We start from the raw sequence: 144179 nt of genomic DNA, 5'->3' as shown, positions 1-144179 counted from the left end.
TGGACCATCTATTACTCTACTCTGGATCTGTGAAATAAAGAGTAGAATTATCAAGGGTGGAGGAGAAACTGGAGAAAATGAAGCACAGACTGCTAAACACAAAACTAGTCTATGGCATAATGGTTAAGAGAACAGGTTCTTGGGTCAGATTAAAATACAGCCCTGCCACTTATCAGGCATAAAACTTTATTCATTGCTTTACATTTTAGATTGCTCATAAATCAATATTCTTCATCAAGATGTTGAAAAGGTTAAATGAGATAAGGCGAGGAGACTACCATCGAGGTCCTTGGCAACCAGTGGCTGTTATCAAAATTAACCACCCCAGGCTAATAAAGAATTCACTGTATCCCCACTTAACTCTCGTGTGCTTTCTATTTAGTCCAAAGAAGTGAATGAGACTATTTACCGAACCGAACACCATATTATTGTCCTGAAAATGATTAGCCAAAGAAATGTACCCTTTTCACTTAGGAAGAGGAGTGATGACTCTATGAATTCACTGTCTGTAAAGGGTTCTTAGGCTTACAGCTCAGTCCTTAAGCTTTGCAGGCTATTTCTTAGATTCAGCAATTTCTGAAAGCCCATCAAATAACCTCACAAAAAAATTTAGTTGATCCAAGATTCACTCACTCAATTATTATTATTAAATAATAATAATTTATTATTTCACTCAAAATAATAAATTGGTCCCTAAAACGATGTCCAGGAGACCTTCAAGATGGCGGAAGAGTAAGACGCGGAGTTCACCTTCCTCCCCACAAACACATCAGAAATACATCTACACGTGGAACAACTCCTACAGAACACCTACTGAACGCCGGCAGAAGACCTCAGACCTCCCAAAAGGCAAGAAACTCCCCACGTACCTGGGTAGGGCAAAAGAAAAACAGAGACAAAAGAGTACGGATGGGACCTGCAACTCTGGGAGGGAGCTGTGAAGTAGGAAAGGTTTCCACACTAGGAGCCCCTTCGCTGGCGGAGACTGCGGGTGGCGGAGCGGGGGAAGCTTCGGAGCCGCGGAGGAGAGCACAGCCACAGGGGTGTGGAGGGCAAAGCGGAGAAATTCCCGCACAGAGGATCGGTGCCGACCAGCATTCACCAGCCCGAGAGGCTTGTCTGCTCACCTGCCGGGGCGGGCGGGGCTGGGAGCTGAGGCTCAGGCTTCGGTCAGAGCGCAGGGAGAGGACTGGGGTTGGCGGCGTGAACACAGCCTGCAGGGGCTTAGTGCGCCACAGCTAGACAGGAGGGAGTCCGAGAAAAGGTCTGGAACTACCTAAGAGGCAAGAGCCCATTGTTTCCTGGTGCACGAGGAGAGGGGATTAAGAGCACCACTTAAAGGAGCTCCAGAGACGGACACGAGCCGCGGCTATCAGAGCGGGCCCCAGAGACGGACATGAGACGCTAAGGCTGCTGCTGCCGCCACCAAGAAGCCTGTGTGCGAGCACAGGTCACTCTCCACACCTCCCCTCCCGGGAGCCTGTGCAGCTCGCCCCTGCCAGGGTCCCATGATCCAGGGACAACTTCCCCGGGAGAACTCACGGCCGCCTCAGGCTGGTGCGACCGTCATGCCGGCCTCTGCTGCCGCAGGCTGACCCCCGCGCTATGTGCCCCTCCCTTCCCCCCAAGCCTGAGTGAGCCAGAGACCCCGAATCAGCCGCTCCTTTAACCCCGCCCTGTCTGAGCGAAGAACAGACGCCTTCCAGCGACCTACACGCAGAGGCAGGGCCAAATCTGAAGCTGAACCCTGGGAGCTGTGCGAACAGAGAAGAGAAAGGGAGATTTCTCCCAGCAGCCTCAGGAGCGGCGGATTAAATTTCCACAATCAAATTGATATACCCTGCATCTCAGGAATATCTGAATAGACAACGAATCATCCCAAATTGTGGCAGTGGACTTTGGGAGCAACTGTAGACTTGGGGTTTGCTTTCTGCATCTAATTTGCTCCTGGCTTTATGTTTATCTTAGTTTAGTTTTTAGAGTTTATTATCATTGGTAGATTTGTTTATTGATTTGGTTGCTCTCTTCCTCCTTTTTTTTATATACAGATATATATATTTTTTTCCTTTTTCTCTTTTTGTGAGTGTGTATGTGTATGCTTCTTTGTGTGATTTTGTCTGTATAACTTTGCTTTTATCATTTGTCCAAGGGTTCTCTCGGTCCTTTTTTTTTTTTTTTTAGTATAATTTTTAGCACATGTTATCATTGGTAGATTTGGTTTTTGGTTTGGTTGCTCTCTTTATTTTTTTTCTCTCTTTTTTCTTTTTTTCTCCCTTTTCTTCTGAGCCGTGTGGCAGACAGGGTATCGGTGCTCTGGCTGGGTCTCAGGCCTGTGCCTCTGAGGTGGCAGAGCCGAGTTCAGGACATTGGTCCACCAGAGACCTCCCAGCTCCACGTAATATCAAACAGTGAAAGCTCTCCCAGAGATCTCCATCTCAAAACTAAGATCCAGCTCCACTCAAATACCAGCAAGCTAGAGTGCTGGACACCCTATGCCAAACAACTAGCAAGACAGGAACACAACCCCACGCATTAGCAGAGAGGCTGCCTAAAATCATAATAAGGTCACATACACCCCAAAACAAACCACCGGACATGGTCCTGCCCACCAGAAAGACAAGTTCCAGCCTCATCCACCAGAACACAGGCACTAGTCCCCTCCACAAGGAAGCCTACACAACCCACTGAACCAACCTTACCCACTGGGGGCAGACACCAAAAACCACGGGAACTACGAACCTGCAGGCTGTGAAAAGGAGACCCCAAACACAGTAAGTTAAGCAAAATGAGAAGACAGACAAATGAAGAGGAAATAGGTAGTCTACCTGAAAAAGAATTCAGAGTAATGATAGTGAACATGATCCAAAATCTTGGAAAAAGAATGGAGAAAATACAAGAAACGTTTAACAAGGACCTAGAAGAACTAAAGAGCAAACAAACAATGATGAACAACACAATGAATGAAATTTAAAATTCTGTAGAAGGAATCAATAGCAGAATAACTGAGGCAGAAGAACGGATAAGTGACCTGGAAGATAAAATAATGGAAATAACTACTGCAGAGCAGAATAAAGAAAAAAGAATGAAAAGAATTGAGGACAGTCTCAAAGACCTCTGGGACAACATTAAACACAACAACATTTGAATTATAGGGGTCACAGATAATTGAAACTTTCCAAATATTACAAATTTTAATTTATAATAAATTTCCTTTCAAAAGTATCTTGAAATCCTTTTATTTTGTAATAGAAAAGGATGAAAGGAAAATAATATTTCAGAGTGGATATAATGAAAGCTACTACTAAGATTATCTACCATCGAAAGGAAAGAATTGCATCTAAGTACTGTATTTTGGATGTTTTATTTGCCTCTAGATTTCTAAACACAATAATGTCATTTGATTTTACCTAATTTCCCTTGAATCAAAATGATATTTGTGTTAAAGTAAAACGTACTCTAGAGACAATACAATAGTTCTCAGAAATGTAAAATGATTCCTTTTCTTTGTGCCTAGGTGTCTCTAACAAGATTCAATCTGCAGTTTACCCATCTTTTTAATAGTAGAGACTTTGGGGAGTGAATGAAAATAACTGTGAACCTAGTGAAAGAAAAATTGGACAGGAGATATTGAGCAATCATGCTTTATTTATTCAGTTAGCAATTCCCTTTACCAAAAATTCTCTAGACAAATGAGAGGAATTAGAATGGTTATCCAGCACATTTTCTTGGAATTTCTTTTCAACTATGCTTGGCATTCAGCAGTGATGTGTCACAAAGGTACATCGATGGCTCCACATCCTTAGTGTTCTAAGAACAGGGTAAAGAGCATGCAATGCAATAAATGACTCCAAAGTTACGTGTTAAATTTTCATCTCTATCAGAATCTTTGGGTGTTTCCATTATCAGAAATATTATTCTTTGTTAGGGGGAGAAAACGAATTCAGTGTATCTTTTCTGAAGGTGAAGAGAAGTATTAATGTTTCCTTAAATGCAGACTCTCTGTAATCATACCTATTTAAATCAGCCTCACTGAGTACAGCAATGTCAGCATGTTATCTTGTAAAGAAGGATAAAATTATGCATCCTACTTGCTGAATTATTAATGGTGTTTAATTTCTCCAGCATTCACTTTTGATTCTAGGGTCATAAGCAGAAATGCATTTGCTGATTCACAAGAACAAAAATGGAAGAATTAGCCAACACTTTCCAATATCTATAGTCAACCATTGTCCTACTCTTAAGAGCCTATTTCAAACCAAGTATATTATTCAGAAAAACTTTGGGGAATGAAAAAGTTAGCCTTGAGTTTTTAATGCAGAGTGATAAAGAAGAATTGGTGTTTTGAGGACACCAAAGAAGCGGAGCAAAATCCTTTCAAGTGCAAACAATCACAGTTTACAGATATACCTGCCACTCCAGAGTTCACCAGAAAGGGTCATCAGAATTTTATAGTGGATTTCAATGTATACACTTAAAATGACTATTAGAGTGTTTTGTCAAGGTGGCCACAGGCAATCCTTTCATTTCTGGCACTGGAGTTGGTTTACGTAAAGCAATAAAAGAATAAGATGACTTGAAAAAAAAAAAAAAGCAAATAAGCCAACACATCAACAAACAATATAACTGTCTCTTGAAAATGTAGTTTTCCATAAAAATCTTAGGTTGCATGATTTTGTTTAACCTCTCTATTCCTGCAAGTGTATATGCAAAATGGTTCTTCTGTTTAAAAAGAGTAAAATCTGATTAATTTCAGTCAAAAGCGGGAAGGGGATATTGTAACCTACAGGGGCTCGAATCTATTGGGGTAGCTTTGACGATCTCAACAGGAGCGACCAGAGACCACCCTGTAGACTCCTAGCATGAGAATATTCAACTTCAGTCTCCTGTGCCCTTCGGTATTCTTGTTCAAATTCACATTATTGAGAGAGAACCCATAGCCCTCACTTGGGATGTGAGTATGTCCCAGTGGTAAGCTTGGGGGGGTGAAGAGTGGTTGCGGGAATGGGGAAGAGAGCGGAGAGAGAAATGACAGGGATGTGCAGTATACCAGAGTGGCATGCCCACCAGCTCACGTGGAAGGAAGCAGGGCTGCTCCTCCAATGAAAAGAGAAAGCTTTCTCTAGCAGAGGGATGGAAATATTGGCTGGCCCCTGCTCCCCATCAAAAATGTAAGTAAACTGGACTTCCCTGGTGGCGCAGTGGTTGCGAGTCCGCCTGCCGATGCAGGGGCACGGGTTCGTGCCCCGGTCCGGGAAGATCCCACATGCCACAGAGCGGCTAGGCCCGTGAGCCACGGCCGCTGAGCCTGCGCGTCCGGAGCCTGTGCTCGCAACGGGAGAGGCCACAACAGTGAGAGACCCACGTACTGAAGAAAAAAAAAAAAAAAAAGGCTGCAGTGGGTAAAAGAGCTTAGGATGGTTTCTCCCCTGGATGATACATAAACAGATCGCCAAATCTTCCATAAAAACAGGTCTATTTAATAATAGCAAACTACTCGTTCATTACTTCTTCTAATTTTTATTCATTGCTACTTTTAGGATTACAGGAACAATTATGCTTGGAATTGAGGTTGTATCTGCAACAAAGATCAGTTTGGAGAAAAACAGCATATTTGAACTTGGAAATATCTGCTTATTTTGTAAACCACTGTTTAGGAAGCAGTTAGTGTATTTGGTCTATATTAAGTATTTTGCTGATAATCAATTAAGTCCAAATCATATTCACATTACACCTCCTATGGATGTGGTATGGTAATCAAGATATTTTGATTACCTTGAAGGAATTTAGAATATAGCAAAAGAAACAGAGTTAAAACATAGAATATCTCATGTAACATTGGTCTTATGATAGGGGTATGCATAAATATTTTGTAGTCACTCTAATGCTAGAAATGGCCAATCTTAAACATAAAATATAATACTTTAATGTTAAAATTCAAGTCCTTTGCATGACATACAAGATTCTCTCTCATCTGGTCCATAATGACATTTCCAATGACTTCCTCTCTTTTCCATTTATAACGCAGGAATATGTGTAATTTCTAAAGATGGACTATGTTCTTTTATGCCTCCATTCATGCCTGTTTGGTTGTTTATTTGTTTATCTGTCTGTTTCCTGGTTAGACTGTGAGACCCTTGCACGGTGGCTTAATAGACCCTCATAACCCCAGCACCTGCCACAGAGCCAGGCATGTAATTGCCATCCATAAAGATTTATGAAATTAAACTGAGTTAATTGATTTATTCTCCATGAGATTTTGCAAGTAAAAATCATTGCTCATTGCTCTGCTCAGGGCTCTCACAATATTTTATCCTTCCTATCATTTTATTCTTTTTTCTCTTTATCATGGAAACGGTAGAGGACAAGATTGATGTCATTTTTCTTCTTTCACCAGCTCCTTGCACAGTGCTCACCACCTACTGGGGTCAAATATATTAATTGAATTAATTATAAGTAGACTAGGCTGATCAAACACCTTACCCAGGAATCTCAATAGATGGCATCTTAGTTATTTTTCCTAACTGCCATTTTTTTAGTGCTCCCAAAACTTCAGACACTATATCTGATGCCATCTAATGTAAAATCTTATGTAAAGGATCGTTAAGATCTATCCTAGTGAGAAAAGCAGCAAAAGTTAAAATAGTCAAGTAGTTAGAGGCTCAAATAATAAAATAAAGATATGTAACAAGTGTTAGAAAAAGCAACTCTTAACCAAGTTATTTTCTCAGGAATGCACTCATCAAGATTTTACTTTGTAGAACTTACTTGTTGTCCCGAAGACAATTTCAAGCATAAATATTGGCAAATAAACGCCATCCCCACATTCCTCCCTTCAGCCCAACATCCTCATCTCATGAGGGTATAAGTTATATTAGAAATAAATTTTAAAATATATGTTATACTAAAAAAATTAAAAATATATAAAATGGATGTTATGCTAGAAGTAAATATGTTTAATCTAATTTTTAAGAGTTTCATAAAGTGAAATTAGAAGCCAAAATATTCAAACACAAAAAGCCCAAATCTAATCATGTCTGATTCTAATCTCATCTCATCTAATCGTTGATTTAGGTTACTATAGAGCCAGAGTCTTCCCTGGTCTTGAATAAAGAGATGGGGACTGGATGCCAAGGATAAGAGAGTAGGGAGGGCCAGGCTGGACTGACTGCGGGATGGAGGAGAGCAAGGCAAACTGGGAGACAGAGAGGCAAAAAAATACATTACTTTTATTCTTTGTTACAGAAAATAGCTTTTGCTTTGAAGAAGTTGCTGCATATTTTCTGCCCCTGGCTGCCCCTATTTTCGATCACCCCACTCACCACAAAATTTATAAACATCTAAGCAGAAACAGTGAACAGAAACATTAGAATGTTACCTCTTACTTTCCACATTTTTTTTTTAATCAAAAACACATGAAGTGGAATTAGCTAGCTTTTAGTGGTAGGCTTTTTGAAAGGTGGTTTTTATCTACCACTTAATTGACATAAAATCTTTGAAACTCTGCTGATGGGTGAGCACTCCAATATCCCCCCCCCCTCCAGTTCTAACCTTGGCACTTTACTTGGGTGATTGTCAAACCTAGGAACGGCAAAGAATATCCAGGCCTTCCTTTTTGAAACAGACTTGATAATAGCCAGCCAAGGGTCTACCTTATTTTTGCTGTGGTTGTTATTTGTCTGTTTGCTTGGTTGATTTTTATTTATCTATGTTGTTTTATCTAGTATCTGACAGTATAACAGGTACTTGAGCACAAAGACTTGTCTTTCCTCTGAGTAGCTCACAAAACCCAGTGACAAAAAATACATTTTAAAACTCTATCTTCTTTACTATTTGGAAAAATTTCAGGCTAAGCTACCGGGCTTTACAATGATTATATGGTGCTTTTCAAAAAATTACTTGTGGTCTCCGTATTGAAGATATCATGATTAAATTAAGAAGGAAACATTTAGTATTCATCTGTTTTTCAGTGTGGAGGGAAAGATTCATTAGGTCATATCTATATCATCCGTTGAGCAATTTAGTAGGCAAGAAATATTTTGTTACAATTTCATTAATCATTCATTATCGTCCACATTAGAATATCCACATAAGTTGAATGTTCAAAATAAACCATTCTGGACTGAAATCAAACCATATCCATCCAGTGGTACATTATGAAGCAAATTCTGCTTATATTCTTGCAGCAAAGCAAATTCAGCTGATCACAGCAGCATAACTTTAAAACCTACTGAATTTCACTGAAGCCTTTCTCAAATTCACTTTTGGGTCCAAACTAAGCAAGATAAATTATGTACCCAAAGGTGTTTTTCTGAGAAAATTATTAGGGAATGAAAAATAGAGGTTAGCTTGCCATGGCCTCAGTATCACTACTGTTGTCCCTTAAATTAGATTTTCACCGAGATCTGCTACTGCTATTCCGGCCTTGGCCTTGGTACACAATGTGCCACGGAACTGCAGACAGCAGCACAAGCAATTAGATCAGCTCATGTGGGTGTGTGATTCTGTTCTAAATTTGTTAAGTTTGGACTACACACAGTATTAAATAGTAGATCATAAGCTGATTCTAAATTTGATTTCTTTAATGTACTCTATTTCATTTTATTTTACTTTTTCTTTCTTTATTTTTATTTTTTGGCTGCATTGGGTCTTCATTGCTGCGCATGGGCTTTCTCTAGTTGCGGCGAGCGGGGTCTACTCTTTGTTGAGGTGCGCAGGCTTCTCATTGCAGTGGCTTCTCTAGTTGCGGAGCACAGGCTCTAGGCATGCAGGCTTCAGTAGTTGCAGCACTCGGGTTCAGTAGTTGCGGCACGTGGGCTCAGTAGTTGTGGCGCACAGGCTTCGTTGCTCTTCGGCATGTGGGATCTTCCCAGACCAGGGATCAAACCCATGTCCCCTACATTGGCAGGCAGATTCTTAACCACTTCACCACCAGGGAAGTCCCAATGTACTCTATTTCATTTTGATCTTGAGGCCTTAGTGCATCTGGGGAGTGGTTCTTGGGGGATTGGCAATTGGGCCAAGTAAGAATCACCTGGGGAATTTTTAAAGCATATGAATACTCATACACCTGATTCAACCCTCCATTCCAATGCCCTAACTTTCTCCATCCCAGATGTGTGTAAGTTGAAAAAAGTTGATCTAATATTTTGGATACCCAGCACCGTCCAATATCACAAATTACAGAGATTGCTAGGCTGGGTTTATGCTTGCAAACTTGGAGCCGAAATAACCTGGAGTTTCTCACTCAGCAAAAATAACAAAAAAGGAAAATCTTTTTGCCCCCAACTATAGAAGAGAAAATCAAAGGGACAGGGGACACAGAGTCAGGATGGCTTGTGTCCCAGCAGCGAAGAGTCGCCCCTGTCCATAGCAGAATCCACACCTCTAAAGTCAGCCTAGAAACAGATGATGGTGTCAAGGGTGGAAGGTATCATCCTCTTCCCATGTATATCAATCTTGACTGTTCCCTGAAACTACGACCAAGAAAAACTAGCACAATAAATACTGTTATTTGCAAACTGTTGCTTTATGTTATTATATCATTGGATCCTTTTCTGCTTGAAAATGGGAAAAGTGTGAGCAGCTATGAAAATATTCTAGTGTCCTTGAGAGACCATTCACTAAAATAGAGAAGGACCTAGAAAATGCCTAGTCGTAATGCCTGTCTGAAACTCAGAGGTGATCACTGAGTTACCAGAATTTGGCACTTGCTTTTATGTATTAAACTTTATGAATTCATGATGGTGACTCTTTCACTGACACTTGGTATACCCGTGTCTTTTGGACCCAGTTTAGTGAAACTGTTAACATGTTCAACTTGAAATTAAATTACTTTTTGTCGTCTTCCTGGACATGAAAAGAAAGAAATCATTTACCTATTCCTTGAAGGCTGACTATGCGGCCGTGTTTATTTCTGTATCCCACACAGCATAGATAGTTTATAGATATTTTTGAACCAAAACAACTGCTACATTTGAAGTCTTCATACATGTGTACATCAACACCCCCATTTGGTAACTAAAGATAAACACCTGAGTATAAGAAAGTAGGAGAAAGCCCAGCCTTATATTCTTTTAAGGTTAAAGTTGTGCTGTCCCTCATTCACTCCACAGTCTCTTATATGCCAGTCTCAACAATGTGCCAGGCTCTTTTAGGCACTGGGGATACACAGAGAACCTCACGGTTTAATGAAAGTAAAGAGAGAAAAGATTACCTAAGCTAGTGCGTAGTTTTCAATCCTCTTATTTTTATTTATCTCACACATCCGTTAATAGAACATCTATTATTTGATTTTGTGAAACAAATATACTTTAGCAACTTGTTTGGGAGAAGATGTGATTAATTTTCTTCTTGGCCTCTGTTAGACTCCGGCAGATGTCTGGACTAGTGATCTCTGCCTGTTACGGGAGTTTGGTATGAATTTAGCAAGCAAGCTTTCCCTAATTATTACTGTGTCTCACACAGACCTGAGTCATTGTGTGGGTATCTGAGTATTTTGACTTCTCTGCTGTGAAATAATACTGTAAGGATTGGTCATCACAGGGTAGATTGACATCTTTAACAAGGAGAGAGTATGCGATTTGAAATCACTTGTTGGAAAGGAGAGAATAGCTGTGCTTTGTAAGGAATAGCCTCATTAACAACTTTATGCTAAAGACCAAAGCTAGAATCCACTATTAAAGAGAAACCAAAGAGAAAAACAATCTTAAAAATATAACTCACTGGGCTTCCCTGGTGGCGCAGTGGTTGAGACTCCGCCTGCCGATTCAGGGGACACGGGTTCGTGCCCTGGTCCGGGAAGATCCCACGTGCCGCGGAGCGGCTGGGCCCGTGAGCCGTGGCCGCTAGGCCTGCGCGTCCGGAGCCTGTGCTCCGCAACGGGAGAGGCCACAACAAGTGGGAGGCCCGCGTATCGCAAAAAAATTAAAAAAATATATATATGTATATATATACACATATATATGTATATATATATAACCCACTAATTATTTTCCCAGGAAGCACTAACTGAATATAGTAAGGGCCATAACTCAGATTTATAACTCGGATTTTTTTCCTAGTTTATGGCACATATGTGCAATATCATACTAGGAATACTAAATAATACTTGATTGCCTGGAACATCTTTGATTAATTAAAGAACAAAAACTTCTCACAGTTGCTTTTCACAGACTTTAAGAAGTACCTAAAAGATTCTCAGGGGGAGCAGCAAAAGCACCTGAGGTAATGAACTGATATATAAATTATATATCTGGCATATAAAGTATAGTTTGCACTTATATATATATATTATATATATAATTATATATCTGGCATATAAATTATAGTTTATAGGGAAATCACAGTCAGAAACTCAGGTGGAATGATCTAGCACCATGCAGTGTTTGGCATGTGGGAAAAGAACAATAAGATGGAAGGAATGATATCATTGTATAAGAAAAGTCCATGGATACACCTCAGTGTTTGAGAAGCAAAACCACAACTTGATGAAAAAAGTTGAGATAGATATGCTCAAAATATCTGCAGGCTGGTTCCCAGATCCTCTGTACCATATGGGGATTAGGAAATCTGTTCTCACAATGGCTTCAGGAAGAAAGGAAAGACCTACCCAAGGACACAGAACTGTTCTCTGGTGCTGTCCTAAACCTTCATAATCGGTTCTGTACCTTCATATTCTGATATCATTTGCCCATCCTATCAGCCTGAAAATGTTTCAGGGCCCCTCCCAGCGATGTTTACAAACACTGTTAGGCTTGGTAGCTACTGCTGTCTCTTTTGAAAGACTTGTATATTCTTAGGTTTAAGGGACTTATGACTTTGGCTTTAGACCATTTGGTGAACAAATTACACCAGGATTGTAAAATGTGGTCAACATGAATAGTCACAGCTTGTCAATAGGGTCAAACCACATGGAACTAGAAATACTAATGTCACCGTTTGTTGTGGCTTTCTGACCTACAGACCAGTGAAATGACCTGGCCAAGTGTTTCCTTGTCCAATAATGCATCTCCATGTGGTAGAAGTCTTGAATTTTCCCCAGGCTCAGACTTTACTAGAATTCAAAGTATGCAGGCAATGTATTAATGCTCAATGTGTCCTGTAATGATTTTATCAATATTTTCCCATTATTTATTATGCCCTTATCTCACAATAATTTGAAAACAGGTTATAAAAGCCATTCTAGTTTGCAATATAATAAACTGAGGTACAGAAAATAGAAGTGCAAACTGTAATTTATATGCCAGGCACCAAGCTTGACATTTAAATATATTTTATAATTTAATATTCACAACAATCAGGAAAGTTAGGAATTATTATACCTACTTTCAAGGTGAAGAAACTCAATCCCCCAAAAAGACTATATAGCTAGCCCCAAGTAACAGAAATCACTCTTTGAGGTTATTAATAATTTTGGCCCAAATAAAATTACTCTATGCAATTCTGAGATTGTAACTTGGACAGTTACTGTTTTGCTTTTGTTTTTTTGCTGGTGGTATTAGTTTTGTTTGGCATCTACTTTATGCCTACATTTTTTAAGTATGTTTCACCAAAATTGTCTGACTCCAAAACTCCATGAAAGCCATCTGAGGAATAGATCAAGAATCAATTTGTTTTATAAAAATGCAATAGAAGTGTACTTCTTGGAGGAAGTCCAGTATTTTGACATCACATTTGTAGGTTCAGGGACATTTCTAGGGTCTTAGAAATCTTAGGTTTTAAGGTCTACACCATTGGTAAGAGATACAGGAAAGAGTGAATCCAAAAAGGGAGCTAAAACTGAATGACGCAAAATTGCTCACAGCCTGGGGACACAGTTTATTTATTCACACACATTTATTCAGTGCTACTGAATCCTCTGAGGAAGTTTCCATTTCCTCCTTTTCTCCTTCTAGGAACTTCTCTCTTGATCAGTGTAATTCCTTGACTGAATCCAGTTCTCTGCCTAGCCCATTTCTTCTTCCTGCTCTGTTAAAACAGGGAAGAAAAAAATCTACTATTCACATCCCTCTAGGATCATGGCAGTGGAGTTGGGTCTGTTCTCAGCAGACAATTAGAAGCAGGGCAAGTGGGCCTATGGATCAACCATTTAGATGATGACTCACTGCCCCCCAAGGAAGAATTTACCAAACCAATTTCCTAGGAATTATTTGCCTTTTGCCCTTTTGACTAGATGGGGTAAATCAATTTCAATGACATAATTTCAGTTAATGTTTCCTACATAACTTGTTTTGTTGCATGGATGTGAATCTTACCAGGTCAACCCCCAAATGCTTCAGAAGTGCTTAGGCTGTCAAACCAAACTGAAATGATTTGCCCAGCCGGGGTTATACAGAGTCAGAGGCTAACCTTGGAATGAATTACCTCATTCCTAAACCAGGAATCTGTCCTCTCTCACTGCCTTTTTTTTTTTTAAACTAATAAAATTGGTCTAGCTAATTACTGGATTAGAAAACCTAAGACTGTATGAAAACATCCCTGATGGCCACAGAGGTTAAAGTGGGAAGAAGCAGGATGCATCTGTGTGCTGATTACCATTGAAGGACAAAAGTCTTCTTGAAAATCATGTTTTTCTCTAGCAACCAGCCCTTATGATGGATGTCCACCCATAGGGATTAAAAGGCTTCAGGGCTGCACAAATAACAGTAATCAGATCAGGAATTGTTAAAAGCATAAGACAGATAAACCCAATGAGAAACCTTCAGAGGGAAGCAGATAAGCACTGCATCAGAGGGAAAAAGTCAGTCAGCCATTCTACTCTAAAAGTTATATTTTCTCTTTTCAAGAGAGGAGGAAACACTGATTAGAAACAGAAAATTCGCATGCATTTGAAACAAAAATGAGTCCCATGGAATGCGTATCTTCCCAGTAGACTCTCGTCCCTGGGAGTCTGGAGCTCATTTTGCATCTAACCCTCTGTCATGGTAACCTCCCCTTATCTTTTTTAAAAAGTTGGGACCGGAAAATATACATCAGTCAGGTTATAAAGCAAATGACTGGTGACACATGAGCAAATTTAAAATGAGGGAAGACCTGTGATTGAAACAGACTCAGATTCAAAGTTGGGCTGTGGAACAGCAACAGATAAAATGCTTATTTATTTAACATTGCCTCACCCAGGTCAAAGCTCTGGCAGGGCTTCTCTTTTTTACCTCCTCAGAATCTTGATTGCCGAGGGAAAAAAATGAAATGATTCCCTGATGTAGACACATGTTGTATCTGCCTCGACATCAACACTTGCTTTTAATACTGCCCTGAGTGACTGACACATATCTTTAACAGCTTTATTGAGGTGTAATTTACATATCATAACAGTTACCCATTTTAACTGGACAATTCAATGACGTTTGCTACATTAGTAGAGTTGTGTAACCATCACCACAATATTTTCTCTTTGTCTACAGGCTTTTGCAGTTTGAATATAACTTGCCTAGGTGTGTTTTATTTGGTATGTATCCTCCTTGATGTTCTCTGACACTCCTGGATCTATGGTTCCCTGTCTGCCATTAATTTTGAGAAGTTCTTGGTGCCAGTATTTCTTCAAATATGTCTTCCACTCCCTTCTCTCCGTCTTCTGATATTCCAATTAGGTATAGTGTATGGTACTCCTTTTACACTTGCCCATGGTTCTTGCATGTTCTGCTCTGGTTTTGCTTTTTTTTTTTTTCTCTTTGCATTTGGAAAGAAATGAAATTGGACCCGTACCTAGCACCATATACAAAAACTAACTCAAAATAGATCAAAGACCTAAATGTAAGAGCTAGAACTATAGAACTCTTAGAAGGAAAATAAATAGGGCAAAAGCTTCATGACATTGGATTTGGCCATGCCTTCTTGGATATGGTGCCAAAGGCACAGGCAACAAAAGAAAAAATAGACAAATTGAACTTCATTAAAATTAAAATTTTTAGTTTTAATAAAAATAAAAGACATTATCAACAGAATAAAAAGTCAACCCACTTACTTTTTGGGAGAAAATATTTGAAAATCAGATATCTGGTAAGGGGTTAATATCCAGAATTCATAGAAAATTCCTAAAACTCAACAACTAAAACCAAACAGCCCAATTCAAAATGGGCAAAGGACCTGAAGAGACACTTCTCCAAAGAAGACATCCAAATGGCCAATAAGTACATGAAAATATGCTCAACATCACTAATAATCAGGGAAATGCAAATCAAAACTACAATAAGATATCACCTCACATCCATTAGATGGCTGCTATCATAGAAACGAAAAACAGCAAGTGTGGGTGAAGATGTGGAATAATTGGAAACTTTGTGCACTACTGGTGGAAATGTAAAATGGTACAGCCACTTTGGAAAATGTGGCAGTTCCTCAAAAAATTAAAAGTAGAACTACCATGTGGTCCAGTAATCCCTCTTCTATGTAAACACCCAAATGAATTGAAAGCAAGATCTCAAAGAGATATTGTTACACCCATTTTCAAAGCAGCATTATTCACAATAGCTAAAACATGAACACAGCCCAGGTGTCCATTGACACTTGACTGAATGAACAAAATGTAGTAAATAATACATTAGAATATTATTCAATCTTTAAAAAGAAAGAAATTTTGACATATGCTACCACATGGATGAAACTTCAGGTTATTAGGCTATGTGAAATAAGCCAGTGACAAAATGACAAATACTTTGTAATTTCAATTACGTGAGACACATAGAGTAGTAAAAATCATAGACAGAGAGCATAATGCTGGTTGTCAGGGGCTGGAGAGAGTGGGGAATTATTGCTTAATCAATGTGGAGTTTCAGTTTCACAAAACTGAGTTCTCTATATGGATGGTGGTGATGGTTGTACAGCATTATGAATATATTTAATACACGGAGCCATACTTAAACATAGTTAAAATGGTAGATTTTATGTCATGTATATTTTAGCACAATAGAAAAAACAACAAAAAAAGAAAAGAGCAACTAGAATACTATGTGATTAAAAATTAACAAGTACTCTTTTTATAACTGCTGGAACTATGAATTGAAATAGCTTCTTTGGAAAGAAAGCTGGCATTATCTAGTTAGGTTGAAAAATGTTTATATCCTATGGTCCCCAAATTCCATTTTTAAGTATATGCCCTAGGGGAAATCTTGCATTTGTGCAATAAAAGGCATACTCTAGATTGTCCAAAACAGTAGAGATTGTGATAATAAAAAAGTAAAAAGAATCCAAATGCTTATCATCTGTAGAACGGATAAATTGTTGTATATATTCTATGATGGAATATTACACAAAAGTGATAACTGAATTACACCTATGCAAAGCAAAACCAAAAATTAATAATCAAAGTTGATAAGATACTAAAGCTTATGTGGAAAAACACTAAGAGAGAAAAACTATAAGGAAAACCACCTCTACCAGATATTGAAATAAAAAGATTCTATAATTATATGTTCAGCAAACTTCTACTGCACACTCTGCTCTCTGCTAAAGCGTCTATAATTAAACCATTATGGTACTGGTGCATGACTAGACAGAACAGTGGAATAAAATATATAGCCCTGAAATAGAATCAAATAAGTATAAAAATTCAGCATGTGATAAAGGTGGCATTTCAAATCACTGGGACAAGATTGACTTTAAAATAAATGGTGCCAAGATAACTGTTTAGCAACTTGGAAAAAGATACAAGTAGATCTATATCTCACCCCATACACAAAAATAAACTCCAAATGGTTTAGGTACTTACATATAAAAAGTTAAATCTTACAAACACAAGAATAAAACATGGGTAAATGAATCTTTAACTTCAGAGTAGATGAAGACTTTCTAATTATGACTCAAAATACAGATGCAATAAAAGAAAAGATTAAGTTTGACCACATAAAAATTGAAAATTCATGTTGCACAAAACACCAAAAATAAAGTCAAAAGACAATTGAACAACTAGGAGAAATATATGTGACAGACAAAGGACTTTCAATATATGTGACAAAGGACTAAATTCTTAATTTATAAAGAATTCAAAAATTGAGGGACAAAGAATCAAGTCTTCATAGAAAATTCTGAAAAGACATAAATAATTCAAACAAAAAAGGAAATAAAATAGTCCTGAAACATATGGGAAAATATTTAAATTAAATCATAATGAGTTATGCAAATTAACACTAAATGCAATGTAAGATCCTGGATTAGAATCTGGAACAGAAAAGAGCATTGCTGGGAAAAAATGGTGAGATCTGAAAAGGTCTGTAGTTCATATATTTTTCCAACGTTAGTTTCCTGGGTTTGATAATTGAACTATGCAAGATGGTAACTTTAGGGGAAGCTGCATGAAGATTATACTACACAGGAACTCTCTGTCGTGACTTTGTAACATTTCAGTGAGTCTAAAATCATTTCTAAATTAAAAGTTTTAAAAAACTGTATATTTAGGGTCACATCATTTTTGGGAACACTGTTAAAAATCATGAGGGAATGATAAGTATAAAATATAGGCTAGTGGTAACATCTGAGGGTGACAGATGGGAAGTGGATTGGGGAGGGACACTCAGGGGACTTCAGCCATAATTTTGAAGTTATTGTTCTCTGAATGGGCATGAATACATGAGTATTTCTTGTAACAGGATTATACATTTTATATATTTGATACTTCTTTTGAATTACTGAAATATATTTAATACATGCCAATATGTGAGATTCTAGCAGAAACAGAGTTTGCATTAGAAAAAGGCTTTGTAGCAACTTGAAGTTGCATTGCATTAAATTAGAAGACTCCTAAAAAGGCCTTTCGAAGTTGAGATTCTAGCAGAAACAGAGTTTGCATTAGAAAAAGCTTTGTAAAAACTTGAAGTTGCATTGCATTAAATTAGAAGACTCCTAAAAAGGCCTTTCGACGTTACAACTCAAAGTGTTAGGTTTGCTTACTCCTCCATCTGTAGGTCCCTAATGTGAGCTGGCTTGCTTTTGAATATAGTAAAATCTTGGCAATCATGCAGTTTAGTTCTGAGCTCGGTACCAGTGGAGAAAGGGAAACAGTTGGAATATTTGCCTTTGGATACAATTTTAAGAAGAGCAAATGGAAGAGACTACTTACTGGCACATACTGAGAAAAATCCCCCTTCAGTGTGTCTCTAGATACCCAATTAAGATAAAATTAAATCATGCAAATATTGATCCAGCTAAATTTGCCAGGGGTAGGTCTTATTATCAGTCAAGTTTCTTTATATCAAATAGCAAAGAACTGTAGAAAAGCCAGAAATGTTTTATATATTTTTTAAATCGGGAAATGTAACAGTGGAGAAGAACACACTTCATTTCACTTTTATGACTTGCATTGGTTATCGACTTGTAGTTTTGCTTACTATGACCGATTACGTGTAAAATACCAGTTTTTCCCAGGTGTTTAGCACTGTCATGGGTAGTACTTTACCCTCAAGGAGTTGGCAATTTTATTTGAATAAGGTACACACAATTTAGATAATTTGCACAGAGCTAAGTGCATAAAATGGAAGGCAGAATATCGGTGAGACCTACAATGGCACATGTGCTCTGTGCGTCCTTAGAAAATCTCTATTAGAGATTTTATTGATCAGAGTCATTGGTGTTACTTTCATCACTTATGGTAATCACTCTTTTGCGGAACTTCATCCAACTGTTGTAGGAAAAGATGTACTTAATTCCACAAGAGTGTTTGAATGAATGAGCATCAATTTCCTTAGTAAGATTTTTCTTTAAGGGTATAGTCTCCAAAAACAAAAATCTACCTTAAAAATTTTGCAATAGAGCAAACTCAAAAACTCAAAAAATAAAAAGCACTTCATAAGAAAGGTACAGACAATTAGTCCTGAATTTGCTTAATATTGTCTTCACTGTTTATATCATTATACCAAGTTGTTGACCATAATCTAATGGGTGTGTCTGGTAAGGAAAGTGGCTGATTTATTTCGAGTCTACCAAATTTCACAAGTCTGTGTGAGTACAGACCACATCAAAGCATTCACCTTTGGAGGGCATATTTACCATGATGCTGACCCTTGACCAAAACACTTTGCAGTTCCTCTTTTGGAATTGCTCCCTCAGAGCTCACAACGTATTCCGGGAAATCCTCAGTAGAGAAGCTTAAACCTTTGACAGTGGATTCGATTTTTGAAAAGGAAGTTATGTGGAGTCCAGTATGGTTAATAAAATAGGTGATGAATCTGCCTAGTAGGATTCAGGGAGGAAAATGAGACATGATGACGAATGATGGGGATCGCTCCACGAGACATTTCAATGGATTTTGCACAAATGGCACCTTCATTAAAATGAGCACATAAACTTCCAACGCATCTATTTTGCAGAACAGTATTCATTTTTTGTTGCATTAGTTATGGTATTGACATTTAAACAAACAGCATTTCGTAATTCCCTACAGTGGGGACTTCCCTGGTGGTCCAGTGGTAAAGAATCCGCCTTACAATGCAGGGGATGTGGGTTTGATCCCTAGTCAGGGAACTAAGATCCCACGTGCCATGGGGCAACTAAGTCCGCATGCCATAACTGCTGAGCTCGAGTGCTTCAACTAGGGAGCCCACGTGCTCTGGAGCCCACGCGCCACAAGTAGAGAAGAGAAAACCCACGCTCCACAACTAGGGAGGAGCCCGTGTGCCGCAACGAAGAGCCCACATGCCACAGCAACAGCAACTAAAGATCCCGCATGCCTCAACGAAGGTGACGTGTGCTGCAACTAAGACCTGACACAGCCAAAAATGAATAAAATAAATAAATAAATCTTAAAAAAAAAATTCCTTATAGTGCAACATTGGGGCCTGGTTAGGGTTTGCTGTCTGGTTTTGGAGGAGACTTGCACGCATCTCTGACAAAACTATTCTGTTTCTGCGAGGTTAGGGCTCTTCCCTACAAGCCACTTCAGCACTGTCGCCACCATGAACCACTGCCTTGGGTTCCCATCTCTTCTTCTAGACCAGGTGGAGCACAGAAGATTGAAGCAACGTTTTCTTTCTTCACAGAGCTTGCAGCCTAAACTAAAGGAAACCAGAAATCAAGACTGTTTCAGAGATGGGGTAGATGACAATGAAAGCCGCAGGTCACCAATCGCCCCAACCTACCAGTTTGTTGAAATTTGATTAAAATAAAATGGAAAACATGTTCACTGAAGGAAGACGTACAGCTGAGAGACATGTTGGGTTGGAATAAGGGATATTTTCACCCACAGAAGCTAATTGTACGCACATAGACCTCAATTTCTATCCAGAATCAGTTAGCAGAAGGTTTTCCTCTTCTGTTCTGACCGCAACTTTCTTCTGTAATTTGAAGCTGTCTTCCCCCTACCAGAATCCTCCCAATCCAACCTGGCTGTCCTCCCAGGGCCCCTCTCGGAGCTCAGGGCAACTGATAGCTCGAGTTAGTTGGTCATACCCTGACTTTGCTGCTGCTTCTCTCCTGAACTCTTTTCTAAAAGATCAGACCAGGGTCTTTCCTTTAGATTTTCATATTTCTTCCTCATTACTTTTCAGGCAGTAACGAAAGAGGTGAAGTGCATGAGCTTGAATCCCAGCCTAAGACCTTAAATAGCCTTTTGATCTACCTCACAGAAGTGTTATGAGGATTGAATGAGTTTGTGCAATAAAGCATGGCCAGAGTAGGCTCTCAATGAATGTTAGTTATTATTATTTTTATTAATGCCTTATTTTCACTGTGCTCAGCAAATACAACCTCTGTGGGCCGCCTCTGTACTCCCCCCTCACTACAAGTATTCAAGGATTCAAGGTCCCACCCTCTTCGGCTCCTGAGGAGGAGGGAAAAGGAATGCCTGTTACCTTCCAAGACTTTTATCTGGAACAGCCTTTATCTCTTTCTCTGTGGGGATTTTCCCCAGGCTCTTTTGTCCTCTGTTTGAGAGCTTATTTTTCCTCCCTTTTGTGTTACATTTGCTTCTATGGGGGGTGGGGTGGGGGTAGAGTTGCCCTATTTATGAGTAGCCATCACCATGGTAACTTGGTATTTTGATACAGGCATGAAACAATTCTGAAGGAAAAAGAAGTCCCTTATTTTTCAACTCTGGCATGCAGATGTATGGGAATCAAAGTCCTTGCCCAACATTCTATAGCTGGTTCAAATGTCAAAGCAAAGAAACAAGTTTTGTTGATATTTTAAATAACTATTGAGCAACCCCAGCACGCTATCAATTGAGCAGAACATTCTCACAATTAATTTCTGCCTCCTAGGCACTGACGCTTGCAGGCAACATGGCATATACTTTGGTGAATTCATTCTCTGAATGAAAAAATTGGTACCCATAGTCAGACAAAGAATTGTTGTGTTCACTCAAATTGCAAAGGCGTTGAAGGCATTGAAAAGGCAGTAAAAGATGTCATTTGGAGTTTCTGGGGTATTTTCATTGTTTATTGAGAGGGAACAAGACAGAAAATTTGAAAATCAGCCTGTTCTTAATAATCAGAGGAACATGGTATAGATAACTTACACACTGTATGTGGAACCAGGAACCGGCTGGTTTTGATTACTAAATGTCTACTGTGTTCAAGGCTTCCTACTATGAGCTGCTAACATTGGTGAGTAAACAGTCACTCCTGCCTTTGACACTCTTCATTTGGTGAGGAAACAAATACTTACAATACAATGTGATGTCTCTATAAAGATAGCTACAGTACACTATCAGAGAAGAGAAGAAAAGAAGACCCCATAGAGATGAATTTTGAACTCTATTGTTAAGGGCGGCCAGCAGAAGACATTAGAAGAAATAGACTCTACCTAAATACTGGTGACACTACTGTATAGTATCTCTCTAGAATATGAACTGCTTTTATCCCCTCTGGCAAACAAGGGCAAACACAATCCCAACCTTGGCGTAATCCAATCACCTAGTTGTTCCTAGGTCCAGGCTTGCAGACAGACCCTGTGTGAATTCCCATGCTGAATTATTTCCAGTCTGCCCAATGTACCATCTTTTTTCTCACCATTGCTTATTTTGTTCCATCCGTCTGAAATCTCCTATCTCCTCCTCTTTCAACCCTACATGCTTGCTTTCTCTCACCAACTTTTGTTGACCTTCAGGCCTTAGCTTTGATGTTTCTTCCTTGGGATAACCATGGCTAATGCCCGGAGTGTGCTCATCCTCCTATTTGCCACTGCAGTATTCTCCACTTCCCCTTATACTGGTACTTTGTGATTGCCTGTTTTCTGGTCTGACTCATTCAATTTCACTCACTCCTTTCACTCACTTCACTAGGAAGCAATCAGTTGTTCCTTTTTGTATTCCCAGAGCCTAACCTAACTTTTGTTGAATAGATGTACAAATGAATAAAATGAGACATTGTCTATTATAACTGCTCAACAATAGAAGGGATTACCTTGTTGCATAATAATGTTTTCTTGGATTCGTTATAGCGGATCTTCCTGCAAGATATTTTGATTTTTTTGGTCATTTAATTATTGAGTTCTAAGAGTTAAATAGCTTGTGTACAAATTCTCTGTCTAAATATGGTGAAAATATTTTCTTCAAGGTTGAAGTTTGCCTATTTATTTTCTTTATAGTGTCTTTTGATAAGCAGGATACTTTAGTTTTGATGAAGCCTAATTTATCATTTTTTTCTTTTGCGGTTATTGCTTTCTGTGCCTAAGTCAATGCCTGCCTGTTGTAAAAATATTTTCTTCTACTTTCCTTTATAATCTGTATAGTTTTACCATTTGTGTTTAGGTCTTTGATCCAAATCAAGTCAACTTTTATGTACAGTGTGAGGTAGGAGTCAAGGTTCTCATTTTTGCATGTGCATATCCAGATCTAGTACCATTAGTTAAGAGATTTTTCTTTCCACGTTGAATTGCTTTGGCAAATTTGTTGAAAATCTATTGATTGTTGTAGGACTATTTTGTTCCATTGATCTCTTTGGTCTATTCTGTATCAATACTATACTGACTTGATGATTATATCTTTATAGTAAGTCTTGAAGTCAAGTAGTAAAAGACCTCCCAAGTTTGCTGATATAATTATTGGTCAACTGATTAAGAATTGGCATCTTAACAATCTTATCTTACAATTCATGAACATAGTATATCTCCCTATGCATGTAAGTCTTTCAGTATATTTTAGATTTTTAAGCATAGAGGTCATGAATATCACGTGTTAAATTTATATCTAGGGCATTCCCTAGTGGTCCAGTGGTTAGGACTCCGTGCTCTAATTGCCAGGGGCCCAGGTTCGATCTCTGGTCAGGGAACCAAAATCCCACAAGCTGTGCAGTGTGGCCAAATAAATAAATAAATAAATAAAATTTATATCTAAATCTTTTATGTTTTTGTCACATGTGTAAATAGAATTATATTTTACTTCCATTTTCCAGTTGTTGCTAGTATATTAAAAAAATGAGTTTTGTACATTGATACTGTATCCTATGACCCTCCTAAATTTATTTGTTCAGTTAATAGGTATTTTTTAATACTCCTCAGGTTAGTCTATAATACGTTATCTCTTTCTGTTGTAAAGATAAAGGATAAATCACTTGGAAAGTGATCACTCTCCAAGCTCTTTCTTTTTCATGAAGAAATAGTGCAATAATAATTAAAATGGTAGAAGCTACATCTATTGAGTTGTTACTGTATATACAAGATACTGTTCAAAGTACTTCATACATATTAACTCATTTAATGCTCAGAACAATGCTATGAAGTATGTATGATTATTAATATCTCTATTTCCTGGTTAAGGAAATGGAAACTTAGGCAGAATAAGCTGAAGGTATTTTACAGTCTTTGTTTTTGTTACCGAGAACCTGCTCTATGGATAGAGTGTAATCTCTCCCCCCATACTTATTTCTGGTACCTTTGTTCTACCCACTCTTTGCTTCTTTAAAACCTTGTGTTTGCCTTTTATGCATTTCAGTTAATATCATTTTAGTAATGATAAGTTCCCTAAAATCTATTTTTTATTTATGCTTAAAAATACTGTCCAATCTTGGCAAATATTCCCTTATCTCCATCTCTGTGGGGAGCTTCCATTTTTGTCCTTTTAACTGTCATACTTGCCTGTCACTAATACTAATTTTGACTAGAAGAAATAATCTTTTTCAATCATAAGAAGTAATAAGCAATTTATGTTCCCAGAACAACAGTCTTCAACCTTTTTTTAGTTGGTTGTCCTCCATGTTGAATTATGTGTAATGGGAAATTGAAGTGAGTTACTACCCAGTAGGGATTGATTTAGTACTACCAATCTCATTTCTTCTGGGTCCTTAGGTCCTAAGACTATCCAAATGGCGATGATAGGTCCTGTTTTGGTTTATTATGTCATCAGCTGCTTAAAATTTGAAGTTTACTTTTTGTAAGAGATACAGTAAAATGTTTTACAACCTCAAAAGGTACTCTTTACAGGAAAGCAGTACTGTGCTGTACACAAAGAGCAATTAAATAATGATAGCTCACTGATGTTTCAACATCTGACATCATCTTTGTTCTAGTATTAAAAACTAGTAATAGTCTTAAGTAGCTCACCATCTTGTTATGAGGAGATTTAATATACATTTAAGTCAGTTAAATATTAACTAATATTTAGTTCAATCTGCAAAGAGCTGACACACACTCAGAAACATGGGAATGGCAACCAATAAAAGGAAAATGGTTTCCTTCCCTGAGATACTTATATGAGAAAATATGATTAACAATAATGGAAGTTAGTCATTCACATTGAGAAGGCACTATGCCCATAAGCGCCCTTGAAGCCACACATCAAATTTGCCTGTTTTTAAAGTTCTGATTTATGTAGTGCCTTATTCACTGTGTAATAATATCAGTCTTTGAAGTGCATCCCATAGTTATACCAGCAATAACCATTTCTTTTTGTTTATAAAAATAGCAGTGGGGGCTTCCCTGGTGGCGCAGTGGTTGAGAGTCCGCCTGCCGATGCAGGGGACACGGGTTCGTGCCTCGGTCCGGGAAGATCCCACATGCCGCGGAGCGGCTGGGCCTGTGAGCCATGGCCGCTGAGCCTGCGCGTCCGGAGCCTGTGCTCCGCAACGGGAGAGGCCACAGCAGTGAGAGTCCCGCGTACCGCAAAATAAATAAATAAATAACAGTGAAGGAGCAGCTGAAATGTAATTTCCTGGAGCAGAGATCTAAGAATTGATAGCATCTTTTTAACCCTCTTTCTATCATTTTCAAACCCCAGTTCAAAAGGTCAAGGTTTCTGTTTGTGCGATTTCTAAACTATGTTGCCCCATAAAGTAATGGAATTAGCAATGATTGAAAATTACACATCAATTTAATGAATATGTGAAAATATTAAAATATAAGCACACTTCAGTTATTCAGTATAGTTTAAGGGACAAGACATTTTATTTCTTCACATTTTCTGATTACGTGAGGTTTGATCCATTTGTTCTAGAAATATGAACCAGTTCACTCACCTTATCTCATTGTATCACTTCATATTTTTTAAAATATAGACATTAACTAAACACCAGTCTTGAATTTAGAAATGAAAATATTCATTGCATGGTCAATAGTCTTTGGAAAAGTATTATAAAAAGAGAAATTCAAAGTTTCCACCAAATCCCATAAGTGGAAGAGAGTGATTTTTCCCCCCAAATTGATTTTATTTCAAATATAAATTTTAATTCAAAATGTGATGCAAAAAAAAGTTTTGGAAAACAACTGGATAATTTAGAATTTATGTAATCTTATTTTAAGAGGTGAGAATAAAAATGCAACTATGAAATTGCCTCTGGCTCTCTTAGTTAACAGAATAAATCTTAGTTGAATCATTTATCCCTCTTAATACATATTCATATTCATGCTGTAGCCTGAAAACTCTGGGGGAAAAGTAAAGGCCTTTAAGGTATCTAGGACACCATTGGTAAACAGATTAAAACTCATGATATTTGGCAATGTGCCTTCTTCCAGTGTCTTCTTCTCATTGCCTATGCTTATGTCCATATGGTACCTCTGTCTCAAGGTAGGCGGGATCTTGTTTTCCCCAAATGAACCAGAATCAAATTCATATTTCATGTTACTTTGCTTATTCTAAGAAATTAATGCTACCTGTCCCACATGCAGAATAACGTGTCTTTGTCGGGTTAACTGTTAGCATAATATATGGCTTTACCCTCTTGAAACGCCATATTTATTTGGGGCTCTTACTGTATAGAGAGACCAAGTTTACTGGAGATTTTTCTACTATGTCATTATGACAGTTGATTGATATTATGTATATGAAAAATATTTAAATTAAGTTAACTTCGCCTTTTGCAAGAAATTCTTAGGCCAGAATCTTTGGGGATTATGAACCAATTAACCTTCTTTGATTTCTCTTGGACACTTCTTGGTTACCAGTTATATTTCTCAGGCCTTCTTTGGTTTTAGGTAAAAGAAAATCGTTTTAAGCAAAGAATTAAATTTAGAGCCAAGATTCAGGGGTCTCTTTTGGAACTTACAGAGGACAGTGGGGCTGGTGCTAAAGAAAGTCTGAGAAGGAGGGATAGGACTCCTGTCTCAAGGAGTCTCCTATCCCCTCTGATTTCTGTCTCTGCACAGTTGCTGGGTTAGTCCATAGTGGAGGCCAGTTCCCTTTGTTTTTCAACCCATATGATGGAAAGTGGTTATTTAATAACTCCAAGCATACTTTGGCCCCATTGATAGATGAGAAAGATGGAGCTGAAATCTTACTTGCAATGAATGAAATGTTTTCAGAAGTAAACTGGTATTAGCCCCATCCATTCTGGCCTGAAGGCTGAATTGTGTTGCACAGACATAACCGTTCCAGTTAGAAAACACATAAATGGTGAGAGGGGTTGGCACCAGCACAATATTTTAACTCTCAAATTCCTTACTTGGAGTGTTGACTTACAAAAGATATAGATAAGTGGAATATTAGGTCAATCAGTTCTCTTCATTGATTTTTAGTATTTATCAATAACCAATCAGATATCATTCAAATAAATATAGAGCGTTATTTAAGAGAAAGCTAGAATTGGCTTTGTAACCAGGCCTACTGAATCCTACTCTATTGTCCAGAGATATTAACAATATTTGCTATTTGGAATCATATTTGGTAGCAAATCACATTATTTGCTCCTTTTTATTTTAGAAGTAAATAGCACTAGACAACAGTATTGCTGAAAATGCAAGCACATAGGTTCATATGCAGTCGTAACTCTAAAATATTGTTGACCCTGGCACTCTTCTCTGATGTAATGCAGTCATATTTGTTAGGTCAAAAGGCAGAGATGATAGATGAATTGCTGACATCATGGTGTTGATGAAGCCAAGGTCAAAGGTAGAAGCTCTGTATGGGCGAAGATTTTTGCAGAGAGAAAATGGAAAGCCTGCATCTCAAATCTCACCTATTCTTGTTAATGTATACCATTAACAGGAGGGGAAACAGTGATAATGTTAAAGAAACTTCTTACACAAAAATGCATGTCTTCCTCTGTATCTAATATCAACTTCATAGATAAAGGGAAATTTTCCATTTAATCAAAGAATATCTTGGTCAACAATAAAACCAGCAAATGCATACATTCTGGCCTTTATGGAAAAATATCCTCTTCACTTTCAACTATAAATCTAAAAAATGTAAAGAACATTGTGAATTAATTGTTTAGTCATTCCCATGACCTAAAAAAATCATAATGTATATATATCATTCCAGAAATCTATAGCATTTTGTAAAAACTATGATTTTGCTGCAATAACTAGTGATCTGTTTTAATTTGCATAATTCCAGTTCTTAGGTTAGAAAAAAGAAGAGAGAGAAGTAAAGAGAGATTTATTACGTTAGCGGAAAAGATGTCTTGGGACCCAATATAGTGCTTTTACCTTGAGAAGTCAAACATTGTGTAACTCTAATCCATCCTGGATACCCAAAGTCTCCACGTTTTGAAACTGACTGATGAGTCAAGGGATGTTTTGGGAAAAGCAAGCTAGAAGTGTTTGGGATTTAAACAACATGGCCCTATGCCTCGGTGTATATTTTCTTAGACATTTGAAGTTTTTCTTAACTAAGTCTTCCCAAACCTGTGTAGCAGTTTACCAGACTCGTTGACTTTGATGCCACAATACATTAGCAAATGCCGAAAATTTCAGGTAGCTTTGATTGAAGAGCTTGACCTATTTGGGATCCATGTGAGTAGTTTCACTGAGATAACGTAAATTAAAGCCAGAAAAGACGCAGCTAATACACACTAAGCACTTCTCACACAATTGTGAAAGGGTAAAACGATGAATGACCTGCCCACATCCTCTTCATTTTAATAAACACATAATAGGATAAAATATACCAAAAAATTGTGATTCCTCTATTCTACATTACTTACATAAAGTATGCTAATGCCCGTGCGTGCACACAGATGTATCTCGTAAGGTCTATTTCTTTTCCTGATTCTGCCTACTTCCATTTTAGGTCTGGTTTATGCTGCTGTCTGTGTCTGTGTCTGTGTCTATCAAGCAAGCCAGTAGGTTGTATCAGTTAACTCCCCATCACCTTCTGACATGATTCTGAGAGCAATCTGAGTGCCATTTATTCTCTGATGTACAGATTTCCTTTTAAGCTAGTGAAGGTTCCATTACTGCAACTAGGAGGAATAGATTTGTTTTTCTACCGGAATCAGAGTGGTCTCTTGTTTCTTTGATACTGTTGGATTTTCTTTTAGGAACCCTTTCCAATTTTAGCGTATCTCTCTCCTACCCAAAAGGTCAGTTATTTTCTCAGTCAAGATCTCCCTTAAAGGGCCGTATAACAATATTCATAATACATTTATTAAATAAAACAATCACATTAAGGGCTGAACCATCCTATTAATATTAAAATGCAATGAAATAGTTATATACATGTGCTTTCTTTGGTCGTTGATCACAGGACTTTATGAGAATCATTTTATTTTATTTTAATCTAATTTATTTTCCAGCTTTATTGAGATAAAATTGGCACATAACATTGTATAAGTTTAAGGTGTATAATATTATATGTTGACTTGACACACTTGTATATTGCAAAATGGTTACCACTTTAGCATTAGCTGATATCTTCATCAAGTCTTATCATTTCTTTTTTTGCTGTGAGAACATTTAAGTTTTACTCTTTCAGAAATTTTCTAGTATAAAACATAGGATTATTAACTATAATCACCATGCTGTACAATAAGTGCCCAGAATTTATTCATCTTATAACTGGAAGTTTGTACATTTTGACCAACGTCTCACATTTCCCCAACCCCTCAGCACCTGTTACCCACCATTCATTCTACTGTCTGTTTTCACAAGTTGGGATTTTTGAGATGCTACAAATAAGTGAAATCATACATATTTGTCTTTATCTGACATTTCACTTCACATAATGCCCTCAAGGGCAATCCAGCCAATTTTGTTGCAAATGGCAGAATTTCCTATTTTTTATCCATTCATCTGCTGATGGGCACTTAAGTTGATTCCGTATCTTGACTATTGTGTATAATGCTGCAATGAACATGGGAGTGCAGATTATCTCTTCAAGATTCTGTTTTCATTTCCTTCGGATATATACCCAGAAGTGGGATTGGTGGATCATATGGTAGTTCTATTTCTAATTATTTGAGGAACTTCCATACTGTTTTCCGCAGTGGTCATACCAATTTACATTCCCACTAATAGTGCACAAGGGTTCTTTTTTTACCACATACTCACCAATACTTATTATCTTGCCTTTTTGATAATAGCCATTCTAACAAGGTCTGAGGTGATAGGTCAGCGTTTTTGATTTTCATTTCCCTGATGATTAGTGATGCTGAACACCTTTTCATGTTCCTGTTGGCCATGTGAGTATGCTCTTTGGAAAAATGTCTATTTGGTTTCCTTACCCACTTAGTAATCACATTGCGTCGTATTTTGCTATTGAGTTGTATGAGTTCTTTATGTATTTGGATATTAACCACTTATCACAACTTGCCATAACCTAAGGCATAAAAATCTAAACTCTTTAGCATGCTATGCAGGGCTGAGCAGTATCTGAACCTGATCCCACTTCAAGCAAGCCTAATTCCTTGTCACCCCATTTCTGTTCTACAGTCCTGTCAAATGACTTGACCATTCTGAAAATGAGCCTTGCCATCGCACCTTGATGCTTTTGATTATGTCGTTCCCTTCTAGAATGTTCTCCCCTTGGAGTTTGGGAAATTATCCTTCCACACTCATTTTAAGTATTGCCATGATGAAGAAACAGAGTGATTTATTCTTTTTCGTAGTTCCAATGCAATCAGCCTCATTTCTGCTGTGCACTTACCACGTCTTGTAGTGGCTAGTCATGTGACTCGTCTCCCTGTCGGGACAGAAGCCCCTGCAGGGCAGACCCCAAGTCTTAATTACATTTATAGACGCATGCATGGCATCATGCTTGGACAGCATAGAGGCTCAATCTATTGGTTGTTCAACAACTAAGTATCTTTCCAGGTTAACGTACAAAGTGGAATATGTTTCTTTAATACTTTGTAGTTTTTTGCACCACAAGAGTTGTCTCTTAAGGACAAAAAGATATTTTTTATTCCCATCTAAAGTGTTGGGCTTCCCTGGTGGCGCAGTGGTTGAGAGTCCGCCTGCCGATGCAGGGGACACGGGTTCGTGCCCCGGTCCGGGAAGATCCCACATGCCGCGGAGCGGCTGGGCCCGTGAGCCATGGCCACTGAGCCTGCGCGTCCGGAGCCTGTGCTCTGCAACGGGAGAGGCCACAACAGTGAGAAGCCCGCGTACCACAAAAAAAAAAAAAAAAAAAAAAAAAAGGTAAAGTGTTGAATTTAACAAAACCCTTTTAAGAATGCTTCACTAAAACCTGAAATCTTTGACTTACGTGAATGACTATATTATTCTGCTGTACTATAAACACAGCTATAATATTGGCAGAAAATAGATCATCGTAGGAAGGTCAGATAATTTTAGTTTTATGTTTTTAGTTTTACTTTGTCTTGACTGTGGAAAACTAAGCTGAAGTTATAGACTTCATTCGCAGGCTTATTCATAATGAACAACTGCTGTGATAATCACCTGTCAAGGTTAAAAGACCAAAATTAATATTTATATACATTTACATTTGACAAAGATTTTTCATATACCATTTCTTTTTGCCTCTCACAATAGCCTTTTAAATTAAGTACACGACAGGCATTGTTATTATGCCCATGGTAGAGATAAAGATGCCAATGCTGACAAAGTTTGTGTGGTTGACATGTAGTCATGGCATTAGTAATTGACAATTAATTTTGGGGTGCTAGCTCAGGACTTCTAGCCCTAAAATCCTTCTCTTTCCACTAAACTATGTAACATCCCTGATTCCATGAACCTGGCTACTTACAAACTCCTTCTAGAAGCAGACCAATCTATTCCTCACTCATTCTTTCATAGATTATATATTTTTCTTTCTTATCTCTTCTTCTCCCCTTTGGACTACTTCTGCTATTTGCTGGGAACATTAGCGGCATTACAATTATACGGTCAACTTTCAAATATATTAAAAGGCTGACATCTTACCGGAATGTGAACAATTTACAAGACTGAAATTTTGCTTTATTGGAGATAAAACCAGTTTTATGAATATTTATTACAATCAAAATGAAAACTAATTTAAAAGAATATGTGGGGGCTTCCCTGGTGGCGCAGTGGTTGAGAGTCCGCCTGCCGACGCGGGGAACGCCGGTTCGTGTCCTGGTCTGGGAGGATCCCGCGTGCCGCGGAGCGGCTGGGCCCGTGAGCCATGGCCGCTGAGCCTGCACGTCCGGAGCCTGTGCTCCGCAAAGGGAGAGTCCATAGCAGTGAGGGGCCCGCGTACCGCAGGAAAAAAAAAAAAAAAAAAAAAAGAATATGTGTTGGTTAAAAATACTGGATTTTAGAATTAGACATTCATGAGTTTTCCTCCAAGTTCTGTAATCCACAGTGTGATTTTAGACAACTCGCTTATTTTTTTTTGAACATTAGTTTCCTCAACTGTAAGATGGATTGTTGTTTGGATACTTTTAAAGGAAGATACGTTATTTAAAGCACATCAGTAAGTGTAAGCTATGTATAAAACAAAGGATTATGTTATTGCTCTATGACATTAGGCTAATTTATATTTTTGTTATTTTTAATATGCCTTTTTACTGTTTTATCCAATAATCATTGATATGTACCACTGGATAACATGAAACTAATCTACAGTCTCAGCCACATGATCTAATTTTCTCTCAAAATTCTGTTCACTAATTGTTAAAAAACCTATGGTGTGTGCAACACAACATTAGGATCACTAGGGAGTTAAAGATGTGAAAACTACATTTTAAGCTTCCTTGATCAAAACGGAATAGCTCAAAAAAAGAAATTGAATAGCTCAGTACTTCAGTTAATCAAAAAATATATAATCCAGATAGTCAAGTCAAAAAATCATCTGCTATAAATGAAGAATTGCAGCTTGCATTTAATTCTGAAAACACAAGTAAATTATTTTTTACCTTCTTTAAAACTATAGGCATACATTTTGAAAAGCACACACGGTGTTCAATTGGATATGCTGTTCGACTATACAGTCAATATTTGTCAATCATGTTTGTTTTCACATACCTTAATGAATTCTTATAATGGATAATTCTTACATCTGACACCCACATTCTTAAGGTGATAAAAAGTTATGAGAAGAATAAAATGAAGAAAACTTTGGGTTATTTTTTTCCAATCACAAACATTTTTCTCAAATCTCTGAGATTAATGTCAGTTTAAAATTTGTTCTAGAAGATGCGACTTATGTCTATTAAGAATTAATTATCTGCTATACTTCTTTAACAAACTGTACTTTATTACTTTCTGAATATTTTCTTTATCTTGAGGAACCAAATCTCTAGGGCATTTTTTTTTTCTTTTTTTTTTTTTTTTTTTTTGCGGTACGCGGGCCTCTCGCTGGTGTGGCCTCTCCCGTTGCGGAGCACAGGCTCCGGATGCGCAGGCTCAGCGGCCATGGCTCATGGGCCCAGCCGCTCCGCGGCATGTGGGATCTTCCCGGACCGGGGCACGAACCCGTATCCCCTGCATCGGCAGGCGGACTCTCAACCACTGTGCCACCAGGGAAGCCCTCTAGGCCATTTTTAAAAAATTAGTTCTTTAAGCAGCATTGAACAGTACAGTGCAATGTCATATCTAAACCTCTGTATGTATAATCTAATAGAATTTAAGGCATGCACACCAGTCAACTGGTCTACTAACATGTAGGTACATGCAAATTTTACCAGCTAAATTAGGATATTTGAAGGAAAGCAAAAACATTTTTAACAAGGAATTTAAAAATTCAGGGGGCATGATATTTACAATCTGGTTAGAAGGAACTCCTTTAAATTATAGAACTACACCCCTAGAGGTTTACACAAAGAACTATCTCTGTCAGGAGAATGTTTGTGGGCCTTCTGGGTCAGATGACTTTTCTTTCTGTGTATATTTGGGAATGCATCCTACATTTCCCACCACCTTTATTTCTTGGACTTCTTCTCCTTCGACTTGGCTGTACATTAGGAGCCAGTGAGTTTCCCTACAGTTTCTTCCTTGCAGGCACCAAAGCAAGCATGTTAAGCCCTTGCATGTATGAGCTAATTGCTGTGGGCAAACGCTGGAAGTAATAAAAATAGCTGCAATTTTAGATGTCTCCTGGGGTTTCGGTGTCCTTAAGAGCTCCATTACTTCTATTTCAATCTGTCCATCCCCACGCCCCTCTGTATCAACATTTCTGATGTATCTTTAATTGATTCCCACAAAACACCAGAAACACACAATAAGACAAACAACAAGGCAAAACCCCCAACCCCTCCTGCATGTCTTTTACGGGTGGAAATGGAGGGGTGGTTTATACACCACAGTGCTAAGAAACTGAAGTTGAATATCAAACATCCCTCGCATTAATCTTTTCCCTAATGATATTTAATCACACGTATTCTCTCATCTTTACCCCATGCTTTTCTGACTTCCACCCCACACCACCACTCTTATTCCTCTGGATTTCAAATATGATATTCTTTATTCACCTCTTTTATACTCGGTCTCAACCCCAAGGAGTTATGTTCCTACACATTGCCTTATTACCTGTAAGAGGAATTTGTATACCAGGTGGTTTAATTTTGTTTTTACTAGACCACATAATAAAATGGCTAGGTACTAACGTTTAAAACAGTTAATAAGCATTCCTTATGGTGTGCCTCCCAGAACTCTCTTGAGAATTGGAGAATGTAGTTCCCCAGTAGCTGAGAAAGCTGCCGACAGACAGTCCTGGCAGTCTTCTTTCAAGATTGCCTCTACCGGACAGTGCCCAGTTATCTAGGTCAGAAACCCTCCTAGGGCGCCATGCATCCAGTGATTGGTCTACGTGGGGCTGTAGAGATGCAATGTCCTTGCCTCAATTTAGAGCAACTCTGAAGGACATTTGCAGGTTTATAACAGCCTGACATGTCAGCTGAGGTCTTCCTTGAGACAGCATTGCAGCTCATCTTCTCCTTCTTCCTAATCTGGTTTCTTTCACTTGTTTTCCACAAACATCGATCACCAGAGCCCTCCCTGATAAACTTCCTGCATGCCAATCATCTCAGAATCTGCTTCCTTCGAACCTCATCCTGGGACATGTTCTTAATTAAGTGTTAAGAAGTTACCAACTCTCTCAAGTCAGAAGGGACCTCTACAATACTTTTAGGCAAACCTGGACTCGTTTTTCGCTTGGGTGATTTCACATGGTAGGTTCATTTGCTCAGAGTGTGGCCTTGGGTATTTCGGGATGGGAGCCAGGCATTAGTATTTGTAAAATACTGCCAGCATTCTAGTGTGTAGGTAAGTTCAGGAACCACTGGCCAATAACTCTGCCACTTCAAGTCTCTCTGCCTTCCTGGCTGTATACGTCCTTATTGAAGGGACCCTTGCTATCTCTTTGGTGTTCTTGTGTTTGATTTGGGGAATAGTTTTACTTAATGTTCATCTGCAGAGCCATGCTTTTCAACACTGAGACCCATGAGCGACTTCAGTGTCCTTAGCTCAGGTTATGGTTCCTTCATTCTTCAAGGTCTCCATGACTTATTTACTTACGCATTGCATCTTTCCTAGAGAACTAGTGTAGTCATGTTAGAATTACGATTTGACAATAGAAGAATCAACTTAACATGCAAAAATAGTAGAAGACACCATGCATCAAAGGACAAGGGATTATTTTGTCACACTATTTACTTATTTTATCCCACCATTAAGAAGTCCATAGTTACAATAAATTATTTAAGAAAATTAAAATTATCAAGCAAATGAACGCTGAAACAAAAGAACAAACTAATAGCTCTATCTCTGTCCTCTCTGGGTTGTGATATCAGTAATTTCTGGGATAGCTAGGTACTAGCTTTTAATACATAAGGGAGACACATATTTGAGGCTTCAATCTATGTAGTGTCTTTCTGAAGATACATATTCTGTTCAATTTTCCAAGTTATGAATTTAATATTTGAGACCTAACATTTATACTGCCCTTTACAGTTTATAACATATCTTCACATCAATTATCTCATTTGACATTCTCCAGTTGTGCCGAATAATTTAATAAACTGGGTAATACTGGCATTAAGTTCTTGTACAGAATGTAATCATGATTAACAAAAAGCAATTTAATGTATTTGCTGCTATGCCCTATACATCCATTTATTAAGGTTTAATATTGCATGATGACCTAATTTTTGAAAGATTCCTATACATGCAGTCAAAGGGCTTAAGAGGAATGGTACTATTAAGAAGGAATATTAGAAAGTGGATTTAGAATTAGGTGAGCCAAGCTGAAATAGATGATTCTGCTCACATAGCTCAGTTATTAAGTCTGAATCTTTTTTGCAGAAGTCCACAAAGAAAATTTCCAAAGTAATAAAGTTTTATCTCTTTAGGATCTATCATTTCCAGTCAATTTATTCAGTTTTTAGAATTTCTGTAGTTCCAAGTTTCCTGGGTGTACTTGGATGTTCTTAATCTTGGTGATTAAGGAAACAGAGTTGATAGGTGTTGAAGCAGTCTGGTCATTGGGGCCTGGAATCATGGACTTTTTTTTTTTTTTTTTTTGGCGGTACGCGGACCTCTCACTGTTGTGGCCTCTCCCGTTGCGGAGCACAGGCTCCGGACGCGCAGGCTCAGTGGCCATGGCTCACGGGCCCAGCCGCTTCGTGGCATATGGGATCCTCCCAGACCGGGGCACGAATGCTGCATCGGCAGGCGGACTCTCAACCACTGCGCCACCAGGGAAGCCCATGGACTATTTTGCTTCCATAAACTTGACTATTAGGGCCAAATACATTATATAAAATATATTTAATGCTGCTTTTAATAAAGATAACAGAGTTTTAAAAATAGACTGCAGAACACTGAGATTTTCTTCAACTTAAAGAGGTAAAATAAAGTCTTTTATCAAGGTAGGTGTACACACTGAAAAGGTGAAAGAATATGTATTATAGAATGTTAAAGTTCTTATGAAAGTTCCAACTGAACCTGGTTAATAATCTTTGAAAAAATAAGAGATAACATTGAAAGTTAAAGTGAGAAAGCTTTTTGAAAGTGAAAGCATTTTCTTCTCTTGTAAATTATAAAAGGACATGTGGATAGGTAGATAAAGATGACTATGTCTTAATGACAGTAGATAAGAATAGCTAACTTCTATGGAGTGATTGCTATGATCAAGGTCACAGGCACTGTCCTCCCAACAGCCCTGTGACGTACCCCTATTTTACAGACAAGGACACTGAGAGACCAAGCAAATTATCGGAAGATATGAAGCAGTTAATGGGCAGAACAGGATCCGAACCCAGGGAGAATCACAGCCGCCTGTGCCTTTGAGAAAGTTTAGTTTCTCCTTAAGGCACTTGAGGTTGTTGCAGTGTTCTGGCAGACCAGAAGTTAGTGTATTGGAAAAACAAACCGGCTATGTTGGGTAAAGGAACAGAATAAAAGATTCATCTTTCTTAGCTGAGAAGAAAATGAGTTTCTGCTGGCAGACTGAACGTTCCCCCAGAGCCTTGGAAACGTTACTTTGATTTCCAAAATTGTTCAGCTTACACCAGAAAATGAAACGTTTGGGCTAGAGATGACAGGTGGGTCTCGTATGAATGAATGAGAGAGACTGTTGATAGAGGCTCGGAGAGGAAGGATGCTTGGAGCAGCTCTCCAGGTCTTGGGTCAACAGGGCACAGTGCTGTCTGCCTAAGATTGGGAAAGGGATTGATGCGTAAGAATGCTAGGACTGTACCAGTCTTGGTATAAACAGTCCGAGAAGATGACTTAGTGAGTATAAGGAACGATGAAATTTAAAAATTCCCCTCTCATCTTGGGGTCTCCGACTCCGCTCCCTCCCACATACCTCCTCACTACATACCTCCCCTCCCTCCCACATACCTCCTTCTCAGAGTGTCATAGTATATGTATGTTTCCTTGTAAAATATATGATTTATTTTAAAAATGTAGGTTGCACTCATTTAAAAGTTTAACTGAGGTATGTAAATTAAAGATATTCGACTGTCTTGACATCCCCAATGGCAATCCTATATGGTGCCCCTAACATAAAGGATAGTGTGCAATAGAGCTGCTTTTTCCTTTGTTCACTCAGCCGTGTGTTTTTTCACTCAGTGCCTCCTGCCACTGAGTGATGAGATAGTGTCAGCCCAGGAGCCAGACGGTTGGGCTTAAATCTTGGCTCTGCCACTTACTAGCTGAGTGTTAGTGGACAAGCCACGTAACTTCTGCTCTGGCTTCTCCATCTAAAGAAACTGGGGAAAATAAAAGCGACCTTATATACCTTAGTACGTATATCATAGACTCCAAGCCATGCCGATGCTAGTGCTTTATTGTTGTTATCAAAAGGCGTCACTGGGGAGTTTTCACACAACTTTAACAGAATAGGATGCTATGGGCCTTCTCTGGACAGCCATCTGCCCCTGCCCTGCCAGCCTCTCATGTCCTCTGCCTGCCTTGTTTGCAAAAAAAAAACCCAAAAAACTCTAGCCTCTTAGGCCTTCCCCAAGTTCCAAAGAATAAATTTAATCAGAGATACGAGAAAATGCAGAAACAAAGGAAAATAGTCAAGCAAGACAAAATAAGAATAGTTTAGCCATTAAACAGTGGCTCCTCTTCAAGGGCTATACATAACATTCTGAGCCATATCCTTTGAGCTGTTTTGCAGGTACTGAATACCCCACAGGTAGAATAAGTTAACTGTATGCTGCCCACAGGCATGTAGACCTCAGACCGGTTGGAACCAGAAGGACTAGCTGACCAGAGATGTATGGCTCAGATAATGTTCCAACCACAAGCGAGACATGGTGGCTCCTTGGAATTGCACAATGGAGACAATCATCTCTGAAAATAGAAGACTGTCCCCTACCCAGCCCGTAGTCCGTTCTTCTTTTCCCTATAAAATATCCAAGCAAACTTAGGGAGTGGGGAGTTGGTTCTTTGGGACATGAGTCTACCTTTTCCCCTTGATTGCCAGCTTCCTCGATAAAGCTGTCATTTCTTTTACCCAACACCTGTCTCTCAGTATTGTATTCTTGAACGATGAGCAGCTGAGCCTGAGTTTGATAACACAACTATAGTGCTGCACCACCAGGCTGGGATTCACTCAGTAATTGTATGATGCTTTCTGATCTTGGAATTATTACATTGTGGGGGAAAAAAATGATAAGTCTATTAGAAGCAATGAAGTAGGTAATTACTGTAAGCATTAAATGAGCCAATATGCCGAGTGACTAAATCAGTATCTTTGCACATAAAAAGAACTCAGTGTGGTTAAAATTTTTCCATGTAGTTGAGTGTGTATGTGTTTTGGGGTATATGTGAGCAAAAGGTTTAGTTCAATAGCGTCTATGAGGCCATATTTTCTCCAAACACAAGAGTCAACTTCAATTTATAAGTTCATAGGGGGACTGGGAAGATAAGGCATTGATTCAGTTTGACTTACTCTGAAGGTCGTAGAGATCCTAGTGCAGTGATATGAACTAAGTAAGTACAGAAGGTGAAAAAACCCTGGGGCAAAGGAAGAAGTTTCTTTCAGCCTGTGGTTGTTGATGCCTTTATTTATACTAACGATCAAAAGGGATTTAAACAGGAAGGTAAAAAATAATCTCATGAAACAAGAAAAACATTATTAAAATACAGTCTCAAGTAACCCTCCAAATACAGAAGCCACTTAAAATTAAAATAAACTAAATTAGAAAATATTTTCATACAAACCAGTCATATTTCTCTTCTGACTTGGATGTTACCACAGTAAATGTTTTTACCACACACAATCAAAAACCCTATTAGAAAAAAGCAGCAAACTCTAAAATTGTACTATGCAAACTGTATTTCCCACAAAGTAGAAACTGAAAAAATAAACCGTCGCTGATATATATGTATTAACATACAAGATAAAGGTACCATTGTAAAACTTGAAGCTTCTTACTCAAAGTACATTAGTTGCAGAAAAAGATCAAAAAACAAATTACTGTAGCAGCTGACTGGTATCCATGCAGTAATTAAGTTCATCATGCATTCCTGAACAAATAAATGCTTTTAAGAATTATCCTTGAGGTCAACATGTTGAAACTTTAAAAATTGAATAAATGAATCCAATATATTAAATCTATATATTGATTTAGAGTAATAGAATACCTCAAAAATATCAGCCCACCATCATGTTTCTGATTCATAAAAGCATTTCTAGTCAAGAGACCCACTCCACCCCAGCCCATTCTCCATGTATGAGTAGGCACTTAAAATAATAAGTATCACAATCCTTACATGGACATATATTTTGTTAAAACAAAAGAATAAATATATTCTCACACTTTCAAGTTGCACCTATATTCAGCACAATCATTTGTTGTAAGAGAAATTAAGGGAATCTGAATTACTTTAAATCTATAGATAATCTCCCACAAACTTATTTTAGCTAATTTCCACCCACTGAACTCTTAATTAGACTGGCTAACAAACAGAGGAAAATGGTGATATATGAACTCTCATTAACAACCTTGTAGAAATGCTCACAGTCAATCAAAAAGTAGTATCTATAGTAAGACTGAATTTGCTGCCTCGAGAAAAAGAGAGTTTTGTTGCTTTCCTCCTCCAAATGCCTTCTTTTTAAAAAAATATTTATTTATTTATTTAGTTTTGGCTGCATCGGGTCTTAGCTGCGACAGGTGGGATCTTTCATTGTGGTGTGCAGGCTTCTCTCTAGTTGTGGCACTGGGCTCCAGAGCGCATGGGCTCTGTAGTTGTGGCGCAAGGGCTTAGTTGCCCCGAGGCATGCCCCGGGGATCTTAGTTCCCCGACCAAGGATCGAAACCGTGTCCCCCGTATTGGAAGGCTGATTCTTAACCACTGGACCACCAGGGAAGTCCTCCAAATGCCTTCTTAAAGGGGGTTAATCAACTGATATTTTCTAAGAAGAAGGGTTTTTGTTTGTTGTTGAACACATGGTAGTAATACACCTGTCAGGTATTTTATATTTGTATCATCTCACTAGCATCTCCTATGAGTTAAAAAAAAGCGACAGTTCAGGGTAGTATGGCTTTCTTTATGTCTTCCAGTTTTTCCTTTGAATACAAAAATGATACATTTTCCCCTCCCAATGAGGAGAAAATATGTAAATGAACAACTGTAAAGCTGCAAGGTAAAAATGAGAGTGGAAAGAGACCTGTTTTTTTAATGCCTTTACTGTTTTCATACCATAGGGGTCAATCAGTTCACATGCCATTGGTCTGGAGATACCATGAAAAGCAGTATGAACTGTTAGTGGGAGGGTCACCTCATATGCCCAGTTCACTGAGGTTCACTTCTAAAAATACATGATTGGAGGTTACTGGTTGCAGAGATGGTGAATTGTAAAAAGCAAATCAAGACCAAATTGTAAAAACCATTATCAAGACTGATGTTTTGACCCATCCTCTTTTATAGTGCCTGTTTGAAAATGGCAGTAAAACAAATTTAAATTTGTATGTTGGTTGCAAGGATATAAAAGGCAAAATTATTCAAAAATCCTTAACAATAAAGAGATGGACCAAGCTATATCTGGCAAATGCTAAAACAAAACCAATAGAAAAAGGAAGACAGGTATGGCTACATGAAGGACAGACAAAATGGAATTTAGGGCCAAAAGCACTAAAAGTTGTCAAGCAAGATGTTTTCCACTGATAAAAGCTAAAAACCAAACTAGAGGATAGAACAGTTTTAAGCACACATCAATATGGCCTGACATACAGAAATCCAAAATGCTACAGAAACTGATAAGTCAAAAGTAAGTAAAACACTAAATACTTGAAGAATAAAAGAAACAGGTTTAGAAAAATGTGTACCCTGTAATCAAGTGAATAAATATTCTATATCAATAAATCAAAAAGCTAGCTATTTGAACAGAAAAATAGACACTTTAAACTACTCTGTTGAAGGAAAAAGGAAAAAAAAGTAAAAGACAGAAAAAAAAGGATACATAACTTCAGATATGAAACAGAGTTTTTAAATCCTATATGGAACTTTCTATCAATAAATTTTTAAAATGTTAGACACTTTTTCAGGAAGATGTAAATTGTGAAAATTGGTCAAAAAGAAGCATAATGTCTAATACACCAGTTTCTACTGGGAAAAGCCTATCCCCACAATGGTAAAATTGTAGAATTCTAACAAATTTTTATGAATAGATAATCCCAGTTTATATAAATTATCTCAGAGCACAGAAAAAATGGCAGTCTTCCTAATTCTTTATTGAGGCCAGAATAAATCTAGGATTAACATTGAGCAAGAATAGTGGAAAAACATAAAAGTATAAAAAATTACATGTAATTTAAAAGTCCTAAGTAAAGTGGCAGCAAATCAAATACGTGAGTCTGTTAAAAGAAGAACATTATGACCAAGTAGGGTTTATTCCAAAAAAGTTTGATTCAATATTAGAAAACCTAATGGCATATTTCACTATATGAATGGATTAATATTTTAGTATCTCTGTGGATGAAGGAAATGCATTTTATAAAATTCAACATGGACACTCATAAAATCTCAAAGTCAGCTAGGTATACCATGAAATATACCTATACCTATAGTAAATGTTATACATAATGATGAAATATACAAAACTATCCTATCGATAGCAAAAATAAAAGCTATGATTGACATTATTACTAACTACACAGGAAATAAACTTAGTATTGATCTTGGAATAAGGAAAAAACCTCATTGTATGCAATAATGATTATCTATCAGAAAAATCCAAGAGAATCACTAAAAAGCTATTAGAAATAACACAAGAGTAAAGTGACAGTTAGAAACAAGAAAAATAAATAAACGTGGATAAATTTCCAATACAGCAGTAAAAGAATCATTTGAAAAAAATGCTGCAAAAGTAGATTGCACTAATGAAGTAAAAATTATAAAACAGTGTAATAAAATGAGATGTTTAATAAAACTCTATATATAATTGGAAAAGCGAGAGAGATTATAGTATTGGATGGGAGAATGGATGAAGCTATTAACTCTTCACAGCTCTATAAAATTTCCAAGAAAATTTGTTATGGAACTTGACAAAAAGTTTCTAAAATTAACGTACAAAAGAAAGATTAAGAATATAGAAAATTTTGATTAGAATAAAGAACTGTGTGGACTGGCTTGTCAGAAATTATATTCTAGTATAAAGATCTAGTAATGTGCAGGGATTAAGTAAATGATCAGAATAAATGGTCTAGGAATAATCATACACTTCTATGGGAATTGTGTATATGATAAAGGTGGGTTATGATTGGGTTAACAAATGGTGTTTGGAAAACAGACCATGTTATCTAGAAAGTTATTTATTCATTTTTGGCTGCGTTGGGTCTTCATTAATGTGCTCAGGCTTTTTCTAGTTGCAGTGAGCGGGGGCTACTCTTGGTTGTGGTGCGCGGGCTTCTCATTACGGTGGCTTCGCTTGTTGTGGAGTCCGGGCTCTAGAGCGCAGGCTCAATAGTTGTGGCGCATGGGTTTGGTTGCTCCGCAGCATGTGGGATCTTCCCGGACCAGGGCTCGAACCCATGTTCCCTGCATTGGCAGGCGGATTCTTAACCACTGTGCCACCAGGGAAGCCCCTAAAGAGGATTTTAAAAGTTAGATTTCTACCTCATACAAAATAATTATCAGGTAAATTAAAGAGCTAAATAAGTGCAAAACCATAAAAAAAACAGAAAACAACATAGGATAATAATTTTATAATTTGGAAGTGAGAAGACGCTCTCAAAAATCTACGGTTGAATATACTGACAGAGTAAACCACATAAATGAAGTGTTTGTCCGTAAAACACCATAGACAAATTTACAAGACTAGCAAAAGACCGGGAAAAAAATGCAGGTAACAAGTTCTTACTAATCAATTGGAAAAAGCCAAGTAATTCAATAGGGAAATAAAAACAGGCAATTCAAAGAAACACAAATGGCTAATAAACGTAAGAAAAAAATCACCAACCCATCTCATTAGTAATCAGGAAAGTCATAATTAGCATGAGTTTATCTTATGTTGTGTATCATATTGGCAAAACTTTTAAACACGTGTAATGTCCCAGATTGTTGAAGATGAGGATCTATAGATTTTTATATACAGTGTTGTCGGGAGTGTCAATTGGGGTAGTGTTTATTAGGGCAATTTGGTCATGTCTCATTAAAATTTAAAATGCAGACATTTTTGTCATGGAAAATAACCCACTTCACAGAGATTCCAGCACTTTGTATGCAAGTTTTTTTATTGGCAATGTTGCAGAAGTGATCCAAATCACTAGAAACGATCTAGAAAAACATGTTTCTTGATGGGGTCCATAAACCACGTTCATAAATATAGTCTTCAAGGTTTTATTACATTACATAGTTACAGTCATTTTACAGAGTATTTGAAACTAGCACTGTGGCCTGACTCAAAGGCTACCTTCCAAAGAAAAAAGAAAAAGGCCTTGGCTAGATTGTCTTACATTTTGTGGTTACTATTTTGAGCAGCATAAAATCCTTTTGCCAAAGAAGGAAGTTGCTGGCTTTTAGAAAGCCTCATTATCTTTTAGCTAAAAGGCACTTTGAAGTAACATTAAAACACTTATAATTTTAGCCATATTTAATTAACTACTCTTCACATTCTTTAATCTAGCAATTCCATCTCCAAGCATCTAACATACGAAGAGACAGGCAGTAGGATGTTAACTGATTGCAGCGTTGTTTGTAGTAGTGAAAAAGTTGGAAACACCCAATTACTTAGGACAGGGGTCCCCAACCCTTGGGCCGAGGACTGGTACTGGTCCATGGCCTGTTAGGAACCGGACCACACAGGAGGAGGTGAGCGGCGGGTGAGCGAGTGAAGCTTCATCTGTATTTACAGCTGATCCCCATCACTCGCATTACCACGTGAGTTCCACCGGCATTAGATTCTCATAGGAGCGCGAACCCTAGTGTGAACTGCGCATGCGAGGGATCTAGGCTGTGCGCTCCATATGAGAATCTAATGCCTGATGATCTGAGGTGGAGCTGAGGCGGTGATGCTAGTGCTGGGGAGCGGCTGCAAATAGAGTATCATTAGCACAGAGGTTTGACTGCACAGAGACCTTAATATGTCAATTGCTTGCAGGCTCGTCAAAACCCTATCAGTGAGTGGCAAGTGAAAACAAGCTCAGGGCTCACGCTGATTCTGCATTATGGTGAGTTGTATAATTATTTCATTATATATTACAATGTAATAATAATAGAAATAAAGTGCACAATAAATGTAATACACTTGAATCATTCCCAAACCATCCTCCACCCCATTCGTGGAAAAACTGTCTCCCATGAAACTGGTCCCTGGTGCCAAAAAGGTTGGGGACCAGTGACTTGGGAAAGTGTTAAACTCTATATGCATATTAAGGTATACTATATGTAGCAGTTAAAAAGAATGAAGTAGATATGTACACTAATATGGAAAAATTTCCAAGATTCATTCCTAGTGAAAAAGACAAATTACAGAAAATACATAATGTACAATCCCACTTTCATGAAAACAAAACAAAATAAAATCTTTATGGAAAGGTATATGTAAAAATGCTTTTTTGGAAAAGACTAGAAATTACATATTAAATAGCTAAACAGATGTTCCTCCTGTATCAGGGCAGGGGGCTTCTACTTTCTGTTTCCTGTTTTTTTTAAATTTGAAAAAGTATTTTCACAAAGGAAATGTAGTCATGAATTACTCCTGCAAAAAAGGGAAGTTTTGAAAAATACTATGTTTACATTTACTGATTGTGTATATATAAAATGCTTATTATTAGTGCTTAAAATTTATATATATATATGTCTGTGTGTGTGTGTGTGTATATATATATATATACACACAAGCATACCTCAGAGATATTGAGGGTTCAGTTACAGACCACTACAATAAAGTGGATATCGCTATAGAGCCACACACATTTTTTCTGGTTTCCTGGTGCATATAAAAGTTATGTTTAGGGCTTCCCTGGTGGCGCAGTGGTTGAGAGTCCGCCTGCCAATGCAGCGGACGCGGGTTTGTGTCCCGGTCCGGGAAGATCCCACATGCCGCGGAGCGGCTGGGCCCATGAGCCATGGCCACTGGGCCTGCGCGTCTGGAGCCTGTGCTCCGCAACGGGAGAGGCCACAACAGTGAGGCCCGCATATCGCAAAAAAAAAAAAAAGTTATGTTTACACCATACTGTAGTCTACTAAGTAGGCATCAGCATTATGTCTAAAAGAATGCACTTACCTTAATTAAAAAATACTTTATTGCTAAAAAGATGCTAACCATCATCTGAGGCTTCAGTGAGTAATAATCGTTTATGCTGGTGGAGGGTTTATAATATTGCAAGAATTACCAAAATGTGACACAGAAACAAGCAGTTACGCAAATGCTGTTGTAAAAATGGCATGATAAATGTGCTCCACGCAGGGTTGCCACAAACCTTCATTTTGTAAAAAAATGCAGTATCTGCAAAGTGCAATAAAGCAAAGGGCAATAGAACAATGTATGCCTGTGTTAGAGATAGTCTGTGACTGAACATCAACCATAAGAAAGTAATTGGGGGACTTCCCTGGTGGCACAGTGGTTAAGAATCCACCTGCCAATTCAGGGGACACGAGTTCGATCCCTGGTCTGGGAAGATGCCACATGCCGTGGAGCAACCAAGCCTGTGCGCCACAACTACTGAAGCCTGCACGCCTAGAGCCCATGCTCCGCAACAAGGGAAGCCACTGCAATGAGAAGCCTGCTCACCGCAACGAAGAGTAGTCCCCGCTCACTGCAACTAAAGAAAGTCTGAGCGCATTAAGGAAGACCCAACACAGCCAAAAATAAATAAAATTAAAAAAAAAGAAAGTAATTATATTTGTTTACCTGAGTGCTGCGAATTTTAAATGTTGCAACATTTGAATTTAAGAAGATAGTTCAGTTTTCATTTGGATGTACAGCAGCACAGAGGTGCAGTCTAAAAATTCATTAAAAAAAAAAGACTATTCCAATTAGCAAATTAGTAAGTTTCATTATGAAAATTCCCAGAGGTAAGGTCTGGCATTCAATGATTAGAAAAGTAACAAGAAACTATTGCTTACAGAGTGAATCAATAGAAAAGTAAATTTCACTAATATAAAATTATCTTTAAGTTAAGCAAAAAACCACATGGAGTTAATTAGAGGAGGTATATTGTGTAAGTTTTTTTCAAAGTGTACAACATAAGCATATGTAGTGAGATAACGATCATGAGGGATACAGGAAAATAGAGTGAGAATTTTTTCAAGTCTCTTAAAATCCATTTATGAATCATAGTATGACACTGAACAGTTTTACAGAACTGAGTAAGGTGGTTTTGCTTTTCTGTCCTCTGTGACTACATCAGGCTCCTACTGTACTATATGCTTGAAGTTTGTTAAGAGAGTAGATCTTAAATGTTCTCACCACACATACACAAAAAGGGTACTATGTGAGGTGATAGATACATTAAATAACATGATTGTGGAAATCATTTCACAACGTATACGTATATCAAGTCATCACATTGTACACTTCAAATATACAGAATTTTGTCAGTTATACCTCTTTAATAAAGCTGGGGGGAAAAAAAGGTCCAGTCAATGAATAGAAGTCAAACCAAAGTGTATTTCACTAGATATATCAAACAATGGCTTCAACAGATTGCCTGGGAATTCCTGGCATCCGCTGCAGTTTCCAGGGCCAGCTCTAGCCCTTTTTAGTGAGCTTTTCTTTAAATTGGTGCTCTAGTGGGAAAGGCCCGTTGGAGTCAGTTGTAACCACAAGCACGAGCAGAAGGGCATAAAGGATGTTAAGAATGACACAAAGTTCACTGAACTTAAGGATGTGATTTGTGTACCACCTTCAGTGTAGTCTATTCTTGTGTCACTCGATGTTTTTCTTCTATGATGAGAAGATCCACAGTGGTTCTCTCTGCTGCCCACTGGACACGGCTGCCACGCTAAGGCTTTCAGTGGTGAACAGTGCAAGAACTAATACACGCTTTTGTACTACGGTTCTCAACGCAACTCCAGGACCTGGATCTTTGCAACATTCAAAGCAGCTCAAGTAGAAAAGAAAAAGTTCAAACCAGTCACCAGATCCAAAATTAGCATTTTATTCAGAACGCTGGGGTCAGAGGTGTATCATTTATATTCTGGTACACAATACAGAGGCAAAGCTGTTGTCAGAAGTCTCTCCAGTTTAAAAGCTTTTTTTTTCATTTTTTTAAAAAAACACACACTTTAGTAGTGCCACCAGTGTCAGGCCACCCCTTTCGTTTCTTATGTTTCCTTTTTTTTTTTTTTTGGTACAAATTATGTAAAACATTTGTGCTAAGAACTTTTCTCCCTCCCCGAACAAAAATGAAAATAAAAAATAAAAAAAATTAAAAAATTAAAAATTGAGTATTCTAACTACAGCTCAACAACTGAATCAAATGTCACTGTTTTGTAAATACTTTATCCATAACGAAAGATATAAACATGCAAAAAACCTGAATCCAGTCCAAATAATACATACACGTGTTCTGAAGTTTCTGCACTTCTCCATAGACTATGCCAATAAAACATTATGTACACATACCATTTTTACAGTGAAGTGGAAAAAATACAGTAAATAAAAAAGTGTACATGGATTAAGACCAAAATGTGTCTAACATTCTAGTTTATGAAAAAATTCAATTTTGCTACAAATTGGTGATATGAAAACTCCCTTTATTTGCAACCAGCTGCATAAGTTTTAAGATTTTAGTGGAAAAAAAAAAACAAAAAAAAACTAAAGTCTAAATCTAGAAGTAATGTACATTTTCCAATCTCATGGTCTCATCCCCCAAGATAATAAAATTGCTCCATGAGTGGTTTTGTCTCTTTAATTCCGTATTTTTAATAAAAGCAAATGCATTGTAACAAAAGCGTGTCGAAGCATATCATGGTTTAACTTACTGCTCCCACCACAAAATATTTTGTCTTTTACTTATCATTTCAGAAATCAGTACCATTAAAGCCTTAAACATAAAACTAATTCCAATCTGAAAAAGGTACAAAAAGGCACATAAAATCCCAGTGCTTCTGTACTGTAAAATTCAAGTGTAACTGAGCTCAGTGTCTTTCCAAACAGTATTGGATCACTGATATTCCCTCTGAGCCCAAACTGGTTTACAGCCTCTGCCACAGCCTCCAGCAAGCACTGTGCTAGTAGACTACAAAGTTCAAGCCTAGCTTCTGAATGCTTTTTGGGAATATCAGTTGAAATTGTTTGTACTTGTCCAAAAGCGAAGTTCACCCTGAAGTTCAGTCATCACCTCCACCATACATGTCGGCGAGTTTCTTGAAGCGGGGCCCCCAGTCGTTCAGGTAGTCATAATCCTGGTCGCCTCCACTACTGGAGGAGTTCAGGGAGCTCAAGGACCCGGCCGTGGAACCACTGCCTTCATAGTCAAACACTAAGAGGGAGTCATACGGCGGAGCTGTGGGATCGTTGTCAGCAGCTTTAAGGCCCTGCAGTTTGGAAGACAAGAAAAGGATGAAGAGAGGGTTACAATTAGCAAATCCACAAGCAGACGCTAGTGGTCCCGTGGCATCAAACACTTGTTTTTAAGTTTCCACCTGCAGACCACCGCATTTGCAACCCAGAGAAACTGGGGTTATCACCATGTTTGAAAGTTAGACAAAAACTAACTGTTGTCTTTTCCTCTGCGAAGAAAGAACCCTAAGGAGTCTAGCCCAGTGAGGCCGAAACATACCACGGGACAGGGTTCATTGGAGAATGCGTTTGACAGGTGACAGAAATGAATGGCCAACTGCCTGAAGCTGTGAGGGGGAAGACCCTAAATGAAGTCTGGTGATGCATTCCTGTAACAGTACATCGGGCAAGACCAGTTTTGAATAATTACTGGAAGAGTAAGTTACATGAAATAATACAGAAGGCTATGAAATCATGTGGTATGTGGACCCTAATCTATGTAGGGTCAGTCAGAGGATTCTGACAACAGACTGGCTTAAAAGGAATTATAGGCAAGGCAAAAAGAGAGACATAGAAATGAGTGCCATATGATCCTTGCCCTCTGTAAGCTTACAGTCTAGCATAACAGACGTTATTGTAGTATGAAATAAATGATAAACAAGTACCCAAACTATGAAGTCTAGACAAAAATTATCAGAATGCTGAAAACAAACTTCGACCGGCGATGAGAGCTACGTGTCCAAGGAGGAAGTGGCATTCTATTTGACATAAGTTTGGAAAGATGTCAAAGGAAGAAAGAAGATGGGCCAGAAGTGATTACAATACAAGGAAAGTTATTCACTAAATCATTTATGTTCTCAACAGAACATAAAATGTGAAATTAATTGATAAATTGTGATCAGGTATTATTTTTTAAGAACGGAGTGACTTCTAGCTCCCACAGGCTTTAGAAACGTCATGATCCAATATCAATACATAGTATAAACATTGAGGAAGAGGATCCTGCCAATGTAAAGTAATATGTGTATACATGGCTCTTAAAAAGAATTGGAAAAATAAGAATCAATGAAATGCTTATCAATACACTTAACTCCTGCAAAAAGATGCTTTCTTTATACATAACTCATGTATCTGAAGCTATCGTAATTCATAATTATGCTCTACAAAACTTTAAAGATTTAATACTATGTCTTTTTGCCACATACTAAGTATTTTTTTATACTAAAAATACTAAGTATTTTTTTCTCTATTTTATTCCCACTTCCATTCTAGTAAGTCCAAGATATACCAATGTTAGTCTCCAAACAATCATTCTCTTTTCCCACAACTCTTAGATGTAGACATAGAAAATGGACTTGAGGACACAGGGTGGGAGGGGGAAGCTGGGACGAAGTGAGAGTAGCATCGACATATATACACTACCGAATGTAAAATAGCTAGTGGGAAGCAGCCGCATAGCACAGGGAGATCAGATTGGTGCTTTGCTATGACCTAGAGGGGTGGGATAGGAAGGATGGGAGGGAGGCTCATGAGGGAGGGGATATGGGGACATATGTATGCATATAGCTGATTCACTTTGGTGTACAACAGAAACTAACACAGTATTGTGAAGCAATTATAGTCCAATAAAGACTTAAAAAAAAATGCCGGTGGGCTTATGGTGGCTTCACTCATCCAAGACGTGATGAACTGTCCATCTTTAGATCAGTCCTTCCAATCCACATGTGTTTTATGAGTACATATATGTTTTTTATCAGTAGAAAGGAGGAGGGAGAGGGAAAAGGGCCTGAAAATTAAGGTCAGAGTCAGCCCACGTAGTGGTTAAGAGCTCAGACTCTGGGGCGACGCTTCGGCTCCGCACAGTACTAGCTGTGGGACCTGGGCTAAGCTCTACCAGCTTCATTTCCTCATCTGCAACTGTAATCACAGTAATAGGATCATTACGGAGACCAAATAAAATAAAAGGGACCCAAGGGCTCACCACAGTATCTGGCACTTGTTAGAGCTCAAGGAATATTAGTGATTTTTTTTTTTTAATTTTTAAGGTTAGAGAAAAAGATTCTTTGGAATTTGAAAAAAAGAAAAATAGATGTGAAGACATAGCATTTTAGAAACAAAATGGCAGCTGCTGGACTTCAATCAAAAACCAGAAAGAAAAGTACACCCTACTGCTTCCCCATCCCAAAGTCTGTCTCACCAACAATCCTAACCTTTAATTAAACACCACTGTTCCTCTTCTCAGGTAGACTATAACCCAGACATGCCTGTGTAAAGTAAAATAAAACAAGTCTTCCTTGAACTACTTCAGTATATAAAACACAAATAATTTTGGATAGGAGTTTCTTGATCATATTTACGGAATAAGCTACAGGGCAATTCTGTTAAGACGGAGAACTGCAAACTCCCAATTTCTCAAAATTCCTAATTTCTTTTTGTGGTAGATTGTGTTACTGTCCTCAGTGATTCACCATCCTCTCCCTGTGGGTGGATCACACGCCCGCAGCACCACAAGTGCCTCTCTGGAGCCAGCTGACTTCCCTAACCCACTGTCAGGCTTGGCTACCCGACTGGCGTTGGCCAATGAATGGAAGCAGCTGCGTGGAGGAGCCTCGAAGAGTCTAACATGCTTCCACCAGTCCCCTCGCCTTTCCCCCTCTGCCAGGAGAAGAGCCTGCCCCAGAGGAAAGTTTTCCTTCTGCCTGGATCCTGAAATACAGAAGATATGTGAATCACGGCATCAGCACCAAACTGGAAATACGGAAAGGTGAAGACGAACTTGAAAGGGTCAATGGCAGGGCATCATGTGTGCCTGGATTCCCTGGAGATGAAAACCATGGCCTGTGCTTCCTGTGACTTAAAATAAATGCTAGACGCTCCCTGGTCTTCACCAGTGTGTTAAAGGGCCCAAGACTCTTCATCAAATGTCTATGCCACCTAATTAATTTCCTTAAAACAAATATAACACTGGTGAGAATCCAGCTCCATACTCACCACCGAGGTTCTCAAAAATATTTCTTAAAAATTTTTTTAATCTCCTGCCCTGACTTTCTGGTCATTCTGATAGCTGTTGAATCTATGCTTTACTTCTTTTTTAAAAAAGGGGTTCAGGCTATAAAACCCCTGAGAGGTCACTGTGCTAGCCAGAACATCAAACACTGCCTCAGGTTTTCATGATTACAAAAGAGCAAAACCCAGTGAAGTTTTCAAGAATTCTTAGGCAAGAGCCGTCTTTCTAGGCTGAAGGTTAAGAACTTTAAGTCCCCTCCACTTGGAGAGCACTGATTTGTATCCGAGAATAAAATATGACTGTTCCGGCTGAGGCATTATATCAATGCCGGGTAGTATTTTGGTAATTCTAAAAAGTTCATAGTCAAGCCCTGAGAAACTGATGGTGACAGGCCGGCAACCAGGGTGAACGTACCGATAAATCTGGGAGTGGGAGGCGGGGCACACGAGCTCTGGCCCTCCCTTATGGGATTCCTTTATTTGTACGTGTGGACACCCCTTCACATGATGTGTGACACGCTGTTGCCACATTTACAAGCTAACTGCATGTGTTTCTCTCTCCCTACCTGGGTTTGACTAAATCTAGAAGAGGATGCGCTTGTTTCACCTTTCCTGGACAGGCAGAGCTTGAACTCTGGATAAATCTGAACTAGTTTCCATAGTGAACTGCCTCTGTCAAATCAGAGCTGTGGCCCTGGCTGAATTCTTGCTGAGCTTATATTTATAGACTTCTGATCCCATGCTTTATGGATGGAGACATGCTTCTATAGGGACTATAAAAAACCCACATTCTTGGGTGAGGGAACACATGAAGGATGTAAGAGGAAAGAGGTCCTATTGATCCCTTACATTCAGTCCTCTATTGTCTCAAATCCACCGCCTTAGTTCAGGTCATCATTATATCCTGCCTGGACCACAGCAAAGGCCTGACTGGTCTCCCTGTCCCCAGGACTATTCCTGCTTTTTTTGGGGGGGTGCGGTGTGCAGCTTGTGAGATCTTAGTTCACAGACTAGGGATGGAACCCAGGCCCTCGGTAGTGAAAGCGCAGAGCCTTAATCACTGGACTGCCAGGGAATTCCCTATTCCTGTTTCTTACTTACAAACAACTGTTGGTTCCTTTCTCAGACGTTATTTGATTATTTGATGTCAATCCTCCCCACGCCAAGTAAAACTTTCTGATTGCTATCCCCTACAGCAGTGTTTCCAAAATAAGGGAGGAGTCCCCCTTGGTGTATGCAAGATGATTTTTAATTGGTGCATAGGCACTTTAAAACAATTATTTTTATTTAAAAAAAAGTTACAATTGATTAAAAGTTTAATAAGTACATCATAGATGAAGTTTGCAGACATGGAAAAAACTAGGTGTTACTCAAATGCCTGATGCCTGATGTTAGAGTAAGCTATAGGATGATGTCAAAACCCTCTGAGGAGCATTCAGTGAACCTAATCTGTTCACCCACCTCTTCTGTTGCAACTCTTCTCAATTCCAGCAACCATAACTGAATTATTCACCAAAATCTCCCCAAACCTAAAAAACCCATGTTCTTAGTGTACCTCCATGTTATTTATGCATTCATTTCCTTCTAGCTGAAACGTGATTCCTTTTGTTTAAAATGTCCCATCTCATATTTTTTCATTTAATTTCCATCCATCCATCCATCCACTGTTAAAAATGTCACTTCTGGGCTTCCCTGGTGGCGCAGTGGTTGAGAGTCCGCCTGCCGATGCAGGGGACACGGGTTCATGCCCCGGTCCGGGAAGATCCCACATGCCGCGGAGCGGCTGGGCCCGTGAGCTATGGCCGCTGAGCCTGCGCGTCCAGAGCCTGTGCTCTGCAACGGGAGAGGCCACAGTAGTGAGGGGCCCACATACCGCAAAAAAAAAAAAAAAAAAAAGTTTTCCCCTAACCATGACCGAGAGTAATTCCTGTGGTCTCTCTGGTCCTCTTTACTTTTATTGCCATGTTTTGGTTACACTAGATTGTGACATCCCTTTCTGCTGAGGTGGTGTTGTATTCATTTCATATCCGCTGTCCAAAACACTGCTTGACATCCAGTAAGTATTCTAGATGGTAGCTTTGTACTGTTGTCCTGAGCTTAATTTTTTCTCCTCAGCACCTCGTTCATGTTTCTATCTATACCTTTCAGAAGAAGCTAGGATTTAGGTTTAAAATATCTGCGGACATAAAAGTATACCATGATCACATGACAGTGGAATTCTGTGACTTAACGCCAACATGACTGTGTCTCCTTCTGGGAAATTCATTTTACTGAAAGCTTTTTTTTTTTTTTTTTTGAAAAGGAGAGGTTTCTATCTGTTTTATTTACAGTTATAGGGCAGTAGAAAGTTTTTACTCCTGAATAGTAACTTGTAATGATAATACAATACTAATAATAATTAAGAGATTTTACTATGCAACAGTCACTATACCAAGCACTTTACATCGACTTTATTATTCATTCCTCACTGCAATCTTAATAGAAGGGTCTATTATCACCCCCATTTTATGAATAAGAAAACTAGAAATCCAAGTGGTTACATCCAAGGACCTTGACCTTGTACAAGGTCACAGAGCTGTTAAATGAGGCACCTGGATTTGAACTAAAACGCCTAACTCTTGTAGGAGAAGACAAAGATATTTTTAAAAGAACATGTTAAATTTAATTAATAGGAGAAAAAAGGCAACAATTTTAAACTTCAGGAGTTTTAAACAAAGTATTCCAGGAGCACCTTCCATAAGTTTTTTAATAATATTAATCAAAAGTCAGTCCTTTAATAGAAATATGTCCTTGGTTTTTAGATTCCTGAGATAAAGAACTATACAGAATTAGTATCGTTACTGGAGGTATGCTAATATCTACTGTCGGGCTGAGATTAAATGACACTGTTTCAACTTTTCACCATCTGAAGGTCTTGTTTAAAAATCTCAAAATAGAATGAAATTCTGTGTTTAAAATTCAAAAATGTGTGATTTGTTTTACCCTACCTACCATCTGGAAACGCTATCATTTTTGAGATTTATTATTTAAATAAACAAACTAGAAAAATTTCTCATGCGTTTACCTATTCCTTACACCTGTAAACACACTCCAATTATAATCACCACTATATTCTTCTTCCTTTGGAACATTCGGTATTATGCTAAACCAAATAAAACCTGGGGATAAAGAAATCTGTTTGTATTTTAAGTGTATTTATAAAATGTGCTTGAGTTCTTTCTAGGTGACTTCAACCACTTTTAAAACTTTATTTTTATCTGTCCAATTATAGAAAGATACTGTACAAGTCTTAATGCGTGTCTTAGGTGGAAGAATCTACACAGTGAGTCTGAATGTAATCTCTCATTTAGGCCTTTGAACAGTTTGATCTCTTTGGACTTTTCCACAGACCTGACCATCACATCCCTCGACCCTCTTTTTAGTTGTTTTCTGTGACACCTTAAACGCCTTAGACTTTCTTTTTCCTGTGTCCAAAAGTAGGGCATTTCTAGGTATAGATTTTGGGTTCCCCTTTCTACTCCATATTCCTCTGCCTTACAATCACATTCAATTTCAAGGATTCAGTAGCCATTTGGGGAATAATTTCCAAATGTGATCCTTTTGTCCATTCATGTACTCACCGAACCAGTGTGCCCCACAATGATTCCCCAGGGATACACCTCTTCCACTGGACCACAGGAGGGCCCTGAGGGGAGGTAGAAGGGATGCTTGGGATAGGAGTCATGGAGGGAGGCGAGTTCTAGGTACATTGGGATGTCGCAGAATGGTGCCCACCCATACTCTGTGTCCCTGACCCTTCTTGGTCTGGTAAAGACTTAACTAATATCTAGAAAAAGGGCAAAGGACACTCCAGGCAGGAAAAACACTGTGGGAACTGGTGCTGGCATGGAATCACAAGCTGAGAAGAAATTACAAGTAGAGGTCTCTGTTGCTGGCCTGTAGGATGCAGGTAGGGGAGGGGCCTGAGACGAAGCCGGACCACCTAATAAGAACCAGATCTAATGGGTGTCCTCTGCCTGGCAAAGTCAGAGTTCAGATACTGGAACGTTTGCCTGGTACAGAGATCACGCTAGCAGCAGCGCAGGGAACTCACACAGAGAGAATCTCTGTCTAATGTCTTATCTACACATCACTGGCACAGGATGTACACACCATAGAGATTCGGTAGTTATCTGGTAAATGAATAATCCTTAACCAAGCTCAAGATGATTTCCAAATGAGCCATTTCTAACAAATGCAGACAATTTTCAAAGTATGGATGGGTTGTATTCTGGAAGTTAATCTGCAAGTCAGTTGTTCAGAACAAACTTCTTCATATATGTATCCACGCATGTTTGCTACGACCTCCAGCCACTTTATAGACTGTGTACCTGGGCGCTGTTTTAGGAAAAGGCGATTCCAAACGGAAATTCCTACTGTGTACCTTTTCCTACTGTGGCATTAGAAGTGTTGGGTAACTGAACCTTACTAACTACTCTCCTCTCTCTACTGAAGAAAATCCAGTCATGTTAAAAAAAAAAAAAAATGAGTGAACGCACCAGACACAAACACAAGGTACACAAAACACACAACTTGGAACAGCCAATATCCTCACTTCCTGAATGTAATCGGCACCACTGAGAGTGAAAGCCTCCAGACATGGGCCCCAGTGAATCCCAGCCAAATGCAGATGGGTGATGCTCATGGCTGCACGCCCTACACGCCTGCCACAGTCCTTGAATTCCTTGAAACAACAGAATCTAAGAGTTATGCAACATAGTAGATGTTTAGGTTACACAAAGAAGAACGGGAAATGGCCCCCGTTTCAGAGAGAATGGACGCACTCATAAGGAAGAAATAAATACTAACAGTGACACCCCATGGTGAGGGAGAGTCTTGTAACCTTCCCAGGGGTATCAAAGGGGCTTCACAGAGAAGGGGCGCTTGAGTTGAATCTGAAGGCTAAATGAGTGTCTCACTGAAGGTCAAGAAGGAAGGGCTTTGCAAAAGTTAGTTAAACCTGTGATGCTTTTGAGGAACTACAAATAGTTCAGGGGGCTGCAGCACAGAAAGGGAATGTGGAGGGAAGAGAGGGCAGGAATCAGATTACTGACAGCCTTAGAAATGACCCTTAGTGCTTGAATTTTATCACGAGAAAAGCAGAGTGTCCTGGATGGGATGGAAGCCCACGGAACAGTGACACTTCAGGGACTGGCAGAAACATTCAGGTAAGTATTTGCTGAATTACACCAAAGCCAGAAATCTTGCTTGAAAAAAATCCAGTGCCTACACCTACAGTCAAAGGTTCACTATATCTTGAAACCTGACAACCACAGGAATAAATAATTTCTTGTAATGACGAAAGCTAAATTAGAAGTAAAATCATCAGAAGTAAAATCATCAGGCACTCTTATAGATTCAAAAATATCTAGTTATATATATATAAATACATTATATTTTATATAAAATATATATTAATTTTATAATATATATTATATTTTATATAATATATATGTTTTATATAATATATATATTATATTTATATCATATATATTCCTGCTAATTCCCCTAACCAGGCCTATATGTATATAAGTAATCTGGAAAAGTCGGGGCATATTTTTGTACATAAAGGAGTTACCAGCATCCTGTTTTTGCCTTCTATCAGCTTTTAAATCGTGTCTACTACAAATTAACCAATTACCAATTTAACAGAAGTGAACAGATAAGTTCAAAAAGTAGCATGTATTTTAGGAATAGATAGTAATGAATACTGTAAAGACAGATAAGCTAATTTTGTTTCAAAACTTTTCCTACAAACTATAAGAGCATCTAAAAATCTAAGGTAGATTGATTATGTAGATGTAATATACAACTATTTCAAGGAAGCCCAGAAATGAGTCTTATCTGCACGAGACTGAAGGCAATATATACAACAGATGCTTTCCACTTTGTAAGGCACTGAGACCAATTCTAATCTTGGAGATTCTGAGTGGGAGGATCTGGCCAGAGAACACAGGCCCTGCCATATATTCGCGATCAATATCAATATGTATCATTTTCTTATACTAACAATAAAAATTCGAAAGAAGAATTGCAGGGCTTCCCTGGTGGCGCAATGGTTGAGAGTCCACCTGCCGATGCAGGGGACACGGGTTCGTGCCCCGGTCCGGGAAGATCCCACATGCCGCGGAGCGGCTGGGCCCGTGAGCCATGGCCGCTAAGCCTGCGCGTCCGGAGCCTGTGCTCCGCAACGGGAGAGGCCACAACAGTGAGAGGCCCGCATACCGCAAAAAAAAAAAAAAAAAAAAAAGAATTGCAGTAAAACTGTAGACATGATCAAAAGAAGCAGTATAAATCATCTGACTTCAAAACTTAAGGATTAAGTGTAGCAGAACTCTTGGTCAGTAATGAAATAAGAGAATACCATAATAATTTTGACAGTGGAAATCATATCTGTTATATTCAACAGAGAATTAGCTGCCTCTTGCAGAAGCTCTTAAAACTCCTCAACTAGACAAGTATTTAAATCACTTACATAATATTTAATTTAGCTGCTCTTCCTGTTAATCTCATATGATGGACCTCTCGTTGTTGGGTAGGCACTGAATTCTCACCATTTGTGGCATTCAAAGGGTACAGTGTGAGGAAAATGAAAGTGAACTCTTATTACATGTATCGGTGCTAATAACTGAAATTAGAATTCACTATAATATCGTTAGCCTATTTATTACTTGTAATCTAGGGAAAAAATTCTTTTGGAGAGAGTGTGACTAATACTGATAATATATACGGATGTCATTTACAAATGCAGAATATTAGTTGATCCGTCTCTTTTGGGCTGACCAAAGCCATCTCATCTGTTCTCTGTTACTGAAGCCACATTTCCTTTTGCATAAAGTTAGGAAAAAGAATTGTGTTTTAATGAACTACATAGCTGTATTCCCAGCAAGTTGTGGTCTCCATAGTACTAACTGTTAGCATAAAATGAACACCCTTATAAAAAAAAGTGAGTCTCTCTTTGCACCTCATTAATAAAGTCACCGATGTCCCCAGGGTGCGGGGCTGCAGATCGAACCGGGTACTGGGGCTCAGCATGGATGGGTCTCTCATCCAACCGTCGGATTCCGACCGGCTTGATGGCATCTGGCTCCACGGTATCAGGCTGCTGGAGCTGGCTCAAATCATAGTCCTGCAAGAGACAAAACCAACACCCCATGGGAGACGGGCATTAAGATGGAAAGTTACAACCTCTGTTTTTAAACTCATACCCAGAATGCATAGAAATGAATGAAATTTAACATAATGGAAAAGTTGCCACTAGGAGCTTTTCATGTTATGATTAAATATTTCTTTCACGCAGCTCTTTCTTCTGTGTTTTTCATTTCGACAGTCTGTGCGCCATCTGCTTTCCTATGTTCCTCATCAGTTTCCAATGGGAAACAGCAGTGAGATGAGGTCCCACTACAAAGTGACTAAAAAACCGACTAGAAAATATAGTTGTACCATAGAAGTAAAAGTACTAGCTTAATGTTGATGGGGTTCAGGACAGCTACCCCAAACTATGGCATCGTGGCATATTAAATATCTGAAGCTCAAGCACTCTTTTTAAAAACGGCAGAAGCAGGAACGTCCCTCTGACTCTTCCCACCTCACCCTTCTTCCCTGAAACAGGTTGTAACGTTCCCATGTGAAAAGCCCCCTCCTGGACCAGGAGGAGGAAAGTCCTCTTCATCATCAGAGACCAGGATTTGGGACCTAGAACTCTGCACAAACAAACCTTTCTTTAATGATAAAAGAATTACGTGTTTATGATATAAAACTCAGAAAATAAAAAAGCTATAAAGAAAGCAATCTCATCTGTAATTCTGCAATGCAGCGGTCATATTTGGGTGTATTTTATTACTATAATGAAATGTTATTTTTTTTTAAAAATTTTTATTGGAGTATAGTTGATTTACAATGTTGTGTTTGTTTCCAAGTGAATCAGTTATACATATACATATATCCACTCTTTTCTAGATTGTTTTCCCATATAGGCCATTACAGAGTATTGAGTAGAGTTCCTTGTTCTATACAGTAGGTCCTTATTAGTTATCTATTTTATTATATACAGTAGTGTGTATATGTCAATCCCAATCTCCCAGTTTATCCCTCCCTCCCTTACCCCTGATAGCCATAAGTTTGTTTTCTACATCTGTAACTCTATTTCTGTTTTGTAGATAAGTTCATTTGTACCCTTTTTTTAGATTCCACATATAAATGATATCATATATTTGTCTTTCTCTGTCTGACTTACTTCACTCAATATGGCAATCTCTAGGTCCATCCATGTTGCTGCAAATGGCATTATTTCTTATTCTTTTTTTACGGCAAACCTTCTTAAAATAACCCTTAACTTCCTAGTTACTTCACCATTTACTACTCTTAGCCCAAACCCTTTGTCTTGTCAATTCTTTACAAATTTACTGTTTCTTTGTCTAAAGGGTATAAGCTCTCCTTGCTCTGGTTACTTCTTCAGGTCTTCATTCTCTTGTGAAGGTCCCCATGTACAGGTAAAAGTTCGATCAAACGTGTGTGCTCTTCTCTTGTTAATCTGTCTTTGTTGGTTTAATTTTCAGACTCAGCCAGGGACCTGAGGAGGGTCGAGAAAACTTTTTCCTCCCCTACAATGTTATATTGCTTTCATATTAAAAAAAACTGTTGCAAGTGTATTTTCCTTTACTTAGAGGAAGGCATTAGTTCATCAAGGTTTCAAAACCACTTCACTCCTCCCTCCCTTCAGTGGTCTAGAGCAGGGGTCCCCAACCCCCAGGGCACAGACCAGGCCCCACAGTAGAAGGTGGGCGGCGGGTGAGAGAGTGAAGCTTCATCTGTATTTACAGCCGCTCCCCATCGCTCTCATTACCACCTGAGCTCCGCCTCCTGTCAGCATTATGGTGAGTTGTATAATCATTTCATTATATATTACAATGTAATAATAATAGAAATAAAGTGCACAATGAATATAATGCACTTGAATCATCCCCAAGCCATCACCCCACCCCACTCCGGTCCGTGGAAAAATTGTCTTCCACAAAACCGGTCCCTGGTGCCAAAAAGGTTGGGGACCGCTGGTCTAGAGTCTGCCAACTATTGTTGGTGGGTCCAGTCTGATCTGTGGCCTGTTTTTCTTGAAGAATGGCTTTTACATTTTTAAAGGATTATTTAAAACAACGGTAACAATAAAGAAGACAAAGAATATTCTACGGAGACTATATGTGGCCCCCAAAGCCTTGCTATCTAGCCCTTTAAAGAAAAAGTTTTCCAACCTCTGGCCCAGAGGTAAGAAGCCAGGGAGTGTGGATTCTCTTCTGGTGCAGTCCTGTGGGAATGTCTTGGAAATAACAGCCTGTTCACTTTGAGGGGCAGAGAAGAACTTGGGAAGAAGGATGCTCTGGGCATTGGGTGGACCTTCAGAACTACTTTCAGCTTTAGCATCAGCCAGCTGGACAGGAATGTCCAACGACACTAACTATAATGTGGAAATGCATCAAAATTTTAGGTTTGGGCAAATACTTTATAGTTTTCAAACCTCTAAATTCTGGTGATATAAAACGTCACATCCCCAGCTTAACTGAAATTCTCTAATTCACTGTTGATATTTACAGAAAGTACAGATTTGCTGGTACTCTTTTTAGTTCAGGCTTCATCTCTGTCTGAAACCAGCTCAAAACTGTTTACAGTTATCTCTATAGTGGTTTTGATTCATTTGACGCTTGAATATTTACCATGTTCTGGCAATGCTCGAGATCCTTTACATATGTTTGCTCATTTAATGCTCTGAACAACACTGTGTGACGTTAAGTTTTATTATCCTCATTTAAGAATTGAGGAAACTGAGTCTCAAATCACCCAAGTCATCTGTCGATGGCTCCATATCTACTGAGACACAGAGACAGGCTCTGACTTCAAATGGATTAGACTCTAAAGCCTAGCTCCTGGCGCAGGCATCCGGGAAGGCGAGTCAAGTCCCAGCTACAAGGTTGGATGGATGAGGGAGAAGGGGCAGGAAGGTGAAGAATGATTAAAACAACAAAGGAGTCACTGACATTCAACCCACTATGTACCAGGAGCTATACCAGCCTCCTGTAAGTGTCTTCTCACTGATACTTCTCCTTTCTTCTTTCTGAAGAATGCTTTATTACCATAATTTTAGATGAAGAAACAGACTCGGAAAGGTTGAGTAACTTGTCCAAGGTCACACAGCTGGTATTCGATTGACATGAGAATCAAAACCAGGTGTGTCTGACTTCCAAATGTCAATCTAACACTGAGCTCTGTTCGTTGAGACGCCCTAGTTGTTCTGACAACCCTCCCCTAAACAACTCTTAACCAAGGGCTTCAACTAAGCCAACGAGTGAAGGCACTCAGGAAAAGCTCCTCCTCTGAGGGATGTACAAGGTGTTACGGGAGGGGAGGCAGGCACACAGAGTAGGACAAGCCAGAGTGGGATGTACGGTTGGTACATCGCCAAGTATAAAACGCTCAGAGAGGGAAAGAGCGCGTTAGGTTCGAACCTTGAATGACACGTGGGTTTGGGAGAAAGGACCATTCTGGTGGAATCAACAGCGTGAGCAAAGGCATGGGGATGCTGTCTCCTTTTGTGAGGGTAGAGTATTTCAAAGCACCCATACAAACTTGAGTGAAAACACCTTGATCTTGCACACATGGGCTCCATTTAAAATTTTATAGGACGTGTGAGTTATTTATAGACTATCTTAAGGCAGAGGCACATAATGGTATGACAGACGGGAAAGCCTTTGAAATGTTAAAATGTTATACAAAATAAAAAGAGGGCTTCATTTAGAGAATTCTGAACGCTTACATATGAAGAAGCATCGTTTTCCAGGTGATGTTTAATTACATAACTACCAAGCTTAACAGAGGGGCTTAGCCATGAGTAAGTGTGTCTTCTGACAATGATGGAAGCTTTTTTTTTTTTTTTTTTTTTGCGATATGCAGGCCTCTCACTGTTGTGGCCTCTCCCGTTGCGGAGCACAGGCTCCGGACGCGCAGGCTCAGCGGCCATGGCTCACGGGCCTAGCCGCTCCGCGGCATGTGGGATCTTCCCGGACCGGGGCACGAACCCGTGTCCCCTGCATCGGCAGGCGGACTCTCAACCACTGCGCCACCAGGGAAGCCCGGAAGCTTTTTGTAGAAAGGGAAAAACAGACTCTAAGTACAGGGATGATGACAGTTAATAAATATTTTTACACTGAGGGTGAAAAATGCTCTATTAGAGATCTCAATTACATGAAATTAAGTAATTGAATCTTATGCTCAAGGACTGTCTTTAACCTGGTGACACATTCCTTGACCGTCCTCAGTATATCACGACAACTCCATATAAGAATACAGAGTGATTTCTTTGGCATAACTGGAGCCACGAGAGGCAGTGGGATGTTTCTTACGTGGAAAGGACTTGTCCACCTTGATTTCTTATACAGCTCCCACTATATCCAAAGGTTACAAGCAGAAATGCATTATGTTTGGTTGACAGCGTTGAAAAAATTTTCTAATAAGTTGTCAACACTCAGACTTTGGGATATTTTGCCTGCAAATAGGAAGATGTGGTGTAAAACCAGGCTTAACTTCTGACACAGAAAGCTGTTACAGCTGAGAGCATCTATCTCGTTTGGACAAGGACAGACCGTCCACTTGGCCTGCTTCGCTTATTAGTGTACACATGCACGAGCATATTCATTTACAGATTCTTACCTTCCTTTCGATAGCCCTTTCCTACTATCTTAAGAACCAGAGCAGGAAGTCTAAAGATGTCTGTGGTCAATATGTCAGGCCCATAGAAAGTGCTCACTAAAAATGTGTTGAATAAAAGTCTCAGGGATGACAGTCATGCCAGATGTGCACAAGAGCAAGAAATGTGCTTTGGATCGCATGACACACCATGGCAGGGATTCACAATGGGGAGGAAGGGAAAAAGACCCCGGGTCCCATTGCTGAGACTCTTGGCCATGGTGAGTACCTCCCCCTCCGTAATGCAAACGTGTCATGTTCCTCAGATACACTGATATCTAAAAAAGAGGCACAAACCCACTGATTTACAGGAAACTAGAATTTGGGTTAAAACACGCGGCTTAACTTTTCTCTGTGATGGTTTCCCTTGTCTATTGCAAATACGGGATATGAAAATCTGATGGTGGTATGAAGTGGGCAGAAGTGTCTTCAGATCACAGAGACGGTTTTTCTGTCCACATCCATCTGTGCTCTATGGCAGAGTCCTGCCCCGAGGATCCAATTTTAAGCCTTTTGGTAAGGGGTCACTCTATGTGAAATTATACACCCTAAATTATATATCTTTATAATCCCATGATGCTTTACTTAAACACACAAATTACAGCATGTAGGATAAGAATTCTAAAGAGAATTACAGAGACTGAAAACATTCTCAGGGTCACTGGGTTCATGGCCTTACTTCTGAAGATTAGAAAGAACCCCAGAAGAAATCTTTATTTGGTTCCTAAAACTCTCTAGAGAAACAGTGGATCTGAAAATTCTCTTACGATTGTCAACCTTACTTTGTCAACATTAACTTCCCAGAGAAATCCAGTTTTCAAACGAAGGCCATGGAAAATCTTATTTTAACTAACGTTTGGAATATGTGTTATTTGGCAATGGTCATGAGAAGCAGGCATAGAATTAGGGTTTTTAGATATTAACATTGCAAGTAACTGAAAACACTTCTTTCTGGGTCTATGATTTGAAATGTCTTAAAGGTGACACAATTCTGGGAGAGTTAGTAAGAAGTTAGTCAGCAGCTTTAACTCTGGTTCTGTCTTTTCTTATTAAATTCCACTGACTTGCAATGATCTATAATTGGTTCAGAAAATGATACCACGAATTGACCTGAAGGCATTTGGTTACGTTTAAATAAAATAAAATGCTGCTTCAGTATAAAGTGAAATTCTAGATTCCCAGGCAAAAATTTCAGAAAGCTCTGTGGCTGGTAGAATCTACAGAATCGTGCAATTATGTCTTTTTTTTTAAAATAATTTATTTATTTATTTATTTATTTGCGGTACGCGGGCCTCTCACTGTTGTGGCCTCTCCCGTTGCGGAGCACAGACTCCGGACGCGCAGGCTCAGCGGCCATGGCTCACGGGCCCAGCCGCTCCGCGGCATGTGGGATCTTCCCGGACCGGGGCACAAACCCGCGTCCCCTGCATCGGCAGGCGGACTCTCAACCACTGCGCCACCAGGGAAGCCCCAATTACGTCTGTTTTATAGAGCGATGAAAATATTCATTTACCGTTTCATGAGTATCCAAAGAGAGCTTACTGGGTGCCTGATTCCATTTTTAGCTCTGAGAGTGTGAAAGAAGGAAACCAGCCTTAACCTGGTGCCCATCATCTGTCAGGAGTTACCTTAGGTGCCTCCTTATGTGCTATCTCAGACGCTCCAAGCAAAATCCTGCCAAGAGAGTGCTGTTCTATCCCATTGATTCCCGTAACTCAGAGAGGTTAATGATTTGCCCAAGATCATGGACTCAGTTAAACAGTGTGGAAGGAGCAAACAGAGACCACCAGAGCAAGCAAAATAACAACTAAAAAAAGCTGTATCTTCATATATAGAGAACAGACCTGTGGCTGTCAAGGGCGGGGCGGGGTGAGGGAGGGAAGGACTGGAAGTTTGGGATTAGCAGATGCAAACTATTACATATGAGACGGAAAAACAACAAGGTCCTACGGTATAGCACAGGGAACTACATTCAATATCCTGTGATAAACCATAATGGAAAAGAATATGAAAAACAATATATATTTGTATACCTGAGTCACTTTGCTGTACAGGAGAAATTAAACACAACATTCTAAACCAACTATTCTTCAAAAAAAAAGGCTGTACCTTGTTGCCTGGGCCAGTGAAGAAAGGGACAGAAGAGTTTGCTGAAGGGGGTAAAATGAGGGGCTTTAAGAGCCAGAAGGGAAGTTCAAGGTGGTTATGCTAACTAGGCCGTGGAATCCAGGACTCTGGTCTGCGCACAGCTGGTTAAAGCCTCACTGACTTTCAGTCAGAAAGGAGTCTTCACTTGGGTCCAACAACAGTCTGTCACGTGAGGGAGGGGGAGGGCTCTCAAAGTTCCTGGTCCTTTCTCAGCCTCCACCAGTGAGACCCAGGGATGGAACACAGGAGCCAGTTTGGCTGGTTGGTACAAGTGGAAAATGTTCCTTTTACAGTAGCAAAGGCAAGTAACTTTCAAATTCCCATATAGATAAGGTAAATATTTTTAATGTTTCAAAACTGAGTGAGAGAAATAAAAATACTAACATGAAAGTAAATGGACAAAATTCTCAAGGGAAAAAAAAAAGGTACCCGATACCTTTTACTTTTCCTTGCCTGTGGCAAAGGTAAGAAACCCTTCAGTCAGCCACAAAAAGGAATGGAAGATGGAAAAGGAGAACATTATTACCTCACCCTATATAGCTCCTGGCATTAAAATAATTGAATAAAATAACGATAAGGTGTCAACACATTACTACACAGCCGCTGACAGCTAAGTTGAATACACTTGCAAGCTTTATGTAAATTACATTACAACCTGATTTTCTTCCCCAGTGAGGTGTAGTTACGATGGTAGCTATTTACGCAGGGGAATTGATGTGGAAAACGAGGTTGATTCTAGGGATTACGAAAGCCCCCAAAACAAAAGATTTGCTAACAGCTTTTCTGGTTTAAATCATAAGCCTAATAGAAATAAAGTAACTTGGAGACTTAATATATAGATGAAGGTCCCCCATTCTCTGTTTTCATCTCACTGGAGAGCCACTTTACCACTCCCCACAGTGGGAGGGAGGTGAGTCTCCATTAAACACATTCATGGCTTCTGCTTCCGTGGTTTACCGTTCATGCTGCCCTGTCACAGCTGCTTTTAAAATTCTGTTTTTGAGAATGAGCACATTCTTTGGTGCAAAATTGTGGTTCTGCTTCAGAAACTGGCACTGTTGAAATTTTATCACAACTTATTTCCCATTGTAAAATTATGGCACGTTTTTCTGGAAACACATGCAGCAAATACAATGCAATTCAATTTGATTCAACAAAGACTTTCTGAAGAGTCTCTTGGGCCACATCGGTTACTGACCTCATAGAGCTTTTTAGTCTAGTGTCTTTTAAAAGGACACATTTAAAGCTAATATAAATTTAACATAATAGATAAAACTATTACAAAAATATGGAAAATGAAGGTGTAAAGGAGCTGTGAAAGAGGTGTTGCTGAAAGAAATAAGGATGTGGATATACAAAGCATTTCTAGCAGAGTAACAGGGGCTTCAGAAAGATGATATGCTTCTCTCAAAATGTAAGATTTATTTTTTACCCTGATGTTTGTAATTTCCCATTCTTTCCATGTAATTCAGTTACTGCCTTATAAACATGGACATGTTTTTTTAACCCTTTCAAGCACTGTCTTGGGAGACAAAAAGTATAGCTTTCTGAATGCATCTTCAGTAATACATTCTCACCCCAAGCCCCAACTTCTCCTTACGTAACACAAAAATGTCACCACTCTGAAAAGGTCAAGGTCATTCTGTCTTAGCGTGACCTATTATTCTACCTTGGAGGAAATCTAAAGATAGGTAATAAAGGAATGGCAGTATTTGGTTGGGAATATGGTGACGGCATCAAAATCCTTCACTCGTTTATGTCACGTTGTTTTGGAATTTCCTAAAGAGATATAGTCTTTGTTTTAAGATAAATTTACAAATGAAATCAATACAGAAAAGGGAGTATAGTATTGTGATTTTAAAAAATGGATTCTGAAATCAGAGCATCTGGATTCAAATCCCGGCTCTACCCTATCTATCTGGGTGACCTTGGGCAGATTACATACATTTCCTGTGCTAACCTTCAGAGTATTCAACCTTTGGACAAAAGAGTGAATGAAGACTTCATTAATGGAAAGACGTCTATAGCAGGGATCAACTTTTCCTGTAAGACCTGATAGTAAATATTTCAGGCTTTTTGGGCCATCGAGTCTCTGTCAAAACACCTCAACTCTGCTGCTGCTGTGTCATAGTAGCTATAGGCAGTACGTAAGCTGTGGACATGGCGCAAGGCCACACAAAATGGAATTTTTATAAAGTTCCAATACAACTTTATAGAAATAGGCAACTGGTAGATCTGGACAACTGGTAGAAGTCTGGCATATTCCACTTAGTATCCTAGCTTTTTTTTACATCCTGGTAACACATACTTGGCATACAAATCTTTATCTCTGTATTGCTGGGTAACTTTCCATTTCTCTAAAACTAAATGTAATAAACTTAAAATCAGTCAGGAAAAATAAACATTAAGATGAATTACATAAAATATTGTGTTAATTTACGTGAAGTGATCAGGATAGTAAATAAAAAAGTCACGTGCAGATCAAGTGCACATTAAAAATACTGAATGCCCAATAGGGAATGGGTACCAACCAGTTCAGACCATATGTTGTCTGTAGCCTACCAGTGAGTCACCTGGCCATGAGGGTTTTTGAAAACAGCATGAAAAAAGGGATGGCAGTGTGCTAACCCAAATTCCTGGTGAAACTTTCCTTTTGTGAAATCAGTGTCACTCTTTCAATAGCTAATATATACTGGAGTTTGCAGGTGGGTATAAATGCATGAACAACTTGGGAACATATTTACAAGAGTGTGCTTTGGCCAGCAATGAAAATGTTGAAAGTGGTCTCCACAGCTATGTCCAGAGTCAGCCATCTGTTAGCTTGTTTATAAAGCAGAATGATTTTGTAAAGCAGTTATTTCGAAGAATCAAATATACCAGTTTCATTCTCTTCTTGAGTCAGAGGGTCAGGCTTGGTTGCCCACACTGGGGCTGGTTCCTGAGATTGGTGGGTAATCTTTAGAGACCGTCTTGGCTCAAGCAGAGATCCCTGGTCTCAGGGAAGTGGCTGGTTTGGTCTCCAGGTGCTTTCTTGTACCTGTGTCTCATCCTTCTGTCTAGGTATCCAGCGTGGATTTTAGATTTTAGTACCTGTTGCCCAGATTGTATCTCAGGTCTTTTAATAACTTGGCTGCTCAAATTGCTTTTCCAAGATTCTACACTTGTCAGTGTCAAAATGTGCTCAATTTTGCAAGCCATGCTTAACGAATTAATTGGGTCTTACCCTTTGCCTGTTCTAAAGCCAGATTACCAGTGGTCATCTAATAAACTGAGGCTAAGCGCCCAGCCTCACTGTTTCTACAGAGTAACACCTGCCTGCCATAGACAAGCAAGAGTAAATAAAACGTCTTTCATGTGACCTCCATCCCGGTGCATAAGAGCTGGGCCTCTCAAGTCACATGGACCTGGGTTTGAAAACTGGACTAATGGCAATATCTACTGCATAGGGTTGTTGGGATTATAAAAGATTATAAAAGACACGTGAACTGAGAGCAGAGCCCAGTGCCTGACACAGGACGAGTATGTAATGAAACACTGGCATTTATGAATCTGATCATTTCCTGAAGCCATCATAGATTTCAAAAAATGAAAGTGAAGTTATCAGGCTGTAATGGTTCAATTAACCCCGTAGAAAGACTTGCAAACTAAGAGATTCTGGAAGAGGGCCCAATGCACAAACATTCTATGAGTGCCTGCGAGGTGCCAATTGTCCTAGATGCTGGAAGAAAAAAATGAATGTGACAAGTCCCTGCTCTCAGGGCCTTTAAGGTCAGGACCAGGGCTGCACACAAGATCTCAAAATAGAGTCAGACATGGGATATGCTGTGGGAGCACGCAGCAGAGACACCTGATTCAGCCTGCGACCCTGAGAGATGTCCTGAGATGGAATCTTGGGGGCTGAATAGAGTCAGGTAGGGCAAGACTGTGGACTAAGCCATAAAAGTGTGAAATAGCGTGAGACAGGTTAGATGTATAGGAAGTTCAATTCTACTGCAGTTTAAAATGCAAGGTGGAGGATCAATGGGAGGTAAAAGTGAGTCATCAACCCGCAGAGTCCCCCTTCCTCAAAGCCAAACCCTGAGTCACAGGAACTGTGGGTTCTTTCCCCAGCTCAGTCACTTCAATTCTGCTAAATGTGCTTTCTGCATGGAGATGCTGGGGATCTGATCTACTGAAATACTGAGACTAATTTCTAGAAATCGCGTAAGACATTAATTTCATTGAAAAAAAAAAAAGCCAGTTGACACTCATACAGCCATCACATCTGGATCTTTTGGGCTTTGGAATCCCTGCCCACTAAAAAGAGCTCCTGGCATGACTCCTTTTATCCTTAAATACGTGATTCCTTTCACGTGCAAGTGCTGGGCCTCGATCAAGAAGACTTTAGTATCCCCGGGGCGCAGGGGCAGTGCTCCCCAGGTGGGGGACAGCTGCTCTCCCTGGATTTAGGTGAGCCTGACACACAGTGTCCCATTTTCCTGCTGGACCTCCTGTGTCTCCTCCGTGTCCAGGGACCCACTTCTTTCTGACACATCTGGATGGGTCAGATCGATGCTCTTGATCTAGCTGTGGGTAGTTACTGTGAGAAAGCATGTTCTCACAGAACCTCAGAAAGCTTCTCTAAACGCAGGTACCTAACCAGGGTGGCTAGAGCCTTCCAGCTGGTCACCAAACCCATTTATTCTTCTCTCAAGGCAGGAGTGGAAGTGATGTGTCTCATTTCCAGGCCTGGCCCATGAAAATCTCCCACAAATCATCCTTCCTGCCCTTCTGTCACCCAGTGACACATGTATGTATGGCTAGGGTGACCTTGGAAGCCACATGTGGAAGATGGGGGAGTCACTGGCGCTCTGAGTGACTGCGTGGAATGGCACGAACTTTCTCTCTCCATTCCAAACTCCCATGACTCGAAACCCAATTACGGCCAAGTAAGCAAGAAATAAACTTCAATGAGGCTTAGGTCACTGAAATCTTGGAGCTTGTTCGAGCAGCTAGCCTATTTTAACTAAGAGATCTGCCTAAATATATTTGTGGCTAATTCTCATTCTTTCTTTCTCTTTTTCAAAAACCAGTACCACAAGAAACTATCCCATGGTTTCAGAGCACTGTAGTACCTCCTTCCCATAGGAATTTGGTTTTGTTCATGCAAAGCATAATAATTATTATATAATTGACTCAGAGTCTGCAAAAAGGGGTATCTCCAAAGGATAAGCTGATAACATAAATCTATAAAGCTGGCCTGGTATGGAAAAAAGGAAACCAACAATTACTGGAACGCGTTTGCTGCTTAAAGAAGACGTCTCTGTTTAGTTTCCAACAATCACTGCCACGTCAGGATGCAGGCCATCTTTCCATTTTTTGAGAGGACAGGAAGAGCCAGAATTCTTTTATGTGAATTTTTGTCGGTTTTTAAACTCTGCCAGCTGAACAAAACACAGCTGTGGGCTTTTCATGAACAGACCCCCTGTGTCTGAACTGTGACTTTCAAGCGATCCAGAATCCAGCTTTCTGACATGGCCCCGAACCATCAGGGCTGGTAGCAGGTACCTTCTCAGAGAGCTCAGAACCATCTCTGGTGCAAAAGAAACTAGCCCAGAGCATGTCTCTAAGACTTCAGGAACCAAGTTTGGGCATTCTGAGAGTCCCCATCGGCCTGGAATGTGAAGCCTGCTGAGCCCAAGAGGTGCTGGGCCTTGGGGCAAGAGACTGAGAGCAAACAGCTTATTAGCCCATTGTGAGGCTATGCTCAACAGCAGCAGTAGGTATGGGAATTCACAGTGGTACCCAGTGGATAACAAGGGCTGAGAATCCAAGAGTGACCCAGAGAGCGGCGTCTTCATGTAGCTATTCACACTTTCCGTCCGGATCAGCTCTGACCAGCGTCAGCGTTAATCTCAAATGAGTTGACTCTGCTTGTGCAGATGACGAGCCTGCTCCCTTACGGCTACCCTTGTTCCCCTGAACCACCAGCTGTGGTCCTAAGGCTCCCAGCATCCACTGACTGTCACTGGAGAAACTTCTGAACGTGCGTGGCAGCACCTTCTTCCATAGACCCAGAGCCCCCAGACAGCCCAAGGCCTCGGGAACGGAAAATCTTCCCAAGTTAAATTTTAAGAGCAGAGAAAACTACTGTAGTAGTTTTCATTCACCCGGAGCCTACTTCAAGAAGGGGACGGCCTTCTTCCAATAAATTCAGATGACATTGTGAAAGGCACTGTTTTCGTTGCCAGGCTGAGTTTCAGCTTTGCCAAGGAAGGTACCATCTTCTTTGGGCCCAGGCCTACTGCGATTTAATCCCCACCTTCACTACTTAACAGTGGGGACCTTCTTTGCTGGACTGGGGGAGTGTCAAATGAAATTACGGATATAAAGCACTTAGTACAGGTATTCAGTAACGTGCCTAATACGTAGGTTACCACACACACCCTGCCCCCCCTCCAACAATAGCTTCTGCTGTTATTATGGAGAATGAAGCTGTATCATGTCAAGAGATTTAGGCAGAGGTTGTTTAAAGACAGCACTAGTGAGTATTACAAACAAAACACACATTCAGTATATGTCTGTTTAATGTAACAGTAATCATAATTAAGTCTAAGATTTAGAGAGCAGGAAGCTAACAGTTTCTGTTTCCCATCCTGGGGCTAAAAGGGGATGGGTTCCAGGAGAAGTGAACTATCAGGTGGTTCCATTGTACATTCACCCGTGTTTTATTAGTGATTCTGATATGGAAGGAACCAGATACAAAGATCGTGAAAAGGGATCCAGTGTCTGCGAGCAGCTCCACTGACCAAAAGGGCACTGAAGGACACTTACTAATGAGGATAATTAAACATGACTCGATAAACACCCAAAGCCCCCCTGATCACGGCAGTGAAGCAGATAAAGAAGGGACCTCACCCTCTCGAAAGAGACTGGGCATTATACTGAGTCTGTCCAACTGCCAACAGCACTGTGAGGAAATAATGGTTGTGTTCAGAACACATCTAATGCCAGTTTCAGAAACGGGCCCAACCTAGTCACATGACAATGGAAACCAGAGCAGAATAGCCACACGCACCGAGAGAAGTCTACTGTCCACAAGACAAGAGAAAAGATATGGAGGTGTTTTTTTGGTCTGTTTGTTTTTTCTTTTCTTAGGCTCTAGAGTTTTAGCTATTTTGTTAAAGAGACTAGCAACCTGTGTTTTGGCACAGAACTTAAACAGAGATGCTAATCAACATCAGGGAAGATAAAGGCTCCCTTGTAAAGGACTGGTTTGCTTTGTTTTCTTTCTAATCAGTTAGCTCCTTAAGGATACTTCCTCTGGGCGGGAAGAATAAGAATTTTGGCTAAGCCAGCTTTAGGCTAGGCATCGTAGCCTCCTGGCGACAGCTGCTGCAGACCTGCCTTTGCCTGTAGCCACAAGCCTCCACCAACTAGCTAAACTGACCTCTGAGGTCTACCCATCTTTGAAAGCTGATGATTCTGAAAGACTGTCTGGCGGAGACGTCCGGCAGACCACAGCCCGATCGTGACAAGCTGTCTGCTTCCTGTGGCACAGTCTCCAGCCACATCTGGAGGTAACACCCATGCTCTGTAAAATACCTGCTACGTGTAATAAAAATCGACCAAAACTTGTCTAGAATGTAACGTGGCACCAGTTCCATTTCCGAGGCTCACTCTTGTAAAAACATAATGTCTTCAAAAAAAAACAATAAAAAGTATGAGCCAAAGTCTGGTGCCAAAAAGGCTTAATGCATGCTTCAAACAAATAGAATTCCTAACAGGGAGCCACATGTGAATTATGGACAATAGTATACAGTATACTTCACAAAACGGAACTTCTCAGGAACCGGCTATGACTTTAAGATTAAAAAGCAATGGCATCTTGTTTAGAACATGGAGAAGCATTTGGCATAAATTCACTTAGAAAGTAAGAGTATTAAATAAAGTGTTTCTTTTTCTTAAGGAAAAAAAGTAAATGATAAAATCCATCCAAAACTTTAAAATAGAAATCTTGATGAATTCTATTGGAGAAAATATCCTAACAGATAGGGAGATATATTAGAAAGCTCTAGTAATGAAAACAGCATGGTATTGGCCTAAGAATAGACAAATAGGACAACTAGTACAGCACAGAGCATCTGGAAGCCACCCCACAGGTCCACACATATATAACCACCTGCTTTATGACAAACGAACCCCTTCAATGCAGTGGAGATGGGTTACCTTTTTAGTAAACAGTGATGGATAGCCAGCTAGGAAGAAAACAAGAGACCCCTGATCTATATCTTTTTTTTTTTTATTGGAGTATAATTGCTTTATAATGCTGTGTTAGTTTCTGCTGTACAATGAAGTGAATCAGCTATATGTATATCTATATCCCCTCCCTCTTGGACCTCCCTCCACCCCCATCCTACCCAACTAGGTCGTCACAGAGCACCGAGCTGAGCTCCCTGTGCTCTACAGCAGGTTCCCACGTGCTAGCTATTTCACACATGGTAGTGTATTTATGTCAAACCTAATCTCCCAATTTGTCCCACCCCCACCCCTCTGTGTCCATATGTCCGTTCTCTACGTCTGCTTCTCTATTCCTGCCCTGCAAATAGGTTCATCTGTACCATTTTTCTAGATTCCACAAATATGCGTTAATATACGATATTTGTTTTTCTCTTTCTGGCTTACTTATACTACACGAATAATCCATTACAGATGGATCACAGACTTAATATAATAGGTAAAACCACAAAGCTTCAAGAAGGCAAGATTTTTTGTGGGGGGGGCATTCATTAACTCAGGGAGACGAAGTTTCCTTAAATAGGTATAAATGTACTAACCATAATGGAAAAAACTGATAAATTAGACTTCATTAAAATTAAAAACTTCTTTTCATCATAAGGTACCACTAAGAGAATAAAAAAGCAAGCTACAGAATAGAAGATATTTATAATACATTCATCCGACAAAGAACTGATATCCATAGTATAGAAGGCCCTCCTACAAATCAATAAGAGAAAGACAAACAACCCAATAGAAAAGTAAACAAGTAAGCTGAACAGACACTTCACAGAGAAGATATCAAAATGGCAAGTAAGTCAGTAGGAACATCCCAATTAAATCATAATGAGGCATATACCACCAGAGTGGCTAAAATTTTGAAAGACTGAGAAAACCCAAGGGCTAGTGAGGATGTAGGGCAATTGGAAGTCTCGTATGCCGCTGTGGCCGGGGGAGTGTGAACTGGTACAATCACTTCGGAAAACTGGCAGGATTGTACTGAGGGCTGCACCTATATGCATATTCTAAGACCTAGAAATTCAATCCCTGAGCACATACCAGCGCAAGTGTGCCAAAACACAGGCGTAAGAACATTCATGGCAGTTTTATTCATAATAACTCAGCTGGATCAACTCAAGTGCCAAGTGTAGTAGGATGGATAAATAAAATGTGGTCAATTCTCACAACACAACAGTATTTGGCAATGACAAGAAATGAACTACTTCTAAATGTAGCACGGATGAATCTTACAGATAAAATATCGAGTAAAGGAAGCCAGGCAGGAAAAGTACCTACCGTATGACATCCATTTTTATAATAAAATCCAAAACCAGGTAATGCCCATCTATGGTGACAGAAATAAAAAATACTAGTTACTTTTGACACAGGGCATACTGCGTGAAACACAGTGAGTTTCTGGGGTAATGGAAACATGCTTTGTTGACATGAGTGATGATTATACTGTTAAACAGGGAGGAAGCCTTCTGCTTCTGGTTGGGATAGAGAAAAGCATGAGATTATCACTGACACTCTAATGCTAAGAACGAGCCAGGTATGTTACTAAATCACAGATTTCTGAGAACATAAGATAGCTAAAAACATAATGAGATCTAACTGAATGAAAATAAAGAAACCAGCAAGCCCTTTCTAGGAGAAAGAAGACCCATAACTGTTCTTATCCCCGGAGGAAGAGTGAGGAGAGTCATTCAATGGGAGAAGGACGGATCACCCTGACTCTGAAGGAAACTTTAGTGGCCATGAGTGGATATAGGCTTGATGAAGTCACATCCTTGGGGAGCCTGTACCTACCACCAGCTCCTTCCCATAGGCCTTTACCTAGCGCACAAAGTGGGGGTCCACCAAAGGGTGGGTGCAGGGCCACAGATCTGTCATACTAAGGAGAGAGTTTGGATTTGATAATTTCCAAAGAGCAGATGGGGTGTGCATCCAGAGACCGGACGCTCATGAGGAGGCCGCCGCAGGTCAGTGATGCTTCTGACCTAAGTGAAGGCAGTGGCCTGGATGATGGTGAAAGTGAGTGGATTTCATGAACCACTCTAGAGGCAGAGGAGACAGAACCTTCGGTGTAGGCTTCCTATGCTGCATATTTTATTCCGCTATTATGAGGTCCAAGTTAGAGTGAATAAAAAACCCGTTATCTAATTTTGTCACAATTTTCTATAATGAGAACTGCAAATGGGAATCGTAACAGGATCAGAGAATGGGTGGAGGCTCTTGATCTAGACGGAACTGCCATCAAAGAACCAAGAGGCAACAGGAAGACGCCACAGGAAGACCAGCGCTATTTCAATAAAGAAACGAGCCACTGAGGTCAATCCACAGCAAGTTCCAGAAGAGTCTCTGGACTATCAAGAAAGTGGGTAGGAAGCGACACATTCGTGCCCAAGAGTTGATCTGGGAGCAGAGAAAATGTCCCGGGTCAGGTAAAGAAGAGGTTGAAGATCGATAACAATTTTAATAAATCTTGCAATAAGTAAGCTTTACCATATGATCTCAAGCATCAATCTAAGTGGACACAGTCAGTAAAAGTCTTTCCTAAAATCACGACAACAATAAAATTTCATTAAATAATTTCTTAAAGGAATTGGAAGGGAGGAGAAAAAGCCAGATCAGCTGACATCAAGTACCCTGGTCCAGACCCTCGGAAGCTGTGAAATATCTTGGTTCTTGATTCTAGGCAGCATCCAGTCATGACTGATGTCCTTCTAGTTGTTACTATTTTTACCAAAGCTTCACTGAGTTGGGTTTAGGTTTATGCCTAGAAAATTATGCACAATGACATGAAAAATAAAATGCTGAAAGAAGAAGATTTATGAGATAATGTGATCAGTATAATGTTTGCTGTTCTTGAACATAGCTCAGGAAAGTGAAAGGACAGATTAATGAGGGATTAAGCCAAACATGAATTTTAATATCCAAAGACATTTATAAGCAAGAAACCCTGGGGTATATTTATAGAGCCACTTTAATTAGTCAGTATTCAAAACAGCTTTACACATGAGTCAAGTTTTCGACAGATTTAAAATACACATCTCTTCTAAATGAGAGAACTGAGGTATTGTAAACCAAGCATGGAATCAGGAATCGGAAGATTCGGGCTTGAGTTCTGACTCTGCCAGTTACAGACTTGGAGAGCAAATCACAAAACCTGTTCAAATGGAAAACTCTGATGGACTGCCACAAAGATGAAACACAACAATGGGTGTGAATGTGCTTTGTAAAACCAAAAGCGATATATTATTTCCTCAAAGGAGTAAAGAAGAGAAAGAGAACATATGTGCAGAAATTTGCTTGAATTAATTTTTCAAGTTAACAGTCCTATCACTAATGTCTACGTATATACTCTGCAGACAAAGTATTTTGAATTTACTGATAATGATCCCAGACCCAAGGATTCTGGGTTCTTTACCTGACTACTACCCCCAACACTTGCATTAGTATATGGAAGTGAGAGCTATCCAATGTATCTAAGAAATACCTCTCACAGTGATTGCTGATGGATTATACTCATACCTTCCAGATCATTTCAAAAGGAACTGTATATTGATAACTATATAGTTAGTTTAGGCTGTATCATCAGACAGACCTGGATTCAAATCCTACTTCTAGCACTTCCTAGTTGTATGAATTTATAGACTCCAACAATCCCTATCTGTTTGCTAACACAAAAGTGGACATAGTCACAATACAGTACACAGCTTTCAAAGATTTAAGAGGTAACAGCATTTAATGTGCTTAGCAGAATGCCTGGTATGTAGTATAGACCTTGAAAGTGTTAGTTATAATGATAGCTACAATGCTGCTTCCCAGCAGATAAAGTTCTTCATTTTCCACGTATTGGTCATTCCCATCCTCAAACAGGGATGCAGTTCCTTATGTACATACAGAAGCTCATGTTCTATAACCAGTCAGGAGCTCAGCATTTATTAAGCAACTACTATAAGCCAGGCACCATGACAGACATCACGGGTACAGAGGTGAGCTAGATATTGTCTCTTACATTCTCAAGAATGTAAGACTCTTGGGAATTCCCTAGCGGTCCAGTGGTTAGGACTCAGCACTTTCCCTGCCAGGGCCCGGGTTCAATCCTTGGTTGGGGAACTAAGATCCCACAAGCCATGTGCGGAGTGGCCAAAAAGAAAAAACAAGTAAGATTCTTGAGGGCAAATCTTTGTTGGCTCTGCCCACCTCTGTTTCCCCAATGATTAAAATAGTGCCTGGATTATTGAATGTGCTTGGTAAGTGTTTATGAAATGAATAGCTTGTGCTTTTTCTGCCATACTGACAAAAATCCAAATTCCAACATAGAAACTACTTTTACTTTTAGTTTGGATATGCAATGAAGAAAAACTGTAAAGAAAAACATTTTTATCAGTACGGATATAATTAGTATTAGGTGTAAATCCTGGGCTCCTTGAATCAATGTTAATGATCTTCTCACAAAATAAATACAATGACATTTGGCACTTTGGGAAAAAAAAATCAATAAGCAACACAGGTTGGAAAGAATTCACCAAGTGTCTGAGAATGTGATAAAGGAAAAGAAACTTGATCCCATTCTTTTACTCTATGTATTAATATTTTCCCCACCACTTTAATTTTTTTTTTTTTTTGGTTTGTTTGTTTTTTTGCGGTACGCAGGCCTCTCACTGTTGTGGCCTCTCCCGTTGCAGAGCACACGTGCAGGCTCAGTGGCCATGGCTCATGGGCCCAGCCGCTCTGCGGCACGTGGGATCTTCCCAGACCAGGGCATGAACCCGCGTCCCCTGCATCGGCAGGCGGACTCTCAACCACTGCGCCACCAGGGAAGCCCACCACTTTAATTTTAAGATGATAAAATTTCACTTAGAGATTTAAAGATTTAAAACATTGCTCACCTGGTCTTCTTCTCCTCCACCTTCTTCATCATATTTTAAAATATTATCTCTTACATCGTCTTCTGGATCAATTAAAAGTTGCTTGGCCTGGCGTTCCTTATCCCGACGTTTCATCCATACTACAAACATCAGAACGAGGACTAGGCAGAAAGAGAGTAAAGACGTACAGTGTTGTAATTTTAAAAACTCGACCTGTCTAATCACAGTCTTCAACATTAAAAATTTATGCTTATATGGCTGGAAAACTTGTAATGTGTCTTTTACTCTGTTACCTATTTCTGGCCTCACATGACCAGAGCCAAGACAAAGCAGAGGCCCTGAGCGCTAGGTTTAGAGTGTGAGGACCCGGGTTCTGCAAACTGGTGCCCTGTGAACTCACTGAGTGGACGTCTGTCCTCAGTTTTACCATCTACAAATGGGGACAAAAACTATTTCTGTCTTTTACTTTGTCTTGCCAGAGGATAGGATACGCTTAATATAATGGCTTGTAAATTTTAGAACAGCAAACAACAGTAAGTGAAACAGTCACTCGTTATTTAATTGCTGTTTCATTCCAGTTGATCCGTCATCATTCTACTCCCCAAATCAGAGAGAAGGGCACTTGTCAAGGACAGGACGTGCTTGCCAAGGTGCCTTTGGTAGTACATTAGACCTGGATCAGCGACTTGATCATGAGGATTTTTGACTCCCAAGGGCCTGGGTCCTTCTACTGCACTATTGTGCTTTTCCCTTTCCTATTCCACTGCATGTTTCAGGTAAGAAGGCCAGGGGATTAGTTTGAGCACTGAAGTAACATTAGGCGTTCATGCTTTACATTTCTGTGCCAGGATTAGAATCATAAATTTTCCAGTGCATTGATGCTACAATCAGCACTGATTCATTTTCCTTCAAAATGGCTTGAGTCACTTCTTCATGCCACAATCCATCAGCTCTAAGTCTTTCTTGATAAGGTTGGTGTATATGCCCCACGGTAGTTGAAACTGAAGCATATCCTTAAGTGTACATCTAGTGCACATTCCTTCCAAAATCTGGGGCTATCAGTTTACATCCTGAAGCAAAAGATTTAATGACTCTATTTGAGCACATTTTTATTATTGGCCATAAAAGTAAATATCCTCCTTTTAAAGCCAGATACATGATCTCATTTGCCATTGTTCCAGGGCTAAATCCAGCAAGTGGATTATTAGTACAGCATGTAGGTTTCAAATTATAGTCAGAGTAGTCTCCACATAGGAAGTAAAAAATGCTTAGCCCTCTACAGTAATTGCTTAGAAAAAAAAAGGGACAGCATTCTAAATTACTAGAACACTTGCAAATGGAGAAAACATAAAAGAAATGGCCAACACTTTCAAGAAAGTGATTGGTGCATAGCATGACCGCACAGTAAACTAAGTCCTGCTGCTATTCAACAATACAACACAGGGTCCAGGCAATTTATTATTTTAACCTGCATGCTTACAAGTGGCTCCTAAAGTACTTCCCAGTGGTTAATTCCTTGCATTCCACTGAACCAAAGACTGCAAAGTATTTTAAAAAGGAGCAATTCCTTAATCTAGACTTGCTCTAAAGACAGACAGTTTATTGAGCTGTGCAATCATTTCTATTATCCAATGTGCTGTATGAAGTACAATCTCTCACTATTTTATGCAGCCCGTCGAAAACAGATACCTTGATCCTTGCATGACTGGAGCAGGCTGATGACTGCACTTTATATGAAGGAAAGCAATACACTTATTTTCCTAAATCACCAACTACGTGCTATGAATTCAGACTCGAATCCTAAGAGAAGGGCTCCAACTGGGCACTGTCTAATATTTTTCTATGAAAAGAGTTTGCTACAGCTCCCCAAGCGATCAGCATCAGAAAACTGCAACAGGGCACGAAAGAGGTAGGCTGGCTGGGTTTGCTGCAAACATGTAAGTGCTTGCAAGGATGCTCAGGGCTTCTCTCATTCTGAAGTGGGCGTGGCTGCAAGAAAATGCTCAGAGGCGGAAGAGTGTTGTTAGGTTACGATGAAAGGCGACAATAAAAAGTTACTTTGCTAAACATCCTAGAAGCAACAAGAATTACACCTAAGAGACGAGGAAAGTACTCACTGAGCAGGATGATGATGCAAAGCAGGATTGCAATGATGGCGCCCGTGCCCAGCCCTGCGCCCACAATTCTATCCACATCTGTGCAGTCCCCGTTGGAGTCACACTGGCAAACCTTCACGCGAAGGATGGAAATATTTGACTTGGGAGGATTACCCGAATCTGTGATTATGATTGGAACTTCATATATCCCGGCTTCAAGAAATTTTATCTTTAAATTGAGCTGAGCAAAATCACCTATACAAAAAAGGGAAAAATACAGTCTGATAGTTCATACATTATACGATTCAAAAACACATGGCATTTTCCAGAACGTATTACTCCCGAATGGTACATATAAAGCAGTTTTCAACTATCCTGCACTGTCAAGTTTTTTTTTTTTTTTTTGTCTTTAAGGGCTTCTAATATCTTATTTAAACTTTAAGTAGCTTTTAAACTACATTTAAGGGGAAGATAATAAAGCACTTAAAATTAACTTTTCATGCCAGGTCAAAGCCTCTCAACTGCACATATATTCAAATAATGAACCTGTTCTCACCATTAAGCCGAGTGATGGTCCAATTTCTCTTAATAGTCACTGGAGACAAAGGAAGATCAAAAGCAAATGGTCCAGCGTTTGGATCAATGTCATAGTCAAGTGCCGTGATGTTAATTGAATTGGGGTCCGGAGTTTCGCAAGTCTCTGCCTCTTGAGGTAGCACTTGAGGGGCATTGTCGTTAATATCAAGTAAATAGATCTGCAGCGTTCCTGTTCCACTCATAGGAGGGATTCCTTAAAAGGGAGAAAAAAAACCACAAACCGACACTGAACAATTCTTTCCCTTGAGACTCACTTACGATGAAACTCTAAGTTTCCAGCCTGCTTGCCCCTATCACTGCGTAACCTTGGAACAATGTAGTTGCCACAGCAAATCGGCAGACTGTTTTTGGTGCAAGGCCACTTCATGCCTCTTTTGCAGGATGACCCTGTGCTGCCCCCGCTGGGGCTGCGGGCGCTGAGGGGCGGTAACAAGGCGCATGCGCACGCCCCTGGCCCGGCCAAGGGTGATCCGGCGCCCTCGCCGTCCTTACTTTGGGCCCCGTGCACATCGCGCTCCTCTAGGCACCGGGGATTGTAAGAGAAGCAGAACCCCGGGCTCATGATCTCATGGGCCCTACTCTTTGAGGGAGAACCAAGCCGTGTGCACAAAAGAACCCGAGAATGCTTTTCAAGCTCAGACACTGCTCTGAAATATCGAAACAGTCTACAGACAAGTGATATGGACCCACAGACCTCATCTTGCGGAGGAGCCCAAGAAGAGACATGGTATTCACTGATCAACCAACTACCTCCTTGAGAAAGTATTAGGTTGCTCCCTATACGTTATTTCATTGTCATCCTACGAAGTAGGTTTAAACAGATAGGCACCGAAGTTGCTGTAAACTGGTCACGGTCACACCCTCTTAGAAGTGGTAGGGTTGCTAGTAAAGACTGGACTGCCTGACCCCAAATCCATTCTCATTCCACTATAAAATGCGGTCTCTGTACTTATCACTTGTGAACATTTAGACTGGTGACTTGGACTCTGCTGTGTTATAAATATTTATAAATAAATATATAACAAATATATAAAATGTAATGAAAACATTATTATATAAACATATATTAAATATATAAGACAATTACATTTAATTATATAATTTATATGTATTATATAAATCTAATATAATAGAAATATAGGAATTTTCTAAACAAGGCTGAATATTGAAACCCAGAGGTTTAAGTGACCTGCCCAAGGTCATGAAACTAGGAAGGTGTACACGTACACTCCTCAGGAGGGGACAAGGAGAAATCTCCACGGACCTCTCTAAGGAGTACGGGTGGCTCTGAGAGCAGGGAGTTTAAGGTGGAGCGGTAGGATGGCTGTTCACCATATTCTACCAGCACCGGAACCACTATGATTCTTTGTAGTTTGAGTTAGTTTCACATTTATTATCACATTTAATATTATTTGACTGCCATAACAACGTCACAGAATAGCAAGCAGCAAAAACAACAATTAATAATGAAACAAAGGCACAGAGATTATAACAGCTTGTCCAATTATTAAGGAGCAGAACCGGGGCTCTAAATCCAGTCTTGTGATTTAAAGTCAAGTGCATTTGCAAAGCATCACAGCTACACAGATTTAACTGCTCACTTCTCTCTTGTATCAAACACCCTTTCAAGTAGAAAACAATCCACCTTGGTGAATGAAAAATCTGGTTGTAACTCACAACCAACATATATACATATAATTTTATAGCTCTTTAAATCTCAACATAATGGTGCAAGATATATTACTTTAAGTTTCACTGTGGAGAAAGCTACCACTTACATATGGCGAGACAAGATACAACACACACGAATGCTGTGCTTTGATATGAAATGGCAGAAGAGGTTCCTGCCAAGTTTCAATTCTAAATATTTGAACAGTAGGTCTCATATTAGAAAGTATAAGAAATATTGCTTTGGCCCTGTCACCTTGTAGATTTCTGACAGATAATGATCTCATTGAATCTTATTATACAGGATTTGGAAAGGTTCTTTGAAACTGTTCTTATCAAAAATGTTGATATGCAACGTTTTTCAAACTGCATATCTCGGCCACCAAATAGAAAAGCCTACTATTTTTATTAGATGCTAACATTCATAGTCCAACATTAAAATGATTTTAAAAGATGGTCATGATTCAGTTTTAAAACTATTAACACATATAGAAATGTTTATTTGAGTGTTTAGTTTGTGCCAGGCACTGTTTTAAAACCTTTACATGTATAAGCCTTGTTATCTTCCCCTGCACGCTATGAGTTACATACTGCTACCATTATCCCTATTTAACAGAAAAAGGAAATGGACAGATTTAAAACCTTGTCGCCAGTCCTGCAGTTAGAAAATGATAGAACTGGAGTCTGGACCCTGGGGGTCAGGTGGAACTTCAAAGCTTCACTCTTAAACCATGTCGTATTGAGAGCTGAAACAAGTCCGACTCCAGTTTAACGTGAGTCATTTTCATCTTACATATCTAAAAAAAAGTGCTCTCTATTAATATCAGCCATTTAGAATCCAGCAGAGACCCAGAAATAAAAAAGATGCTAAACTATATGTTTATGTTTTTCAAAACCAACACACTAAAGCTCAAGTACTCAATTATTTCAATGTAGGCATGAAATTTAGAGTTTCCTAGCCTGTGGCAGACTAGAGGTAGAGAATTAGAAAAAATGCTAGATACAGACAAACTAATGGCAACAAACACATTGACTAGAAGAAATATAAAAAGACCACTGAGGCATCAAGGTGCAGCAGGGCAGAAAAACCACAAAAGCTTGTGATCACAATACCAGGTGACCACGGAGGGTATAAGGACATTGGGAACATTCATTACAGAAGACAGGGAATGTATCACAGAAAGCCCAGTGGAAATGGAAAATAGAAATTGGGGCCTTAGAAGAATGAAGGTCAGTTTTCTAGACAATTGGGTTTTGTAGAAAACTTCATTTCCTGATGATGCATTTGTGATAAGGCTCTACGCTCTTAACAACATCCAGGATAACAGAGTGACTATATTTAATTACGTACCATTGTCAGAAGCAAGGAAAGTAGCGTTATATATATTATTTTTCACATTTGGAGATTCTCTGTCCAAAACAGCAATTGTAGTTATCTGCCCATTCACAGGATCTATTTTTAGCCAGTTGGCAGGATCAGATAATTTTGTGTATCTACAAAATGAAAGCACAATACATTTAATATTTTTGACATGACACTTAAAAAATAAAGCCTATTTTTCAGGTGTAGTCCCAGATGAAACCGGTGCGTTAACTTGCATTTTTGTAGATGATGGTTGGACATGCAGCCGTAACGCGGGAAAGAATTTCTGTGGCAGTGGTTTGGGGAGGTACATGAAGGTTGTGTGCTGCGTGGCCAGGCGCACAGGAAACATTGCATAGGTGTTCCAGGGGAAAGACCAGGAGCCCAGTCTCCCTACTGCAGTTTGGGGTTAAGGGGGATTTGACAGATCTGATTTTAAGCTGTTATCTAGTTCATAGGATAGCAACGGTGCAGAAAAAATAGCTCACATATATCTTCTAAGCGAGCAGGAGCCCTAATGTATAGGGCTGAAGAGAAATTTTCATAGAAGTTGAATTTTCTATCACAGAACACTCCTAAAACGTTTACCACCTTATCATGGTGGAGATGTGGTCACAGTGGGGAGGACCTCCCCCCGCCCACCAATTCCCATTCCTCCTAGGATCTCCCCACCTGGGCCAAGCCTCAGAACTACACCCTTCAAGGCAAGTCCCATGGTCTGAGCAGATTTATCTGTATCAGCTTAACCTCCTTTTTTATGTGGCGTGGGGATAAGCTTTTCAAGCTTGGGAAACCAATAGACAAATTGGAAAACATATCCTATGTTTTGAGAGGTAAAAATTTGCAGGAGTCCAGGATACCTATTCACTAGCTATTTCTCTATCTTGATTCCAATGTATAGAGACATGAAGAAGATACGCAGTTATTCTGAATCTGTTAGCAACAGTTCTGAAAGAAGTTAAATAAAATATGAGCTAATTTTAAAAATGACCATCACCAGCGATGGATAACAGTCATGTGGAGTATGCTCTGCTAACCATCTACTCCCTCATTAGGAAGGATAAACTAGACTTTGCTGAGGCTGGAAATCTTTACACATATGTTTTGGAAGTCCTACAACCACTGTGCAGGTGAGGGATGAAGATAGCTCTTATATCTTGGTGTTGGCATGAGTTTTCTTTTCTTCCTGATGTGTGGGGAAGAGGTAAATGTTATAAGCTTCTGAGACTCCCCTATTTACTCACAGGAGAAACTTTATGTGATGGTTGGCATAAAAGCACAGGCTAAATTATTACTAAAGATTTTAAAAAAGGAAAGAGGACAGGAGAAAAGAGGCTGAAAACTTATTTCTTTAAATAATACATGAGTAGATCCATCTTATATTTCCAATATAAGACACTCATGGGTCCACTGAAGAAACTTCATCAAAGAATTAAAAATAATCTCGTAATAAGGAGTTTGCGTGCTAATGAAAATTTCTCACTCAGATGGCGAATAGATTTTGTGCACAGCATAGAACAGAACGTAAATTACAAAATGGCATTTGATACCTAATATTTTGCTGCATATATCGATCTGGGTCCTGAGCAGTGAACGTTGTTAACATGGTACCGGCGTGAAGACCTTCCTCTTGGCGAATGATCTTAGGATTTGGGGCAAAATAAGGGTTTTCATTCACATCAATAACCGTGACAGACACAGTTGCAGTTGACTGAGGTGGGTGCTGAATACCCTTGGCTAATGGCACTTGATTTTCTGCAGCGACAGTAAGGACATACATCCTATTTGTTTCAAAGTCGATTGGCTGGAAAAAGAAAAAAAAAATTTTTTTAAAGGAGAAACCGTATTTTTGCAGGAAATAAGAATATTTGCATTCTGCAGTTTATCCTTCTAGCAACTCCATTTCTAAAACATTAATTTTTCATTCACTACACCATAGGTTCCTCTCAAATTTCTGGAAAATATGCATTAGCATGGCCATTGACTGAAACATTTATCGCAATTTAACCTACTTATATAAGATATTTATATATCTTGGGCATTTCACAGATTTATGTTCACAAAATAATGCTTATTACTATTGCACGCTGTATTTATTTAGCTACATCTAACAACTGAGTTATTCTTAAGAACAGCACTGTTGACCAAAAATAAAAAAAATACTAAATAATCTGGGATCAAGTGAGAACATGATGGTGTAGATTGAACTCTCAAACATTGGTACAAAGACCACTCCTCACCCGGGAAAGCTTTTACCAGTCTGTGGTCAACAAAGTGGACAAAAGTGGACAAAACAAAAACTAGAAAATGTGATTTTTTTTCCTCATAAAGCTAAACTTACTCTATTTAAAAGTATCATTCATAATTTGAAGTATACATTTTAGAGTACACACACATATACACCTTAAATAAACAGTAGTGTTTGTAGGTAGAAGGATTTTTATTTTTTCCTTAGTTAGCAAACTAAAAACTTTATTTTTTTCTGGCTGTTTTCCAGAATAATTTTGGGGATTTTACTGGTCTGTACAAATCCCAAATCTAAGAATGCCACTCTAGATAAAGGCAATGAGCAAATAACCTTAATGTAAATATTAACTTCCAGAGTTCCACTGAATCCCATTGTCAACAGAAAAGTTACCAGGAGTCAAGGGACCAGACTGGACTTTCCCTCTTAATTTCCCTGATCATCTTCTAGCTGAGGTGCAGGTAAGCATTACTGTGCATAACAGTATGAAAAAAAGAGCTTGGAGAGCTCTCATGCCATCCTGGAGAGTCTAAGAAGGACCAAGGGCAGCAGCTACGAGAAAGCCACAATATTAGCACAGACCACACCAGTTTCTTCACCTAGACCACCTCCTCAACTCTTCAGAGTTTCTTCCCTCTCACTCTACAATCCCCAGTTCAACTTCCCTTTCTGAATTATTTTCAACAAGACGACAAAGAAGCCAAGAAAGAAGACAATTCTTTTGAGTAAGCGCATTAGCTCCATGAAACATCCCTGACAACATTTACTTTTGCTAAGACCTTTAATGGGTATTAAGCTTATTTATCCCACAGAACAACACTGAGACTTAGGTACCAGTTATCTCCTCACTGTCTGTGTAAGAACCTGAGGCTTAAAAAACCTGCCATGTTGTCTCCACTACAAAGGGCAGAGCTGGGATTCGAACACAGAGGGGTGGCGCTGTCACTCACTATGCTGTGTTCAGAGAATTTCCCACTCCCACCTCAAGGGGGAGATTACCGTTCTACTCACGCACATATAACATTCTTGGCAACGGAGCCCTTGGTACACCTTTCTCTGCAAGACCAACATTCAGGTTCCCTTACAAATCAAGAGTGTTGGGATGTGAGGCAAAGAAGCAGCTCTCTTCCCTGGATGGCTAAAAAGAGATGATCGCTTCAAAGAGCTCTTCCATCCGTTAGTACCATCTATTTGTTACCCTTGAAGTTAACATCCCTTTTACTTCCGGTACTCAGCTTTATTTTTTTTTGACAATTAAGGATCAGAAGGACCAATTTCTTAAAGTCTTGAAAATAGCACTTAAAAACAGCAATGTAGGGACTTCCCTGGTGGCACAGTGGTTGACCTCCGCCTGCCAATGCAGGGGACGCAGGCTCGAGCCCTGGTCTGGGAAGATCCCACATGCCGCAGAGCAACTAAGCCCGTGCACAACTACTGAGCCTGTGCTCTAGAGCCCGCGAGCCACAACTGCTGGGGCCAGTGCGCCTGGAGCCCGTGCTCCATGATGGGGGACGCCACCGTAACGAGAAGCCCGCGCGCCATGGCAGGGAGTGGCCCCCGCTCACCGCAACTGGAGAAAGCCCATGTGCAGCAACAAAGACCCAACGCAGCCAAAATTAAATAAAACATTTAAAAAAAAACAAAAGGAAATGCAAGCTAATACTTAAAAAAAAAAGAAAAAAAACAGCAATGTAAATTCGAAACCTTTTAAGAGCATAGGCCCTCTCCTTGCCTACACTCACCCTGTATTATGTCTGTGATATTTTCTGGTTTGTTCCCTGAGCCCATACTCTAATAGCAACCTGTAGACATAAGAATAGTACGTGTGGGGCATCCTTCTTAATAGCTATCAATTGGCCATCAAAAATCCATGATGTAACATATCACTAACATATCCATGGCACTGACAGCACTGTTGAGGGCTGTCCTGTCTTCACTGTTAAAACTCCCCGATGACTGAAACACAATCATATTCCAGGGATAAAGTGAGACTATCTATGTTGGCCTCGGCCTAAGTGAAAAATAACAAACGTGACTCCTCCAAATACATTAACTCAGATTCAGAGATGTTCAAAAGAAAAAAGTCCTGAGATTCAATAACAAACTAAGGGGTGGCATATATGGGTTGCTGCAGAGTGGCCATCAGAGAGACCATCGCACTTACTTTCACTACGGTGACTAAGCCGTCGTTACTGTTGGGGTCGGTCTGAATGGCAAAGCGCCCGGCGGGGTCCCCGCCGCTGATTCTGTAGACGGCGTTCCAGGCTGGCGTGTGGGGCTGATCCTTGTCTGTCACAGTTAGATTAGCAACTATGATCTCTACCCTGTTTTCAGGGACTTCGCCATAGAACTATAAGAAAAGACAAAGCTCAGTCAGAGGAGCGACAGGCACCGCTGAAGGACCGTGTGTCTTGATGACCACACTGCCCTGATGTTACCACCCCATTAAATCTTTATTATCCACACTAAACGAGGAGATCAGTAATGCAGGTAATCACAGCATTTATGTTTGACTTTAAAAATACTATAACTTTTTTTGGCCCTCAAATTTTTTTTTTGAAATTATGTTACAGTTTCATTAATATTAAATTAGCGTCCTTCGGTGAGTATCTGGGCGGGGGGGGAGTGGGCAGGAGTCAAGGACTTGTCTGAAGGAAATCATTTTACTCAAGAGATCATAATGATATGCTGACAAAGTAGCATCTATCAGTCACGTGGTTCGTGCAACTGAAGATATTTATAAATATTTTGTTATAACAGCATAAAGTCTCTTTAGGGCATTTCTTCCAGGCAGCATGTTTTAACAGCTTTATCAGTGGACTTGGAGAGAACGACAAAACAAATGACTTCGGTGCCTTATTTAAAACCCTGGTGTAAGTGACAGGAAACTTAGGAGTCAGTAGCCATTCTACAATGAGAAGAATGAACCAAGTTCCAGCTCTGTTTTAACGCGTTTATTATTCATGACAAAACTTCTCAGTAATGGACCGCAGGCCTAGACTTCCGTGAGTGACAGTCTGTACTTACTGTCATGGCTGTAAATTCTGGAGGATTGTCATTGACATCTGTCACCGTGATGACAGCCGTGGCTGTGTTTGAAAGGCCATATGTGGGATTGCCTTCCATGTCTGTAGCTTGAATTATTAACGTATACTGTTGCACTTTCTAAAAAGACATAAAGATAACAACTTAAATGCAACGAATTCCTCAAGAAGACGTAACAGTTGTTCTGTAAACGGCTCTTGATTACACACGGAAAGCACAGCATTATTCACCCTGATTAACAGGACTCAAAATTTCCCAAGTGGAGTTTACTTTAACTTGTGAAGCACAGGTCTGGTCCTTGTCTAGAGAGATTTAACTATATGTTTTCGCCTCTACTGGCGGAAAGGAAAGCGTGGCAGATGTGTGAAATTCACTGCGAAGCTGAAACTTCCATCTGGTCTCAACCTTTCTTTTTCTTCTGAACTTCACAACATTGTCATCAAGCATTCAAGTCATGTGGTTTGTATTTACTTTCTCAGACGTTAATTTCTACTTGGTTTAGGATACTGAAAACAATAAAGAAACTTGAGAGAGAAGAAAGCATATATAATTCATAAAGTATATATGCTTTCCTTTTATATATCCTTAAAGATGTTCCTTCTATTACACCAAGGTTGATACAGTAATTTTCTCCGAATTTCCATCAGTGTATACTATTTACAACTATAGAGGAGAGAGACATTGTTAAATGAAGTCAAAACCAGAATAAAGGGTTTGTGTCTATATCCTTCATTTTGTAACACAGTAGGTATTTAATAGTTGCATACTCAGCGGACTGCTATTTGGGCATAACACTCATTGGGTCCACAGACCTATAATGAATACGGATACATTTTCATATAGATGGTTAATATCAAATAGCATCACTGCTTTCAAATTCCAGACTGAAGTTTTTAAAGGGGAGCCATATTCAGCTGTAATGTGTCTCAGAGAAAAACCTTGAGATTGTCTGAAATGTCTACAGCACTAGTTGATGAAGTTCTGTATTAGGAAAACCTAAACAAAACAAATACCTGAAATCATTAGAAATCTCTGTGGAAATTGGCACAGATAAAAAACATAGATCATTGAAACATGTTAAAACATCCTGAACAACAAAACTCACTTCTTCATACAAAAATAAACAGTCACTGCAACGAGTAGTTTTCTCTAATTCTAAGTATAGCCAACATTATGAATGGCCACTCTTGAGGGATTTCTGGAGCTTAGAGAGAACAGACACAAATTGTAGCTCTTGCTTTAGTTGTTAGTGGCAAAGGCAAGGCAAAGAAAGGGGTAGGAGGGAAAGTCAAACCTCACACATTCAATTTTTAGTGTCTGTCCACCAAGATGCCAATCTCTAGCAGTTATTTCAGTTCCTTTTCCTTTGTCTTCCAAAAAAAACACCCACTTTTTTGATTGGATAAAAAAAAAAAAACAAAAGAATAGTGTTGGTTGAGCCATTTTAATCTTTCTTAACCCATAACCCCTCACCATAATGCTTACATAGGCTAAAATATTTCTCAATGATTTCCATTCCCAATCAAGAGTGTCATTTCGGCTTAATGCTCTCACAGTTAACAAGAGAATTTTGTAGGGCATTCAATTCAGCCTCCCAGCTGAAAATCATGAAAAATAAAAATTTGTTATGACTTTGAAATGCCATTTTTGTTGGCTGCTATTTGCAGAAACAGATGAACATTCTCAAAAAAGAAAAAAATGGAATTTTTTACAGAAGATAAAAAGTGTACATAGGTATTATCTGGAGATATGGTTCTTTGTTAATGTCTACTTTACAGTGATCTTTAGAATTATATAAGCATAATATGTACAATTTTCCACTGAGCTGAAATATTGGGATCAGTAGCTAATACCTGAAATTTCCTATTGCTTCAAGCGAGTCTTCAGATATCTAAGTTACAAAAGAACATTGTTATTTCTAAAATGCAGTGCTTCTTCGAGTAAAGAAAAATACCAACTTGGTAAATAATATAATCTCCAATTTTAAGTGCCTGATTGGTAAAAATGCTTTTACATTTAGTAAGGAAGTCATCGCAGTCTATGTTTTAGACAACCAAACTATTTAGAGCTTCTTGCCTAATTTAGTCACTTGGCATCTGGTTCTGAATGACTGATATTTAGATTTCATAAGAATTTGACTTCCCACCCTCATAGTTTCGCATCTGATCAAGGGGGCTTTGCTTAAAAACATTTCCTTGCTTTCTGTTCTAGAAAGGACAAAGTCTCAACCCCTCTGCTTGCTGTCAATCCTTCCATGTCTGTGACTCACCTTTCCCACCAAAGCTCTCACCTTCCATTCACTGACCCCATACCTTGAGCTGTTTGTATTTATCTTCAAATGCCTATCGCATCCCTGCGCCACTGCATTTGGCACTTTCCTCTGCCTGAATCAGTGGTTCTTAACTGGAGCGATTTTGCCCTACATCTCCCCCAGAGGATATTTGTCAATAACCTGAGACATTTCTGGTTGTCACAACTGGGTAGTGCTACTGACGTCTAATGGGTAGAGACCACAGACGCTACTAAACACCTACGATGCACAGGACAGGCTCCCACAACAGAGACTTATCCTGTCCAAAATGTCAACAGAGCCGAGGTTGAGAAACCCTGGCCCAGAATACCCTTCCCCCTTTATCTGAGCCTAGCAAACACGAAGCTTAAAGTCGCCTCAGAGATGACTTCTGAAAGTCCTTGAGGAAGAGCTGTTTGCCTACTCAGGACACACCTCTACCACTGTTTCTAGTTTCTGAGGCTGTTATCAGTCCATCTGTCTGTCCTCCCCGGCTACATACACATATACCCACACCCCTCTCCAGGGTCACTGTTTTGCAGACGTTTATGTCCCTGGCATATAGTGTAATGCCTGACACAGCATAAGCAAGGGACAAATGCTTTTGAATCTGTAGCTGGTGGGTGAATGTATGGGAAACCTCGGGCCTTGCATTATATTATAAAAATCACTTCAGGTTTGGGAAAAAACATCTCCTTATTTACATGGCTAGCTATCATTTATTCATTAAAACATATATACTGGGAGCATAAACTAGCTCACTGTTTCCCAAACCGCTAAACTGATTCATATACCATCTTCCCAATTCTGCTATATCCTCATATTTCTACACCATGAGTCACTTACTATTTATCTTGACGTGAACTCCCTTTTAAAAAACAATTTATTGTAAAAGTACTGTAAATGGAAAAGTAGCATCATTTGCCATAAATATAACTCTAAAACTAAACACAATACAAAGCCTGTGCTCTGGCAGTCTCTACTTGATGGAGTAGTATCTAAAAGACTTGTGGTCTCTGGTTTTCCCTAGAGGCTTCCCTACGTGTATCAGTTAAAACCATCATACTTGTGCACCACACTTTTGAAACTAGAGCCCTGAACCAGAGTGCTCTAAGTGAACGAAGAGGTGAGAACAGTCAGTCATCCATTTGGCACACATTTAATGAGTGTCTACTAGGTGCCAGGCAGTGTAGTGTTCACCTGGAGAAAATAATGAACAAAACCAGAGATGGCTTTGCTGCCATTAAGTGAAAGAGACAAATATGAATGGGTCACAGGGCCAAATGTGCAATGCAACCATAGTGAGAGTAGGAAGAAGTGATGGGAGGAAGCTTTCATAGGGTGCCTTCAACCAGTCCTCCAAGCCTGGAGGGAGGAATGAATGCAAGACGCATTTTGGGGGTAGACTGAGAGGAACTTGACAGCTAAATCAATCAGTGGATGGAAGACAGGGCACAGGAAAGGGAGGTATAGACCATGATCTTGGGAAACTGGGGAGGTGGCACACTGATCACATGAAATAGGAAATTCCTCAGGAAGCACAGGTTTAGGGAGATGATAGGTTTGCTTTTGAAAAGATGCATTGAGTTCAAGGATGGACAAGTAAGTAATAATGTCTGAGAACTTGGGAGGGAAGTGCAGGTTCGTGACCCTGTTCAAATTCTTAAATGCAAAGCCCCAGTTCCCTCATCTGTGAAATGGGGCTGACAGTGCTATCTACCTTGTAAGTTTGTGGGCTAAAACATTTTTTTTGAATGGTTACTGTATACCAGGGCATTGTTCTAAGGGCCTTGATAATAAAAAAATAACATTTATTGCAAAGGAGCACTAACTATGAGCCACACTATACATTGTGTCTCATTTAGTCCTCAAAATAAACCTATAAGGCAGGTGGACTGTTTTCATCCCCATTTTACAGAGGAGGAAACCAAGGCTTAGGGAGCCAGGGAAGCTTTGCCCATTGACACCGAGTCATAAGCAGCTGAGAAAAGATTTGAATCCAGGTCTCTCTGAGTCCAGAGTCTGTACCATTAATTGTTGTGCTATATGAGTGCCCTCCAAGCAAGTGGGAATATAGGCACGGCCTGAGTGAATCCTGAGTGGGGGAAGGAGGCGGAAAGCCAGATTCCAAGGAGACCAGGAAAAGGGAGGGGTGAGAGGTGAGTATGGGCTGCCCTTCTTAGGAGTCTGCTGTTGACAAGAAGAAAATCGAGTAACTTGAACTTTTCTTCCAGGTTCCTGTTCAAGGTGAAAAGAGGAGCACATGGACCTCAGTGAATACCGGGAGCTGGCAGGCAGGTATGTTGTCCACGTAACACGGTCTCCGTGTATCTGGAGGAACACACGCCACTGTGTGTGCCATGGGGAGGGGCTGAGGACCCGGCTCTTGGAGAGTGAGCATTAGCCTGCTCTATAGAGAGATGGGACAGAAATCTTCAGGCAGGGGAACAAAAGACAGAGAAGAATAGAATAAGTTCAGATCTGTACAAGGACTGACGTGTGGCTGTATGGGCGGAGGGCATCAGTGGCTCCTTAGCAGGACATAAGGAATTCTAGGAGCTTGGACTAAAGAAGGCTTTGGGACCAGTGTGCTCGAGGGTCTGGAGCGCCACGTTAAAGAGCTCTGACTTCATGCTGTGGGTTGTGGATTATGAAGGAACCAGTGGGGTTTGTAGGAGGGAACCTGCAGAGGAGGGAAGACCAAGACCACAGGAAACAGGAGAACATTTCTTCAGGAGAGAACACAGAATTGAGGGCACGAGTAAACGTATTATTTGGCGTGGAAAACAGGAAGCATAATTCTTTCTTCATCATGAGAAAAATTATGATGAGGAGTCAAAGTGATGGTGATCGTACACTGGATGCTGGGAAAGGATTTACGATGGCAGCAGGGAAAATGAGAGTTGGTATGTATTGGACACTATCCTGAACGCTTCCTGCCTCGTGTTACGTCATCCTTACAACCGTCCCATGGAGTAGATGTAATATTATCACCCCCACTTACAGACGGGGGAGCTGAGGTTTCAGGTTAATACACTGAAGGTCAAATAGCCCATCACAGGCAAAGCCAGAATGATTCAAACCTAGTGAAGCAGAGGGTAACTCATCAGTAGTCCTGACCGAAAAGGGCAGGAGATGGACATGTAAAAGCTGGAGCAAAGAAGAAAATGCCAGGAATGGGTACCACCAAATCAGGCAACAAGAAGTCAGGTGGATAAACAACAAGGTCCTACTGTATAGTACAGGGAACTATATTCAATATCCTGTAATCAACCATAATGGAAAAGAACATGAAAAAGAATATTTTATAAAACTGATAAAAAGGATATATGTAAAACGGAATCACTTTGCAGTAGAGCAGAAATTAACATAACATTGTAAATCAACTATACTTCAATAAAATAAATTTTAAAAAATGTATTTGGAAACCCCCCCAAAAAAAGAAATCAGGTGGAGATTAAAAAATTGAAGACTGGCAAGTATGGTGGGTACAGCTTTAGGCCTGGAAAAACCCCAAGAATTGGAATTTTTTTTAAACGTGGAGATGAAAGGTAAATAAAAAGCTGAATCTCAGTAAGCATTTCAGTGATTAGGAATCACTTAAAGGTGTCATCCATCCTGGGAGGATGACAACGGAAATGACTCAACATAAAGAAAACTGTGAATTCTAATAGAAATAAAAGCACCTCCAGCCTGCACGGAGGCCCGGAGATGTCAGAATAAGGTACCCCCGGCCTCAGGCAGAATTACCAAACCATCCAAGACAGATACGTTTTCCCCATGTTAAATGACTTTTAGGAAAGGAAGGTTTTCTATAATCTTCCCTACTAACTCGTTGTTGTGTTTAATAATTTCACTGTTAAGGAGCAATTTCTCATACTGTATCTAACCCGTGATTCACCAGCTTTGAATTCACGTCCACATTCATTTCATCGGGTCGTGGATAGCTGCTTCCGTTCACCGCAAGACATCCTTACCCAAAGTACAGCCTGACTTCCGACTTTCACCCTCTAAACTAAATACAGTCGCTTTGAGTTTTAAATACAGTTGGTTTGCTTTGGCAAAACTATCTTTCATTCTCTATGCCTCTTGCTTTTCATAAAACAGTGAGGCTAAATGTGAATATTACCGTATGAAAACAAGATGAAGCCCCATTTCTGTATCTCACAATGAGAGTGTGAAATGAAAGAGAAATATTAGCTTTGGGAGATGAGCTATACCAACTTAATATGTGAGCAGCCTGGCACTCAAGAGACAATATTAAAAAATATAACATATTCTCATATAAAATATAGCATTCATGCTGAATTTACTGACATTTAAGAATAGTATTTCATACAGTAATGGAAGAGGTGTAAAGACATACATGTTCCAAATATCACCGAACTAAAGGTACTACTGCAAAAACTAAATTTCAACCATCTCTGGTGCAAAACATTCCTAGAGGAAGAATTGTTGACACGTGGGAATTAATAAGCACAATGTAACAGCCATACATCTAACTCCTAAGTAAGGTCTCAGCTCAGTTGTGAATTAAGTAATCTTGATTGGCTCATATTACTTTATTAAAGTGTTGCTAGCACTAGCTTGCGTATATAATGAATTGCAATAGTAATGTTTTCTTCAATCCAATTCAAGTGGATGCTACTTACTAAGGCAAATAAAGCGTCATAAAAACCAACTCCTAAAATCCTTGTCAATGATATTTAGTATGGTAGGTCTAATGGTTGCTTCCTTTTGACACACATAATATGAGGTCTTATCAATATAAAAGCTGGCTCAGCCAGAAATCTACAAGCACAGATCTCTATGAGTTGGCACCTGGATAATTCACTCACACAGTGATCACCAATGGTCACTAATGACCTTGAGAATCTCTAAGGAAATGGTCAGAACAGAATAGAGAAAGAGTGTAAAAAATTTGTGAGGGCTAGAGTTTTCAGGAAAGGATATAAGCAGGGCTTGAATGGCAGCATGAAGAATTGGAAGGTTCAAGATCAAGAAAAATGGGCAAGACATTCCTGGCAGAAGGAACCACGTGAACAAAACACAGCAGGGTGCCGGAGCATGATGGGCTCAGGTCTGTCAGAGCGAGATGACCCATCTGCAATGACTGAAATACCTATTCCCTCTCAGCCTGTGATACTACATAATAGTTCAATACTGTCAAGATTTTATGCCTTTGCAAGAAAATATTAGGCCAGAAATGTGTTTCTCTGAATTTAGAACTTTAAAGGCTTGTCAGCAGAATGAATGCCATTCTTGGTGTTCAAACCTGTTAAATAAGTTAATCTTATTTAAAGTTAAAGGGAAGGAGATCATCTCTTCTGCACTAAATCAGGAGGCCACAAAAATACTCATCATACATGTTATCTGTAGCCTCTTAGAAATACGAACGTTAAAAATTATCCTAAATTTATGTATACTTTATTTGGGCATGATTTTTCACTTAATTCCTCACCAAAACCTTTGAATAGGAGGGAAAACAGAAAATGCCAAGAACTGTAAAAATGAGATGCCAGAGGGTTATTGGCATAACTTAGTCAATGATCACATTAAATATTACATGGACCAGCAAAGATTTATCCAGTATACTTAGATCATCTGACCAACTTGAAGTTCTGTAGAAAGCAGTACAACAGATATCTTTGGGACCGTGAGCATTGTGAATAATCTTGTGGAGTCGTTATTACCTGGAGACAAACTGTATGTGACCCTGTGCACTTTTAAGATTACAAACAAATTCAAATACAGATGTCAGTTGGCTTACCTCTCTGTCTAGTCCAGCTGCCACTGTGATAATGTCCCCAGTCTCGTTGTTGATTGTAAACATGTTGGGCGAAGGGCTGCTTGGTGCCTGGGACAGGATTCTGTACCTCAGCATCCCATTGAGGGCATTTGGATCGTCAGCATCAATTGCAGTGACCGTCATCACATATGTTCCTAGACACAGCAGACGTGGAAAATGAATGGTCACACTTCATGTCAGCGTCTCCCAAACGGAAGGTATATTTACCTTCTCCATCAATCTTCATTCCACTTTTTCAAAGCAACATGTAATCATTTCGACTTGATTAAAAACACTACTGATAAGAACAGGACTCAATTCAAAAAATACTGAACATGGTTGTGATGCTTGAAAGGAAAATAATTTTTTTTTAAATTTACATCTATAAAGACTCAATGTTTCCATATACTTAGAAGACAAATTCACTGTATGATTCAAAGAAAGAACCCCTTTAGACCTTCACTGATATAAAATGCAAATAATAAGTAACATAGATGCCATCTGAAACTTCTTTTATGGCCACCAATGCCTTCCCTCTGCCGTATTTTTTCCGTTATGCAGTAACATCTAAAATGACATGCTGGGCATGATTCTCCCCAATGCCTAAGTCACTCTCTGAAAGTAAGCCAGCTGCGTAAGGACACACACTCCATTTACTGAGGTCGTGAGGAATCATTCCATGCATGACTGTTTTGGTACATTGAATATAGGGAGTTTTGCATTGTGGTTCATTATTTCCTAGGAGATTAAAAGAACACTGTAACAAACTCAGGGACTTCAATTTACTAGATATTGTGGAAAGGAAGTCTACAAAGCACCAGGATCAAATAAATTCCAACTAGCTAGACAAACTGTGCAACTGAGAAGTAGAGAGAAAAGTAGTTACTATTAAAGATGGTTTGTTCTTTGTGATCTTTATGAGAACTGGATTATAAAACGTTCCATCTCCAGGCTACCATCTTTGTAAGTACCCTATGGTCAGTTCTAGTTTAGAGCCTTTACCATTGCTGTTCCCTCCACAGGGTACATTTTTTTTGCCCCAGAATTAACGAAGGCTTGTTCACATAATTCAAATCTCTTTTCAGAGCTTGTCCCTCTAAACAAGACACGCTATTTGATGATGTGCCAACTTTGATTATTTTTTTCCCCAAAATTTTACTGCACATTTACTTGCTTGTTTGCCTTTTACATTTCTCCTCTACTAGATTTTAAGCTCCAACAGGGCACAACTAACTTGTCACTGCTGTATCCACAGTGTCAGAACACTGCCTGGCACACAGCATGTGCTCTATAAACATTTGTTGAATGAATGAATTGTTGAAACAAAAAAAAATATGTTTTGGAATCTTGAACCAAATACTGCTTACAATATTGCATCTTAGTCTAACTCAAGATTCATGACATTATCAAACCTTGCCTAGAAGGATGTTTTCAAACTTACACTGCAGGAAATCGACTCACGAAATGTCTTTATGTCTCCTGGTCACTGAGAGTCATTTATTTATGGGAGGGATTTATGGCAATTCATGGTCAGATGCGTAATAAATGTATCTGTAATGGTTTATTTTTGACAAGTTTTATGAAACAATACTTTTGATACAATTAGAAATAATAGAGGAAAAAAGAGAAAGAATGATTTTAAAAGACCGAAAACCTTCCCCAGGCAAAAAAGCACAACGTTTATTTATCCTTAGAATATATGTAAAAGCCTTGTGTTTTAGTAAGGATATGTTTAACATTTTTTGATTTTTTTTTTTCCTGTATTTTAAAATACTGACGAATGCGACTCTGAAATGTGACTCAGAGCCACAGATGGTTGAACTTCCGGCACAGGCCCTGTCTTCCCACCCAGCTGCCTGCACACCCCACTCTTCTGAGGATACAGACAAGTGTATTTGGACCAGGAAAAGTGCCAGGTTAAGGCGTAGTTGGCTATATCTATAAATTGGCTTATGCAAATCCAGTATAGATGACGAAGGAAACGCATAGCGTAAGTTGAAATGTCGAGGCTTTCTTACATACAAACTATTAAACTATAATTAATTAAGTCTCTCTAAATACCCAAACATCTCAGGAAAGCTGGCAAAATGTTTCCTTTTACCATCTCTATCCCAACTGATTTTCTTGTCCACAAGTTTTCCAAACTCAAGAGACCTTTCTGGCCTTGGTATTCCACTGTGACTGAAGTTTACGGGGTTTTCAGTACAGAAGTCTAAAATCTTGGTCAAATATCACTTCACAACGGCGAGAGGCTTTCTGGCAGCCGCTCTTTCTAGGCTAGGTCACTTTCCATGACACTAGTTTAAATGCAAGGGCTGCAGAAGACATTAGGGTCACCCTGAAAGGAAGTATCTTGTGTAGCTAGAGAATCTGAGCTGTCACCAAGCCCCCTCTCTGCTTTTGGTTTTGCCCCACTGCCTGGTCCTAGGAACGCCACGTGTTTTAAGACACTCCAGTTGCTTTAGGTGCTGCTACGACTAATAAGATAAAATCTACACTTTACAAACAGAAAGACCCTGGTCTTCCAGTGTTCACTTCCTAGCTGTATGGCCTTTATCAACCATAGCAGAATCAAAGGATTGTATAGATTTTACAGTCTAGAGTCAGATACTGTAGCATATATTTTTTCAAAAGTGGAAAAAGTTATTGTAGGCAGTAGAGGGGTATTTTTCTGTTTTCTCTCTTCAGTCTGTTTTTCCCTAAGTTACCTTCCTTTTTGCCTAAAAGCAGCACGAATGAAAGAAAATGACACAAAAGGCTCACGTGATTTCTCCTTATCCTGCTTATATACGTGTTGGATTACACTGCATTTCCTCAAGCAATCTCCAAATTATGATCTTTGAACTTACCAGGCTTTGATCCCTCAGGAACCGTCCCATTCCAAACCTGGTGTAAGAACTCGGGTCTGTTATCATTCATGTCAATAACATTGATGACAATGTCAATCGGGTTCTCCACTTGGTTTCCATTAATATCCACTGCATGCGCCCTCAACTGCAAGAGTAATTAGAAAACAAAAAATTTAACAGATTTAGGTCTCGAGTGAGAAGATAAAAGACAACATACCCATGCTACCAAAACAGCACAGATGGACTGAAAACCAAAAGCTATTCGTCCCATCAAAAAAAAAAAAAAAAAAAAAGGAATTCCCTGGTGGTCCAGTGGTTAGGGCTCCGAGCTTTCACTGGCGAGGGCACGGGTTTGATCCCTATTTGGGGAACTAAGGTCCCACAAGCAGCGTGGTATGGCCAAAGGGGAAAAAAAAAGCTATTTGTCCCATCAAAATTTAAGTTAGCCAAACTCTATATAATTAGGGGAGATGGAGTAGCAAAAGGTCAGCACTTGCTATCTGCTAGGCACCCTGCTCAGAGCTCTAGGGATTTTACTTCGTTTAATATATATACAAAAGAGTGAGGTAGAAACAAATCCACATTTGAAGGTAAGGAAATTGAGCTTCAGAAAAGCTAAGTAACTTTACTCTGTTTATTGACAGAGCCCCTGTCCAAAGCCAGTTCTGTCCAGCTCCCAAGTCCTTTTGCTAAGTCCGTACAAGAGTCAGGGTAATTAAAAATGTGGTACTGGCCTAGAATAGTCATAGAGAACAAGAGAAAAGGAGAGAATCTAGAAAGAATTAAGTGTGTACAAGGAATTCTGACTCTTTTTTAATTGTAAAAGTCACTCACTCATAAATATTAAAAGTACATAAGGCAGTTGTTACTCTCCCAAGGTTGAGTTCTCAGTATTATAGGTACTTTTCTAGAAATTTTATCTTTTTCTTCCTTTTTAAACAAATATAATCACTCAGCTACTCTTGGCAAAATATCTTCAAAATCTTTTCATCCGGAACATAGAAAACCATTTCAATCTTTTCAAAAGCTATGTACTGTCCACTGAATTGTTTCTTTAAAAGAGAATGCTTCTATGATTTTCCTGTTAAGTATGATGCTGCCTGCTGGTTTCTGTCGGATATGCTTTATCAACCTAAAGAATCATCAACATATCCTTTTTTTATTTAGAGGTTAACACATGAAACAATGTAAATTTTATTACACTGGCCTTTTCAACACCTACAGAAAGAATTCCTTTTTCCCTTGACTTATTTAATACATTGATGGTATTAAATAATAATAATACTCTTATTACATTAAGAGATTCTTAATAATGAACTATCCTGGCCATTCTATAATTAATTCTATTTTGTTATGGATATTGCTTATTTATGTGCAAGTACTGAGAATCTGGAGATCAAGAATTCACCCCGAAATTGACCTGAAAATATTTATTTCCTGAGTTTTAACCACAGAAGTTCAGATAGTGAGAATTCGTACAGAAGAGATATTTAGAATTTTTGATATTGATATTATTTGTATTCATAAATTAGAAACTAGTCTAATTAAGGACTGGTCTATTGTGTGCTGCCTTTATTAAGTTTTTTTATAAATGTGATGTTTTTGTGAAAGGCTTGCAAGGTTTACTTCTTTCTTATGTTTTAGAACAATATAAAAAGCATTAGAATTACATGTTCCTTAAGGATTTTAGAAGAATTGGTTGATAGAACAATCAAGGCCTTTGGGAGGAGGGAGTTGAGTGATACTTCGGATTTAAAACATTTTTAGTTTTTTATATGCTTATTTGCCTGTTTATATCTAGGGGAGTCTTGCTCTACCACATATCAATATTTTAATAATTTTCAAAACTTCAATAATCTTAAAAGTTTGTACAAGTGCAAAAAATTCAACAAATATATTAATGAGAAAAATAAGAGTCTAAAAACAAACACATGCATAGGTGGAGTAAAAAGTATGGAATGACATGCTAAATCAATGGGAATACTAATTCAATGTATGATGTTGGGATAATTGCGCTGGCCGTAAAGGAAAAGCAAAGTGGATCTATATCCCTTTCTTCTTTTACTAAACTAAACTCCACAGAGGTTGAACATTTAGAGGCAAAAATAAATAAATAAATAAAACAGATAAAATGGAGGAGATTAGCATCTTGGAGAGGGAAAAACCTTTATAAACATCTCTGGAAAGCCAGAATGCCTGATAAAATTAAAACAACAAACATCACCATGTAAAAACTATAAGTTATAATAAGGTAAAAACTATAAACAAAGTTTAAAAATGAACAACAAAAGGGGAAATATATGACAAATCATGTATTAACAACGCTAGTAGATAAAAGGTTCTTAAGAGTACAGAAAAAGATAAACAACCCCCTGCCCAAATTCAACATAAGACAGGAGTAAGGATATCATGATATTCAACATATGCAACTTAAAACGTCAAGATAATTCTTTTACCAATAGTACTGGCAATAAATAAATAATGCCTGGAATTGATAATGGAGTGGAAAGTATCTACTATATAGTGGGAAGGTAGTGCAACACAATACAACTATTCTAGAGAACAATTTCACTATATTTATCAAAATAATTCCAATTTTAGGAAATTTTTCCAAGGATATAATGCGAAAATGTACAGAGAGATGTTCATTGTCACATTATTTACACAGTAGTTGTAAAATACAACTGAAAGAACTAAATTACCCAAATATCTACCAGTAGGTAATTACTTAAAATTACTTTAGAGCAATCAAAAATGATGATATAAATAAACAGTGATTTACTGACATGGAAAGATGCTAAATCTTATGATTGCTAAGTGACAAAAGCTGGTTTCAGAGAATGATCCCAATTTCAAAACAATACATTTATGAATCTATGCACAGAGAAATATCTTACAGAATATCACCAAAGTTAGGGAAAAAAAAAAAAAAAAAAGAAAATGGTTAGTTTTATGTACTGGGATTTCAAATTCTTTTCACTTTCTTATTAATACTGTATTATTTGAAAAATTTCATTTCTGTATTATTTGAAGTTTTTACAATGTGCCAATATTCTTTTCTAAGAGAAAATGATACTTTCATTAAAAGTTTTAGTAATTCCTATAGAAACTGGAGAAGTAATAAAGATCAACTTAGGTTTCTATATTAAATGCATGAAAAAATTGTTGAAATCTTGTTCCAGAAAAATGTGCAAGCATGGCTAGAAAAAAATGAAAGAAAAATGCTTTCTGGAATTAAGACTTTAATATTAGGTAATTCTTGAGTTTTAAAATACTCATTACAATATTATTTTTAAATCAGTTTCAAACAAATACGTATATTAAAAAATATGAACATATAACTATATACAAAAGCTGTTATAACTTAATAGGAAAATGAATAAAATAGAAAAATAACACAAAAATGAGCATAAGAAATATAACTAGATAATATACCTAAGAAAAGATTGTTCAGACTGGCAGATTGATGAAACCAAGTATTGGCAGGGTTATGTGGAAAAGGGAAATCTTAATTCCCAATAGGCAGACCAAAACGGCACATCTTTCTGGAGTTAATATGACCAACAAATAACAAAACAAAAATGTGCTATCCATTTACTACGACTCTAATGGTAATAATAATACCAGCAGGAACAGATAAAATGACAAACATAAATGTATATTAATAAGAAACTGCTATTAAAATGATAGTTTATGTATTCAACGAATACTATACAGCCATTAAAAATGTTGTGGTCTTTATATAATTTATATGAAACAGTATTGACCCCTTTCATGTAAATTTGTTCTTATAAATTCTTAGCCACGTATCTGAAGGCAAGTATCAGCATGTAAACAGTAATATGATTTTAAGCAGTTTTAGTTTTTTCTTTGGCATTGTTTGTTTTTTACCACGAGCATTCATCAATTTTATGAAAACTGTAAGTTATAGTAAGGTAAAAACTATAAACAAATAAATAAAATAAACAATAAGTAAACTTATTAAAACTAAACTGAAAAGGCTACAAGTACATTTCTGGTGTTAGAATCAGGATCAGAGCTTTAAGACTGACGTGAGAGGCAAATGTTAAACCCTGCACATATTTGGAAGAGTATTAATACAGAGAATTATCAGCTGGCTGAAATCTTACATGAAACCGGGCTATGAGCTCGCGATCCAGAGGCTTGGTCACTGACAGCTGACCTGAGATGGGGTTGATAATGAAGATACCAGTTGGAGGCTGGTCGGCTCCCGGCCCAGTTACGCTGTACCGCAGAGAGAGGTTTTTATCTCTATCGGACCTGATCTGAGGGTCAAGAAGACAATCACATTAAACAAGGGACTAAATAAGCTCATTATCAGAGACAGGGCATGCCACACCTCACGGTCTCTTCCAGTTACAAACGTATACCATCTCTTCCCAGAAAACCCTTGAAACTCTGCCTGTCCTGTCCCTTTTCCTTGCTGCTGGGTGATGGGCTTCAAAACGAGATGTCACCTATCACCAGAAGGACTGGGGGCAATGTTAACATCTAAAAGAACACACACTAGGAGTAGTGCAAAAGTCAAAATTAAGGAGCATCAGTTTTTAAACAGAATCAAAGTCTCTCCTGGGAATCTGGAGGTTAGAATATTTAACCCTGTAACAGGTGTCCAATTTAATGAAGATAGAAATTGTTTACTTTTTGCACAAGTTAGGATAAGAAATAATTGTCTCACCATAGTGTGAAAGAGCCTCACACGGGAACTCTAAGATTATGGTTGAGCCCGGAAGTGAGATTCCTGTACTTGCATCGTGCTGATGTTTTTCACTGCAACCAAAGCTTCCCATGTTATTTTAAGGTGGCACCTAATACCCCAAAGTCTTTATTAATAACAAAGCAAGCAAGAAATGATTTTATAATATATCTCTATTACTCTTAAAAATTACACCCATTATAGGCTCACTGCCTTCTCCTCCAAATACAACAATTCCTGGAAAAATAAGTTTATTTTTATGAGTGGTCATAGGAACAGGTTATAAAAAGGGAGGAAGGAGAACAGTACAGAGAAAGGGCCAGCTGAGCAATACTGTTTGGAGGTGATGATACAAGATATTTGTGTATTAGGTAGATATCTTTAATCCAGTAACAGAATCCAGTTTTTGTTTTGTTTTGTTTTTTTTAGCTAAGGCAAAATTCTTTTCTTTTCTCATTCTCCATTAAAGTAGAAACACAGAAAACACCTCGATTGGGGGGCTACATCTTTCATGGTTAAACTGAATTATAATGCTCATTACCACAGACTATACAACACAAATAAATGACTTATTAAAAAATACAGCTTTCTGTATGTATCTGTTGGAATGTTAAATTAATCCTATACAGAAACATTTACTTTCTACTAGATGGGAATACAATGACTTTGTCTTATTTTCTTTTTGTAATAAATAAAAGGTTGCTCATTTTACTAAACGTGTAGAGATATCTGTCATTTTGTTCTCTGGGTCTGATGGTATGCATTTAGAGTAAATGGAGAAAAATCTCACTCTTCAGCTCTGAAAGCCTATGTTTTTGCACAGCCCCAGGGAGTCTGTTAATGGTATCAGAGGTCATTTTTTATTTCTTTAGAAAACTCTCAAACGCACTTGGTACTGGCATTTTTAGCAATGATTGCCCCTTTATTTTTTCTTTGGCCCAAAAGCTATTTGTAGAGGGCAAAGATCATCATGGGGAGTGCAGATTTCAGACAGCGAAGCTAAGGTGTGTGGGAAAGGGTACGGTGTGGGTGTGAAGCATGTTGGAGCTAAGGCGTATGTATTCAGACACTGAACAAACTTTATCATCCATGAAATATAGGACTGACCCACAGAGTGCTCTATCTATAAATAATCTGAGGTAATGAAAAAATGGAGAAGAGACTGTTTATAACACTACAGACATTTCATCACTACAAAACAAAATTATGTTTTAGTACATACATGTTGTAAACTCTACCTTGTGAAAAAAGAGACAAAAGCACTTCTCACATACACTTGACACATGCCATGGAGATCAGTGAAATTGTGCCACCCTACCCTGACAAGTTCTTGAGGAAAAGGCCCTCTGGAGTTTTCTGGCAGGTTGATTGGAGGGATAACCCAGTCTCTCTTCTGCCTTTGTAGGTAGCCATTGTGCTTAGTCAATTGTCTTGGGAATACTATTTCTTCAATTTCTCGTGATTCCTTTGCATTAAAATACAAGAAGACATTCCTGAGTACTAGGAAAACATTTTCTGAAAGTACATCAATATCAATGGAAACCTGTAAGCGTAGGAATCACAGTTTATTATGAACAAGAAAACAGGTCTGGAGGCCCTCTCCTCGTCCCCCTATTAAAATAATAGAAAACACCGTAAAATTGTGGGTGACAGTGTTCACTGAAAAATTGAATTCCAAAAAATTTATTATGTGGCACAGCTGTGTAAACTATTTTCCGTTTCTATAAGGCATCTTAGATAGTAGTTAATATTAAGCAAAATTTAATAGTACCCTTTTATACACTTCTCATTAGTTTAAACCATAGTTCAGGTAATGTGCTACTGTGTATGTTAAATTTAGATCTTGATGTGCTAAAATATAATTTGGATTTCAAAAGAAGTTTAATACATACTGCTAAGGAACGTCTCAAATATTTATGACCCTATTAAATCCCACAGAATTAATGCTGTACTTATTCTAAACCTATGTCAGTTGTGATGGATGCTGGAGATGACCCACTTTGCACATGGGGTATTAATCTCTGCTGGGTGTCAACATTTTCTTCTGTTTCTCCCTATGTCTGTAGACATTTTAGCCATTAGCCCTTGCTGCTTCAATGCAAAGATCCAAGCTAGTTTGCTGGAACACAGCGAATCATCAACAACAACCAAAGCATCTTTTCACTCAGTTACCAGTTCCTTACTTTATAGTACCCAAATGACATGATTTCCCCTAACAGTTAATAGATTAACAAATTACATGTCACATAATGAAAGTCCAACATTGGTATGAGAGAAAAAATATCTTTTTCTCTAACATTTATTCATATTCGATTATGGCTGTGTATATCACATTTGCAATTAAACACCAGAAAAGAATGTGTGTATTCTTATCTCTCACAGTACAATAAATATACAAAATGTAAAAGTCATAAAATCATGGACTTGAGATTATATTAATCAACTCAAAGGACTAGAATATTCAGAACTAATAATGTTATCATAACTTTACTGAAGAAGTTAACGTTTCTATTTAAAATTCTTAAAATAGTGCCTTACACAAAATAAGTGCTCAATAAATATTGAACTGAATTGAACTTTACTCTGTTAGAAATGTATCTTATTTATTTTATCTTGGCTTATAGCAGCTTCCACCAGAGGGAGTATATTATTCCTAAAAGTCATGTCAGTAGCATAAATAATTCATACTCCCCAATTTAATTATTAAGAGACAAGACAAAAACCCAGTACTCCTTGACAGAAATTCTTTCCTTCTACTACTATAAATCTGTATTTCCCATCTAATAAATTTGGCTGGTGACATCTTACAAACAATTGTTTATTTTGTGGTTAAATTTAACACCTTATAAAGTTTCTAAGAAATTTAAAACAAACAACTACTTCTAATTTAAATTAAGTTATAAATCTCAAAGTATAAACAAACCTTTCAAATACAGTTTAGGATTGCTGATAATATATTTTGTCTAAGCATCTTATAAGGTTAAAAACAGCAAAATACCATTGTAGCAAATGAAGCTGATACAAAGTCAAATATTGGCCACCCATTAATGTGATGCAAAGTATGTATTTAGTTCAAACTGCACATTTCTGATCTGCAAACATAACTCCATCCAAAGCCATACTTGGATACTCTACCTTCACTGAATCCTCAGATAAGGTTGGTTTGAGGCTCAATTTTACTGCCACTTGCCACTTTTCCTGAGTCTCTTTGTCTTGAGCATATATCAGGAACTTTGAGTGCTCAGAGGAGAGGGGAAAGCTTCTCACGGCATACACCATGCCATCTGCATCCACCTTAAAATCTGCTGGTTCGCTGCTTTCATACTGTACTTTTCTTTTCCCGTTGCAGTTGCTAAACTTCACTGCAAAAGATAATAAATACATAAGACTAATTATACCACAAAGGCAAAAACAACTATTCATCTAAAGCTATATCCTGATTAGGTTAAAAATAAAATGTAGCATCATGAAACACAAAAATTTTATTTTATTTTATTTTTTGCGGTACGCGGGCCTCTCACTGTTGTGGCCTCTCCCGTTGCGGAGCACAGGCTCCGGACGCGCAGGCTCAGCGGCCATGGCTCACAGGCCCAGCCGCTCCACGGCATGTGGGATCTTCCCGGACCAGGTCATGAACCCGCGTCCCCTGCATCAGCAGGCGGACTCTCAACCACTGCGCCACCAGGGAAGCCCCCCAAATTTTATTTTTACATTATTAAATTTTCATTAAAAATTATTTTAAAAGTTACACCACTCCATTTACAGTTATTCCAAATATTAGCTATATTCCCCATGTTGTACAGGACATCCCTATAGTCTATGTTACACTCAATCATTTGTAACTCCCACCCTCACCCCTGTATTGCCCCTCCCTGCTTCCCCCCACTGGTAACCACTAGTTTGTTCTCTATATTTGTGAGTCTGCTTCTTTTTTGTTTCATTCACTAGTTTGTGGTATTTTTTACATCCCACATATAAGTGATATCATACAGTATTTGTCTTTCTCTGTCTGACTTATTTCACTTAGCGTAGTCCCCTCCAAGTCCATCCATGTTGCTGCAAGTGGTAAAACTTCATTCTTTTTTTATGGCTGAGTAGTATTCCATTGTGTTTGTGTGTGTGTGTGTGTGTGTGTGTGTGTGTGTGTGTGTACCACATCTTTAGCCATTCATATGATGATGAACACTTAGGGTGTTGGGTTGTGAAAGAAAATGAATTTACATTTGTTGAATGCTAGGCACTGAACAAGACACTTAAGGTTATTTACTTTAACCTTAAGAATAACTACCCAAAGTAGGAATCATTTTATCTGTTCTACAGATGCGGAAGAAAATTCAGAAAGGCACCAATGCTCCAAGCTTTTGACTCTTAGTGGTTGTTTGCCTTACAGGAGCAGAAAGGGATCTTCACGTCTTAAACCTTTAATAGACAATGAAAGTGAAGTAAAAGAGGCTTGATAGATGCTTGGGAAGAGAGTAATGCCACATTTAGATCTCTGAAAGTACCAAAGTAACTAGCATATTAAAAAGGAGTTCTTCATTTGGAGCATAGCTTGAATGTCCCACAGAGGGGAGGAGCTGAGCCCCTCACGGGCTAATGAGAGTGTGTGGCAAATGAGAAAAATTCACACTCACTGTTACTGCCACTGACTTCGGCTAATTTGGTACTCAGCTTACCTATTTGGATTCAGGTGTCAGAAAGATGCAGGCTAGGAAAGATAGAGGCCTTTGAAAAAATGTATTAGCAAAGAAGGAAAAAATGTGCCTTTTCCTACAAAGGGTCACTGCACAGCCTATGAATGAGAAGTGGGTGATCCCAGAGAGTTTGACATCGGAGAAAACACGTGGGAGGAAATTGCATAATGGTTAGTTACTTAAAATTGTTTCGCTTTTCTAATACCCCTGCCCCCATTGGTTTAATATTTCTGTTATTAAATTGTTCTGGGTTTTTAAAACAACTGGTAATTTTCATTTGCTTTAATATTAAAATAAGCAGCATTTGGGACATTACTCAGTTTTAAAGAAAGGTCTTGTATTACATAATTCCCTTTGTACATTCAACCAGTGGAATCAATACCTCAACTCAAGGTCCATTGCCAAATGAAAAAGTTCTCCTTAGTGAAGTATCAATCCTGATTTCACCCTGTGGTTGTGATTTAAGGCACAAAATATGCCTGGTTCACATGCTTAATCAATAATTACCAGGTTTTACTGTTTTCAAGTCATGCAAATTAAAAAGCTTATTAATTTCAATGAGTGTTATGGACTGAATTCCGTTCCCCAAAATTCACGGGCTGAAGCCCTAATTCCCAGTACCTTAGAATATAAGTATATTTGGAGATACGGTCTTTAAAGAGGTAATTAAGGTAAATGAGCTCACATGGCTGGGCCCTCATCCAATATGACTGGTGTCTTATAAGAAGAGGAAATTTGGACACAGACGTAGAGGAAAGACCATTGTGCGGACAGAGGAAAAGATGGCCATCTGCAAGCCAAAGAGAAAGGTCTCAAGAAAACCCAAACCGGCTGGCCCCTTGATCTCAGACTTCCAGCCTCCAGAACTGTGAGAAAATAAATTTCTGTCATTTAAACCACCCACTCTGTAGTCTAATAAATGGATAATACACGAATTCCATTTGTTAACCATTGGTCAGCGTTTATTGTGTGTTGTTTTGTTCATTTATGACTTAGATGCACCATGAATATTTTCTCAAAATTGACCAGATTCACTTCTGCCCTAGCACCAAGCGCTGAAACTTACTTAGGAGAAAGTTTTTACAGAAACATAGAAATTAATAGAAAAAGTGGAAAACCGCTATGTTATAGAATCTCAGTTACAGCACTAATACATATTTATAATTTATATAATATATTTATTTACCAGTTATGGACTTTCAAAACGGTTTTCAGGAGGACTATGGCAAAATATGTTTACCAGAAAACCTGGTTAAAAATAAAAAGGAGAGTGGACAGAAGCCACTTGAAAGGGAGAACGAGATATTCAAGGGACATGGTAAAATTAAGATTAGATTTAAATTTTCACTTGGAGATGAGGAAGGCAAACATCATAGTTATATGACTTGTGAGGAGAAATACATAGTTCACTGGAACCACGCTGTTTCTGTTATTAACATATTTTCCTAATGGATAGCAGGTAAAGAATTCTGAGTAATATAATACGATTTTCAACCTTTATTTTCCAAAATATGAAGCAGTTTGATCATTTTTTAATGTATAGGTTTTTAAGAAAAGGTGATGATACATTTACTTTAAATTAAAATGCATCCTTAGCAGTGAAACTATTCTGTATGATACTGTGATGGCAGATACGTGACAGGATGCGTTTGTCAAAACTCATGGACTGAGCAACACAAAGGGTGAATCCTAAAGTAAAATTAAGGACTTTACAGTAATGTATCATTATTGGTTGTAACAAATGTGCCACATTAATGCGAGACGTTAATAATAGGGAAAACTATGGGGTGGGGTGGATATGGAACTTTTCACTTGGTGCTCGAGTTTTCTGTAAACTTAGAATTGTTCTAAAAAATAGAGTCGATTCATAATTAAAAAAATACTTCCTTTAGGGGAACTAGCTATATTATTAGATATTTAAAAGGAGTAGATAGTTGTCAATATCCTGTCTCTCCCAAACATGAGTTCCAGTGAATTGCCCCAACGTGGTTAGTAGCTGGAGCTGGATAATATAACTGAATCAATAACTTTACATAAACACCCTATGTATGGAGATACTGAATGTAGTTTCATGAAAGTCATAATATTTTACCAGACATGTAATAAAGCTGAAATTCTGTTATTTGAAAAACAATCGAACTCAACTTGAAATATTTTTTTTCTGACAATCTTCTTTACATTAAGACGTTAATTTTGCTTAAGGGCTCAAATAACTTAGAGTAGAAGCTGTAGAATTTCAAAACATAGGAGAAAAGGAAATAAATTGCCTTAGACAACTGAAAAAGCAAACTTGATCCACTGGATCATTCAAATTTAAAACAACTCTACACACAATTAAATGTTTGTGCCTAAAAACATCATCATATTAAACAAGAAATTTATTATTAGTTATTGCATAGTTTACATATAATATATAGTTACTGTGTTCTAGCCTACATAAAACTTTGTTAACATGATTAATATGAAATTAAACACCAGTGAAATAATTATTTTAAAGTACTTTTGACTCTTAAAGCCATACCTCAAATTAATGTTGACCATAAAACCATAATATCCTTATAAAATATTAATGGCAAACCACGGATCTTATATATTAAATGTATTAGCAGTTAATAGCACTACATAAACCACAGAAATGAAAATGTGCAAATACACACATACAGTTTATAATTTTTGCCTGAGTGAAACATCACCCATATTTAGAAACAATTACAAGAGAACACTGTAAAATAGTTTTGTGCCTAAATATATCTTTGGCTTTTTTATTGTATTTTTTTCCCACATTAATTGCTATTTCTGAAGGCATATTGGGAAAACAGAAATAGTTTCACAGTGTTAACAGACATTCTCCTTCTATGGGGACAGGGCAATATTTATTAAGGAGTTAGCTAGCTATCTATTAGTGAAGAAGTGATAGGGAGGAAGGTAGAGAAGAACTGTCTCAACATTAAGGATTTCATGGTGTTTTTACTTACAGATTCCAATGGAGAAAGGTTACCAAGTGCAGGTTTGTTCATAAATCTGCTTAGATATTCTTCGCTTACTCTAGGCCCTTTCTGAGTTTCAATTTGAGGAACAATTTTTCCTAGAACCATTTAGGGTCCACCAATCCTTTTCACACATGCACAGTAGGATACACTAGAGACAGTTTGGAAATTTCCATATGGACCTTGGTGGAAAAAGTCATTCCATTTTCTTTATAGCATATAATTATGATAAGAAAAATGAAATACAGAGTTTTGGGAAACATACTGACTATTAAATACACATAAAACTTCCATACAAAAAATTTTTTTTAAATCTTTAATAAGAAATTTGAGCTTATTTGCATGAAATTCCTTTTTAATAACAAGTTTTGTGACAGAGACATCAAATGCTTGATAATTACCACCAAGGCAAACTTTATTCACAAAAGTTGGTGGTAGCAAATGGGTAGCACAGAGTTCATCACTTTTTCTCCAATTGACAGAAAGTTCTTTCTCGTCATGAACCATGAGGGATATACTGATTAAATTTCCTGGTCCTTCTTTTTCTTAATTGACAAATACAATGTTGAAATTCCTTGTGGAAATGCAAAAGTTTTCATATTTTTTCATCCTAAGTATTTTAAAATAATGATAAAACTTGACTACAAGCATATATATATTGCTCTAACAGTCAATAATTCTTCCTTAGGATTTAAAATGTAACACCAACTAAATATCACAAATGAATCATTTTTATCCTTTTTCCAAAGCTGAACTTTGCTTCAAATCCATAAGCTTGGTGAGTATGTGTACTATTATTTACATGGCCTTTGCGATTTTCAATTAAGTTCATTCAGGTGCTCCAAAATGTCAGTTAAATAGGTTATTTTTTTCAAGCAAATAACTCTCCTTCAACAAATCTGCAGTGAACAACATTCAAACACACTCACAATCCATTTTTCTATTAGCTAATAAACTCTTGCAAAAAAAGTGTCCTTTGGACAGCTTGGGCACTTTGGTATATATCAGCAAATATGGTTTTCTAATCCCTGATCTTTGCATAAAGCTGTTGCCATTTATTTTCATAATATCAATTTATGTGGTTTTAAGATTTATGAGCAAATCTTTATATACAAGAGTTTCTAGGTGAGTAAAACTAACAGAATCATGGGGCTCTCAGATTAAATTCCTGATGTTTATATCTTCATACCATTTATAGCCATTATACCTTCACGCCATTATGGCCAAAGCATCAGCCTCATGTAATATTTGCTTAAAATCTTGCTTTAAAGTGTTCATTTGGGTCTTTGAATGTATGATTTACAAAAGTTTGTCCTCCTTTTTTTTTCAAAATGAATAATGCTCTTTAAGGATTCTAACGACTGCTATTAACCAACATATTTGTTAATTCCTTAAAGTCATCAACATGCAATGATCACTCTTTTGATCTAATCATCTTTTTGGTTAGTGCTGTCACTATGATGTGTGACATGCCAACAGTGCCTCTCCTGAGTGTATTATTCAAAAGTGGCTCCTTTTCGATTTCTTCTACTTCCTTGGTTTCCAGTATAGCACTGATGATACATATATAGGCTGGTAAACTAAGAAGTTCTGCCTTTGTGTGAGCAGCATTTTGGCCTCAGGCATTAAGTGTAAAATCCCATAAATGGCTTTTAGAACTTGATCATGTAGTGCTAGACTCAATCTCATAAAGGAATTTGCTTACTTTCTGCTTAAGAGAATCCCAAATTTCTTCTGCCTAAATTGGTTGTCTTGGGGTACAGTGAGCACACAATTAGTCCTGCATGTAGCTTCACTGGCTCACGTTTGCATCAAATAAAACCTTTAGACCAGGTGTGAGAATAATTATAAGGACTCATGAATTCCAATTTGAGGGAAAACATTTGAAGGGGTTTTTGTAACTGAAGTCTTTTCATTTTCCACTGGGTTGGGAACGGAAACATACTTTAAAATGAAATCTAAAGACAAAAGAGACTGCAGGCATGTATAGCTTCAGAAAATCTATGTGTAAATAATATATAATATACATATAATATATAAATAGTAAAGTATAAGTAATATTATCCTGTAATACACTAATGAATATTATAAATATTACAACTATAAAATAAATATATTTCAGGTCTTCTGCATTGTTAAAACATTTAAATATAAGGCATATGAAAAGCTTGGAAAATTAAACGTACTATAATCTAAATTGGAATACTGAATATTAATTTTCACTTAATTTAATAATTGAAAGTCTTAAAAATGTACAACATATAATCATTATTTACAGTTCTGGATAATCAAAAAATATTTTGAAAGCAATCCATTTCTGCAACTTACAGTCCCGTTTAGTAATTTAGTAAATTTTATGTCCAGAAAACCAATCAATTTAATTCTAAGGAATTTGTTTCCAAAAACCTATATAAATTTAACATAATAGAGCCATTTTAATTTTAAAAAACACACAAAAATTAACTATTGGTTTCCATCGAGAAAAGATTTTGACTGTTAACTTTAAAATCCAACAGGAATAAAGGAAAAAAAGCAAAAGAAGAAAGTGGAAAAAAGAAAAAGAAGGAGGGAAGAAGAAATAAACAACTGAGAAATCTAACCAAGTTAATAATTCTCTGGTACCTGACAAAAACATAAAAGTTATATATACCTTCTCTTTTACAATTAAAAGGAGAAAAGTATGAGCAAAAGATGCAAGCAAATTAAATTGAAAGAATAATAAAAGTAACATTTGCATAAAATTTTCACTTAGGATAAACACGCTGATATGAAAACAATGATCAGGTGACTGGGGGGCTTCAGTGGGAAAGGGGACATTTTGGTGCTCACTCCATGTGTGGTGAGTACTTGGCCAATGAAAAGATCTGGGGACATGCTATGTGGAGACTTGGGTCTATGCAAGTCTTAGCAAAAGAGAAAAATAATAAAAATAATAAAAACTTTCAGGAAGTTTTTACAGAAAGCAATGAAAGAGCATTCAAATGTAATTTTCACTATTGTGAGTTAATTTACTGACCTGTTTTATAATAAAAATGCCTTCACATTTTTAACACTATAAAAAAGTTCAACCATGAGTATCTACAGCACACTTATATCCCATTCTTGGCAATCTGGTTGGGAAACACTGATCTATTTTGCCATACTGCTGAAATATTAACGCTTCAGTTGGCATTGAGAATGATGACCAATAATTTCAGTTTTTCTCCTCTTTCTAAACATTCATAAAGATGACACTTCTCATCTCCTTGGCCTTCATTCAGCATGACCATGTGGATTACTTTGGCCAATAAAATCTGGGGATTGAAGTCACACATATCGCTTCCCAGCAGCAGCATTTAAAAGTTGATACCCTTTACAGCCAGACAAAACTATAATTCAAAAACATACACGTACCCCTATGTCCACAGCAGCACTATTCACAATAACCAAGACACAGAAACAACCTAAATGTCCATTGAGAGAGTAACGGATAAAGAAGATGTGGTACATATATGCAATGGAATACTACTCAGCCATAAAAAAGAATGAAATAATGCCATTTGCTGCAGCATGGATGCAACTAGAGGTTATCATACTAAGTGAAGTAAGTCAAAAAGAGAAAGACAAATACCTTACGATATCACTTACATGTGGAATCTAAAATATGACACAAACGAACTTCTTTACAAAACTCGTAGACATAGAGAACAGACTTGTGATTGCCAGGGGCAGCAGGGCGGGGGGTGTTGGGAAGGGATGGACTGGGAGTCTGGGGTTAGTAGATGCATAGAGAATGGATGGACAACAAGGTCCTACTGTATAGCACAGGGAACTATATTGAATGTTCTGGGATAAACCATAATGGAAAAGAATATAAAAAAGAATATATATATATATATAGAGAGAGAGAGAGAGAGAGAGAGAGAGAGAGAGAGAGAGGGAGAGAGAGAGAGGGAGAGAGAGAGAGAGAGAGCGCCACCTGAGTCACTTTGCTGAACAGCAGAAATTAAAAAAAGAAAAGTTGATGCCCTCTTTCCCTGCAGTGGCAATTAAGAAAGGACATGTTAAACGCAGATAATAACAGGATCGAACCCCCGGGGTGAGTGAGCCCAGCCATGGAGAACTGCCCTGGAGAGTCTCCTGCTTCCACCGAGGACTTCTTCGCAGGAAGGGGAAATTGACTTTTTTTATGTTAAGCACAGAAGAATGGGGGTAATTGTTACTGCAGCACATCCTAGCCTATCATGATAAGGTCTCAACTTGAGTGACCTAAATCCTTCTCACTGCAGCAGAATTAGGATGAAATGTCTATGAAATGAAATAAATCAGAATCAAACTTATTGTAGATCAAATTAATACAACTAAAATATTTCTTATTACTAAAAGTGTTGGTATTTCCCCACCAAAAGCAAGAGGTTTTATTATAATGTTCTCTAAAATGTTATAAAATCTAGAGAAGCTGTTATTTCATTTTCTTTCCAGGGCAAGTCATGTAGTATTTAACTAACATCTATATACAAGTTGCCACAAATAAAAGAAAGGAATAAAGAGCTATGATATTCTTCGTGAAATTGAAAAAAATCAAAACAAGCAGTAGGGATGATGATTATGACATTCAAAATATGAAATTTAGATTTTCAATTGTCCAATAATGCTATGCATACGATTTCATATATTAAACCTCTGGAAAAGCAGTAAGGTTATTACATTCTCCCTTATATGCAATTCTAGTAACTCAAAAAATTTAAACTGTTCTTCTGTTCTTCACTTCATTGATATTCTTCCTCCAGGCATCTCTGTTTCATGAAATTCAATGAAAACCCTTTCTTTTGACAGAATCCAGCTAAAAATATATTAAATGATCAGTGTTCAAGGCAGAATTACTTTTTTTTTTTTTTTTTGCAGAATGTGCCCATTAACAAATTACACTGAAATATCACTACCTCTAATTAAATTACTCTGACAGAACACAGGTTGTGTGGAAGCTCTTTTTCCCAAATGTATGATTATTAGTCTCTGAAATTTGATGCAATTTAGTTAGCTTTATGTTTCAGGCTACTTATGTCAACAAAGAAGGATCCTAATTCCTAAGTTTTGTGGCAGGTTTTTATTAATTTTTAAAGAAAACAGAGTTCTCCGAATAAACTTTGCTGAAAAAAGAAATTCTTGCTAATTGGAGTTTTCAAGTATACCACTAGAAAGGAAAAAACAAAACTAAACTAATCTTGTGTTTAAATCAATTTCAACAATGTGGTTTAAAAATGTGCCACAGAGACCAGAAAGAGGGAATGTCTCCCCAGAATGCCCAACTTGCTAAGTAAGACATCGGTATACCAAGGAACAAAAGGATGTTGTACATTTTATAAAATTTGAATAAGAGAAAGAGGTACATAGAACATAATGTTCATTAAGCAACTCAGTCCTACAGTATGACATGATATCACATGAATGGAAATTAAAGTCCATTGAACTATTAAACTATTAAATCCCAAATTATCTGCTGACAGTAAAGTTAGAAAACAGAAAGGATAAGATTTTTATCCTAAACACTTAAAACAATTTAAGAAATATTTATTCCTTTACTCGATTTTAGAGAAAAATATCCTTGTCATATATGAAGAAATGACAATGTACTGATATATAAAACAGCTCTTGAAAATCTGCCATAACACATAACTCATAATTTAAAAGCTGAATTCCCAATTATTACTGCCAAATTCCCCCCAAAGAAATACTGGCTCACTAGCTACTGGAAAGAACTTTGCAAAGAGCAAAGTTGGACTTTCTACAGAAAACAAACTAAAAATTTAACAAAAGCAACACCAAAACCCACAATATTACATGCGTTATTTCTAAAGGCTGTCTACATTTTTCTGAACATGAGCAACATGATGTGTATTAAGTATTTAATATATGTCGGATTCCATAAAAATGTCATCAATGTTACTATGTCTTTCACAGAGCCAATGAAGTTGCTCAAAGTAATTATATGAAGTCCCTAAGTTGCCAATGAAATTTAAGTAGTAAAAGCAATGAACAAATTCTAATGTAGATTCAATTAATGGGTTGTTAGTGGGTAAACATCACTGTATAACCTGGGGAAAAACATGGCCTCCATTTTTTTATTGTCTCAGTAGACCAGTTTCCAACTTTTTGAAGAATTATTGTATAAACCCTAGAAAGCTGCTCTAATAGCATGAAAGTATCCTTCCAACAGCCTAACCGGACAGTATTTCTTAGTACTTACTCTGATCTACTGCAGCTAGTCACAAGAAAAACAAGGGTAAGTAATCTATGACATATAATAAAAAAAATGGGCTATGATTTTAATGCATCAATATAATAGTAGTAAAGGGCTATTTCAAGATTATTTGGTTTTACGCAAATGCATAAATATTTGAGTAATACTCTTTTAAATGTCAATTACTTATTTATATTTAGAAATTATATTTTATGCTTATTAAATTTTTATTATAATGCCCAAAATGGCAGTCATTCCAAAATGCTGTCATTGGTTTAAAAGAACCAACCAACCAAACAAAAAATTGAAACAAAAAATCCTCTTCAAAAGTGTTCCCCTCCCTTCTATCACAGCCTGAAATGAACATCTACCTCTGTGAACACACCAACTCAGCAATCCAAATTGCTGGGCAAAAATCTGCTGCTTCAACTGACAATAATAAGCCTTCTACTCACTAATGGGTTGACATTCCCTCTTGGAGAAATGATTACACTTCTATTTCACCATTCTCCTTAATTATATCAAAGTGCATGGGATGAATGGTCACACACTGTAATATTATAGCCAGCTCACATGCTCCACACTGTGATTTGTCTGAAAACATCTTAGGTGCATGAGTGTTCTGCCCAGGGACATTATTCTTACCCCCGCTTTTCCAAATGACACTTAGTCCAGCTCTAAGGTAAACTTATGAAGGGTCAGGGTATCTCTAAGTTTTACAGAGATAAAGATTTTGCATGTTTGATTTACCCCATGAATACACAGGCATGTATTAAAGGATTTTCACTACATTAACCAAGAGGATGTCAAGGCAAGTATCCTGTGTACACACTATTTACTCCCAACTTAACCAATTCTCAGTCTGCATGTGTTAGCTACAATAAACTGACTTAGGCTAAAACAATATCCTTATCCCATCCTGATAAGTAGACGCATTAAGCAGACCAGTTGGAATTACATCTTTTTGCCTAAAAGCCCCAGCAATACTAATGTTTTAGGATAATATACTAAAAGCCCTATTTTTAAAAAAGTAACTTAGACATTTGACTTCCAGAGTCGTTAAAATGAATTAAAACAACACACGTAAATAATTGAGACAAAGACATAAAAACATACACCTAAACAGGGATGATGAAAGATCTAATAAATGTGAATTTTTCAACTTAAAAAATCCCATTTAAAAAAAAAGAGGGATATAAAAACCAAGAACAAATAGAAATGCAAGGTATGAAGGAGACTTCTGGATAGCGTGGCATGGCACAGTCGGGTCATGTTTTCGATGGACCACCTTGCTCCAAACAGGCAGCAATGATGAAGTATACAGAGTTTTTAAAAAGAGAGAGACAAAACCTAGCCACACTCTAAAACAAAATAAACATCTCTGTGGACCAGAAATGAACTTAATGTAATTTGCCACCTGGATAGGAAGCAGGCAGGGACAACTGGAGGTTCAGCTTCTGTTGGGTTAAGGGGCTTGAAGGTCAGAAGATGTAGGGCACAGCATCTAGGTTGCCATTTGACGCCAGGGAATGGGACTGGGACTGGGCTCAGAGTGGTTTTGTGCAAGGGCAGAATGAGAGATGAAAACAAAAATTCCACAATCCCGAAGTATCATATATCAAACAATCTAATACTAAGGACAGTCAACGAAATCAACAATCAGAATCTAACACACTTCAAATGAATTTAACTTCATGGAACATTCCTCTGGTTCGCTCTAACCCACTGGCTACTTCTTCTGCAATTCTGTAAGATGCCTCAAGCTTCAGCCCGGCATCTTCACTTCTTTCCATTCTCACCCTAGGTGATTTCAACCAGCCCCAAGGTTTTAAAAACCACCTACACAAAGAAGATTGTTGAGAAAGTCTATATAAACCTTGACTGTTCCCTCGAGCTCTAGACTCCTATATCCAATTGCCCACTTGCCACCTCCATTTGGACATCGAATAGGCAACTCAAACTGAACAGGTTCCAAAGCCAACTCTTGATTCACTTCTGCCCTCAACAAATGCCACGGTGAACAGTTTCACCCTTCACCCAAATGCTCTGACTACAAGACTAGGAGTTGAGCTTGACTCCTGTCGTATTCCAAAAGGAATCTATTTGAAAGTTCTGTCAGCTCTGCTTTCAAAATATATCCCCAATATGGCCATTTCTGAGCACCCCCACGGCACCAGCCATTATCTGGGTTGAATTACAGCTGGAGCCTCTGACTCGCCTATCACTCCCACTCCATGCGACACCTAGAGTGGCCTTTTAAAAACATAAATTAAATCATGCTCAAAGGCTTCCTATCACACCACGTAGAACAAAATCCTTAACAAAAGCCCTTGGCCCTGCAACCTCTTCCTCCTTTCCTCTTGGAGCTCATTGGGCAGCCACAGTCACGTAGGCGGTCTGGTGATTCCTCCAACAAGCTACACTGATTCCTGCCCCAGGCCCTTTTCCGTATATTTGAAATATTACACAACGCAGGAGAGAGGAGAGGAAAGAATAAGAGAGGAAGCAAGAAAACTTGGACAACAGGCAGGCAGGAGATTGATTAATTAATTGATAATTAATCAATTAATTGATTAATCAATTTCCCAGGTAAAAGACCACTAGGTTAATTTTAGTCTTTTTAGTCTTTATAGATAAAGTCACCTTTCCTAAATTTTTCCAACTTGCTTCCTTTCTTTTTTTTTCCATGTCACTGATAGCAATACATGATTAGAGTTGACTTTTTCCAATCAAACCAGAGAATGAATAAAAGGAATGCAAGATACTCTCTTTATTTATTACCTGGGTTGACTAGGGATGAGTAATAGGAATCACAGAACACATAGGGGAGGAGCACAGCATATCATGCATCTTAATAAGAGCTAAGCAAATAGAGAGGCAGCAAACGAAAGTGTTTTGATGTTTGCAGCCTAGGCATTGGCCTAATGGGCAAAACGTGTAGCCATGGCTGGGGCTGCCACAGACCACCCAGAGTCTGTGCTCTACTGTACTACATGACCTCTCAAACAACGGTGGTTTGAAAACTTGCAGGAGGAATGAACAAATTCCAACCAGCTCCTCAACAGTGAAGAATAAGGCAAACAACAACAGTCTAGTGCTGAGCTAGTGTTCATTCTTGTATGCATGAAGTCTCCTCAAAACTGGGGACCACTAAGAATGGGCATAAAGCAACTTGTGGGTTTCAGCATCTTAACCACCAGCTATAACCTGCTTCAATGAGAAGGTGGATAGGATGACTCTTTTTTTTTTTTTTAACTTTTTTAAAAATTGAAGTATAGTTGATTTACAATGTTGTGTTAATTTCTGCTGTACAGCAAAAGGACTCAGTAATACATATATATACACATTCTTTTTTATATTCCTTGGATGATTCGATATAAAGAAACAAAAGACAAAGGTGGGGATTTCACCCTCTTCCGCAGATCCAACAGTACTAGTTAATAACATCATATGAACTTATTTTGTATGTATGTGTGAATCCATCTATCTGTCTACTTAGTGCTGTACTCTGAATAAGTAGTAACTACAGAGTAGGTGGTCAACTTACAGAGTAACTCAGCAGGTACAGAGTAAGCAGTCAACTAATACTCTCAGTATTACTGTTTCCAAGTCCAGAGTTCAGAGTTTAGAATGTTTGTGATATGTCTCATTTAAATATCACCTACAATGATATAAATACTTTCATGTACTTATTTTTTCCTGTTCTTTCTTTAGCTGCCCATCTTCATACATAGGGAAACAGAAGGCCACACAGTGTAAGTTCCCTCATCACATTGAGAGTGTGGCCACTGATGCCCGAAATTCTTTGGGGGCATCCTAGGTAGCACCCATTGCCTCTCAGGACGAAGGCTGATTTCCATTTCTCCCCGAACGGCCCACTCTCAATGAAAATTAACCAAATGATTCCTTGTTTGCCATTTAAGATGAATACTGAAATGAAGATAACAAGATCCCTAACCTCTAGGAGTTTAAAATTAGGAGGAAAGGGCTCCAATAACTAACAGTAAAGTAGAACAATATATAACAAGATGGGCTAAACCAAAGCTTTTGACAATTACAACCGAAGGGAGAAAGGCGATCACTAAAGATGTAGTGAAATGGCAGCCGACTTTTGAACTGAGCAGAGAAGGATGAACAGGACTCCGATAGGCTGCGTGGCGACGGGCGAGAGGTGGTGGCTTTAACGTGATCGAGGCATGGCAGTCTGGCAGTGATGGTGCCTTCAGAGGCATCAGTGTTTATGGAAAGAGTGGTGTCTGGATCAGCTCAGCGGCTCCTCGCTCAATGCCTTTGTTAAGGATGAGTATCTGTAAAGGATCTTTTTCTAGGGCAAATTTGTTTGGCAAGGAGTTTTGGGGACGTATTATCTTTGTGAGGGAGGGAGTCTTATGGGCTAAAGGCTTTACTGAGAGAAGCAGTCTCCAGGTAGACTGAAATCCATTCAGCTAAAAGAAGAAATGTCAACAGAGGTACAAACGAACAATCTAATCACTGATGCACATGAAATTGGTTCATAGAATTCAGGGGCAGTGCGTGTGTATACCATGCCTATGTGACAGTAGGATTCACTGTTAAAATTTAAATGCCATTCTAGTTTTTAAAAAAGGCTTAGCATTTCCCCTTTTCCGGAGCCCATGGGTGACCTCTTAACATGAGGAAGACCATGAGTGGCATTTTTTAAACGTGGGAATTATTCAAAAATACACAATATAATATGCAAGATGTGATTATAAAGAAATAGGATTGATTCCGCAAATCACACAGAAAAATCAGACTCATTATATAACAAGCACGCCTTGAATAAATTATAGTCCAAACAACAGGGGCACTAAATATGCACTTTAATTTGGAGTACAGTACAGAGGTAACTTCAGCTTCTAATCAGATGAATTATTCATAAAGCTAGAAGATACTAAAAAAAAAAAAAAAACCAAAACACTGCTTGTATAATAAAGGCCAACTCTAATCTCATGTATTTTATAAGAAATCTCCATTAAAACACTACCGTTTTATACTCAATTGAACCGTACCCTCAACTAGTCTGACATAGTGTACTTTTCTCTGAATAAGAAGGAACTGCATTGATGATGAGATTTTTTTTCTTATCATTCTGTTCTTGTTTGCAAAAAATAAAGAGAAGAGAGGACCACAAGTCAGTAAATTCAGTTTTGGTTGCGGTCCCACTGATGCCCAATAATCCTCTGAACAGCTTTGGATCTTCATTTCTTATGGGGAAGTCTCACTGGAAGACTGCTAATATCTTTTATAGCACTAAAAATATGCATACACATATTCTAAAATTCAATATTATAACAAACCCCTGAGTGAATATTACCACTGAACGTGATACTCGTTTTTTTTTTTTGTTTTTTGGTTGTTTTGTTTTAATTGTTGTTGAGTAAGTTTTAAGTAAAAGACAATGGCTTCTCCGAGACAAAAAGCAAAGGACTACTCCTACAGGAATAAAATCATTTTAAATGTATTGTTCTCTAGTTATTAAAAGCTATCAAATCCCAGAGCAAAGTTAAAATCTAAGTATCACATTCCATGTAACGATGGATGAAAGGGCAGCAACAGCTAGAGTGATCGAAATCATGACAATGATTCAATGGTCACTCTTCCTTTCAAGAGGTTAACAGATTACATGGGCATTAATGAATTGTACTTTATAATCTGGTTGCTTTCCTTTTGCTAGAATTTCTTTGTTACCAAGAAAAGTAAAAGAAGCTTAAGTTATTCTGTTTGAAACACAACTCTTCCTCTGATAGACCAATCACCTTCTTTGCATGAACAGATTTCAGTCATTTCTGTACTAGGGTGTCACAATGAGTATAAATCGTTGAAGGCAAAAGATACGACCAGTATTTCAAGTTCCAAATTCTATTCCTCACTCCCTTTAAAAATAATGAATGTCGAGCTTCCCTGGTGGCGCAGTGGTTGAGAGTCCGCCTGCTGATGCAGGGGACGCGAGTTCGTGCCCCGGTCCGGGAAGATCCCGCATGCCGCGGAGCGGCTGGGCCCGTGAGCCGTGGCTGCTGAGCCTGCGCGTCTGGAGCCTGTGCTCCGCAGCGGGAGAGGCCACAGCAGTGAGAGGCCTGCGTACCGCAAAAAGAAGAAAAAAAAATAATAATAATAATGAATGTCAATGAGAAGAGGTAAAGCCTGAACTTCTTTAGAAGACATTTCTTTAGAACAGTTCTTTAGAAATACTTCTCTGGAAATAAAAACTCTGGAAGATAAAAATATGCATTCGAGACAACTAAAGATGCGATCCATGATTTCTCCTAAGTTTGCAATTTATAGCATAAATGCTCCTCAGGAAAGATAAATTGAGGACCTACAAAGTTCCTTGGGAGATTATACGGCAAGAAAACCAATGTGACTATTTCAAGATGAAGTAAAATAGGTACTCCTTTAGCTTTTACACGACGTATTTTCTTTTAAAAGTTTCCAATAAAATAAACTCAGTGTTTGTTATAAAGGAGACATTCTTTATTCAGTTCTTACTATAATGGCCAGACAAAAACATTCTGCTGCCAAGTTTTGGTTTCTAATGAGTAGCGTTCTTTTTTTTTCAGGTTCAAAGTCAATTTCTTTAAACCGCCTGTTTTATATGCATATACCACCTTTGGATAATTCTTTCATGGATTACAGTTTAGCCTTTAAAACAAGAAACTTTGTTGAATATCTGATTATTCTTCTAGGCGGTTTCAAATCCCTTGATGTCTGGCAAATTTTTACAAAATTAATGAGGTTAACCTTCACTTCTCAGACTTGCAGAGTTACTTTAGGTTAACAGAGATCTCTTATTTACAGATGACTCGTAGCCAAGGACTTTTAAATTTGACTTTATTTTCAGGAAGATCTACTAAACTAAAGTATATCTTAAGTAAGCGAAGTATGCTACACATTCTTAATCTTAAGCACATTTAGGCAACTAAATACAGGTTAATCCTGCTTCAAATAAATTAGATTTGTAAAAATATAGACATCTGAACTAAAATGTAAAGGGACATGAATAATGTTTTTCTATTTATACGATTCCTTTTCATAGTTGCCTAATATTCTATTTTCTTACTCCTTTTCCCATGTCTGAACGTGTCCGTCCTCCTGTAAGGAAGGAGCTGAAATCTAAACGTAAACATGGCAAGTGTTCTACCATCAAGGAAGTCACAGTCTCATCTAAATATTTCTCTAGCAAATTATGTGATTTAAGATGAAGATCTACATAGTGGGCATTAGGGAAATTAGGCCACGAAATCAAAAAGCTGAAGGTGACATTTAAAAACATGTTTAAATAGAGTATCGCAAAAGGGATAAAGTTTGCCACAAAAACGTGTGGCTTGTAAACCTTTCATTTATTTGCAGATTGCAGGAAAATGTCTACTACATACAGAAAGGGACGAACAGAGTCTGTTGCCAAGTATCAGCAGCTGGATTTGAAGATGTGCAATTCTCTATACTTACAGCACTAAGGAAGGCAAAGGAGAAATACGGCTTTTAAGCATTCCCTCCTTAAACCACCACCCCTGCCCCACAGAATACATGTGTACAGTTGTTTTTTTTTTTTTTTGGCTGCGTTGGGTCTTCGTTGCTGCTCTTAGGTTTTCTTTAGTTGCAGCGAGTGGGGGCTACTCTTCGTTGCGGTGCACGGGCTTCTCATTGCGGTGGCTTCTCTTGTTGCAGAGCACAGGCTCTAGGTGCACGGGCTTCAGTAGTTGTGGCTCACGGGCTCAGCAGTTGTGGCTCATGGGCTTAGCTGCTCCCCGGCATGTGGGATCTTCCTGGACCAGGGCTCGAACCCGTGTCCTGTGCATTGGCAAGTGGATTCTTACCCACTGCATCACCAAGGAAGCCCCTGTGATTATGTTTTAATTTGATTTTTAGAATCACAGAAATTCATAGCATCACTGACTTCTTTTTTTAAAAATATAAAATATGCTTTGTATATAAGCCTTCTCATTTTATGCTACTTTGTTTTCTGGTTCAACCAAATCACTGTTAGTGAGAATGAATAAGGCAATTTCTGTTACCTGAAAGGAAAATGTAGGATTCTGCTTGGTTCTTTAATTTCTCCATGAAGATACACACATAGCCCTTTAATAAAAACATGCCATTGAATTTCCATTTCCCATAATTCCTTCTGCTTAGTGAACAAAGTCATAATAGGTATGTCAGAATAAAAACAGGGATAAAGTTCTTTCGAGTGGGCGGAAATGCCTCTGCAGCTTTTTATAACTGGAATACTGACCGTCAGCAAAAAAGAGAGATTGGGTGGCTTAACAGGGTCCACATTACATCTGATTCACTGATCCCTTTCAAATTCTTGCCCCCAACCTCGGTGCAACACAAAACCCTCCTGAGCTCTGCCGGTCCTTTTGTCTGTTTGCAAAACAAAATACAACAGAATAAATTCTTGGGGGTGGGGGTAGGGGTCGGGGGAAACAGCTTTTCTCTTTGGACAAATCTCCCCCTTTGGGTTCTCTTAAGATGAGTGTTCTACCTAGTTTTGTCAGCTAGTCACTCTCCGTCACCTGTTATTTAGCAATTCGTTAAGTAATAAATATCTGTAGCTCTCGTAGCTTTCTCCAAAGAAGCAACTTGGATGAGAGGTCAATAATGAACGTGCTTTGTGTACCCAGCAGCGCTCAAAGTGCTTCTAAGATCATTAAGGCTGGTAAGGACTCGTTGGTTTTGTACCCAGAATTGGGTATGAATCCAAGATTAAATGTCAGAATGAGTGTGTCGGAGAATACTTGTTAAAATACAAAATTTCGCAATTAGAGAAATGCACTCTATGCTCTAAATGCACCTAAAAGGTGCTCAAAGTGTAAAACATGCCGACAAATAATTTCGCTAATGGGTAGACACAAGATTCTTGAGCCCTTTTTCTCTCAGATTGCTACAGACGTTAAACGTTCCAAAAAACTTTATAAGGTTTTCAGATAGGGTTCTCGCGTGAAGGCAGAACTACTTTTAACAATGGCTAGTCAGACGTTGTCTTGTTCTGAAACATCCCCCTTTCAACAATTAACTTTCCAGTTCATACCATATGCTAAATAGTTGAGTATAGCATGAGAGTACTGTGGGAACCAGTGAGGAAGTCTACAGAAGTATTTTGGGGCAATTGTGAACCTTGGAGGATTTGGGAAGATGATACTAGGAAGAAAAGGGAATTCTGGTAGGTAACTGGAATAACCCAGAGCAGAGGAAAGAAGACTTACAACATGCCCAAGGAAAGGCAAAAGCTAACCACTGCTTGAAATATCAAGTTAATATAGGGATAGAGTGGAAGATGCGCCTACAGATTTAGTATAGACAAACTGTAGAGCTCTTGTAAAAATTTGGGAGACAGATGCTGAAGATTTTTGGGCGGGGAAAGCGCAAGCAGCGTTTTGGGACAAATGACCTAACTTAAACACGCAGGCTGGGATTAGAGTGAAAAGCCAAAGACATTTTACTGAAGAGATCAGTGTTTGAGCATGAACTAGGGACCCGAGCCAGTGATGGCAACAGGAATCCCAAAGAAGAAATACAGATTCGAAGAAGTGGTGAAAAAAGAATCCATAGGAACAGAAGACTAATTAGATGTGAGGAGGAGAAAGGGCGAGGAAGGAAACGTCAGGAGTCGAAAAGGATTCCAATGTTTTGAGTCTAGCTGACTGTTTAAAAAGAGGAGTGGAAATGGGCTAAATTTGAGGGAGGAAATAGTTTTAGGAAAGACTCCTTTCCAGAACTGCTGATTTAATTTAGCATTAAAAAATATATATGGGGCTTCCCTGGTGGCGCAGTGGTTGAGAGTTCGCCTGCCTTTGCAGGGGACACGGGTTCGTGCCCCGGTCCGGGAAGATCCCACATGCCGCGGAGCGGCTGGGCCCGTGAGCCATGGCCGCTGAGCCTGCGCGTCCGGAGCCTGTACCCCGCAACGGGAGAGGCCACAACAGTGAGAGAGGCCCACGTACCGCAAAAATAAATAAATAAATAAAATAAAAATAAAAAAATAAAATAAAAATATACGAATCGTGCATCTTCTGAATGCCTGACATGGGGCTAGGTAGAAGGAATTCATAAATTACCATACAGACCTTATCTGAAGGAGCTCTTAGTTTGACTAGAGAGACAGACACACAAATCGTGCGCTCAGCCGAAGCCACAGGGATGGGGTGAGATCTTTCAGGGAGAGTCATGTCTAATCTAAAATTTTCCTGCTGAGGTGATCTTGTTTAGTTGTCTAATTGACAGAAAACACCTGATAGCCATCTCATCCGCAGACATCTCTTCAAAAAGATAAAAACTTACTGAGTCAAGCTTTTGTCTTTTTTTTCCTCCTTATAAAATCTATTCCCTTCTTTACTCCTGAACCTTTGGTAATTTGGGTTTTTTTCCTCTGTGCCGTATTCTAACTTGCTACTACCTTTTTCAAACATAAAACTCACAAAATTAAATTCTTAAGAGCTCCAATGCTGGTGCGAATTATTGCAAACAACACTTGAGTACCTACTGAATGTAAACTAGTTTTCAGCTTTTGTATCTCTTAGGCAGGCTTGGCAACTTCTTCTGAGCCTAAAAATCTTTGGAAGGATTAATGATCATTGAGCCATGCATGCCCCATCTCTGGTGTGGTACACAGGGTGGCAGCGGCCTCTAAGAGTCATTCTTTAAGTTCTTGGTCCCTTGCTTAATGCTCTACCAGATTTATGGCTTGGGTCTCATGTCACAAAGAACCCCTTCATTTCTCTCCTTTCCACAGTCACTGGAAGTTATCTCTGGTGAGGCCACAACCTATACTGCATGAATCCAGTTCTGACATCTGAGGATTCTGAGGCTCAGGGGAGGGCAGGAACATACGATGCATGGGATGGCAGGTGTTTGAGGTCAGGGCACATGGGCACAGTGGTCCCCTTCACTTGGCTGCATTCTTCTAGTGTTCCTTCCAATCTGCTCTTGGATGGGGGAGACTGGCGGAGACTGGCGCTGACATTTCAGTGATTCCCAGATGTGACCCTAATGGTACCTGACGACTCACTCCAGCCTGAGTAGGCAGCAACTCATATTTCCATTTTACAATGAATTCATTAAAGCTCAGGGAGATGAAGCAACCTGCCGGAGGTCCCATGACTGTCAAAGAGAGCAAACTGCCATTATTCGGGACCAAATGAACTACAAATAATGGTAGGTTTCTAGCTCACATTTAGCTGATGGCTTGTTAAATGACCTATTTTCTGCTCTATCAGTGCCAAGTCAGGATTTCACAGTCTGTATCATGTGTTTTTTTGGTCAAATCGAGGTTCTTCTCACGACTGATTTGTAAGGATAATTTCCCTCCAATTCTACTAGTCGTAGGGATAAGCAATTCCCCCAAATTTAGTCTTGTGTGACTATAAAACAGATCTTGGTATTTTACAGTGACACCGCAAACACAAAGGAAACGAAGTTAAAGTAAGTCAACATTCATGGTGCAAGAAAAGGAGAGTATTAGGCAACCAACAATGAGTCAATGTCTTTTAAACTATATTCTGATGATGACGCAGGCTTTACTATTGTCATGACTGACCAGCAATGCCCAAAATAGAAGCAAAGCCTTTTTTGACTAATTGAGCACAAATAAAAGTTGCAAATAGTTTTTATTATGATAATACCTTACGATGGTGTCACCAAAGAACAAATATCTATCTTCTTAGTTGGAGCCCGTGATGCTTATTGAACGTTGACTAAGCACTTGTGCCCAGGGCCTTGGAGTTAAGTGTCCAAGCAACTGTGTGTCATGCTGTGGCCCTTTCCACTGCTCTGCTTTACAGCTAAGACATTGCTCTTTAGCAAAGGGAATTATATCAGCTGTACTGTCTGATTAAGATAATAATAGGACCACTATCCTACAGCTATATAGCGCTTGAAGAGCTACAAAACTGCCTTCATATGAGCAGAGGGTAAATTATGATTTCTACTAAGGCAGTCCTCCAAAAATGTGACGCCAATGGCAAAATAATTAACTCATTTCCCAGTGGCTAAAATTCCGTGAGGAACAGAGCATGGTAATTTTCTTAGGTCAGTGCCCTGATAAACACTGCGTTCCTAAGATCTGCACTCAACACAAAATTTCTTAGTTTTCCCTCCTGTTAACAGAAGTGTCAGAAACAAGGTCATCCATAGGTTGCAAAATTGATAACTGCTTGAAAGACATCAGATGCAGAAAGCGGAGGAAACAGTATAAAGGAGAAGTTGAACTGACACAGTCCAGCTGAGCTTTGAAGTGGAATTCTGCAAACCCTCACTACAGTGAATACCCTACTAAGTGCAGCAGTATTAAACACAGAACACCAAGATGGGGAACTCCAGTCCTGGCCTCCAGAGACTCACAGGATAGTGAAAGAAAAACAAAGACCAAGGATTTTAGCTCATCATTCTCATATTGAAAGATCTTTCGTCCATTGATTCAGTGATTATGCCAGACACACTACATACACGATCTCATTTAATCCTAAAAACAACTCTGAAAGGTAGATGCTATTTTAGAGATGAAAAGAAAAAGAAGAAAGAAAACAAGTTACAGGGAGATAAAATACCAGGTCCAAGGTCACATGGTGGTGGAACTAGTATTTGAACATGGCTGTGTGATTCCAAAGCCTGGTATGCTTTTTCAAAAATACCTCACTGCCTTTCAGTTTGGGGAGAGGAGTCCACAGTAAGCACAAGTGGAGAGTAAAAACATAAGCCTTGCCATGAATCAATATATTTATGAATAAAACTATCTTTCCCTTAGAAACCACACTAGATTACACATTTATAAACTAATGGAATCCTATCGTTTGATACATTCGTGAAACAATCTCTCTTAATTGGCATGTTCGTAAAAGTGGTTTCCTGCTGTGAAAATCTGTTAAAATAAGGTATCCACAGGCACCTGGGCTTCATAAATCTTTTTGACTTTTCTTAAAAAAAAAAATCACAATTCATTTAATTTCTCACTGGAATCACACATCGAGTTTTACATGAAATAAGAAGAATGGATTTCTACTGAGTACTTCTTGCTTTAATCAAAGCCTGAATCAGACCCAAGACTCACCAGGCAAAGTGAAAAAAATGGACAGTCAGCAGGCATCTGTGTGTTTTCAATGGATAAGTGTCCATGACAACAGGAAAAAATGCCACAGTAGTGCAAGCAACACTGTTAGCAGGCTCAAAGAGATTAGGAATAGAATTAGCCTAGAGATCAATCCACCTCTTTCCTTTCCTTCTTAGAGATGAATCATTCTCAGCAGAATTAAGAAGCATTGCGGAAAAAAGGACCTGCCTCCGCATCACTTTTATACCTGTTCCTGAACTGATAGAGAGCTTGTGTGCTAAGTGCTGTCCATCTGGCACTTTTTAACAATCCTACACTTTACATATTTCCTTGTAATTCATAAGCAAATTATAAAAGTTCCCAATAACCGTAAGAATGGATGAAATGAAAATGTATGTTTATTTTCTAAAAATGAATACACAAAGGTATACCATTTTATCAAAATGTTTCCAATTACCTTAAGTATGTAACCCTGATTTCACTTAAATACAATTTTTTCATTCATTGGCCTTATTGAGGTATAACTGATGAATAAAACTGTAAGATAGTTAAAGCATACATTGTGATGATTTGATATACGTGTACATTGTGAAGATTCCTCTCATCTAGTTAATTAACACATCTATCACCTCACATATTTTATATGTGTGTATATATATTTATATTTATTTTTTGGTGAGGACCTTTAAGTTCTATTGTTTTAGTAAAACTCAAATATACAATAGTGTTATAGTCACCATGTTACACATTAAATCCTCAGACTTTATACATCTTATAGATGAAAACTTTTAAAAATATAATTTATTGATGAAACAAATGAATTAATACCAAGAAACAATTTTCTCTTTAAATAGTTATTCTTAGGTTTTGTTACACCCTTTGTAGTTACAACTGAGAAACAGCTGTATATTAGGAGGGTAATCATCATCATAAAAACAGGAAATACGAAAGCCGTAGCTGGTATATTTGGTTTTTTTTGTTTTTTTTTTGCTGTACGCGGGCCTCCCACTGTTGCGGCCTCTTCCGTTGCGGAGCTCCGGACGCGCAGGCTCAGCGGCCATGGCTCACGGGCCCAGCCGCTCTGCGGCATGTGGGATCTTCCCGGACCGGGGCACGAACCCGCGTCCCCTGCATCGGCAGGCGGACTCTCAACCACTGCGCCACCAGGGAAGCCCTGTAGCTGGTATATTTGGAACACCAAATTGTTAATAAGCACTTTTTTTATTCACAATATATGTGCTTTTATATTTTACTAATACATTTTGTTGTTAAATTTTTTTGACTGTATGTATAAAGGAAACAAAATTCTGAACATTGTATTTAGACCAATTGATTTATTTTTCTGTTGATTCACAGACAAGATTTTCTGTTTTTATAATAGCCAATAATATAGCATTGGAATTACTGAAATAGTGCTTTATTATTTTACTTTAAGTGTACTCTAAGTTAGAGGTTCTTTGGTAATTCCATGATTAACCTGCCTCAGATGACATCTAAGGTGATCTGTTTGACACTAAAATCCACTTTTTATAAAATGGTATTATAGTTGGTGTATCTTCATTGATGGCCTGACATAACACACCCAAAGCATATACACATCTTAAACTTTGATAAATTCTGTTGTATTCTTCATGTTGAAAATAAGTAGACAAATCACCTCACTTTAACATGTCATAAAATCACTCATTCATTTAACAATTACTTATTTTTCATTGAGGTACAGTTGACTTACAATGTTGTGTTAGTTTCAGGTGTACAGCAAAGTGATTGTCATATATATATATATATATATATATATATATATATATATATATATGCCTTTTCAGATTCTTTTCCCTTATGGGTTATTACAAAATATTGAGTGGGGTTCCCTGTGCTATACAGTAGGTCCTCGTTGGTTATCTATATTATATAGAGTAGTGTGTATATGTTAATCCCAAACTCCTAGTTTATCCCTCTCCCCTTTGGTAACCCTAAGTTTGTTTTCTGTGTCTGTGGGTCTACTTCTGTTTTGTATATAAGTTTATTTGGATCATTGTTTTTTAGATTCCACATATAAGTGGTATCATATGATATGTGTCTTTCTCTGTCCGGCTTACTTTACCTAGTATGATAATTGCTAGGTCCATCCATGTTGCTGCAAATGGCATTATTTCATCCTTTTTTTACCGCTGAGTAACAATTACTTATTGAACACCTACTATGTGCAAGGCACTGTTATTAGCCTTAGGAATACAGCAGTGAACAAAACATCCCCCACTCCCACCACACAAGTTTTTAAGTGAATGAAGGCCATGTTTACACGGATAAGTCATTAAAGGAAAATAAGGTTTTAAAAATACACTTTTAGCCTTATTTCTGCTTGAAGTCTACAAAATGAAGGAATTTCATCATTTTCCACTAAAGAAGAAGAAGAAAACACAGAGTAACTAGAACTAGTGACTTCTAGCAGAAATCATGACCTGGCACAGGAGTGAAAGGAGCGACCTCCTTCCTACTGTGGAGATAAAATGTGGATATCTGAAAAACAGGTTTGATTTGGAGAAGTTCCTGGAGATCTGTGATTTTTAAGGGCACTTGAATAAGTTCTTTAGTGGCAGTGAGTTTTCATTACCTTTCATTTCACTTCTAACTTTATGACTTTTCCTTATGAAATAAATATCCCACTAGCATTATTCTTATGGCCCACACCTTCGAAAAATGTCATTTTCATTTCAAGTTAACAAATAAAGATAGAAGAAATGATTTCCCTAAGATCAAAAGTTGGACAAGAGACGGAAAGGAGCTGGAGAGGCCAGGTTTCCAAGTGAATGATCTCAAGTGACAGGAGCAGCGCTGAGGAACCACCCCCAGCTAGACTGCGCATCTCTTTTTCAGCTTCTTGAAATTTTGAACAGAGATACAGAAAGCCAGGGCCCTGCAGATAGCATGTTAATTTTCGGCTGAACCCTGGAGGGGAAATTCCACAAACTGCTCCACTTCTTGGCTGTTAACCTCTTACTTCGTTTCTGGGAGACTTTCTTGGGATTCTTCCAATAAACAATCCTTTTTGCTTAAGTTGGTTTCTGTTATTTGTAACCAAAAGAACATTAATATTATAATGTTATCAGGTTGGACACAAAGTTCGTTCGGGTTTTCCCATAACGTCTTACAGAAAAAACCCAGACAAACTTTTTGGCCAACCCAATATATCCCTTTTCACTGGTTCATTTTGTATCCTTATTTGAATTCATTTCCTTTTTTCTAATTACCCTGCTAAAGACTTTCACTCTTCCCAACTGCCAATAAGATAAAATCAAATCTGCCAACATTCTGATATTCTCTATATGGCTCTCCAATAAGCTTTCAAATCCAGGTCCAAGTGCACACATAGCCTGTCACCACTTCCATCCCTTGCTTCCAATTCTTCCTAAAACAAAATAATGGAAAAGACAGTGAACATAATTTTTAAAAAAATAAATTTATTTATTTTTATTTTTGGCTGCCTTGGGTCTTTGTTGCTGTGTGCGGGCTTTTCTGTAGTTGCTGCGAGCGGGGGTTACTCTTCATTGCGGTGCGCGGGCTTCTCATTGGGTGGCTTCTCTTGTTGCACAGCACGGGCTCTAGGTGCACAGACTTCAGTAGTTGCAGCACGCGGACTTCAGTAGTTGTGGCACTTGGGCAGTGAACATAGTTTTAATGATATATGTTTGGCTTCAATGCTGGACCTGCTAATTATTAGATGTGGAAGTTCGCACAAGTTTTCTCACCTCTCTAAAACATAGTTACCCTTTAATAAAGTGAGGATAATCATATCTTGTTCCTAGAGTTATACTAAAGATGAAAAAGAATATATATATAAATAAGTAGCACAGGGTCTAGCATACAGAATGTTTTCCATAAATGACAGCCATTTTATTTCATTATGACTTAAATCTATATCTTTAACCTCAAGCCCTTTCTTGAGATTCAGAGCCACAGATTTAAGGGTCTCTATGACATTTCCATGTAGACAGACCTCAAATTTCAAATTCAATCTATCCAAAAGAAAAATTAACATCTTCATTCCTTTCAATCTGGGTTCTCGTACATCCCTTACTTTGAAGAATGAAGGATACCATCAACCATCAGTCACCTAGCCACAAGTCTAATCATCTTAAAACTCTTTCCTCATCCCACTCGAACCCCACCCTGTAAAATTTACCCCCTTAACATCTCTCAAATCCGTCCTCTCCCCTTCTCCGGGTACAAAGATCTTCTATGCCTCTCACCAGGCTTCCAACAATAGCTTCCTATCTGATATGCTTGGCCTTTGCAGAGCTCACCAAATTTACCCTCCCAACAGCTAATGAAGATGTCTTTCTAAAACTCAAAGCAGATCAAGTTTAAGTCTATTAATAGCTCTCCATTGATTAGAGAATAAAGATGTACTCTTTGGACTGTTACACATGTCCTTGACAATGTGGCCATGGCCTGGAGTTAATTTCTCTCATTCTCTCATCATGCCTTGTTAGTGAACTCTGCTCCAATCACATCTACTTGCTTACAGTTTCTGGACCACAGCAGCCTGTTCCTGCTGGTCCATCTGAGTGGAACGTCCTTCCTTCAGCACCCTGGCAAGTGGCTATGCATCTTTCGAAGGTCATTTCCTTTATGAAGCCTCGGCAGATATAGCCCTCCCACACATTTGTGCTCCAACTGTAACCAGTTGCAAATGTAACCTTAAATACCTCCATCATAGTACTCACACTTGTATTTAATGTGTTTGTGTACCTATTTTTCCAAACTGAAAGGGCAGAGCTGTGCCTTTTTCCTTTAGGGTCACTGATGATCAGCTCAGGTCTGGCCCATAACAGGCCCTTAATATATGCTCCCTGAATGAAGGTAACAAACAGAAAGAGACAGCTAAGGGAATTTAAAATTTGAATTTCAAGAATAAAAAGCAAAGTTCAGAGTATGTTTTGGAGTCTGAAGACATTCAGCATCTCACAGGACCCACAATAATACAGAATATCATAATTGTTCATAATTATGATTTCTACTAATTAAGAAGACATTCCATCATAGCTATTCAGAATACCCTATTGAAGGTAACCACGTGTGTGATGAAGCTGACATGTTATTCCAAAAGGGGCTGAGTCAAGCGTGCAGTTTTGTAAGATGGCTATTGCCCCTTACATGACAATTTGAGAGACTTATAAATGTCTTCTGGTCTAAAGAATTTCAATGTGGTGCATTACTGGGCAACACCAGGAAACAGCTTACTAGTGTCTAGTAATCTGAGACCATCTCCTATATTATTAGGAAATTTGGGCAACTTTAGTGTTAAGTTGCATAACTTCCTTAATGGGTACTGAAAGTTTTAGAAGAAAACAAGAAGATAAAAATGAACTGGGGGAGGGCTTCCCTGGTGGCGCAGTGGTTGAGAGTCCACCTGCCAATGCAGGGGACACGGGTTCGTGCCCTGGTCCGGGAGGATCCCACATGCCACGGAGCGGCTGGGCCGCTGAGCCATGGCCGCTGAGCCTGCGCGTCCGGAGCCTGTGCTCCGCAACGGGATAGGCCACAACAGTGAGAGGCCCGCGTACCGCCAAAAAAAAAAAAAAAAAAAAAAAAAAAGCACTGGGGGAAACTGTTTGATAGCTGATTAAAATAGAGAATTACTTCTTTAAAAAATGTTGATAAATATGCAATAATAAAACATTAAGAAAAGATGTGGTCAGAAACCAAAAAAAAAAAAATCAGTATTTTTTGACATAAGGTGATTCAAGGAAGGGAAGTAAAGAGAACTAACAATTTAGAAGAAAATCTTACATTCCTGAATCAAATTATGTTGTAATATAAGACTCGGTGCTGAGAAAAACACTCTGCAAATTTCCAGAATGCATCCTAGATAACAGATCTTCTACATATTGTCACAGACCAGAATAAAATTGACATAATTTATCCATCAGTTTCAACCTACTCAGTCAAAAAATCTAAAGGAAATGAATGGACATTTTAATAGACTTTAAGAGCACTATCCATTCTAAGTTTAATAAACAGTTAAAAAAATTGTTTAGACTTCTCCAATTTACTTCCCTGGGAGCAAGACATAATTTTGCATTTAAGATCTCACTTCTGTTGAACTGGAATAATGGATGAAAGTGACAGGAGCCATGACTGATTAAGCAGAAGTAAATTTCTCCTTTTTAAGCTGCCGAAAAGGCAGGTACACGATATTACCTTTGTGAAATCTAGTGGAGGGTTGGGAAAGGAAGACGATGAATTTCAAGAAGCAGGCATTACTGGGATGTGTGAGAAACCAAATGATTGTATTTGGTGGGATTCCTAGAGGGATTCCTTAACCCTTCAGATCTTCTATGGCTTGTGATCTGCCACGCTCCAGGGAGTTCACAAACGAATTACCATCACTTCCAGAAGAAGTGGATTCTCAGCTGTAGGAAAGGCAGCTGAGTAAAAAAAGCACTAAGAGATTTAAATACCTAGAAGCTTGCTAGAAGCCAAGAAGGAATGAGATACTGATAAAGGTTAAACATCTGTCCATAGAAAGCCTTGACCCTCTATATTCATTGCTGAGCAAGAAAACATGTCAAAATACTCTTCACTTTACATCCCAAGATGTTTTAAGACCAGAGGGTAAGATTGGCCTCCCGAGCACTCAGCCAATGAACTGTAATACTTATGATTATCCTTTTAAAATAAAAAATAAAACGTTAAAACTTGCCTTCTAAAGCCAGGCTAGACTTCAGTTCCATAATTATCAGTTAAGGTAAAATCGAGTTTTCATCTGATTATTTAAGTTCTCATTACAAAACAATTTATTTATTTATTTATCTATTTATTTTTCATTATTTTTGGCTGCATTGGGTCTTCGTTGTTGCATGTGGGCTTTCTCTAGTTGCAGCGAATGGGGGCTACTCTTCATTGTGGTGCACGGGCTTCTCACTGTGGTGGCTTCTCTTGTTGCAGAGCACGGGCTCTAGGTGCACGGGCTTCAGTAGTTGCAGCACACGGGCTCAGTAGTTGTGGTGCATGGGCTTAGTTGCTCCGTGGCATGTGGGATCTTCCTGGACCAGGGATTGAACCCGTGTCCCCTGCACTGGCAGGCAGATTCTTAACCACTGTGCCACCAGGGAAGTCCCACAAAAGATTGACTAACCAGCTCATTTCCATATGCAGAATAATGCTTTGGTGAGTTTGAAATGTGGTATTTTTTTTTTACCTTTAGTGTTTAAATGCCGAATGCCAAAAAATAAAAGGGGAGGGGAGCTGAAATAAAATTTCCTGTTACACTTCAGCTCCACCTCTGCTTCTCACTTGACATGATGGTCAAAGATCTTATCATGTTAAACGTATACACAGAAACAACCCTGCCAAAATATGCGTCACATGGTGATAAATAATTCCAGTTGTTATAAAGAGTAACTGAATTTGATATGTAATGTGGGTCCAGTGTCCCCAAAGCATACAAAGTGGGAAACGAGAGACTGACGTTAAAGTTTTTTTGGCATTTCTTCAAAACTACAGTGTTATTCATGACGCTATTTCCCAGCCTACGTGGAGGTGTTTCTATTTAATATATCGGAAGCATGATACTCAGGGACATTAATCTGAATGGAAGGAAAAAACACTGAACCCCTAACTAAATGCAGCAGTCTCTCTACTTCAGAAGAGGCAAACACTGCCAGCAAAAACAACAAACTCAGTTTCTGTTGAAACAAAAATGGCAGAGCGTGAAAGAGCAGCCTGCCATCAGACATTGGGAGTTTGATTTTCATCAATGGCAGGTGAAACAGCCCTCTCCTCCCACTTGTGTATGGGGAAAAAGAAAGGACAGACAATACTATCTGCATGCAAGCAGAAAGACAAACCTTGCCAGTCCACTTGCTCACTCCAGCATGAAATCCCCAGCAGCCTCTGACGCCCCTTTACGCACTATTTTTTTCCCTGAACCCATGTTATGCTCCTATAGTTATTGTACATTTAGAGGGAAATACAGTTCTTTTTAAAAAGATTCCGCTGGTGTCACATCATATACGGGAAAAGTTTTCAACCTGAGGGCTTATGATTGATTTGTTTGGGGTCATGTGGAGGTGCAATGAAAAGTCTGAAAGAAGCAGCATGCATTTTAAAAGTCCCCTCTGTGATGTCTACACAAAAACGTGCCGTGGGCACGTGGTACTTGTGCCAAAACAACAGTCACTAGTTGCTTTACAGCTATTTCCAATTCACCTGTTACAATGCTAAACAAGCTCCTGAGACTCTACCTTCAGTGAGAGACGAAACTCTTCACACAGAGATGAAATGAACAGTACAAATACACACTGTGGTAGGACTGAAGGGCAAGTTAGATGGAATAATGCAGATTGATAAAACAGAAAACATCCTCGGCTAGATGCGATCATTAATGATACCACAGAAGCACCAATGTGCCTTACAATTTTTATATGCGTTTGTTCACTGGGCATAGCATACTGACCAGAAGGATGCTGAGGGACTAGATGAACTCATCACTGAATAACGTCCATGACAAGGCCACATGCACATTCCGTGTCAAAAAGTAAACAACCAACAACGAAAAACCTTCTCAGCCGTATCCTGCAGACCTGTTCGCTGCTTTTAGAAACTTTCAATACAATGTAACCAGATGCAATGAATAATAATGACAGATGATGATAATCATTTTAATCGTTTGAATTACTAGACAGGAAATATTCACTCGCTTCTTCCCCCGCTATGGGCAGAATATTACTTTCCCATTCCATTGATGTTGGGCTTGAATCTGTGTCTTGCTTTGGCCACGGGGATGTTAGTAGATGTGACACAAGCCAATGCTTGAAACACGCTTCCACTGAGGGGCCTGCCTTCTTGGAGGATGCCATCACGGTGCAAAGGAACATGATCTGGCTACCACGGAGTTCAGGAGGATGAAGGGAATGTGGAGCAGATAGAAACTCAGTCTGCAGCTTGTATCCAAGCCCAGCCTGGAGCAGCTGAGCCTTCCCCAGTCCACAAATGCACGAGCAGGAATAATGATTGCTGTGCCTGCCACTGAGTTTTGCAGTGGTCTGTTATGCAGCATTATTTTGGCAAAAGCTCACTAAGATAATAGTACTAATAATGATATGATTAACATATCGTCATAAATAGTGTCTATATGTTAAATAATGGTATAGGGTGAAATAAAAACATAGAGATTTCATTATTGCTGATAGAATATAGTTAAAAGCCTCAATCAAATTGGACCTTCTTAGTTTTAACCCCTTCCAAGTTCATGTAAGTAGCTGCTGCCATTTCTTCAACACGATGTTTCAGCCTCAGCATCTCAGGCACTAAAGCAGTCACTTTCTATTCATTTGACTCTTAAAACAATTCCCGTAATGTAACTTTATTCCCCTTCTGATAAGGGAATCAAAACTCACAGAGGTTAAGTAACTTAGACCACAGAGCTAATCGGCTGCAGCTCTCGATTTCAGGTAGGTGCATCCTTAATACTTACCATATTTCAGTAAAGTTTTTTTCTATTTAAGAATGTTTAAAGGAGGAACAAGCTGACTCCACAGAGGAGATATAATGTCTTTTTCATTTTTGTTGCTCTGTAGGGACTCATCTGGCACTGAAATAGCTCTCCCGTTCCCACCCCCAGATGGTCCACTTGACAAGGAGAGGCCTCTGGGGATGACTGAAAGCTCTCTTCTTGTAAAGGAGAAGTACAACCTAGAAAATTCCTAAGATAGACATAAGTTTTAGCTCAAGAGGGTACTTAAGTTTACTTCTTTTCATCTATGATCATTAAGTTAGCTCAGGCTTGATAAGGGCTACTTATACATACATACTAAGAACTGAAAAGAAAACAATTCTTTCAATTTTCCTTCCCCATTTCTAAATCTTATGCATATTATTAAAAAACAGATAACTATGAATATTATCCTATGGATGGTAGCTTTTAAAAGATTCTGAGGTAGCTTTGAAAAGATTCTGACGCAGAGAATCAGCCCTTCTAAGCATTATACTAAATTATCATAAAATTCCTGTTGCTCATAAAATTCCTGTTTTATCAGATATATTTCCTAATATTTCAGGGTGGTCAGGCTATTTCATAGTAGTGGAAACTAAAGGATAGCTCACATGACACTGGGTAAAGACCTTTCAAAACTTTAAGATGTAGGAAAACTAGATATTATGTTAGGAGTAAAAATGACCTTGCGAAGATACCAAATGCACTAAAAATAACACTTGCATAATTGATAGGATGACATTATCTCTGCAGTCAGTAATATCAGGCTTGCAACCAAAAATGTCTGCTCATCCTAAGAAATGAAGTCTATAAAGTAAACGGAGGTAATTGCATGTAAGATGACAGATTCTATGTCAGAATCATTCTAATACCTATCAGGAATGCTTGACTTTTAAAAATTAAGATTTTAGTGCTCAAGATTTTTAATAAAAAAAAAATAATTTAATCCTTTGCTGCAAATGAACCATACTCAAAAATGCTTCCTACTAACCGTAGAATAGCCCTTCCCCTGGTACAAGATTCTTTATGACTACGTTTCCTAGCACACAGTCTGTATCAGGCCTGCTAGGAATGCCTGTGTCTCTAGGAAAACAAACTGTATGAATCAATGTGGTAAATACTTACTGGTATATATTTTTCTATGGACTCACTATGTAATGATGATAATTATGTCATGACATTAACTTTAATTGGGAATAACTGTAAAATACACAAAAGGAGAGAATGCACAATGAACTCATACCAATCATCCAGAGTGGGCTATTATCAGAATTTTGCCGTATGTGTCTCTTCTGTCTCTTTTGTCATCACTGCTTAAGTATTTTAAAGCAAATCCTTGATCCCATTGGTATCTGTCTCAAAAAATGTGAACACTATCTTACAGAATCACAATGCCATGACAGCCCTAATACAATCAGTGATAACTGTTTGGCATCATGGAATAACCAGTCTACGAAGTTTAAAGCAAGTTTGTTTTCCCATCATAGTCTATTTCACAAGGAAAATTACTTGTATTTCCCAGCACTACAATACTTTTCCAAAAGGCACAATGAAGAAATGAAAAAGTAATTAGATAAGTCATAATTTCCATTTTCAATTTATAACACATGGAAAGTAATTTGTGTAAGGGATGTATGACTAAGAGAAGACATGGTATCAATATGTATATCAAACTTGTAATTAAACAGACAAAGGGGGAGAAATCATTACTTGAATGTTAGTTTATATTTAGGCTGTAACAACAGCAAATGAAAAATTGCATTTAAACTTCTCAGAGTTCATTGTCATTAAAAAGCCTACGGAAGTGAACTCTGAAGAACATCCTTTCTTAAGTTAATTTGAATAAAAAGCTTACATCATACTTAAGGGTTTGCTTCTCTATAGGGTCTTACTCATTTGTTTGGAAAGGGAGGGAAATTCCAAAAACTGTAGAGAGGTGGTTTCAAGTGATTAGATAGTGCCCTAACTTCAGTGTTGCACATGCATCAAAAGAAAAGAAAAGGAAACCAGCATGGGAACAAAGCAGAAACTGACAAAGGACAGAAAGTGAAAATATCTGCATGACCAGGTGGCCAGGTGTTCTCCAAGGGCT

At 38.6% G+C, this 144179-nt stretch overlaps 1 protein-coding gene across 1 annotated transcript; it reads right to left on the bottom strand.

Annotated features, from left to right (window-relative positions):
• Nucleotides 1-47568: 47568 nt before the first annotated feature.
• CDH2 (cadherin 2) lies at nucleotides 47569-127637 on the bottom strand. The gene is made up of 15 exons (XM_060170612.1): nucleotides 127559-127637; nucleotides 108760-108986; nucleotides 106943-107089; nucleotides 105038-105193; nucleotides 100908-101052; nucleotides 98041-98213; nucleotides 89963-90100; nucleotides 89100-89285; nucleotides 86241-86494; nucleotides 84679-84821; nucleotides 81619-81852; nucleotides 81084-81317; nucleotides 78988-79127; nucleotides 58917-59081; nucleotides 47569-48942 (listed from the first exon to the last, which is right to left on the bottom strand). Exons 1-15 carry the CDS (start codon nucleotides 127635-127637, stop codon nucleotides 48736-48738), a joined length of 2628 nt encoding a protein of 875 aa, XP_060026595.1. The 3' UTR covers nucleotides 47569-48735.
• Between the last annotated feature and the right edge of the window lie 16542 nt (nucleotides 127638-144179).

Source organism: Lagenorhynchus albirostris, chromosome 14 (genome assembly GCF_949774975.1).
Source record: "Lagenorhynchus albirostris chromosome 14, mLagAlb1.1, whole genome shotgun sequence".
NCBI lineage: Eukaryota > Metazoa > Chordata > Mammalia > Artiodactyla > Delphinidae > Lagenorhynchus > Lagenorhynchus albirostris.
Note: the sequence above shows the minus strand (reverse complement) of the source record. Positions and strands in the feature narration are given on the sequence as shown.

Bases quoted from the DNA above. Each gene is read 5' to 3' on its own strand.
- CDH2 (XM_060170612.1), bottom strand. From the start codon at position 127,637: ATGTTTTTATTAAAGGGCTATGTGTGTATCTTCATGGAGAAATTAAAG. The intron at 108,987-127,558 runs GTAACAGAAATT...TATCTTTTGCAG, and splicing joins ATCCTACATTTTCCTTTCAG to TGAAGTTTAGCAACTGCAAC. The intron at 98,214-100,907 runs GTAAGTTCAAAG...TGCTGTGTCTAG, and splicing joins TCCTGAGGGATCAAAGCCTG to GAACATATGTGATGACGGTC.